The sequence below is a fragment of the Aplidium turbinatum genome, chromosome 1, assembly GCF_918807975.1.
Source record: "Aplidium turbinatum chromosome 1, kaAplTurb1.1, whole genome shotgun sequence".
In the NCBI taxonomy this organism is placed as follows: Eukaryota; Metazoa; Chordata; class Ascidiacea; order Aplousobranchia; family Polyclinidae; genus Aplidium; species Aplidium turbinatum.
Window position 1 is genome coordinate 15,572,121 of NC_137472.1, and position 111,806 is coordinate 15,683,926.

Here is a 111,806-nt window from a genome sequence, read left to right on the forward strand (position 1 = left end):
ACTTTATTGCCAGGCCCCAGTTGTTATCGCCCTGCTTTAGTATAAAAACGATTAACAACAGTCAACCATTCAAATTTACTCTGACAGCTAAAAAAACAATTAACTGATCTCACCACTTACGCACACAGTAGCCTGCACCAGTAAGTAAACCATGCTGTAATGATGTAATATTAATCTCGATTCCATGATAAATATCTCAGTTCTTAAGTTCACAAATAATCAGAAATAATGAGCTCTCCCGTAGGTGATAGTGTCCCATCTATAGCACATCTCCCCTATAAATTCTCGCACCCCCTTCTAGGATTGGCCGAAAAGTAGCCTAATAGACGCCTACAATTCGAAATTTTTGCTGAAACCTGGTAAAACAACTTTGCTTCTTACGTCGTATTATAAGAAACCTTGATAATTCAGCATCCCCGCACTGCCTAGGCACTCTCGCACCACTGCTTTAGATGAAAACTTTCGTCACTCAATAACGTGTCTGAAAAGAAAAAATAGCACGCCTCCTCTAGCTATGTAGGCCACGATCAATGAAAGGCGGTTACGGGGGGCATTTAAAATGTAGTTGAGTGAAATGGAGACTGCGACGTCAATCTGTGCATCATCCTATTTGCAATTCCAACAAAGTCGCACCAGTAGCTTATGGAATGTGGTAAAATTGACCGAGACAGGCGAGACTTATTTTTTGCAGAGGTAGCTTTTAAGAATAAACTGCTTCAAACACTGCAAAATTTTACCCTTTATTGAAGATAGTCGGCTACAGCGATTGTTTGTGAATTGCATATTATTGTGATGTAAGCTTACTGTGTAGTGTGTAGGCTACTATGTAGATTGTAGAATCTGATGGCAAATAAAGTTAGGCTACTTCTCTCTCTATACCTATGGCTTTTTCAGGTTACTGCAAATTATTCATAGTTGTAGTTTTGTGACTGCAACAACCATACGGGAAGCGTTTTTGTAAGTAACCAATGTTTACAAATTGTTATTAGCTGAGGTATAGGAAACTTGGCTTTTATGCAGACATTACGATTATCTGCCACAGACCCCAAAATACCAAGATACCTGTATCCAAAAGTTCTTCAGACTTGACCAGTTTTTCGATTCTATTCAAAACAAAATGCGCAACAGAAAAACGTAAAACCAAAAAGCAATGGTGAGCTGAAAAGGAAACGTTACTGGCCAGTAACCACAAATATTGGCAGTTAAGCAACTCACAACATATGACGCAGTAAAATAGCCAAGGTTGATACATTGACAATGTTGTCGTTAAAATAACGCCTGAAGTTAAAATGGAATACCTCCCACAATATGCTTAGGTCATAAAGGATGCTAAACCAACGAGTGATCGTGATTGAGAAAAGCAACTGCCACAACATACTAATCCTATAGAAGGACATAGAAGCAGTTCCTCGACATTGTCATGTCTGCAATTACAAGCTTTAAAACTGATGTTACGGTACAACATAATTCTTCCAATTTGTCATCGTTCAATTCGTCAGTTTTCCTTATTTGTCACATTTTATCGGTCCCGGCAGACGTCATTTTAGTTTTAATACGTTTGCATAATTCGTCAGACCGCCTAAATCGGCATTTTTTCCTAATTTCTTTGAGGTGACGAACTTAAGTATATTTTCTTCACTCACAAGTGCTCACTGAATGCCAAGTTATGTATTTTGAGGGCAAGTGATAAGACAGCGGTAAGCCTAACATAGCGCGACAGGGTCAATGAGAAGCGCATTCTAAAAATCCTCAAGCAGAAGAACCAGATAATTAAACAATAAACATAGCGTAAATCTTAGGCAAAATTATTCCTTTTGTTTTAAAGCAAAAGTTTTAACTAGTCCATGAGCACCAATAACATAGGTTTCCATGAAACAAAAACAAACAATTTTTTTTTTCAAATCGCCGACATCGAATTTATAAGATGAACAATTGCCCAAGTTGAAATGGTTCAGGAATAGGAGGAATAAAAAAACAAACAAAAAACTAAAGGATGTTAAAGAATGTTAAGTCCTCAGTATCTGTTTCATTGCTGAGCAGCAGCTGACAGTTACTTCAACTTCAAAGCATTTTGTGTCCAAGTTTGAAACATGCAGCAGCAGTTTGAAATGTAGATTTGATGGGTGAAATACGACTAACAGTAGCCTAGTAAACAGTTACGTCCATCTTTGTTCATCATCCTATTTGAAACTGAAACGAAGTCGCCGGGGTATTTGAACCGGCAAAATTGACTGATCCTTCGCTTTTAAGCACTACAAGACAATAAGATGAGCACGAAGAACAAAGCATCATTTGTCCGTCCAAAACAGTAACGTTGACATTAAATGGATAAAGCGATGGAAACTGTCACAGCCGACCCAGACATTAAATTTCCTAACATTCGTAAACTTGACATTTCACAAAAACAAAGAAGTGATATCAGGCATTAGTTGTGGCCGATGGCGGTGTGAATGTATCGAGATTATTTTCATCCATTAATGTGATGCAAACAACCTCCTCTTTGCATCCCATCATTTTCAGAAAAGCATTTCGAGGGCTCTTCCAAGCACGAAGTAAAAAAGTAAGCACGACTCAATGAGACAAATTAGAAGTCGCTCTTCCACAGTTTTATAGAACGATCATTTTCCAAAGCTCCGGAAGCGATGATGTTCTCTGTCGGATGGCAGGCATTACACAACACAACATCTGCAACAAGAGGTGGAAACTTATATCATAGATGATAAAAGACGTCGTAGTAAGACTAGCTGAGAAAAAAAAGCATTCTTGGTTTAAACTGAATGAAATAGGACAAAATTGTGGTTATTTCACACATACTGTACAATAAAATAAGAGTGTAATTTCTCTCAGGAATTGTCTTCTTTTCATGACTCTATCTATATAATCCATCGCACACCAGCCAGAATTAAAGAAACCCTTTTCGGGCACAAAGAAGCGCTTCTGCTTACTACTATAAAAAGTTAAAGTTAAGAACTGTCCTACTAACATATCCAAATTCTTTAGTCCTGGACCCTGGGCAGTGGGCAGCCCAGTGCATATTCTAAAAAATGTTCAAACATATGTGTTTTAAACGCAATTTCAATGCAAATCAACGTTAGCTTTCCTACCTGTGTGACCTTGAAGCTTCTGAACTATTTCTTTTGACTGAAGGTTCCATATATAAAGCATATGGTCCTCAGAACCGCTCACAATCCACTTCCCGCCGGTAACAGAGAAGTTGGCGAAGATACAATATTTCTCATTGCTATGTCCGGTGTAAATTTTCAAGCACTGCACATGTTTTAAGAAATTAAGGTTAGATACAACACAGTACAACGAAAGATAATCGGATAAATTTTATAAAAATACAAACGTGAAAGACGTTAATTGATTTTACAAATACGGTACCGTACTGAGAAATGTTGCAAAATAATGTATTTTTCTTCTGTCAGTTAAACATTAGTTATTGTATAATTGCCTACCTTGCCTTTAGTGTAGTCCCAGAGCTTTAAAGTGCTGTAAATAATTGCAATTCGTAAAGAAGTGAAAGAACGGATACTGTATACTTTAAAATCTAAATACTGTAGTAAACACACCAGGATAGTGCTTGGTTGGTTTATCAGACACAAAGTTTTCTCAAGTAAAGCCACTTAAAATTTCCCTTTTAAGCAATATTGCAGATAACCAGTGATATAATTAATCAACAACGTCGTTACAAAAGCGTATGAATTAGATCTTAGTTTTTTTAACCAGTTTCATGCAACTAAAATGAGGATTAAGGAAGGAAGGCAAGGAAGGACACCACTCTAGCGATCGCGTTTTGTGAACTTTTGAGCAAAAATTGCGATTTCATACCATTGCACCACCTTAACGGGACTCATGTAGCCAGCCTCTTCGTGGCGAGACCTGGTTATTCACGTTTGTGAAGCGAATGGCAACAACCAGAGACCGCAACTCACAGGGTACCCGGAGAGGAAAAGGCGAAACCCTCGGCCCCGGTGTCCAAAGAAAGAAATTCATCCTCCTGATCCTGAGCAGTTTTCAGAGCAGGCAGTTTCACCTGTCGTAAGGATCGGGACAATACTGTTGCGAACGCGGAAGGCTTTACCAAAGCCAAACGCAACATCTTGGAACATCGACCGCAAAAGCACGAAGTTACTCAAACGCAAGAAGACCTTGACATTCAGAAACCAAACGCATAGATATATCAGGGTTCACGTCTTTTAGGCGCCGTTCAAATAGGCGCGCACACTGTGGCGTCAGGATATTTAGATGCGAAACACTGTGGCGCCCGTTCATTTAGGTGCTATTCCTAGTAAAGTCTGTAGATTGTATCAGCTCAGCTTTGGTAAAACCTAGTCTGGGTATTAACGGAAAACTAAGTTACTCTTCACTCAAGCCTACCACCCGCTTGACTATTGGCTACGGTATCATCATCATCATAATCCATCGTCGGTTTGTTCCCCACTAGTGGGGGTGGCCGATTGTTTCCGCGCAGCAATTGTCTTTATCCCTTTTCTCCATTTCACCCTGTCCCTTGCATCTTCCTCCTTCAGTCCGACTTTTTTAAACTCATCCTTCACTTGTTGTTTCCACGTTCTTCTTGGACGACCGCGTTTCCTCTTCCCATCCACCTTTAGATCTAGTGCCTTTCTAAGAAAACTTCCTTCCTCCCTCCTTATCACATGTCCATACCATCTTACTCCATTTGCCCTTGCCAGTCGGTCTATGGTCTCTCTCATCTCTAGCATATCCAACAATTCTTCAGTCCTTTTTTCCCTTCTCGTTTTCACCCCACACATTGCTCTCACCATTGACCTTTCCGTTCTTCTCAGGATTGCCAGTTCACTCTCTCTCAATACCCATGTCTCGCTACCATATAGCATTGCAGGCCGCACACAGCTCCGATATACTTTTCCTTTCATCCTTAGTGAAAATTTTCTGCCATACAACATTTCCCCACATTCCCTGAACATATATATTTACGGTATATTATACGGTATGTACGATACGGTATAGATATTTTTTACTGTTGTTCAGTGTAGTTATTATTTGACTTAACTCAAAGTGAACTCAAGTCATGTTCGGAAACTTGAATAATTTATTGATAAAGCTTTCGCCGACGCAAACCTGGACCAACAACAAATAAATTCAAGCGCATTAAAAAAAAATATATATATTTTTTCTGTTCAACATAACATTTTGTGTGAAAAGCATTGCCCTACCTGCCAAGCTGATACAATCTGCAGACTTTACTAGGAATAGCACCTAAATGAACCAGCGCCACAGTGCTCCGCACCTAAATATCCTGACGCCACAGTGTGCGCGCCTATCTGACCGGTGCCTAACTGTCTGCGCCTAAAAGACTTCCTCCTATAAATCATCCATGTGACCAAGTACCGGTACTTACTTGTCTAAGGTAGCCGCAAGAATGTATTTGCCATTCGGTGAAAATTTTACAAAGGACACTGGCGGATTGTCGTCATCAATCATAGTCTTCAAGCATTGACCGGAAGCCGTGTCCCATATGCGACAGAGGCCGTCGTAACTGCACGACACAACCAAAGCCCCATCTCTATTGAAATGAACCTGTAACATGTAACCTACGATGTAAATATACGTGGTTAAAACGTACATAATATGCGAGAATACAACATCAGTTTTTTTTACAAAATCAATTTTGTTATACAGGGTGACCCAAAAAAAACGGGCCCCAACTCTAATTAGGCCCTGTTTCTTAGTGTTTTGTCCGAATGAAATGAAACTTTGGTTATAACTAGTTTATTATGTTCAAAACATCACATCAAAACACTAGGGTTTTTGGCCTTTTTTTCTCCGTTCTACAGCATGTGTTTTAGATGGCCTCCATTTACCTCCGTGCATTTCTTGAGGCGCAGCACGAAGTTGTTCATGACGTTCTTACAGACTGACTTGGGAATGGCTCTCATGTCCTCCCTGATGGCTTCCTTGAGTTTCGTGATGGTTCTGGGTTTCCCTGCGTACACTCTGTCCTTAAGATAGCCCGAAAGGAAAAAATCTGGGGGGCTTAGGTCTGGGCTAAGGGGTGCCCACTCAAAATCAGTCTTGGGACTGATCACTCGGCCTCCGAAGTTCTCTTTCAGCCAATCTCGGGACAGGTTTGAGGTGTGAGAACTTGCCCCGTCTTGCTGGAACCAGAACTTGCTCAGAGGCGACGGGTAGAGGGTCTGGAGCTCACTCTTGAAGGTTTTGAGGACCTCCACATACCGCTCCTTGGTGACTGTCACTGCTGCGCCAGATTCTTCGATGAAGATTGGTCCGATGATGCCTCTGGCCGAGATTGCAGCCCACACTGTGCACTTAGGAGAGTGCAGGGGCTTGGTGGCTACTTCAGTGGGTCTGGAGGACCCCCAGAAGATATTTGTCTTGGAGTTCGCCTTTTCGTCAAGATGGAAGTGGGCTTCATCTGAGGTCCAAAGGAGGTTAAGGAAACCTGGTGACTCTCGATCTTCTCGAGCATCTTGACTGCCATAGCGCTCCTCTGCTTCTTGTCTGAGGCTGTAAGGGTCTGCATCGTCTGTATTCTGTGTGGGTGGCATGCCCTGATATCGTTCACCAGCACTCTCCTGCAAGTCTCACGGGACATACCGAGAGACTGACTTCGTTTACGCACAGAGCGTTTCGGACTCTGCTGGAGAGACTCCCTCACACTTTCGACCAGCTCGGCTGTCCGCTTCTTGGGACGTCCTGAGTGGCCTGCTGTCCGCTTCTTGGGACGTCCAGAGTGGCCTGGACGGTTCTCACTGGCAGCGTTGAGGTTCTCCACGGTCCCATACTTCTCGAAGTGGTCCACCCAGTTCTGAATTCTGCGTTTGGATGGAGCCTTTTCACATTCGAACTGATGCATGAAACTGTGCTGGGTTTTCTTAAACGAACTTGTTTTGTAGTAAAATTTAACACAGTGTATTCTTTGTCCCAGCTCCCACTGGGGTCTTGGTGTACTTACGGTTGTTGATTCTGCCATGTCGTATAAAATAAGGACAGTCGGTGAAGAAATAAAGGAGATATGACATAAAGTGTACGCGGGGCCCGTTTTTTTTGGGTCACCCTGTAGTAATGCCGACTAATGACTCTTTGTCTGTAGCTATCACAACTGATACAGCCTTGGATGAACAACAATGTTCCAGGTAGATCGATCTCGTGCGCCTTGTTTAAGCTGAATAGGGTATTTCATACATGGTTGAAAATTATACAGAAGTGTGAATCTTTGAGCTTCATTTGGTGATTTCTTGTCGAAGAATTCTAGCTGCCTCATCTCTGCAGACAAGTTCTGTGCTACATACTGTTTTAATTAACCAGAAAACAATTATGGAGTTTTTACATTTTATGCTTTTAAGTGATGGCTTTCGATCAGTTGGTAGCAATTTTACTTTTGCCTGCTTGTTTTTCAGCTTTGCGACTGATTTCAGTTACAGTGCGGTAACCTGAAAGTGGCTGAAACTTTGGTGACGCAGAACTGGTTCATGCCAGTTTTTACAGTAAATGTTTTGGCTCTGCTAGCTGCATTAACTACTTTATTCACCACTGCTGCATTTCATTTTTGAAATAATATATATTGCATAATGTATATACAACAATAAATACTATTAATGCTACAAAAAAGGGTCAATGCCAAGCAAAAAGCCTAGCAGAGCGAATGAAATCAAATATAGTTACTATTCACTAAAAACCCTTGACAGTTACTGTTAGAAACTGTTATAAACAGTTACATCAGAAGGTCCTTATCTGATTATCTCCCTTTTAAGGTGAAACAGGCTGTCAAGGATTTAGAGATTAATAACTATATATACAACATATGCAAATCAACACCACTCTCTCCCAATACGAGCCTCTAGTTTGCAGAAATTCCTCTCAGTACAAGATTCTTACCGCAGAAACAGGATCAGAATGCGCTGGAAGGGTCTTTAAACATTTGCCTGACCGCACGTCCCATATACGAACACTCTCATCAAACTGAAATAAGAATTCCATGTTAAGTGTACTGTGTAAGCTAAGTTAAGTTTCTGGGCAGCCAATTGTAGCATCGAATAGACAGCGATAGACACGTGTTTCGCCCATGAGGCTGGGCTCATCAGTATCGCACCGTATTCTTGCCACTTGGGTAATCGACCGCCACTTTACCAGTCAGTTTACTGCGTTACTGCTGACGAAACGTTACTGCTGCTCGCTGTTCTAGCGAGTGATCAGCCTTGTGCTGATGGCCGGGAAGAACACCCCTTCTTCACGTATAAGCTAAGTATTAATAATTACTAGGTCAAGTTTTTGAAACTTTTTTTACAGCTTCTGACAGCTTCCTAAATACTCAGAATTTATGTAGTATGATGTTTTAAGCTGCTTGTAGGAATTTTATATTGCAACTTATTTATAATATATTTTACATGCAACTTTTTACTGCAACTTTTATCAAGTACAGTATTGCGCAAAATGTAAAGGTGTGACTTAGAAAACATGCTGTAAAACTGTTTCTAGTATGGTTCTTTTCTCTTTGATTTACATAACAAAGAAATATTTGGCATTATATGTATGTAAATAGATCGCTTGAGTAAATCACTGTCGTTTAAATTTGACAGCGAGCTGACAGTGAAATGCTGTGATGTAGGTTTCAAATCTCAAGAACATCAAAATGTATATTGTATAATATGCATGATCGATAGCCTACAGAAAAGAAAGTCTTAAGTTGTTGGGTTATACAACAGAACCTTTCGAGTATATATCTCATATAATACCCTACTAATTTTAAAATACTTGTGCATAAATGCAACTTTTTACTGCAACTTTTGTTAAAATTAAGTGCAAATTTCTCACGATTTTAACGCAATAAAAACTTGCCCTAATAATTATGCATCCGTGCAAGCTACCACTAAAATGCATAAAGCAAAGCTACTTCAACTAAAAGTCTACTCTGCAGTGTTGCAAATGCAGAGCTATTGTACCATGGACCCACTTGTGATCAGTATGACTTTGCCTATACTGTAGATGCCAACAGTTCAGCAACTTTACCTTTTTACTTAGAATAAATAATCCCAGAGAGCAAAGGACAACTTTTGCCAACTAGAATTAAACTACACTACTTCAAAAAGTAGAACCTACAATAAATAAACATGTTCATTTTTTGTCAAAAGTGGATATTGACACAAAAACTTGTGATTGAGATCAATTTTGAAACAAAAATTCCAAAAACTATGGTATATACTATCAAGTATCAATGTTACCGTATTGATTTGGTATTTGCAGAGTTCTCAATCAAGCCTATTTATTCATTCTATGTCATGCTTTCCATCCACGGGTGGCTGGTACAGAAAGTGTGACGATCAAAAAGAAAACAAGTTCAGAAAGTGAACAAACGTTTGAAATACAGTATTTACCGATCCTGAAACAACCAGGTTTGACTGAGGATTAAAATTGCAACAGAAAACATAATTGCTATGTCCCTTTAATGTTTTCAAGCATTTCCCTGTAGCGACATCCCAAATCTTTAAGGTTTTATCATCGGAAGCTGAGCATAGCAAGTGAGAATCTGAAGACCAGGCAATGTCTGATATTCCCTGAAAAAGAGGAATAAAATTAGAAAAATAAATGAAAATCTATCATCAAACATACGCTCGAGATGAATTATATATTTAAAAACACTTCTATTTTCAAAATATATCATAAGTATATAATACAAACTAAAAAAATTATGTGCTAGGTAGAACGTTTCATCAAGATAGCACTGAGAAAATAAATTAGTTTGATTGTTCAATTTTATACATGCACCAATAGCCTAGTGTAAAATTAGAAACGCTCAACCAAATTGATAAAAAAGCACAAGAAACAACAAAGGCAACAAAGCGGGATATTTTGAAAAAAAACAAACATGGTTACCATATCATTATTTTGCAATTCGAATTTGCTTTTTATCTATTTCGTAAGATTTGCTATGATTGGGGATTAAAAAATCCTTAAACACTAATGCAGCAGAATTTGTCTGTTGTAATAAAGTACCGTATATCATTTGACTAAAATTGGCAAAAACTTAGTGGTTCTATGAAAATCCAGTTTCATCACAGAAGCGCCATTGTATTTTCATAACTTTTACTTGGCATTATTTGTCTACCGGTACATCACATACCGTACAGGGACATTACATGGTATGAAGCTCTGCTCTTCCAGCTACTATTAGAAGGGTCAAGGGCCCTTAAAGGGGTCATGCTTGCTTTCAATAAGTATATAACTTAAAATAGTCTAAAACTAACTTCAATACCAGTAATCTTATTTATATACCGTCACCAATAAAAAGTTCAAAATACGGTATAGTAAATCAAAGCAACTCTTCTGGTGCTGTTTTTTTTTTCGGTCATATATTGGTCATTGGCCAATTTTTTAGAAAAATGTCTGAAAAAAATATAGTCAATTTGGTCAAAATGTCCGAAAAAATAAAAGATGTATGCAAGTTTTTTGCAAAAATAAAAGATGCAAGTCCGGATGTTGCAAGGTTGAAAACATTGAAGAAACGTTTGTCTGTTCTAACTGTTCTCAGATAAAACAAGACAACGTTTCTCAGCGAAACTTAATGTTGTAGCTCAGAATGGCCCGTTTCGGTGAGTCCGATTCGGTGAGTCCAATTCGGTGAGTCCAATTCGGTGAGTCCGATTCCCTATTCAGTGATTTTTTGAATTTTTTTTAAATTATTGGGTACCGCAGCCTAACTATCATTGTCGTTTTAGGATTAGGGGTTAAGGGTTAGGAACTCACCGAATTGGACTCACCGAATAGTAGCAGACCCGCTGTAGCTAGTCAAGAAGTGCAAAAAAATGACCAAAATAAATAAAAAATTACCGCATTTTTTCAAGTCATTTCAGACAAATGACCGAAAAGTCTCAGCGAAAAAAAAAACAGTTCTGGTGTAACAGATAAGCCAAAAGCAAATGTAATTTCACAATCCCATGATCAAAAATTCCTAGGCAATAGCGCAAGGAGACTAAGTACAATCACCCTGACAACCAAGAAGCATGGCAAAAAGAGTGTTAAGTGTAGAGTGTAGATTAAACTATCCTGTTAGCAGAGATAAAGAAATGATGATAATTACATGGGAAAGTGATTCAACCATTTTACTTACCAGTTTGTGACCGGAAATAGTTTTCTCATACTTCCCATCATACGCTCCCCAAATTTTTATTAATTTGTCAGCAGCTGAATAAAAACAAAATTTTCTGACAACAGTTCCTGACTTGTCTTTAAATTGCAAATTAATGACATAAGCTATGCAAATTAAGTCACAACCCAACGCATACCAAGCTGAAACCAATCACATGATATTTTTCATCAGAGAGCAGAAAGCTCCTTGTCATTTGAAAGAACAACAAAAATTTTTCAATCCTTCAAACACACTGTAACAAAATCTTGCTTTAAACGTTCAAAAATGAAGATATATTGAGTGATTCTACATTCAACAAGTTGCATTGAAACAAATCAATTTGATACTTACATGAGCTAGCAAGCCACTGACCATCAGGGCTGAATTTCACAGAAGATATAGCTTTAGTATGACCTGCCATTGTAAATTTCAAGGTATAGTTAGGTTTTGATAGCTGATTTTTTCCAGCAGTTGATACATTCTTTTCAGCAAGCTTTGTTGATGCACCAGTGACTGTATTATTTTGAGCTTTCAGATTTTCCTTTGTTCTGACATCGCCAGCTGCTTTGCCGTTCTCAGTCATATTATTTGGGTGGCAATCATAAACTTTATGTACTCTAATTTATATTATCAAGCTAAGCATTCACAAGATGGTAAACAGGTTATCTCTGAAAAAAAAAAACTGTAAAAGTTATCACTGAAGTGTCAAAAATACACAGTTTTGGTCAGGGTATAAAGAGTGCTGCCATTATGTTTTACAAAACCAGTAAAGTAGATGTTGTAAAGTAGCTATTAAATGCGGTAAGTTTCATAGCAAATACTTTACATAAAATGTATTTTGAAGTCATTCTATCTTGCAGTAGGCTATATTACACTCTAACTTTATTAGCCTACTCATATTTGAAAAAACATAAAAATTGGGCTGTGGGCTACTCAAATTACTAATTCCCCACAAAAATGCAGTAACCTAACGATTGAGGCACTTTGGGTTATTTAGTTTGATAAGATTCAGAAAGACACAGCAATGATTGCTGAGCAATCAAGTCAGCAGTAGCAGTTAAGCAGTAGCACTAGCACAGCCACTGCCACAGTCATTCACTCAGGCGCACTTACAGCACCAGCGTTGCCAAGTAGATTATTGTCAAATTTTCAAATGGGTCTGTCACAAAGAAATCTTATCAAGATTTTCCAGATGTCACAACTCATGAATTCAAATCATAAATATCGTACTTGTGAATTAGAAAAGCAAAACAACGTTTTGTCAATGAAATTCAATAAAAACGGTTAAAAAAAAACACTTTCTTACCAATGGAAATGTTTTGTTTTACCACTATTAATTTTCCATAGTTTAAAACAGCATTGAAATTTCTATCTTTGAGTTTAGTAGCCTCCTGTACGCATTTATATTAATTGCGCCTCAAGTACAGTATGGTTGCTCAATTAAAGCTCCGACATATTATTCAAAATTCAAGCTTACTGCATATTATTCAAAATATTATATTATTCAAAATTCGACATATTATTCAAAATTCGACAAATTACGACGTATTACTCAAACTTTAAGTTTACTACTGGTTTTGTCAGCCACAACATTGAATCCCCCTAGCTTTTATTCACAAAATGACAAAAATTTTTGATGCCATGATGAAACTTTTGTTTAGCCTCATCCACCGCTTTGGATGATTTTTAAATCATATTTTGTCATATATTTATAAGGTTGAAAAATTAATTGTATCTGGCAACTTTTTACACATGCAACCACACAGTAAAAGTTCGAACATATGTATAGATTTAAGAAAGAAAGCATCAACTCAAAGTAGAAGGAAAGAAGAGTGCAGCTTACAAAAAAAAGAAATGAAAAAAAGAGACCAACATTGAAGAAAATTATTTTTTTAATCTTTTTGGTTTGTAAACCATACTCTTTTTTCTTTTCCTCGTATTGCTTTTTCCTTTTTAAATCTATAGACATGTTCGATTTCTTACTATGAAAAGTACCAGATGCAATAGTTGAAAGATAAAAATGAAACGACTGAGCCAGAAGTGTACGCAGGGTTTCCTCAAGGGGGGCATTCAATTTTTTTTTTTAATCGAAATGAAAACGAATTGAAAACACGCCAATGTGCTAATCACAACCAGTAAGTCATATTATATAAGATTAGTTTGCCATACCGTACTCAGCTTGAACTGACGATAATTTTTCAGCTTGCAGCAACTATAGTTTACTCGTTTGCATAAATTTTGTATAGAAAACAAAAATGTGATATAAAACACTAGATGTCGCATATAATGTTTTACGTGGACGACGTAGTCAGCTTACTAAACCAATGAACCACGCTCGTATTGAGGGTAGTCCTACGTTCAGTGGCGTAGGCAAAATTTTTTTTACTGGGGGAGAGAGCGTTGCATATAACTTGACATTTTTTTTTATCAAGAGTAGTCTAATGCAACTTTACAGCCTGACCAAAGTTTAAGGTAGGCTAGTCGAGGCTGTTGGTGAAAAATCTGTTGGTAAATTATAAACTTTCACGATCTTTGCACTCTGAATATACATATATATAACGAAAAAAAAGGCCTACTCTACAGGGCCGTGTGAGCGCCATTTCCCCGTCGAAATTCCCTAGTGGGCCTCTACTGCTCAGTAAAGGTGCCTAAAATGTTTTTCAAAGCATAGCCTAGGTTGTGAATTTGGATCAAAAACATCAGACTGACTTCACCATCAGTTGGGACTCCACCTTTGACTACATAGCAACGTTAGGTGACCGGTAACAATGTTAGGAGATCAGTGGGACATACTTTAACAGCGGGACACTACCGTTTTCTTGAACCGTGGTGAGCGTAAGAGCTGAAATTTTGCGTGTGGAAGTGAGATAGACTAGCCTACTCATCAATCTCGTTTGAGGTAGTTTGATGGCTAAACTATTTGTAGTTCAAGAATGACATCACAAAAAGTTTTTTTTTTCACTTGTTGAAATAAACAGGAATGGTAAGATTTTAAATTACCATGTTTAGGAATAGTCAGATTTTAAATTATAACCGCAAAAACTAAAAACTAGGGAAAAGAATAACGCAGTGTTTGTGCTAAAAAGAAATAATGATAAGACGCCGGGTTGAAAGCAAAACCGCGCAATACAACAAAGTAGGCTACAGTTGTTACAAAAAGTTTGGCCGCGTAAAATTTCCATCCCTTGTTACGGACAATCTCTGTACAAATTAAACGTCACATAAAACCGTTGTCTACTGAACCTGACGTCTTACGTCATGGACTTGCTAGAAATAAGCAAAGATTGCATCAACTTTGTCACACCTGTTGAAACATTACATCATCGTTAAATCTTGAATTACGAGATATGGTGTAAGCCAAATTTAACAGGTGCTTGAATAGCTTCATAATGCTTATCATTATTACGTCACAGAAGATGGTTACGTGCGTTTGGAAGATTGCAATCTATTTTCGTCATTCTTAAAATTGTTGCTTGAAAAGTTAGTTGCATATTAAAACGGTTTTGCTTGTGCTTTACCAAATAGACGAAATTTCCGTCTTTATCACAGTAATTTGTATTGTAGTGACAAGTTTTAGTGGGTACGGTGTTTCTCCATTCTTTGACAGCCTTGAGGCTATTTTTACAGAAATACAATTCTTGAATAGACGTTTTCAGAAGAGTGTTTCTTTCGGTCATTGCATACAGACGAACGGATCCGGAAAATTTATGTTACAAATTTCCCACGAAGAGATTATGGTTTACCGCTGTGACCATAAATAATAAAGACGATGTTGTTGGTTGGTAGGCTGCAGAAGCACAAGAAATAATAAATACGAATTGTTTCTGGTTGGTTGTTTAAAAAAAAAAAATAATGATAAGACGCTGGGTTGAATGCAAAACCGCGCAGTTCAACAAAGTAAGGGAAGGTGAGGTAAGTTGAGCCAGTGGGTAAGTTGAGCCACCCCCCGTAACTCGAAAAATAAAAATCGCATCAACTTTCTACTGCCACCTACCTGACCGTTTATCTTATATGTAGCTGTTCTGTAAAGATTATAGGTCTTTGTCTTGTAAAAAGACAGAAAAACTGTTTTTTGTGATTTTGGAAAGTTTTTTGAACTTTTTGAAAAAAAAGATTTTTTGAGTTTTACAAAATGTCTGTGGCATTCACCAGTATTGATATGTCTAACAGTAATCACTAATGTTAGCTTATTCAGAAACTATTAAAGTGAAGTTGCTATAGCTCATATATGACTGGAGAAATTCCCGTTTAACTTTTAATGGCGGCCTTGAGGTAAGTTGAGCCAGTGATGTACAGGTAAGTTGAGCCGGTGGCTCAACTTACTTCACTTCAGCTGCCAGTGTTAAGTGATGATATATGTAGTCATTAAATAGATAACAAAGTGTATTTTACTTTTTAATAGTCTAAATCTCTGGAAAAATAATTTGTCCATTGTTCTATTGAAGTTTAAATTTATTTGTAGTGTGACCTGCAGCCCACTAGCAACATGCAAGAGAAAACCCAACCTGTGCATTACGTTGGTAAAATCGAATGCTTCAATGAAGATGGAGAAATTGAGGCCAACTTTTTAAGTAAAGTGCGTGGCAAATCCGAGGAAAAGTTGTCCTTTGTCTTTAAAGCAGACGATGAGTGTGCTTTTCTTAAAGAGGAGGTCGTTAAAGCTTCCTCACACGACCACTTGGAGAAACTTTCTGCAGTCAGAAGAAATTCCGGTTTCCATGCTCTCTTGATCAGTGGCATATGGAATAAGTTTAGATCTGATAGACAACGGAAATTGATTTAGAAAATTCACATTTGGAGGTTTATTTAATCAGGATTGTGCTGTATTAATTCATCGTTTTATTTTCTGTTCTGCAGCTCATTTAACACGATCTGCTAGTACTACATTGATTCAACGTCTGTTGACGTTTAATCAACGAAAAAGTGGCAGATTTGTCGGCTGGGAAGTGTGCAATTTCCAGTCGAACAGTCACAACAAAATAAATTTATCCTTTCACATGTTGTTCTCTCTTCCTGGTAGTAGCTATGTGTTAACTGCTACCAAACCTGTCTTCTTTCTTACTTTCAACTTAAGTTCCACATGACTTGTGTTGAGTGAAGATTACATATTGTCAACAAGAGACTGGATCAATATTCAATTGTGAAATGGAATAGTCACTGCACACTCTAATACGTCCGTCCGATAGATTTGTCACATCGTAAAAGGCCGAACCACGTTTTCGCCAAGCAGCGAAAACACAAGTTAGTGAATAGAAAAAAAATAATGAGAGATTGTCGCTCAAGCATAACAGTGCATCGCAATGATGACGTCACCATTGCGTCACAGTCCAAGTTACAATTCGGGACAAACAGCTGGGCAATAATTTCGTGAACACATGTATTGCATAGCATTTTATATGTAGGCTACCATCGCTACAGCTTTTGTTATTGAACTTAAATGAGTGGCTCAACTTTTCTCACACCCCGGCTCAACTTACCACGTGGGGTAGGTAAGTTGAGCCAAAATGACGTAATATTTAAAACATGTCTTTTTTCAATATTCTTATGAGTTATAAAAAAAATTTTTTTGTTAAATTAAGGCCAAAGCATCAACCATTATGCTGCCACTTTCACTTTTATTGTAAACCTAGCGGTTTTCTTAGTAGAAGCGTTTAAGTAAAAAGTGGCTCAACTTACCTCATCCTCCTCTAGGCTACAGTTGTAACAAAAAGTTTGGCCGCGTAAAATTTCCATCCCTATACTCTTCTTTGTTTCGCAAGCATTTAATTTTGGACAAGTTTTATGATATCAACCGTTGAAACACATTTTCCAAAAACTTCAGAGCATGGTATTATTTCTTTTGTAAACTCCAGCAAAATAGCAAAGATTTACTGGTTTCGCGGTGCTGAGGTGCGACAGGCGGTTAATACAGTCCTGTTATTCAACAACACTTTATAACAATAACATGTTTGCACTACACAATCACAAGAATGCAAAAAATCAACATTTTTTTGAAAGGTGGGAGCATGGCCCAATGACCCCCTTGACTAGGCTACGCCACTGAACAGAGCCTATATAAGCTAAAATTCAAAGTTTGTATTTCAACGTCTATAAGCTTATTGGTTTTGTTGAAACCCAAACCAATTTTACAGTGCCTTATTGTATGCATTTTACATAAGATTACATGAGAGTTTATGAGTAGCCTATAGGCCTAGTTGCTGTGGCTGATTAAACTTGAGTGTGGAAAAGCAACTGCCAAAGTCAGCCACAGAAGTTCGTTGGTTTGTTTGTTAGTTAGTTAAGTTGTTTTTATTTCTGACCATCTCAGCGAAAGCAATAAGCTACACGTCATCATAGCAAAGGTTGAACCTTTAATCTCGGACTGACAAAGCCTGTGAATAGGTTATTCATGACAGTTCGCAAAAGACACTTGTTTGTAGAGGCTTTGAACCACTGACGCAGGGCCACCGTTCAGCTACCGAGTTTGAAAAAGTGAAATTTCAAATTGTTGTTAAAGTATTGTTGTATTGGAATAATTCCCTTCACTAGGTGCCGCTAAATGGAGAACAATCCTGAAAAATATTGCTCAAAAGCACACCCCAAGAGCCGAACCAGCGTCGCTTGATCTTGAGGTTTAGTCGGGCGCTTAACCGCTGAGCTAACGAAGTTAAAGTTTGCGAACAGTTTGTAACGAAAATAAGAATGAATGATATGCTACAAGTAGCAGGTGATTACGTCGTTGTATACTTCGCACTTGTTACATGGCTATCGTGTTTATCGTTATCGAGTGCCTTGCGATGACTCGTTTAGAAACTCATGTAACAATCTGCCACGTAATGTGAGCGCTCGTGAGCACCAAATCAATTAAAAAAAAATATTATAACTTTTGACGTCTTCATGAGAAAGAACATGCTTTCCTTTCTACACCGGTCTATTTCCTCTGGCAACAGTCTGATGATGTTTTTGATGATTTTATGAATCTGACTAGAGGATCCAGGGGAGTCACTTACGTACCTGCACGCGGTTTGGCTTAATCCGTTCTCTGTTATAGCAAAAACCAACCCAACCTAAGCAAGTAAGTAATCCCCACACTGTAGACCTGGCTATGTTTTATAGCCTAAAATAAACTAGGTAGATGGGCTACAATGCATTTAAACATAATTTAAGCAACCTGACGGAAGCCAAAGATATAACCAAATAGATCGATCGTCATAATGTGGTTCCCAAGTTGACAGATCAATTAAGTTTAATACGAAACGTTGTGATCTGCAGTTGGTCTATTTACACTATTAAGCAGGAAATTATAAACAATTTAAGTACAGTTGACCTTTGAATTTTATATTGTTGTACTAAGCCAGCACATTTCCGATAATGTCACAAAATTGATGCTTCCCACAAATAATAATCATCACCATTTGACCAAGCTTAGAAAAAAGCAAAAAATAATTACCGTATTTTACATTACAGTACAATAGAATGCTATAGGAGGCTAGGAAGGAAAAGACCACGTCTGTAAATTTTATTGAAAAGAAATAAACTTTGTATAATTTTCTGTTGCACTTGCATGTAGGAAAAGTTTACAAAAAAGTTTTTTGTTTGCTAAGTATTTTTATTAGTCAGGCTATGAGATATTTTGTTGGGCTCTTAGATCGCATTGCTTTCAAATTTGGTATTTTGAATAGAGGGTTAAAAGTGGTCTTTTCTGTGTTTTTCAACTCAATATTATCGAGAAAGAAACGACACTGAGTCTGAATTGTTTGGTCAGACACGCTAATCTTTAATTGTTTGTTTATAAAGCTAACAATGCCAATCAATCAGTGGTCTTCATTCACTCACGTAGGCTACATTTTCAAAAAAACTAGTCCTGCGTATCTTTAAACTAAAAAAAAAAACATTGAATAAGGTGTTGCAAAATTCTCTTCAATACTTAGCTTAAGTGTTAGTGTCTAATATGTTGCATTTGGAGGCCCAAAGCAAAATAAAAAAAACAGTTACCTAATTCCGACGTGCTTGCTGTTCCACATGAATTGCGAATACAACGGAATACAACGGAATACAACCACTGCATCCAAATGTAAACACAGTAAGTTACAGTAATTGGCGTTTCTTCAACTATCAGACATCAGCCTAAATCGGCTAAGAAAGAATGGTGGTAGCCTACCACTTGTAGCACTGAAGATGAAGACAGTGTAGTTTGCGAAACGCTTGTTTGCTGAGCATTAGATTAGTATTCACATTTTGGTCTCTTTATTTTTTGATTACCGTAACTAGGCGTTCCAATCATTTTGCTCCTAAATACGAAACAAATTTGGATAAGTTTACCTTATAGCCAACAACTAACCAGAGAGATAGTTACAAGCCTTAAAATTTGTCTACGAAGAACCTGTGAATCTCAGGGCGTGGACGTCGCTATAATATCTATCTATAATAGCGACGTCCACGCTCAAGGCCACGATAATCAACTGAATCATAATAACGCTGTTTATCATTATTACTGATTAATCGGCGTGAAGTCAAACACTTCTCAAAGGGAAGTAGAGTTCATTAATCTTGTGGCCACGTAACCGCACTGTATCAATATGCAAATTTTACTATCATTAGTTGTAGGTTTGTTTTGTGATACTGTTCAAGATGAATTGGTTTCAGTTTCTTACTATAATTCTCTTTGTTAATGGCGGTGTGAGTGGATTCAACATCGAAAGTCTGGATGGAACGTTAATTGCAAATCCAACATCCACTCCATCGATTGATTACTTTGGTTATAAGCTGGCTCTTAAATTTCCTTCCGAATCATCCAGCAATCTAAAGTAAGTAAATAGCAACAATTCAAAGTTATATAGAGTGAGACCCATCTTGTAACTGTACAGTCTGAATAATCAGCGTGGCGACTTCTTCTTCTGGCTTTATTCCAAGTTCAAGTGAGGTCGCCTGTGCAAACGGCAACCTTCCACATCACTCTGTCTAATGTCTATTGCAGCCTTAGTTAGCAAAACATAAGCCTCATGCCTTTCAATGCAAGCTATTTTTAAACTTACATCGATGGCTACACATAATTTATTTTATTATTACTATCAAGTTTACTTTTCTATAAGTTACTTTTTATAGAAAAACACTTGCTTCAATTTTCAAGCACTGATCGTCGAACAGTAGGCTACATAAAATAAGTGGCAAACGTATATACGTATTGTACAGTAGCCTATATAAAGAGTAGGCCTATACATACTATAAATATGCATATGCTTCTCCTCAGGCTATCCACAGATTGGCGTATGCTTCCTGCTTTATGAAATTCTATTTTTGATGCATGAAGGCCAGTGTAACACTTGAATAAAGTAGCCTAACTTCACATAGTTGCGTAATATCGTGTCCATGGAAATGAGATCAGCTCATTTGGCTTAAAATGTCCACCCCGATAGCTCAGTTGGTTAGCGCGTGACTTCGTGAACGAAGCTTCAAGATCAAACGGTGCTGGTTCGACTCTCGGGGTGTGCTCTTGAGCAGCGCATTCTAAGGACTGCTCTCCATTGAGCGGCACCTAATGGATGGAATAATTCCCCATCAACAGCACTTTAACAGTCTGAAACTTCCACTCTGTCAATCTCGGTAACCGACCCTGTATCAAGAGCCTCTACAAGTATGCGAAACTACCAGGAATAACCAATCAAGGCTTTGTCAGTCCGAGGATAAAGATTCAAACTAACCAACCAAAATATAAATGGATTTATCCCTATGTTCTTTTAGAAAAAATATGTTTTTAACAGAAGTACAGTCGCTACCTCAGCAATATACAAGATATTCGATAAAATTAACTTTGTAACTATAGTACTGTATAACCAATGCGTTTCAGATTATTAGTGACTTCGCCAAAGTCAGCAGCAAGTCTTACAAAATCCGAATCAACTTCCTCTTTCTCCTCTAGTTCTTCCTCATCTTCTTCCTTATCTTCTTCTTCCTCTATTTCTTCTTCTTCTTCAGTTTCCTCTTATGAAAATGAGCATAAAACAAGTTTTCCAGGAGATATATTTTCTTGTGACGTTTCATTCACACGTCCACGCTCATCCACGAGGTGCATATCTGTTCGGCCCCCTATTGAGGTCGATGAAAGTGGACAGGGGTCAGCAAATAAAGACTCTTTAGGAATAGCACTTGCTTCGAGAATAAATGGAGGTGATGAAATTACGGTAGGTTAGAACTTGTTTGTTGTTTCGTTTTGAACATCAGGACTGCTGTGTGTAGGCTATTTGTTATCAATCTATACGCGACTGCTCGTTTAGTTTTCACAATAATGTTGATTTGACAGAATTCCTCTAACATGATGCTTCCGTATTAAAACTGTTTTGGTTTGATTTGCACTTTAAAAAATTTTGAGAAATTGTTTTTGTATAGTCAAGCAATATTTATGTACAGTTTAGATATGGTACCCATTTTGTTTCCGGTACTGCAACATGGCCAGTTAGACACACGCTTGATTTGTCAATTACCTGACTGATGCTCATTATATCAAATATATCATGCTATACCCTGTGGCGCTAACCCATCTGTAGTTAGACGCGTCTGTCCTAACTTAACTTTTTTGCTTGTATCTCTGTTTTTTAAATTGTTGTTTTTTTCTGTACTAAGTATTGGATAGCGACGTATTGTAGTTGTTTAGTCAGTTCGTTTAGCTAGTTTCGTTTAAGAAGTTGAAACTTACTGCATTTGTTACAAATATTTTCAGATTTCGGATGAGGGCTTGTTGTGTTATTGTGCCTTAGCCTACCTGTCTTCTGTATATCTGTAATTCACTTTCACTTCAGGTATGTGCTCCATTGCGTGTACAAAACTGCTCTAATACTTACTTTACGTATGGAACCTGCTATTCTTCGCCGGATTTTGGAACAACATGGTCTCCAGACCAAAAAGCTGCTCAAAAATGTAAGACTTGAATCTAGATCTAGGAAATGTTTCGATCTGTGTTTATATCGAATAGACTGATCCAATATAGAATCCAACAAAGAAATTAATTTTTTATATGAATGGGAATGACATACGAAATCCTAGCATTTGTATTACAAGCTATATACAATATAATTTGACTAATTCGTCATCGTTTAATTCGTCAGCTCGCCTAAATCGTCAATTTTTTAAAAATCTCTTATAAGGTAACGAATTAGGCAAATTGTACTGTATTTGGCTTACTGACTTACCTGACTGACTTATTACTGACTTACCTGACTTAAGGTAACGAATTGGAAGAATTGTACTGTATTTGGCTATAGCCTAACACGCTGCAACACGTGACTTCAAGACTTTCCCTTGTGGAATATCAACGTTAAGTTTGTTCCAAAGGGAAAGTTGTTTTCAACATTGTTTTAATGCATTTTTGCAAGATCCTAGCCTATGACTCCGACTTGGTACTTTCTACTTAGGCCTATTACCGGCAAGGCAGGCATAAATGGACCCCAACCGTCTCTGCAAAGAGTTTTCCGCAGACCAACCCGACAGGAGAGAGTGGAATTCTCCTATTTTTTTAATGAGATTCTGACAATATCATCAAGCATTGTTTTCGTCGTCAACCAAATTGCCGTTGGAACAGAGGGTCTTCGTATCTTGCCCGGTGAAACCCAAAGTTAACTTCCCTCCTAACCAAACCTTTTCAATGCATTCTTAAATCAAACAACAAATATTTAGAACAGTGATTTTAGTCCTTTGCCCTAAATACTAAAACTAAGTCATCATTGAATTAATTGAGCATTCCCTGTATCCTTTAGCCTAGCTTAAGATTATATAATACAAGCATAGGCTACATTGTAAACATTTCTTTTATGTACACGATATGGTATAGAAAATATAACAGCCCACGCGATCATAAATAAGCATTTTTATTTTCAGCATGCCCAATAAATCATCTCGATCTCATTTTCTTGCTTGATGGGTCCAGTTCTGTTAATGCAGAAGGCATTGACAATTTCGCTTTGGTTAAAGATTGGGTGAAAACGGTTGCAGCGGGGTTTGACATAAAGAACTCAGCGAGTATTGGCGTGATTCAATATTCACACTACTTCAAGGCTTTGTAAGTCACTCCAAGCATATCTAAGGATTATGAAATGGAGTTTTGCTGTTACGTGTATAAAAAGCTACTTTTTAAAACGGTTATGCGTCAATTCAAAGCCGATAATTTATTTACGATAAAGATAATAACCCTAACTCTAATACTAACCCTAACCTTAACCCTTCGGCTTTGAATCATCGGCTTTGAATTGTCGTGATACCTTCTAAAACTACAATACAGTAGAACTTAAACAGTTGGAAAAGAATTGGAATTGGACTGCGTTGTATATTTTTTTTTAATCAAAATGTTGGCGATTACTGCCTATCACGTTATGCAAAACTTGTGTTGATAGATTGCTTGTAATATTTTATTTTGACAAAAGTTGGCTCTTGTAGCCTTTTTTTTTTGAGATATCTTTGATGCCTTGTTTCAAAATACTATTTAGACGTACAGTACTGTAGGTGCTTCATACCTATTATTTTCACACCTCTGTTATACTGCATTGCATTTACATTTTGTGCTTCAAACAATTGTATTTTGTTTTTTTTCAGTGCGTCGAATAATCAAAGATATATCAAAACAGAAATTGCTTTGGGACAGTTTTCTGACTTGGCTAATTTTCAAGTGAGGTTTATGACAATTTTTTTTTTTTTAAACTCAAAAACAACCCAGACAGCCACTTTATCTAGTCCAGATCTTTCTCAGATCGGGTACGGATCTGAATAGATGTTTACCAGATCTGAGCCAGATAAAGTGGCTGTCTGGAAAGCTAGCGTATTTTTAAAAGTTAGTCGATACCATGCTCCTTTTCGGCTTGTAGAACAACATTTTCAAACTTTCAAACGCTACCTAAAATTTTTCTATTTTGCATTTGAACTTCTGCCGTAACACATTTTCACGTTTAGTCCAAGGAAGTTGCATCAAGTATTTTACCACGATTTGTCTCATTCACCTCAATCCGTGTTAGATTATATTTTCTTCTACTTCATTATCTAATGTTTTCATTTCAATAATAAGTCTCTCACAAAAATGGCCCTATTTGAAACACAGATTTATCAAAAAAAACGCCAAAAATTATTGCTGTCGAATTTTTAAGAAACGTCAAACTGTCTCTTTTACAGAAATGACAACCGCATCTTAGGCAATTTCAACATGATACCGCTAACAAAAATTGAGCTAAAATTTATCCAGTTCTTATTAGAGCCTTAGCCGATACAAATGTAACTCCGATAGCACAGTTGGTTGATTAACTTTGCGAATGATGAAACTGCAAGTTCAAGCAGCGCTGGTTCAACTTTCGGGTCTGTGAGCTTGGGCAAAGCATTTTAAGAACTGCTCTCCATTTAGCGGCACCTAATTGGTGGAATAATTTACAGACACCAACACTAACAACTATTGGAAACTTCACTCTATCAAAATCGGAGACAGTCTTTCGTCAGTGGTTCAAAGCCTCTACAAGTAGGCCATGCGAAACTGTCAAGATTAAGGTCTCAAAGAAGCTTTTTAAGTCCGAGGATAAAGATTCAATCAATCAAAGTACAGGCTTTGGTTAAAGGCTTATTGAAGCTGATGCAATACAAAACTACAAAGGGATAGATGTTAAACAAAACTTAAAACTCAATTAATTTCTTTTTCAGGCAGCAGTCGACAAAATTGTATATCAGGGTCAAACCACACATACTTCAGCAGCGATCAACAAAACAATATTGGACTTCAAGAATTCAACTTATTTTGACAATCCAGCCACACAAAAAATATTGATTCTCTTAACAGATGGGAGGTAAAAACACACAAATATTTTACTAAACTAGTGGCTATACACCAGCTCATTCAATTCGATTCAACCGAATAGTTTATTGGCTCAAGCAATTGGTTACTTGGTCGTGCAAAAATTGTAAGACAGGTGAATCTTTCTGTTATAAAATTGAATTTGACTGCTATAATAAGGATAGGAGTGAAAATCAGTGGCAGAATTATAAACAACTTGAGATATGCAGATGACACTACCCTTTTGGCCGAGAACGCACAAGATCTTGAAGACTTAATCATCAAAGTGAAAAAGGAAAGTGAAAGGGCTGGATTGAAACTCAACATCAAAAAAACAAAAATTATAACAACTGGTAAAGCAGATAACATAAACATCAAGATCGAAAATCAAGAAATTGAAACAGTGAATGAATTCATATTTTTAGGCTCAAAAATAAGCTGGGATTCTAATAACTCACCAGAGATAAGGAGAAAAATAGCGCTGGGAAGAAATGCATTTGTTGGAATGAATAGCATTTGGAAGAGCAAAGATATAAAATTAGAAACAAAAAAGAAGCTGATCAAAACTATAATATTCCCAATTGCAACTTACGGATGCGAAACATGGACAATGAACAAAACAGACAGAAGAAAGATTGACGCATTTGAATTGTGGTGTTGGAGAAGGTTACTGCGTGTTCCTTGGACAGCCAAAATAACAAATGAGAAAATTCTTGAACAAATTAAACCGGACATATCCCTAGAAGCTAGAATCGTCAGGCAGAAACTTTCATATTTTGGCCACATAATGAGAAGCAAATCAATGGAAAAAGACATCATGCTTGGTTTGGTGAGCGGAGGAAGAGGAAGGGGGCGCCCGAAAACAAGATGGCTTGACACGATTGTAAATGACAGTAGCATGGGAGTGCATGAATTGAAGGAGGCTGCGTGGGATCGAGAGATGTGGAGAAAGATAACGTATAGAGTGACCGAGAGTCGTAAACGACTGAACGGATGATGATGAATAAGGATAGAATGAAGATGTTAATTCGGATCAGCACATTACAAACAATGGTTTGTCAATAAAAGTACAAAACTCCAATAAGACAAAAGCATCTGAGGGTCTGTCAATTAGTACAACACCCCTATAAGACAAAATCATCTGAGATGGATGGGCCATCAACAACATCCTATTGAACCAATCTACGCCTAATCTTTACTTGATAGGCTAAGTTACTTTTAAATGGACATTCGACAGTGCAAAGAGAACAGACTCACTTGATCAAAGATGCTTGATACAATTACTGTAGAAACAAAACAAAAAAGGTGAGAAATCGAACTTGAAAAACGACCAGACGTAATGGAAAATTCTTTTCGGTGCTACCCTACAGCTTTCTACGTGATGAATGCAGATTGTTTAAATTTGTATCTTGTTCGTTCAAGATGTTTTGCACAAACCTTTAAGCTTGGATTTCTTTATTCCTAACAGGAAGTTCTAAAGCTGTGGGTCGCGACGCCCTGGTGCGTCGTTTCAATTTTCCAAAATCCTGGCGCATGGATTCTGTTTCGTGTCAAAACTCATTTACTAATCACATATCACAATAATTAATTCACTTCGCGAGACAAAGGGTGGGACACAAACAGCTAAATAATAATGCGTTTGTCCGCCCCGTTAGCGCAGTGGTTACGCGCCTGGCTCAAGATCACGCTGCGCTGGTTCGTCTCTCAGGGTGTGCGCTTGAGCAACGCATTTCAGGACTGTTCTCCATTCAGCGGCATCTAGTGAATGGAATAATTCCTTGACAACAACACCTCAACAATCGGAAAACTTCACTCTGCCAATCTTGGTAACCGGCCCTGCGTCAAGAGCCTCTACAAGTATGCGAAACTATATTAGGAATAACCTATCAAGGCTTTGTCAGTCCGAGCATAAAAATTCAAAACCAAACCAAACCAAAAAATAACTGAAATTGATATGGGTGGGTGCGTTACAAGTCTAGCCAACTTATAGGCCTGCAAAAGCGTCGCAACAAAAAAGGTGGAGATCCACTGAACTAAGGTATAGTTTCTTTACAGTTCTACTGACGTAGAATTCCTTGAACCAAGTTCAAATTATGCTCGATCGTTTGGAATAGAGATTTTCGCTGTTGGCGTTGCCGATTACAATGAAGAAGAATTATTGGTATTCAACTGTGCTGTGATCTTCAAATTAAATTTTATGGTAGAAAATAACAACCAACCAGAACAAAAGCCCTTGTAGGCTCACTTGTTTGTTGGATTTGTTTCATTTGTTTTATTTTTTTTGTTTTATTAAAAAAAAAATTTTTGATTTTTGTTTTATTTTATTTTGTTTTATTTTTTTTCATTTGTTTCATTTTGTTTTTTTTGATTCATTTGTTTTATTTATTTATCAATTTCATTTATTTTTCAAGCTTACTTATTTGTAGGCTTACTGGTAACTCTATTATGTAAAATAAAGTAAACAGGAGAAGATAGTATAGATGGGCCCGCTTTCACCAAAATGGTAACTTGTAAGCTATACTCAATTAGTTTTCAAAATAAAGCGAATATGATTTTACGAAGATAAATTTGCTACGTAGGTTAAATTTTTGATGGAACTTCAATCTTGCTGTGATCTAATTGATAGAAAGATATCTTCTTGAGACGTAAAAAAACAAGCTTTTGTTGCTTTGACAAAGGATCAGCTCTTGCACATGTTGCTATTGTACTTTTTAGATCATTACTGGAAGGGAAGACAGAGTGTTTGGAATAAAAACCTTCATTGAGTTGAATGAAAAAATTGCTGATTTAGAAAAATCTATCACCACTGCTCTAGAAGGTTTGTTTGGTTGAATATCGGTATTTCTGAATAAAAGGAATGTTTGTTTATTAGATCAATAATATTGTAGTCGGAGCCTCTGTTTCGACTGTCTGGGTCACATCTGTGCAGTGATACGTACTGACCAGGCACCGAACAAAGTCAGTAAAGAAGAATTGGAGAGTTTTTTGTTTTTATCGGTGAAAATAGAATCGAATCTGACCACACCGGAATCACATCGATTCTTCTTCACCGGTTCTTGGTGAACGCATCACTGCAGGAATGCTTGTGTTACAAACATTACTGCGTAGGCTACTTATTTTCTCTTATCAGCTAATGTTATTTTAAATATATGTGTATTTTGAAGTAGTTTATCTTACTTCGGCGATAGCTAGTTTTGCAATTTTTTTTCAATCATCTTAGTTTTGTCGCTATGATAGAGATCGTAAGATGTCGGCTGCGTAACCGAGTGGTGAGAACGTCTGCGCGACGTTCGAAAGGACGTGGTTTCGACACCGCTCCAGAGCACGCGGCTGTGTCTCGGCAAAGATACTTAATGGCAAGCCAAAATAAGGGAAGCAGCTGACTCGAAAACTATATGTCACTTCGATGCATCCTGTCCGTCTGTTGTATCGCATCTACTGTGATCGCAGCGTACCGTATGTTATCGCAATGGGCGCAAATAAAAACACGATTATTATTATTATTAGATGGCTAACTGTAATATAACAACAAAACTAATATCATTGACTGTAAAAACGAATAGAATATATTATGAAAGTAGAAACGTAATGAATGATTAGCCAATAATTTGGACGAAACGAATAACAATAAATAAATAATATTTTGTAATCATTGTAGAAATTTATAAGAACAGTAAAGTTCGACTAAATTAATATGTAAGAAATCAAGTACTACTTTCTCCAGCTACTATACTGTGCTACTACTAGGCTATTAGGCTACAATGCAATCAACAAGAAATTGGTGTGCTCTACTAACAAGACTCCACCAGTAGAAGACTATTATTGATTGATTTGATGATAGCAATTTTTCAAATTTTGCTTAGGTCACAGAAAACTTTAGATTTGTTGTTATTTTGTCGGTTGGTTTTATGACTGGATTAGGCTATCACAAGAACACATCAATTGCAAAATTTATTTTTAAACAGGAGAAAATAAAGATAACGACACCAATGGCTTGCAACAATCAGAAACTGGGCTTGATGGCGCAATAACTGGGGTATGTCATGCATGAACATTTTTGGCATGAAATTCTTATGTACATTTTTATAGGTATGGATTGCATTTAGACTTACAGAGTACAGCGCTCCTTTTTGAACAAACTGGTAGTTTGTTCGTTTTACGTTTTTGGTCGTGGCCAAGGTTATGCCCGTTGACAAAAAGTTTAGAAGAAGTGAACGAAAAAGCAAGCAAGGCAATTTTTTAGCTCTTACCCTTAAATACGTCAAAAACATCTGGCCCAAAGCCGCGAATTTTCGTTAACATTTGACCACCCAATCGAATGTCGGAATAGGTTAGTATCATGGTCAGTATTAAACAAAATACTAGTAGCCTATGTATCTTACAAGTTATAACCCAACACAGAAAATGCATCAAACTGAAAGACAAGAAAACAAATTTAGCCTAACACTTATGACTTAAGTTTAAATACGAAAGTTAGCTTGCTTGGCTATTTTGACCAAAACGCAAATTCAAAGCTAAACTCCGTAAATGGAAGCTAAGCTTTTGTCGTAGTTCCTTTTCAAGTATCTAACGCCATAAAATCAGTCATCAATGTTTTTTCTTCATTTATGTTATTTTTGTTATTCATATATTATGCTATTATACCGTACCTTTGTGTTAATCATTCATAAGGCGATGAATGAAGTGCTGTTAACTAATTTTTACATGTTTGTTTGTTTGTTTGTAAATTGTATTGTTTATTTCATGTCATGATTTTTTTGATGCCGTTTTGTGCTAAATATTAAAACGTGATGTTTTTTGACACAGATAGTGTTTAAGCACACCAAAGCAAACAGTGTTTAAACCAAACCATTGAGTTTTATTTATATCAGATAAAAATAGAAACAATATTTAGGTAAATATCGAGAAGCATTTTTTTTTTCTTAAATTGGTTACAAAGGGTTCTCTCCTAACAAAGTAGCTTAAGTTGGTTGAATAAAGCAGCTTGATCAGTTCTTCTTCTATTCAACGGTGGCTAGGAAAATCAAGTTTTATGCAAAGGTAAGTTTTAATTGCCAAGCGTAACAAATAAGTAGCGTACGATAGTTGTTGAATTAGTTGATTTAAAATTTTGATTAGCAGAAGAAATGGCCTCAACTACTTGACTATTTGAATTGGTTTTGTTAAATTGCGTTTTACAGGACCTACAACTAATGTATTTTTGATTACAAGTAATGATGATACCAAATCTACATGATAAACGCTGCAGCATTTAAACTAACAAAATAGTTTTATTCAACATGGAAAGACTGTGTGGCAGAAGAGCTTGCAGATGTAGAAGTGAAAGAAGAGGATGTTGCTGAAACATTGATATGGAGGACTACAATCTTCACTGGCGACCCCACTTGAAGTGGGAATAAAGCCCAAAAGAAGAAGATATACCTATTAAAACGTATTAATTTCAGCAACTAAAAACCTGTAAACATTAAGTACAGTAAACAAAAATAACTCACTTTATGTAGGTTACAAGTTATGAAATGATTCAGTTTCAGCATCTAACAATGTTAGTTAGAAAACATTTATGTTACCGGTTAGTTTACAATGTTTTTAAAACGCTTGCTTAAATTTGTTTTTAGAAAATCATCCGACCACTCAAGACACACACACCAACGTAGGCTACATATGGATCAATGTGATTATAGCTGCAGATAGAACAAACTAACATACCATAACTTAATTAGTTATCAAGACACCAAGAGAGCACGTCTTATATTAGGTGCATATTGCCTGCACAAAAATTGAACTGAAACACCTTAAAAAATAAAAAATACACAAATTTGAAGAAGTATTCAGGAAAAGGATTACGGAAGTCAATATTTCACTTGCCCTAACCAGAAGATTTCTCACTTTCTTCAAACTATAAATCCAAAGAAGAACTGGACCGTCAAATTGAGGGAAAAGAGTGGTTTGTTAGTTGTGTCTGTTGTTAGTTGTGATGTTCGTGAGACTTTGGTAACGTTGATAGTTTAGTTTGTCACCAAAGTGTTTTATGCCAAACATAAGTGCCAAAGCATGCAAATAACTATCCATAGTATCTAACAACTGGTCATTGTACTTTTTTTTCTTTTTTTTGACAGTTAAACGTCGGCTCATAGAAGATTCAATCTACAGTTTGCATTGGCCTTTTCAAATTCAATAGTACTCAAGGGACAAGGGTAAGAAATCCAAGCAGAAATTTTTTCGTCAAGTTTCTCCTTTTATTTTTGCTTGTTACAGAACTATACCAAAAGGCATTAGTTTCAAACTGCCAATCTTCTTCTTCATCGTGTGTCACACGGCCGTAGCCCAGAGCATCACGCAGGCTCTTGCTCTATCGTTGAACTCGGCCAAATCCTGTGCAGAGCACCTTGCTTTTAGGTCAGGGCATTCGAGTAGATGTTGCATCGTTTGCTCCTGTCCGCATTTGCAACTTGTGCTCCCCATGGAATACCCCCAGTGTCTCATCAAGGTTTTACACCTGCCAATACCAGTTCTTAAGCGGTTGAGGCATCGCCAATACTTCCACGGTTCACGTTTTCCGGGAGGAAGGCTCTCCATGGGTGTGAGCTCCATATTGGCCAATGTCGGTCCGGCTGCCAGTCTCTCCTGCCATAGTTGAACCCGCACATTGGCGGCGACATCGTCATGACCTAATGGGACAACTGAAGCAAGGAAACTTTTTCTTGACTTCAGACGCCTGTGTGCTGGAGTTTGGCCATACAGTGGGTGTCTCAAATCTATGTCCTGACAAGATCTTTCCTTTCTGCTGGTCACGCTTCTTCTGATGTTGGGGGGAGCAATTCCAGACAGAATGTGCAGCGACGTGATGTTGGTTGGTTTGAGACAACCTGTAATCAGACGGCAGCTTTGGTTCAATATGGGGTCAATTTTCTTGGCATGTGCTGAGCGTTCCCACACTGGGCAAGCATATTCTGCAACCGAATAGCATAAGGCTAAAGCAGTTGACCGTATTGTGTCAGGGAGGGCACCCCAATCAGAGTTTCCGAGTTTCTGCAAAATATTCTAGAAGCCACCTTAGTCCTTAGCTCTTACTTTTTCGATATGACATTTGTATGTGAGGGACCTATCTAATTTGACACCAATAAACTGTTACGAAAGTTAAGAAAACTGCCAATAAACTGTTAAGAAACTGCCAATAAACTGTTATTATGGTTTGCTTATTTCTCTGTCGATTGGATTGAAGTTAGGTTAATTTTTTGTTGTGCCTTTTCCTTCTATTTTGCAAAGTAAATCTTAATGTTTTTGTTCATTTACTCAAATTTTTCAGTTTGGTAAACCATTTGCGGTGTGGATTGCCGTCCAAAAGATAATATGATACCAAAAGAAAAGATATGACGTCTATTTAGCAACAACGATGGCGAAACATTTGTTTTGACCTTTAATTTGTCAAATCAGCAGATTTAATCTATAAATCAAAACAAGCACTCTGCCTCTGCGCAATGCGCATGTGATGGAAATCGTTTAATTAATTGGCTCATTTATTTGCGAACTTCAATGAGACATGTAGCGGTTGTATAGCCACTTCATGCAACATCTAAATTAAAACAAGCAGCTACTGTAGATAAGAGTGTGAATGAGTTTCGAAGTGTAGACATGTGATTGTGAAGTGTAGACATGAATGATTTTTGAAAATGACTTCATAACTTTTACATTTTCTACTTTTTGCAGTCTTTGAGGGGGAATGCAGGTTATATAATGTTTTTGACTGTTTTTCTAATCTTGCATTTGCAAAGTATATTTTTCAAATCAGCTTATTAGGATATAGCATTTCCGGAAAGGAACTTATCTAATCCCCTATCTTGTTTTTGGATAAATCCATTTTTGAACAAATTCAATTGCAATGTCAGAATCTTTATTGGAAGCAAGTGCATATTGCAAACTTGTTTGCTTCGCTTGCAACTGTGTTTAGTAATACATTATCGAATGTCGTGCTTTAGAATAATTCAGAATTTGAGCTTTAGAATAAGTTTACAATCAAAATTGTTAGGCATATTTCTGCTATATTTCTCTTGTATTGTGAATGACACATTTATTATTACCGCATTATGTCAATTGACTAATAGGTCTCATTGTCTTCCTGTTAATAGCCTATAGGAGCTTTACGCAACTCTTACAGAATTATACTATATAGGGCCTAGGTAGTAAACCAAAATGTATTCTGACAGTAGCGTAGCCAGGAATTCTGAATGGGGGGGTTATGACGACCCAACGGCGGGGGGTCTGGGGGGCCTCCCCCAGAAAATTTTGAAAAATTACTTTGAATTTGGTGCATTCTGAGAGCATTTTCAACAAAAATGTGGGTATGAATATTCCTGTAAAATGGTGCTGTCCGGTGGCATAGCGAAAGGATAAGATCATGTTTTCTTCAGTATTTTTCGCAAATAAAGCTAAGTCTCTATGTTTTCTTGTTGCTAATTCCTGGCTGAGACGTTTGGTATTGGCAAAACTCGCTCTTTTAATGCAGTTTTGTTAAAAATTTGGCAATTTTTTTTTAAACTGAAAGCATCATTCTCAAGCATAAAAAAACTGAAAGCATCATTCTCAATATCGTGACGTCACACGCGTGCCAAAGGGGGGGGTTGTAACCCCCAACCCCCCCCCCCCCTTAGCTACGCCACTGTATCCTGATAAATCAATAACATTAACTGTATTTGTTTTGCCGTATTCTTATGTCTAAAGATTTGCACTGAAGTGATTTCGTTGGCTTGAGAATTCCACATTCTCTTTTCCAGTGATTGGCTACATCATCTACAGAAAATTTGAAGAAGCTTCTCTTTGTTTGCGGATTTTATGAGGTTTTCTGCTTTCAAGACGGTATAGAAGCATTTGCAGAGGGGACATGTTTGGCTTGTAACTTAGTGGTAGCCTGATTGTGACAAATTATCAGCAAGCCTATTTGGCTAATACGTCCTTGTTTACATTGATTAGCGTCTTCATGCGTTGAATCAATATAATGATTATTACCCGATTTTATTATTATTCAATAGACCACAATTTATTTATGGCGTAGACAATTTTTCGATGGTCAAACAATTTCATTTTTCAGCAATAAAGCATTACAGTCAAGCTTTAACGCTGCTGAAGAAAGCATTTTACTTGGCGAAACAATTGTTACACATTTTTTCTGAGTTCTGTGCACGTGTGATTTGCAATGAATCCAATTACTTTCAAGGTCACAGAAGTAAATAGGTGGATAAAACGTGAGACAAAACGTCTCTTTTCATGCTTCCATTTTGCTTCTGCATTGATTGACTTCATACAATCGAAACTAAACCCAGCACTCGAACACATTTGATAGCATAAATTGGCGTTTACTAAATGACACTATATTTTTGTAACCAATCCACGCCCACAGCCACAGTAGGCTATGCTATTACAGTATGCTTAGTTCAATATTTGATCAGTTGAATTTCTTTGAAACCGTGATAGAAGATATCCTAAGTAAGAGAACGAATTTTCTTCTGCTCAGTTAAAAACTCTCGCAGTTCCAAACAGAAAGTGGACTTTTAGCTTAAAGCGACCATTTTGTGGAATTTTACGTTGTCAACAAGTCTAACATAGTTGAACAGTAGACAGGAAGGCTTCGTATTGGCAGCTTGAAAACATTCTGCCAGGGGAAGATCCAACAAGTTGCTTAGGTGGAGAGGGGGCGATTTTAACAAAGCACAATAATGTGAGTAGGTGTCTACATTAATCCGACCTTGCAAATACAGATGACGTTTGCCCGATCGTCCCCCCCTGGATCCATCACTGCTTAGGCCTACTGCAGCGGTTCTTAACCTTTTACCTTGTCGGCACCACCTTGAAATTACCAACCAGTTCTTGCACCCGTTCCTAGGATTGGCTGAAAAGTAATAGTCGCTTACAGTTCGAAATTTTTGTTGAAACCTGGTAAAACAACTTTGCTTCTTACGTCCTATTATAACAAATCTTAATAATTGAGCATCCCCGCACCGCCTAGGCGCAGGTCTCGCACCCCTTAGTGGTGCGTGCATCCCTGGTTAAGAACCCCTGGCTTACTGCATCCTGACAGTGGCGAATAGGAGATTGGATAGTTTCAGTCCTGATGACGTGACTGTTATACAAGTTCAACCATTAGATGCTTTACTGTAGTTAGGAATCTTTGATCGTGCAGCATTGAGTTACAGGAATGCTTAAATTACTTTGTCTTCCATCTGCGGACAGAATAGCCTATTAGCCTGCGCAGCAAATGGGGTTTATTTAACATATTGGTTCTCCCTACCACACTGTTTTGCACACTAGTCACTACTGTTATTGAACGTTCAATAAACGATAAAACCAGTTACAATGTTGAAGTGTAACTTGGCGTGTACGCTATGGGAAGTAATGAATGCAACGTCAACAAAGCCATGCGGAGTAAAGTTCACAATGGCTTTGCCTACTTGCTTTTTTCGTCGCTTTTAGTTTATATGAGGATTTTTATCCAAGATTTTCCAAACAATAAAAGCTGTCGTTTTTTGTTCATCACTTCAACGTCTAGAAATAGTAAAAAATGTTAACGACAACAACTACTGCTTGTTAGGTTGCTGGGAAGAGCGCGGGTTTCCGATTGCTTGGTCAAACAGCTAATGGAAGTCAGCAGATCAAAGCAGAAAGTCAAACACTCAGGTAGTGACTGCATCGAGTTCAAAACGACAGGGTTATTTTCAAATTTTGATGTAACGTGGAAGCGGTTTGACCGATTTCTTTGGACGAAACGTAAATCTTCCCGAAACAAAATCAAAGCAAATGAATTTTGCATGAAAAAAAGAGAAGAGTTTAAAAAGTATTTGTTTCAAACATCTTGTTACCTGGACCAAAGGTATGATTGCAAGGATACAGGTGTATAGGAATATGTTTTCATTGTGATGGTGGTGAAGTAAGATTTTGAGAACATGACCAGCAAGGACGAAAACAAACCATCTAAAAATCCCGATGGGCGAAGGCTGTGATTTTAGTGAGTAGTCAGGTAGTAGGCTTACTGACGCCAGGAAGATCGCGTTTTCTCAACTGGCTGTGATTTTTATTTGCACGTGTGGTTAATGTGTTATGTGCAGCGGCATAGTTTATAGTTTAAGCTGGACTAGAGCGTGAAAGATACCTAAAAAGCAGACCGGCTGCATTTTTGATGGCCATAAATCCGATGCAAAATAGATAGCCCACTTGTTACGGTCCTGGAGTAAGACAAACGTTTGCTGTATATTTTAGTTGCTGCTGTATATTTCACTTTCACATTTTCCCAGTTGGTGTCTCCTGTCAGATATGGCATTGCTTGTGGAGCGGTTGTCATTGTGCAAGTTACTTCTATTGGAATATTGATTTAATGTAGCATACAAGTTGTCCTTTTCCCAGTGTAACATTAATGTTTGACGACGATAAAGCAATGCAAAAAACGCTTATATGAGTTTGGATGTTATCCCGTAAAACGGTTGAGCAGACACATGGTTTTATTGTGATTTACTTATGCTTGAGAATCTGGCCCACTTGAAATAGCACGTTTCACTTTTTCAGTTTCTGCCCAAGAGGCTTTCACTGAAAGGTTTCTACTGATTGCCTTTGAAATAATATGAGGTGACTGCTTTGAAAAAGAATGTTGACAAAGCAACACTAACAGCAGTTCAAAAGTTTCGGCCAAAGTTAAGCCGGAAGCATAGAATCACAACAAAGCTAAAAGTTATTTATGTTAAGAGCGCAGAGGTCGACTAAATGATTAATCATCAATCATGTACGTAGAGATTTGCTGATTCATGCAGAATTGTTACAGATAACTGTCGTTTAGTTACGCTTGGTAAGCATGTCAAACAACAGATAGTGAGATTACAGGTGTAAAGACAGCAGGTGACAATTTTGTGATAAAGTTGCATTACTTCGTAGTTCAGCAGTGATAGGTGAAAGGTAGCACAAAGCCTCGAGAGACTTTTGGTGCGTTCGCAATGGGCCATGCCGAACTGCAATCTGGCAGGTTTCCTGCTACTATTCCGAAAGAATTCGTTTCGATCAAAAAAGTTCGTTTCGTTCGTTCCTACTTGCCACCTGGTTAGTCAAAACATGCATAATCATTTGTAACATAACGTCAGTTCATATTATTGAATTTTGCATAAACTATCTTTTGCGCGTGGGTGGTGAACACAAACATATTAGCCAAGGTTCTGGTTCTGTTGTTTAGTTTTATGCTTGTTCAATGTTCAATTCATCACTGTAACTTGTTAACTTTTCGAACTACTTCTATAACAAACTTAAACTGTTCAGTTGTACATTATTTTGGTGTAATTGATGACCCACTTAGTGACAAAACACGAAAACACACTTTCTTGGGTGTACACTAACGACGCAGCTGACGAAAACATGTAGAATAGCGGCAGCTTCATTTTGAGTAAACACAAAGTTCTGTACTGGTGTAGTATGGAAACAAGCTGAGAAGTTTAGGGAGTGTGATGCCGTTAGTTCAACATTACGAAGAAATGAAAAAACTTTCAAGAAATGTATCGTTGATAAATACTGTTTGAACCAGGCGCGAATCTAAGAGTTTTTTTCGGGGGGGGCCAGAAAATTTGAAAATCAATTAAAAAGAAAAAAAAAGCTAAACAGATATGAACAATGATACTACGACATATACGATATGCTAGAAAATAGACATTAAAACAACCATTTTCATCAATTGTAATGCCGAGGGACTAATATCAGCTGTTTAGAAGCATATCAAACCATTTGATGCGGAAACATACAATTTTTCACAAAATTTCGGGGGGGGCCCGGGCCCCCTGGGCCCTTCATAAATCCGCGCCTGGTTTGAACAGTAAATTTCTCACAAAGTATGTCACAGGTTGACTTTGTTTACAAAGGCTTTTGCCATAGAATCCACTTTAACTTCACTAGGTGACTGCAGGAGTGCAGGTGCCGTTTCAATATCATTATTATTCACGTGGAATGACGTTTTCCCCGCAACATTTTCTATCTAGCACGTCACTGGTAGTACAGAGTCTCTGTCGTCATATTGTTTCTGTTATCAAGAAGGTGACCGAATTATTGCGAAATAAGTTATATTTAAATTTTAAACGATAAGACATGTCTCAGACAGAAACCAATTTGCAACGAAAGTCTTGCTTGGAAATTCAAACAGCCCCAGAAGCTGCCCATTCTTTCATTAATTCTTTACACACTATGGAATGTACTATCAAATTGAACTTTCACTTACACCTTTCATGTGATCAGAATCCCATCCTTTAGCGAGTAATAAATACAAGAAGTAGATTTTAAGGTACCGTACGGTACCGTAATGGATTTTGTTGTTACATGTAAAAGGATAGCCTAAGCCCTGTCTCACTTAGACTCATTCATTACTTTTTTAATCTACAGTATAAACAAAACTATTTCTATTTTGGTTGCAAACCTTTCCGACATGTCTCTGGGTCAATGTCCTCCAAACAGGAAAAACAGCTATTTTCATTACGTCATAATGATTGACATGTAACCACACAAATCCATTCTCTTTACTCAACCGTGTGTGCTGTCGAAGTTAATTTCTTACGCCCAAAAATGATGTTTGGTGATATCTGATTTGCGTAGGATCATTACAATTCGATGCGGTTACAGAAAAAAGTTTTCTACAAGGATAAAAAGCCGATGTAAATAACAGAAGCTTAATAATTAAAAATAATCAACAGGATGATGTTTAGGAAAACGCTGAAGCTGGATTTCATGATAGCTTAAATTTTGCATTTTATTTCAAGTTGAAACATGTAGCATTCAATAACCTGTTTTTTTTTTCAGCATTTTTTTTCCTTATTATATGTTGTTGGTAGAAGTACTCCACTACACAATGGGAAGTCAAGCAGTCAATTCATATTTGGTAAGTACTCTAGCACTAGATATGGAGTGAATTGCACATTTGTTTAGAAATAGCCTTTTTCTAACTCAAAGGGTTTCAGAAGAACAACCTTTTTTTCTTATTAACCTTAACCGTTGGTATCATATCTGTTGCTTTGTTGGTTTGTTTTGAATCTTTATCCTCGGACTAACAAAGCCTTGATTGGTTATTCCTGGTAGTTTTGCATGCTTTTAGAATGTAGAAGCTCTTGACGCAGGGCCGGTTACCAAGATTGGCAGAGTGAAGCTTCCGATTGTTGAAGTGTTGTTGCCGGGTAATTAATCCATTCACTAGGTGCCGCTGATGGGAGAGCAGTCCTAAAATGCGTTGCTCAAGCGCACACCCCGAGAGTTGAACCAGCGCCGCGTGATCGCGTGTAACCACTGAGCTATTGGGGCGGACAATTATTGTAATTGCATTTCTAGACAAATTTTTAAAGGAATCATTCCACGAACCATACAATCATATGACACAATATGTGTGTAGATCAGAGGTCACAAAACTTTTTTGATAAAGGGCTAGGTGACGGTGAGAAGAGATGCTTGCGAATAACTATTTTGTTCAATACACTCTGTAACTTGTGGTGGTGATATAAAAGCTGTAGCGTTGACAGAAGGATCCAGGAAGTATGTTTGAATCCGGTCCAAGGTTATATTATAGGCCCTTAACATTTCCAAGGGGCCTAAGAACGTGAAGAAACCACCGCGTATTCTTTGAACATAGTGCATTTTTCTTAGTCTTTAGTTTGGGCTCGAAGATCCCATTGGTACCGGGCAAAAATTATCCTTTCAACATCCCTGTTAAACAGAGTGGATGTGAGTCATGCAGTTGTAAGCAACAGTTGACTCGTACAGTCATTGCAAGCTAACATATTGCGGAGAAAAAATTCTTATTTTATCACAAACCATAACTCCCAAGTCACATAGACGTATTCTTTTAGAAAAGCTATTTTTAAAAAGGTTTAATTGAAAGCAAGAACGAGAAACGGAAAATTGATTTTTTTTACATCATTTTCAGAACTCCACAAATATCTTAAATGAAGCGATTGAAAACAAATGTAAAAACGATCCATTGCCTTCAGCTTCTGAAATCCTACAAAGTAAGTTCCATTTGTTTCTGTATCACAAATTTTGAAGAGATACCTGAGCTTTTGATTTTGTTTGTTTCTTATGACGAGCTACGAAACGCTTACGCAACCCATACAGCTTGAAAGCTGGAAAATTGGAAAATTCTTATGCAACGTCTGGAGACTTTGAGTCAATGTAAAATACGATTGATTTTCTGTCTGGGAACGTCTTCATAATCGTGCGTGGAGAGATAGCTCTTACTAACTTTCCTTACGTAACTTTTCACAACCTTACGCATCACCACGTAGCCTGGTAAACCACGCACCACCACGTAGGACAACCGATCAAGTTCGATGGGACACTCGAATGTCACCACGTAAAGTGATTGCGTTCTGTGGAGTTCAAGAGTAACCCCCCAACATAAAATTGGCACATTATCTTTCACAGCAAATTACTTCTGAGTGGACAATATTTTCAAAAAGGTCATCTTTGAGAGTTGAAGAGGCTGATGTGTTTAACAATCCAGAATACCTGATGGTTTGATCATGAGTGATACTTGATACGGAGATAAAGTGATGCAGCAAAAACATAAAAAAAAAGCTGCTGAACAAACTTTAAGTGACCTTCGAACGAACGCCAGATACTAGATGCTTTGTACCAGAAGCGACACTTCAAATCGTATTCTAAGCATAAACTTAAGCGGAAACTATTCGATTCCAGATCGGCCAGTGCTTCAGAAAGAGTAAAGTGGTTTGACCATCTGCGCTTTTTTCAGCGATAAAGTTCAGTGGGCCATGATAGCGTTCGGCTGAAATGCTACCCAGATAACAATATGACAAATTTTGCTGTCTGGGTAATTTGCGTAGGCTTATTTTGAGATTAAGAAAGCTAGAAAAAAAAAATTCTGTTTCAGGTATGGATGTTGCAACAGCAGTGCTTCATGGGATCCTTGTTTTCTTGACCATTGTCGTACTGGCGTTATTCACTGAAGAAATATTCTACTTTAAGAAACACCTAAAACCTGCAGGGCGACGACATCTTTCAATGTTACAGGTTGGCACCTTGCTTATTGCTGTTTGATTCATCAAAGCTGAAAAAAAAACTTAAGTGTTTTTTACTTGCCAAAGCTGTTGTGACGAATACGCATAAAACAGTCAATGTAATTGTGTCTTTTTTATTTCTCAATAAACGACTGTCTGGGTCATTTCAACCACAATTTAATTCTTTTTTTGGTTTTTCAGTGTAAAAATGAGTTTTGAAATGAGAATAGAATTATGCAAATAGCCATTTTGTTCGCTGTCATTGTTACCAGTTGACACTTTACAAGTAACAAAATTAAAATAATTAATATCTTCTAAAGTTTCAATCTGAATGCAAAACAGCTTAAAAAGTAATTAACTTAACAGCTTAACAAAAACGCATTCTGTGGCAATCATGGGACGTAATAAAAGGCTTACTGTAAGAGTTCGATGTTCGGTTAACGAGTGTAGCCTAAATACGTACATTACAAGACTTTTATCCCTCTATTACCATTGAAGACATTTTGTTGGTAGGTATGTTTTATTTTGGCAGGTTTCAAACCAAAGTTGAGAAAACGTTTTAACAGTAAGCCAAACAGTTAGTGACATGCTGTACCGTAATAAACTACTTTTTAAAACTTATGTTATGCGATCTGTGACTGCAGCATGAGAGGAAAAAACTTACACTCCATCACAACTGCAAAATTTATTTTGCGAGCTTATTTTTATCTGGATCTTTTCCATTCTGGCCCAAGGCCAAAGAAACATATCTAGCTTTCCATCGGCTAACCAAAACGAAAAATAACGTTAAAGCATGCCCAGGAGCTTTGAAACTTTTTCATGCTCTCATGGACATTAACTTGAAATGCTGTAGTTTGTTTTATCTATTTCAGGCTGGAGTTTCTCCTGTGTTTGCTGTAGCCTCTGTGGTAGGAACATTTTTTCCATCTGGCTCTATAATGATTGATTTTGTTTACTCTGTGTGAGTTCGACTTCATTTTGTTTGAATTTTAATCATCTTATGTCACTCAATTTTCGTTTTTTTATGTAATAACTGCCAACAGTGTTGTGGTTGGAAGATTAAAGGGCGGGGGAAACCCAAATTAACTTTGCAAGTTTTTTATTTCAGCGTGATGTCATTGTGTACAACATGCGTTTTAGCAAAAAAAAATCCAAATTTTGTTGCCCTCATCTCGCTAAGGCCGCTTTTGTTTGACACCAGTTTGCGAGGTCTCGCGCGCATCAAGCTGTGATGCTGTTCGCTGTGACGTCACAAGGTACATATAGTTGTGTCCAAAAGTTTAAGACCACACTTGTTTTATAACGATTTTTGCATTACCTCAAAATACTGCATCAGATATAAGATGAGGAATAAAGATGATGCAACTGAAACAATATATGATGCAGTATTTTGAAGTAATGCAAAAATGGTCATAAATCAAGTCTGGTCTTAAACTTTTGGCCACAACTGTATGTAACTTGTGACGTCACAGCGAACAGCATCACAGCTTGATGCGCGCGAGACTTCGCAAACTGGTGTCAAACAAAAGCGGCCTTAGCGAGACGAGGACAACAAAATTTGGATTTTTTTTTGCTAAAACGCATGTTGTACACAATGACATCACGCTGAAATAAAAAACTTGCAAAGTTAATTTGGGTTTCCCCGCCCTTTAATATTTTAGTTAGGTTGGCTCCTGGGTTGGCTTAACACGTAAATCGAAGTTTTATGCCGTATAAAGACTGCCCATATCATAAATCTATGTTTGTTATTTTTAAAACACACCTTTGACATTTTGTTTAGTATATATGTTGACAAGTTGACAAATATGTAGGAGTGGGACTAACTTAGTGAGAAGAAGTTTCGTAGTTTTGAAATAATGCTTTGAACACGGATGGAAAAATGTTGTATTATCGTAGATATCTACTGCAGCTATATGTTTTAATTCGTATATTTAATGAACTGCCACGTTTTTTTGTTTTTTTTATGCATTTTTCAGAATTTGGTGAGCAAGGCTTTGATTGTGAACAGCTGTATTTTGAGAACAGTGACTTGAAAGTTGTTGCATTTTCAACAGTCTTTAGAAATATGTTTACAAATTTTGTGTATTTTTCTTTTTGAAAATACCCTTAAATGACTAAAATTTTTGACAAAATACAAAAATGTTGCGTTTTTTTATTTTTATTTTTTCGTTTTCGTTTAAACATCTAAAAAAATCTTCAAACTGCGATTAAACTTCACCAATAGATGTCAGGCAAGTGTTACGCTTTCCACACAAATGTTGTCACGGCGATGTTTATGCGTTATGCGAAGAAAGAACCGCATAAACTTCACTTTGCACAAAAAATAAAAATTCTCTGTAAATGATTGAAAATTGCAGAAAAAACTAAAATACAAACCTAGCCATTTTTTTTAACTTTTAGAAAATATAAGTCTTCCTTTCTAAAAAAGTAACACCCATGCAGTTTGGCAAAACAAAGACCAGAATTATGGCAATTGCAGTGTGTATTATTTTAGGGCTCGGACTCTTTAAAGATCCCTTGGCAGTCAAAGGGTTTCAATTCTAAGCCAAAAAAAAAGAAAATTTCAAGCCGCATTTACATTGCTGAATGAACAGTAACCTTTGAGCATTTCGACTAACTAAGTAATGTTACTTTCAGTTATTTTGGATTTGCCCTTCACGCTTTTCTTGTACTAATGGTTGATTACTATGGAGGGCAGCGACAACTATTCCTTCGGTTCACTAGTAAAACATGTGTGATGCATACTGGTCCCTTTTGCTGTTGCTGTCGCTGTTTACCAACATTTAAAATGACCAAGTAAGTGAATGGAATGGTTATTGTTGGCTGTGTGGTGATAATAACGTTTTCTTGATGTTCTAAAACACCTCAGTTCGATTCTTACCGTGGGCGAGCAGTTGGTTATGGACAAAAACATATTGAAATGCTTGCAAGCTGAAATAAAAGTTGGGCTTTGTCACAATTCTTTTTATTTCTTACACTTAAAGAGACCTTGGAATGATTAATGACGTAGTCTATTGGGATATCAAACGTTAAACAGACATAAATGGTCGAATAGTTCTACTTGCGAGATGATAGATGAAAAGGCTTAAACTGAAGAATGGTTTACCACTTCCACCACATAAAGAAATCAAATTCTTGAACAGCAAACGTCTTCGTCAATTTCAAAATATACAGTATATACAGACTACCGCTTGCAACACCTAGCTTACTTCACAATTGGCAATAACTTCCACTTTTACAATCTATTCAATATCGGCTGAAACTACACTATCGCCTTCAATATACTTTTCATTACATTTCTAATCCCCATAATACACAACTCTAAACACAACTGTAATCAAATCAAGCGGCTATTCATAACAGGTTTGCTTGGACCAGAAGCTTCCAGAGACTAGGGTAAATATTGCATAACAAGAACTCATTCTTCTGGTCAACAAGTATTGTGGTCAACAACAATAAATTTCCAGAATGTCACGTAGGCCTACATAGAAACTTTCTAGAAGCAGATTTCATAAACAGATTGCGTACGGTAACTAAAGGTTACTATCGGTCAGTATCATCGAAATACCACCACAGCATTACGCAATAACATAGTTCAACCATTTTAGAACAAAAATATAGCTTGTCGCCCGAGCTACAACACAACTGTAATCAAATCAAGCGGCTATTTATAACAGGTTTGCTTGGACCAGAAGCTTCCAGAGACTAGGGTAAAATTACATCACACGATGGTAAACATTCTTCTGGTGAACAAGTCAAAGAAGTTTCCAGAATCACGCTTCCACATAATGTTGTAGAAGCAGATTTCACAATAACAGAGTGCGTAACTATCGGTCAGTAATCGTCGAAACACCACAATAGAATTACACAATAAAATGCAGTAGCCTAGTTCATCTGTTCTAGAACATGAATGCAGCCTGCCACCCGAGCTGCACATATTGATTGTGATATGCTTCTTTGCCTTCTTCAACACTCCAACCTTTAACCACCAAGCAAAAGTGCGGCATACGACCAATTTGATAATCAACATGACTTAACAGCTCAGCACATATTACTCAGTCATTTTTTATTTATTTTTGTCTAAGATACTGTATATGAGATACAGTACTTGTTACTATGCGATACATAGTTTCTATAGATAGGTTACTGCGTTAGCTAAAAATGGCTGCGTTACATAATTGTTTTTATTATTTGCTTGTGATATTGTGCTTATTTGAAAACTTGATAAAACAGTAGGCAAAAAGTATTCATTTAATTCACATAATAGTCTACGTTGACTATTCAGTATCCACGCATTATGACAAATTGTGTAAAATTTCATTATTTTTCAAGTACCGTACCTTTACAAAGACTATTAGCCGTCATCACAATACCCAATAACATGTAAAGCTCAATAGCTGTTGCTAATCATCATCATCATCATAATCCATCGTCGGTTTGTTCCCCACTAGTGGGGGTGGCCGATTGTTTCCGCGCAGCAATTGTTTTAATCCCTTTTCTCCATTTCACCATTTCTCCATTTCTCCATTCTCCTTATCCCTTTTCTCCATATTCTAATGATTTTTTTTTTTGTGCAGAAAGAACTTCACAATTTTATGGTACGCAACCTTTCAAGCTGCATTTACACGGCCAATTATTTTATTTTTTGAAGGAGTTTTTAAAGGCGATAACTCCGTTCCTATACCTTCTGTAAGTATCTTAATTTATGCAAATGTAAGAGACTAAACTCTAATGCACTGTAGTGTACTCGCTGCTTTAAGAAAGGAAAGCTACAATCAATGCCATTTGGATTTTATTATATAACCTGGTCTGATAGCCTACAAACCCAAACCTAAGTTTTCAATTGATGAAATTCAATTGTTGTTTGGTTGGTTTAAAATCTTTATCCTCGAACTGACAAAGCCTTGATTGGTTATTCCTGGTAGTTTCGCATACTTGTAGAGGCTCTTGACGCAGAGCCGGTTACCGAGATTGGCAAAGAGAAGTTTCTAATTGTTGAAGTGTTGTTGCCGGGAAATTATTCCATTCACTAGGTGCCGCTGATGGAAGAGCAGTCCTGAAATGCGTTGCTCAAGCGCACACCTCGAGAGTCGAACAAGCGCCGCGTGATCTTGAGGCGGGCGCGTAACCACTGAGCTAACGAATTGTTTTTAATGAGTTAGATTATTTAATAATTTGCATAAAACTTTTCATGAAGAAAACTTCTAAACAAATTATTGGAAATGCAGCCAAAGCTGGTTTAACGTCTTACAATAGCTGACAATGATCTGTTGCTTCTCAGCTTGTGTACTCAATATGCTTGATTGTCTCGATGCTAATTGGCATGTGGGCACTTATTATATTTCGGAATGCATCAGCAGAATTTCTTCGGCGGTATCACATAACGGGAAAGTTCATTAATTTTCAGGTAAGTCAATTACATTGCAAACGTCAAAGTTCTACAGGGGCTTTTTTCTAATGCGTTCTGACGATATAATCACCACTCTCATTTCGTTCACTTTCTCTGTCCACAGTGCCTTTCATTTTGTATTAGCGTCATATTGCTACGTTTTTGCAACTCCTCCATTGACTTTTGTATGAAAGTAGACGAAGTAATTTCACAGTAGTTTTTTAAGCGTGGAAAATTAAAGCGGATTTTGGCCATGGTTCTTAGTAGCATGGTTCAATTTTCTATCAAAAAGTTTTCCTTTATCTTCAACTATTTTTAGGCAGTTTTAATCATCTCGAACATACAGCCCTTTATTATCAAGTTGACCTACAGAAAGTGCAATCTTCCTTTTACGTACGCTACTAACAAACTCCTCTTGAACTATCAGCTAATGGTAAGTAGATGTGTAAATAATGTTTTTTTAAAAACAGAGAGAGACTGTTCACCAGGCATTTGGTAATAAAATTAGTTTGCGTTCTTCTGGTGACTATATGCTAGGTTACCTCGTGATGTTAAAGATGATAACTAGCTTCAAGAAGGTTCACTGCATTTAGTTTAACCTCTAGGTATCGTTGCGTGTTTTAATTCTGATTCTTGCTGCTTTACTTTACTCATTTTATCAGTATGTTTTTGTGTTGTGCCATCGTTGCTGAACAGGTTGTATTAACCTGTTTTAGCCACCTTGATAAAGTCAGTCGGGCTGACTGACGAAACGTCGGAAATACAAAAGCTAGTTATCATCTTTAACATCACGAGGTAACCTAGCATATAGTCACCAGAAGAACGCAAACTAATTTTATTAATGTTTTTTTATTAATCGTTAGGGTTGATAGCTGCTGGTGTTTATGAAAACAGTTGTGAAAGGAACTTCAGTTAGGAAAGCCTTTTTATAAACTTTTTGTGAACATTGTAAAATGAAGAAGAACCTGGTGTAGGCCTACACAATTAGGCGTAAATTTTATTACATGACATTTTGCTGAAATCGATAAACCGGTTACGGTGATTGTTGATTGGAACTACCGACGATACTTAGTTGGTAAAATGTGGATGGTTAATGTCGGTGGACAAACAGATGTATAATTGTATAACGTAATGCCAGCTAGCTCTTGGAAGGTTCATTTATGGAGTAATTTGTTTGAGTGCCTTCATTTTCTTAAACCATCCCACAATATTATATGTTATTGAATATAAACCTCTTTACTAAAAAAAATCAGGCGTAGCCTAAAAGCGTTTTCTGAACTAACTTAATTACGTATTTGTTAGATCTACTTATAGCTATAAAGTAAAGGTAGATTGCAGCTTTCAAAGTGTTCGTCAAAGTTTCTCGTTTTTAGGTTGTAGAATTTTTTCTTCTGGCTGTTACCACAAGGCTTCTCTATAGAAGAAACAGTGACAATGATCAACTGGAGAAGATTGTGGATGATGCTGAAATGTAAGTTTTCTGCAGAAGATACCAGAATGCTTGTTTAGTAAGCTTCTTTCAGACAACTTTTCGAAATGTACTATTTATTGTTGTCAAACAATTTTGAAAAACAAAAAACAAATAGTGGAGGAACGGTTCGCGTGGAAGTAAATTTTCGGCTCGGAGACGGCATCTGATGATGATGATGATGATAATGAATCAAACTTTGTTATCAACCCTTGAAGAAGCACAATGCTATATTTAAACATTCAAACAAGGGACTTTAGCTTGAATAGAATCTGTCTGAAATATATTATGGTATGCTAATCATGATACATTCTACTGCTTCTTGTAAGGTAAGGAGGACTTGTACCATCAAGCAGAAACCACAAAAATCTACTTTTTCAAGCCGTTGCATTACCTAATGCATGGCTCCTTTGTAAACCAGTCTTGAAAATTCAACATATCCAACACTATTCAGGTTGCAGTAATGGAGCCGTCGGGTCTTCATAGTAGGCATACCCTGTTCTCGACACAGTGCCTTGTGGGCTCCCTCTCATGGAACTTGGCTTTAGAATCTGAAAAATAATGTTGATTTTTCTTATCGATTTTAACATGTTGAACCTAACATTTTTCAGAGCTGAAGACACTAATCACAACAAAACAGCTTGTGCAAAGCAGCCGATGTTGCCGACTGTTCAAAGTGGTTTGAAATGGAATCACGTGACAGTAATGGCGGGAAACGACGATCCCTCCGATCCTTCCTTTGTTTAGTATTTGTGCAATCATCGCGATTTCTCTACCTTCAAAAAGCTTTACAAAGTCTCAATTCACCTTTACCAAACAAGGAATGCAATAGATGGAGTTTCGCTTTCAGCAGCATGATCGTTATTATTTCACTTGTAATATAACACACGGAATAGTTGACGACAAAAAAATATGTTGCATATAGAATTTCGCCAAGCGCATATCCCTAGAAGAATTTGCAATTGAATCCAAGCAACACTTCCCGTTTGTGTCGCGTTTCGGCGCCAAATGCAACATGAAAATATTGGTGCAGTTGAGAACTTTTGTCGCTTGTCTTCACAATTCGTTTCTGTGAAAACCAAGCAAGCAATTAACAATGTTCTTACTTTTCTGACTCACCAAAGCAACTATGGAAAATACAGTTTGGTTTCTTGCTTATCATTTCTGGTAATAAAGTTGTTATTTTCTGATCTTTTGTTTGTGTGACTGAATGGCAGCTTGCGTTGTGTAGTCTGCGTTATGTTCACCTACTCTGTGATTTTGTTTTATACGTGTCATGTTCGTACTCTCACCAACTTTATAATGAAATACCTGTAGATGGCTAGAAGCTTGAAACCAAAACCATCTACATGCAACAAAGAAAAGAGATTGTAAAAGTATTAACTCAAAGTCTCATAGGTCTTTGCTGAGCCATCTCCACTGAGCGAATAAAGCTTTACAATGAGACTGATCAAACGCTGATGGCATCTTAGTAGGCTACTTGTAACTAGAATAAATTATTTGCGGTTATTTTTGTATAAAAGGTTTTACAGTTATTTTCGAGTTGTTTTTTTGTACTGATATTTTGTATTGAATAATCAGGTTTTATGCGTTTGAAACTGATCTCATCATTTTCAAACACACTCAATTCAATGTCCAACAGGCTATTACTATTCAGTCAGAAGTTGGATTACAACACAACTTCATTTGCCTGTATCAGTAATCCAGCTGTGTGAAAGTCACAGTTTTAGTTATACAAAATAAACCAATTAATCAAAGCTTCTCAAATCAAACGTAGACTGCAAATTTAAATTTAAAAAGCTTTAATCTATTGGTAGTATTTGAACTTACATGCTTTCCGTCTACAATAAAACATCTCTCCATAGCCTAACGCTAAGAGCCTGGTTTGATGTTTGAAAAGCCGTTGATTTGACACCACTCAAGAGCGTGTTGCCGCGTCTAAACTCTCCAGTACACTTACAGGCGTGCCTGAAGGTGGACACTAAAATTGGCTTTCTTGCCTTCCCCTCCACTTAATCTAAATCTTTCACCACCGAGAAAAAGACAACAAAAAGTTAAAATTCTATTATAGGCTACTTGCCTTGATAAAGCATTTAAAAACAGTTCAATTTACGTTTTTTACTGTCAGTTTGCATTACCAATGATTTTTAAATAATTAAAAGCTATAATCAAACACGGACTTGAATTTTCTATTCTCACTTACTGTTACTTTGTGCAACCGTGATCACTATGTTTGATACATTGTAATCACGGTTGCACGAAGTAACGAGGCTATAAAATATTAAAGTGTTACGCTTCATCAAAAAGTGTCAACTATTAATGCACTCGCTTGTTACAAACCCATGTGTTTGCCACTGCCGCTAAGTAGACAACTAGCTTTGAATCTTTTCCATTGTAAGTTTTAAATTTCAATTGGTGGTTGTTTTTGTTTGGTATTCTTCAAGTATTTTTGCTTACTTGTTTACGTATAAAATTGCATGCAAAGGCCCCAAGATCATGGATTTTGGTTTTCTTAGTTTTATTAACCTTTGATTGAAGGTGCTTCGGCTACTATTAGAAATGATATACAGGCTGGTGCTATTTAGTTTGCTATTGCTTGCTTTTGCAATCATAATCGATAAACAAAGCCATCGAAATAGCATTGAGATTACACGACAGGGCTCCTGAAGAGCAGCCAGTCTTCGGCTTCATCCTCCAAGACAATAAAGAACTTCATCTTGGTGGACGTTTGGTGGTAAAGTAGTCTCGATCTGCTCTTCAACGACACACTGGGAGAAAGAAGAAAATGCCACTCCTCGTTTGTGTGTTGTTGCAGAGAAAGCGTTACATCAATCTGAAGACAAGTAAGACCCCCCCGTGCCTATTTAGATAGGACGGGTATCGGCGTAAAATGAATTCTTGGCCACTTTAAACGTGTTTTAGGCTATTTATCACTTCTTGCAACAACATGTGGACAACAATAGAGAGCTAAAAGTAACAAAGGTAGTTGCAGCCATCCGGTCAACTGAAAAAAGGAATCCGCTTGCATTAGATTTCCTTTCTGTTTCTGATCAGCCAAGTTAGCAGCCCAGATATTCTGTTTATTAGCCCTGAGGACGTGAGAAGAAGTTAAGGATGTTGATTTCAGTCAACGGAGTTTCTGGTTTGAAAGGAGCTCAGAGTAAAAGAGATGATTCGTCCACCTAGAGACAAAATGTTTTTCTCTCGTCGAAACACGGCGGGTTGGATGATTGGCAGTAATAAAGTTTTTCATTGATGTGGGACGTAGGAATGTGGTCAGGACGGCATTGACGGCAGTATCGATTCTGCGACGCAATAGACTGGCGCGACGAACAAGTCCGTATGACTCTGTAAAAAAAATCTGCATGGTCCAGAGGCCTTGTAGCCTACGCAATGTGCCAACAATTGCTGTCGTGCTAGATGGTGAGAACGACATTTTTGATGGTGATATTAAGGAGTGGCTTTGAATAATTACTATGAGGCGAAAAACACTAACAACCGGGATTTTTGTACAAGCAGCTTTGGGGACCGGTTTTGTGCCAATGGTAAAATCTTCTAGAATCTAGATTGTAAATGTACGCCAAGCACAATTGTCTGAATTCAATTTGAGAAAAGTTTGTCTCATTGCGAGTGGAAATAAATCAGTTCAAATCTTATGCAGAGCAATCAACAAGTAGCTCAAGAGAAACAATAAGTTAGTCGGTGTCTTGAAATGACCAAAAAGACGAGAGTTTGAAAGAGAACTGGATGAATAGAAGAAAAGATTAGCTTGTTTTGTTTGTTTTCTTCTTTACGAAATCCAAATCTTCAAAGCCTCGCAAAAGCATTCTAAGCTTACAAACCTACTATGCCACTTAGCGGACACGAAGTCACGAATGAGGCAAACAGTTGCTCTGAAGAACATTGTAGTATTGACGTCACTCTGCGACGATGAGTTTGAATGTGGTAGCGTAATTGGTCTTGCTTCACATCACATCAACGTTGCATAGGCCTACCATATTTTCATCGCCTAAAAAGAGGACGCAATTCGAGCAAGTAGAATTTTACGCTTGAAGAATCTTTTACATGCTTTAGATCATTACAATATAGCCTAGGCCTACGCAGCAAAAGTTACAAAAAAAAACAAGAAAGTAGATTGACTGAACGTTTGACTTATTTTTTCCTCATTTCTAGTGCTTCCTTAAGACAACAAATGATTTTATATTTTTAAAAGTCAGTAAAAAGTGAAAAAAGACCTAATTTTTAGACAGTTTCAGTCAGACAGCAATGTGACAAGTTCAGTTCACAAATCAGGCATTACCTTCAGGTCAAGCCTTAACTTTTTTCAACTAAGGAATGGTCAGTATTAATGAAATTGTTAAATTATTTGCAAGAAATATGACTGAAACATTAGGCTGCACATAACCCGTTAAGATGCTAAAAACGGCGTGAACTAAAAAGCTGTTCCTTTCCTTGCAAAGCTGTAGGCCTATCCATGCCACGATTTCTTTTGCTGTAGCTTAGGTGTTATACACATTACACATTGCATTTTTAGACATTCGTTTCGATTTGTTTCAAATAACAAACGAACCAAACTGAGTTGGTAATCAACAACGTCTACAAGCGTTGTATCAATATAAAACGTATGTAGCCTAGGTAAAAGAATAATTTTTGTGAAAGTGTGAGCATGGCCTTTAAGGTTGTTTAATATCTTACAGTAAACCAGGCAATGAACGTTCAACGACAGTTTCATAAAATGCGCCAATTTCTTATTGAATTTATAAATCAGCATGTTAAATTGGTATACAAAATGTTTAGAAAACAAATAGCCTACAAGCCGTAGCTGAAACGTCATCAAGCAATGTAATCCCGTTGAAAATATCAGCATTAAAACCCAAACTGTGAAAAAAGAGGACATTTGATCATTTTTTAGTGTCCTAGGAGGACAATTCATTTTTCTTGAAAAAAAAAGACAAATCCTCTTAAAAGAGGACGTATGGCAGCCCTAACGTTGCATAATCATTTCGTTGCAACGTTGGGGCTTGAACAATCCAACCAATATAATCAAACTTTCTGCGAGATTAGTATTAACACACTGACCAGTGTAGGCCACATTTACAAGATATTTTACGAACGTTCTTTCTATAATGAAGAAGATGGCTTTTTGCCCTATATGTTGATGGGCTCAAGATGCAAACAGTATTTGCACTCGAGCAACGGCCTTCAAAAGGAACAGATCGTCGTATCTAGGCTTTCACCGGTGGTTAAAGATTTATATTAAATAAAGGAGAAGATAAGAAAGGCAACCTATGTGTCCACTTTCACTTTCATGCATGCTTTTAAGTGTCTTGCCAAAGAAGCAGCAACACGCTCTTGTGTGGTGTCAAACCGCTCCCTTTCGAATGTTGTGCCAGGGCTCCCACCACTCGTCTATGCAGCCAACAAAGCAACTAGTGTGTGCATCATTTGGTGGTAAAAGGAAAAGCACAAACAGTTTCTGCAAGTAAAGTAGGCTACTGTTAGCAAGCTAATAAAATATTTAGAAAAAAATAAATGTCACTTTCAAACTATGGGTCTGTGTTGACTACGCGACAACAGATTTGTTTCTGTTTTACATAGTACGCCTAATATATATTTCACAAAACAATGGAAATTTGATACGTCAACGTAAGAAACTTTCCAACGTCTTCCATTGTAGGTTGTTTCATATCCAATCAACAGGACAGAGCCACTTTTGCTTTTGACAAGAATTGTTTTCACACTCTTTCAATAAAGTGTGAAAACATTAGGAGGCAACTCACTTCAAGCTACGGCTTGTCAGAAATATTATTGACTATGTTTGCTTTGCGAAGTATTTTTCTTCTACTGATATTACTCGCTCTTGGAGGACTTTGTTACGGAAACGAAAGTAAGTGAAATTTAATTTACCAATTAATAATTTGATAAACGAATTAACAATATTAAATAGCCAAAAATTATTTTCAAAAAATTGCCACAGCATATTCTAAAGTAAATATTTCAGCTTAAATTGTTTTACTCCAAGTCGCCTATATCTGCCATTTCGCAAACTAGATAGGTTTCTCCTGAGCTAAGAAGGAAAAGTAGCCAAAGTTGGGCATACTTTTAATTAAAGTAGTTTTGCAAAAAATTGACGTTATTTGAAGTAGATTGAAGGGATACAGTATGCGTATTTGTCATCTGTAGATCGTTTCAGCAGATGAGGTGTTTTGACCCGTAGACACTTAACATACTACAGTTTTCCCTATGAACCAGCTGACTGCGGTAATTGTGACCCTACTAGCACTCAGCCAGATAGTTAATTCTTGCTTTCAACTTTGTTTGGTAATTACAGAACAAAACAGAGTTATAGCAGGGTGGGAATCGAACCCACGTTATCGACATGACTACTTTCCAAACGCTCAAACCGCTAGGCCACGCTGCAGAAAGCAATGTAGTTTACTTTCTATCAAAAATTTTCCGGGAAAAAACTTTCACAATAAGTTATCACGTGCATCAGTCCCGTGGCAGCAATCAGCTGATTGAAATCTTGCCTTTAGATTGGTTAATAAACCTCATCTACTGCAGCGACCTGCAGATTACAAATACACGTACGGTAACAGCGGTGCCGCATTTACCATTAGACTAGAAAGGTTGAAGCCTAGGGCCTCAAGATTAAGGGGTCTCAAAAGTTAAGATGTACCACGTATATTTAAAAACTTTTGAACATGGCCTATATATTTAGAGAAACTTTCACCAGCTAATAACGTAAATTTTTCTGGCAACCAGTTCCAATAAAAGAGATATTCATAATCAGGTCGTAACGCAAATGAAATTTCTGGTGTATTTGTTATTTATGGAAGATAGTAATAAAGACTCTAGTTAAAGGTGAAATTTGTAAATGTTAGGTGTTAGCCTACTTTGATAATGGCTTGACTGTTAATAGTCATTGAAAAAATTAAAGGCTAATTTGTAACAAACGATGTTTGTTAATTATTTTCTTTGACTAACATTTCCTATTTCGCAATAGCCTAATCACAAAATGTTTACAAGCGAATTACAAACTTTAGCTAGCTTCAAATAGTTAATTTTAACACTTGCGTGCAGGGGCGTAGTCAGGAGGCAATTGCCTCTGTCCCGAAATATTTTTATATAACCACCGACTAACAGACTTTTAAGCTAGGCTATTGGCCAATAAATGTTTATATAGCCTACTGTCTGTGTCAGTTACATTTTTTTTGGTTGAAATGACAAAAATGTCATTTCTGTAGGGTGGCAATTGACAAGTGGATCGATAGCCGTTTCATTGTATCTTTGTCAGTATGGAAACTTGTGCCACTTTTACAGTGTATATACAACTTGCATATTTTGACCATGTATTGTTCCTGGCCAATAAACTATTGATTGATTGAGTGTCAGTCAGGTCTCGCAATGATGCAAATAAACAAAACAGTTGTTTTGTTTTTATGCAACTTAAATAAACCTTTTAACCTCTGTTGCAGCATCATTTGACAGAGTTTTACTATTGATTTGGGCTGAAAGTACTCTCAGAATGCGCAATTTTAAGACATTTTCTTCAAACTTTTCCGGAGAGTTACCCCAGACTCCCCACCGACATGTCCAGTAATTCTTATTTTCCCCACACCCTCTCCCCCCAAAAAAAACTGTGCTGACGACGTCAAAGCTAGCGTGCATATTTCTCCATCAGTAATAATTCACTATGGCATCAGTGGTTGTTTGAAATACTCGTCTCTATGGCTGTAAGGGTGGTAGCATGTTGTTTATTATCGTCATTTTGTTATGTTTTGCTTAAAACTATGGACACCGTCAAGTAATAATTTCAATGCAGCCAATCATATGACATGTACGCATCTGATCCCCGAGTTCTAGAATAACAATTTGAAATTTAAAACAAAGTTTGTATTCTCCACACTTATGTAGCCTACCTCAGGTTAACTACTGAGCTAAATACTGGCCAAAACAATAAGCTTTATCCAAAGGAAAGTCCCTTTTTTGTGTAGACCAAGTAGGTCTACAGTTCAGTTGTTTTTATTTCTGACCATCACAGCTAAAACAGTAACATGTCAACATAGCAAAGGTCGAAAAAAAGGTAGAAGCGACAGCAGTTAGTGATAGAAATCTGTAAGTGGGGTCACCATACTTTTCTATTGTATTTTCAAAGTAGCCTACATTTCAGATATGACAAAAAAAAATTGATACCGCTTTTTAAGCTCGGCTTTTTGATACCATGCTTTTGTTCGATTGCGCTTGATCATGAATCTGCTTTTGATTTAGTTTTTAGCTCGCCAGTTGCATAATTGTTGTTCTCAAGTCGACAGTTAGGCTAAAGGCTAGCCTACATATTTTTATTTGTGTCGCGTTTCCCACGATTATTATAACATGCTAGAAATGCAGACCGTTCATGGTCAATGATTGAGTGCACTTGCTGCATAACTTTATTAGATTACAGCACACATACCGTAGCAAATGTAGACGAAAATTGGGGGTTTACCAGAGTTTCAACAAAGAAAGCATTTTAAGATAAAATCTGAAAATGAGCATTGCAAAAGTTGAGGTCTAAGAAGCACCTAATTTGGAAAGAAGACCTCTTGACACCTAAACAATTTTGACGATTTTTGCTTTGTTTTGGTGGCTATTTGTGTATTTTATGGCCCTCTACTGGTTTACTGGCAAAAACGCACACTTTGTATTTGACAAAATATAGCAAATTAAAACTACCTTTCTGTAAACGTTGAAGTTCGTCTCGCCTAGTCCTATAATATAAGAATCGTTTCAAAATTGCAAAGCATCCACAACCGGTTCGATTCACTCATGCAAGAAAAATAACTTTCGTCTCAACGTTGTGACGTCATGGTTTGTGAAACCATGTGGAATCAGGCTGAATCAAGCCAACCGCCCTTGATTTTGTGCAACACGCAAAAGAGCTTCATAACGATTGTTTAAAATTGTATCAATTAGGCGTGAAAAGATTAGGAAGCAACTCATTTTAAGTTTAAGTTTGTCAGAAATATCATTTATTATGTTTGCTTTGCGAAGTATTTCTGTTCTACTGATAATACTCGCTCTTGAAAGATTATGTTACGGAAACAAAAGTAAGGGAAATTCAATTATCAGTTAATGTTTTGAAATACAAATTAACGATATTGAATAGCATAGCAATAGTTGATTATTTTCAAAAGTTTGCTGTAGCATCTCCAACAGAAGATATTTCAATTAAATTATTTCATACAAAGTCGCTTATGTCTGCCATTTTGGAACCTAGTTATTTAGGAATTTTACTTCAAGGAGATGCGAAACTACATCCGCTTTTGGCTTATCCGACACACTAGAACAGTGGTTCCCAACCTGGGGTTCGCGCAGTGCAGGATTAAGGTGGATGCTATTGATGCTGCAGCATTAGGCCCATTCCTGAAATAGGCCCAGACGAAAACAGACGTGAATTTTCCGGACGCTGAACAGTTTTCCTTTGCTTAATTAACCCACAAATAATTCTTATTATGAAATTTGTAGTCCGACTTTCGCACGCCTAGGCACAGTGTTACGCCTAGGCACGTAAGATAAAGCAAGATTTTGGCATAGACTACTTATTTAAGATGAAAAATTATAACACTTTTCGAGCTGTTTCAGGGCCCTTCATTACTTCAGCCGCAGATAAGATGCACGGCTTTATTAACTCTTCCCCAATCGTGTATGCTTTTTTTGGTTTTAACTATTCGTAGAGAAACTAGATAGGATTCATGAAGAAAGGATTTTTCGGTAGTCGTCATCTTTTCATTTGCTTTTTTTAATCGTTCATATCAGAGAATATTCGTCCAAAATATTCAAGTGGCTTGCCTTCAAGATTGTTGTGCTTTGAATGAAAGTGACGAACAACTTTAGAAGGTTTCATAACGTCATTTGGCAGAATTTGGGAGCACACCAAACATTAGGGCCGTGACGATTGTTCACTATTGCGATTGCGAATTCGAGCGCTCCTGAAGACCAGGCCAAGCAAGATGAACCTGATGAGGAAAGAGAGGATAAAGAGCGGGAAAGTTCAGCGGAGAGAGCAGAGGTGAAAGGAGACGCTATCACTGGCGAAGCACTGGCGCAAACGCTGGAGGATATCACCAATGATTTAGGACAGTGGGGTAAAATCAACGCTGACACTCGAGAATATTGGGCCAAGAAAGATTCAAAACACTGCCAACACACTGAATCGATGTTTGAAGAGAGCGCCAGACAATACCTAGGTGAATCATTCCAACGTCGATGCACTAAGACCTTCTTCGTGCGTACGCATCCGCTCAATGGTGAAAAATCCTATAAACAATGGTTGTGCTACTCGCCTTCGACCGGGAAGGTGTTCTGCTTTGCATGCAAGTTGTTCGGTGGTAATGCTGTTCAAGCAACCAAGTTCGTATCCGGCGGTTTCGACAATTGGAGGTCAGGCGAATCCAGAATAAAAATGCATGAAAGCAGCGATGGTCATCGCAAGGCTATGTTGTCTTTTGGGAGCCGACAGAGGGAGGCCGGTCGTGTTGACTACCTAGCCGCTAAACAGGTCGAGGAAGAGCGGTGTTACTGGCGCCAGATTGTAAAGCGGCTCATCGACGTTCTGATATTCCTAGCTAAGCGTGGCCTTGCTATAAGGGGCGCGGATGAGATCATAGGTTCCCCTCATAATGGTAACTACCTTGGCATCATTGAGTTGTTGGCGGAGTACGATACTCTGCTGGCTAGCCATATTAGAAAATATGCGAACCGCGGGAAAGGTCACATTTCTTATTTGTCATCCACAATTTGCGAGGAGCTGGTGCAGCTCATGGGACAAAAGGTGCAGGACACCATCCTGAAAGAAGCCAAGAAGGCGAAGTATTTCTCTGTCTCGATTGACTCTACACCTGACGTATCACACCTCGACCAGCTAACGATTGTTATTCGATATGTTCTGCCGTTGGGTCCAGTTGAACGGTTCCTGACATTCTTGCCTATGATGAGACACACCGCTACGCACATGGCTAGCATACTTCTGAACTTTCTGAAGGAAAATGGCTTGGATGTTACTAACTGCAGAGGCCAGTCGTATGACAATGCGTCAAACATGTCAGGACGGTACAACGGTGTCCATGCAATTGTGAAGCGAGAATGTAAATATGCTGCTTTTATTCCATGCTGCAACCACAGTTTAAACCTGGTAGGAGACCAGGTTGTTAATAGCTGCGCTGGCTGTACCAGGTTTTTTCATTTTGTCAATGGACTATACGTTTTCCTGTCTGAATCGACATATCGCTGGCAGAAACTGAAGAATCGCTGCACATTAACGCTCAAAGGTTTGTCTGGAACCCGATGGTGTGAACGTGCAGATGCTGTCAAAGCGCTAGTAGAAGGGTGGAAGAGCATTCAAGAAGTCCTGGATGAGCTTGCGGCAGATAAGGAGCAGAAGGCCGATACGAGAAACCAGGCCGACGGATTTTCGCGCAGGATGGACGAACTTGAGACAGCAGTTATGGCGACTGCCTGGAACGATATCCTATGCCGTCTCAACAGTACGAGCATTAGCCTCCAAGACCCTACAGTCAGTCTGAATACGGCAACTAGTTTATTGGCATCACTGGTCGACACGATTCAATTTGCACGGGACAGATTTGACGTGTATGAGCAGATGGCGATCGAAAAGGTTCCTCACGGCGAATACAAGGCTGAAGAACGTCGAGGCCGTAAGCGAAAGCGAATGCCTGATGAAGGAGCTGCAAACGAAGAAAACCTCACCCCTAGGGAAACATTCAAAACCCATATATATCTGGTCATGATCGACAGACTGTTAGCTGAACTGGAAAAACGAATGAAGGCGTATGAGGATATATCTACAACATTCGGATTTCTTTCGGAGCTAACGTCATTGAGCATAAAGCAGATCGAGAATAAAGCTCAAAATCTCGTTTCCTCGTATCCAGATGACTTGGAAGACACGCTGGTGGCTGAGCTCATACAGTTTGCTGCATTTATGCGCACCCAGAAATCGGTGAGTGTGAACGAGTCAGCAGAGCTTACCATGTACAAGCTTTTGTCGTCGTTGAACCTTTCTCAAACATTTCCAAACGTCGAGATTGCTTTGCGCATCTATCTGTGCTTGATGGTGTCTAATGCCTCCGGCGAGCGGAGCTTCTCAAAACTGGGAATAGTCAAAGGAGAGCTGCGGTCCTCGATGAGGGAGGAAAGGCTAAACATGCTGGCGCTTATGAGCATTGAACATGAGGTGCTGAGCAGCCTTGACATGATCGAAGATTTCGCGCTTGCTAAGGCTCGAAAAACAGTAGTATAAGTAAGCAGCACTAGCGCAGCATTGACAATATGCCAACGTTAAGTTGATCTGGATTAGCCTTTTCTTCATTAACTCCGCTTTTCAGGCAATATTGGTATTGAATTGTGTTGGTGTTACATAGCCTGATGTTACTCTCGAGTTTTTACGATAACACGTCGTTATTATTGTTCATGTTCATTAAAATTTGGCTGACTGCGTCGAAAGCAATAAAGGCTCTTTGGTCGGTCTGATTACGCGTGTACGGTGGAGTCAGAGTGTCGAATGCATATGTACCAATGCCTAGAAAAAATAGGCCTGTTTTTGCGCTGCAGCATCAGGCCCAGTTTCGTCTTAATCCGGCCCTGGGTTCGCGGACCCTTTGGGGGTCCGTGAGAAAGCATTTGGGGGTCCGTGATTACCGTGATGAATTTTGGGAAAAAAAGAAAGAAAAGCGATCTTTTTACTTTCATTTATCTGTTTAAATGCAAATGTGTCAAGTACACCGTACTTTTAAAGCGCTCTGTCAAGAAGTAGGGTCAGATTACGAAGTACTTTTGTATCATTTTGAGGTAGGCTACGTTGGTTACCGTATCTAGAGAAGTTTTAAAACGACTGCAGCAGCTAAAAAATGAGGTATCAACTCTTTTGAAAGCAACAAGAAGTCCCCTCTCAAAATTGTTTGAGAGTAAAATTGTTCTATACGGCATGGCCTACTTAGCCGATATTTTCGGTCATATTAACAATGTTAATCGTGGCATTCAAGGACCAGGTGTGACAATAATTGATGCAGCTGAAAAACTGAAGGCGTTTTTAGCCAAGTTGAAAACGCAGATTGGAAGCAGGTAATTACGCTAACTTTCCAATGTTAGAAGATCTTATCTTGATAGATGAAACTCAAAGAGAATGTACTCTTTTGATCTCAATGAGAGAAAAATTTTGCGCACACTTGAAACCCTGCAAATCTCATTTCAACGTTATTTTAATTTAGAACACCTGCCGAACGAAGTGGAAACATGGATTCGAAATCCTTTCTTTTTGACTTAAACAACATTAGCGATGACGATCTCAGTAAAGATGACCTAATTGATTTGAGATTAAAAGAGTTGTTACGCATTGAATTTCATTCAAAAACTGTGGAAGAATTTTGGTGCTCACAACTGCAAACCTACCCATTCTTGGCAAAGCAAGCAATTATTGTTTTGTTACAAGGAAGCTACACCGTTATGGTTAGCGAATCGCAACTGCTCGCTGTACTAGTGAGTGCTCAGCCTTGTGCTGATAGCCGGGAAGAACGCCCCTTTCTTCACAATTCTCAGCTCTTGTTACAATAAAAACTAAAGATCGAAATCGCCTGGACGTTGAAGATGACATGCGTGTTGCATTGTCAAAAACTCAACCACAGTTCAGCCGTTTAGTTCAGGTAAGGCAACAACAACCCTCTCATTAAATTTGCTTACGTTGAAAAAGTTTCGGCATGGCACTTTGGGTCACCTTAATATTCAAATACTGCTGGCATTTCTTGAACAATTCAATCATTTTCTTATTTGAGCAACTGTTTAACCTGATATTTGCCGCAGGAGTTATAGCGGCAATACAATATGACACAGTACAGTAGTTGAGGCAAAATTTAGGTAGGGGTCCGCAGAATTAATAGTTTGTTTAAAGGGGTCCGTGACAACCAAAAGGTTGGGAACCACTGCACTAGAAGGATTACATTGTTTTCTGCTTTGCAAAATATGGTACTTTCACTAAGAACAAGGACCAAGTATTTAAAACTACATTTCAACATCTGTGCAAGCTGATTATCATGAGATTGCGATAACTCATCAACTAAAAGTGAATACAATTAATTACTTTTATGGAAAATCAGAAGATGGATTTGGGTCAAAAGTCCCGAACATGACTATTTTGTGACAACTTAAAGTACCCTTTTTTTAAATACCTGTTTAAGTGAAAAGAGAGGGATGTGCAGTTTTGTGTCATTTTGTGCATAAAATACTGTAATGATTGGCTTTGATTTATGTTATGCTTAGCCTAGCAAAAATAGCTTAAGGTTGCACTTTCTCAGCCACGCTAATGGCACAATTTATTTATTTTTTTTAATAATTTAATGCCGAACCCAATTTTGTGTTCTTGGAACGTTATTTGCTTTCACTATCAAATTTCGTTAATGGATAGAAATCATAATGGGTAACGTTAATGACACATTTTGATTCCAACTTTGAAACACAATGAATAAACAAAGAAATTTTTCAACAATTTTGCAGCTTTTTTTAATCGAAAAATAAGCTAAACATGCACATTAATGTCTATAATAAACGTAGATTATAAAATTGTTTTGTGGTAGAAATTACTTTATGTTCTATTTGCATTCTAAAAGCAAATCTTGGTAATAGACTTGCGCCTAAAAACCATTATAAAGGCCCTGTGGCCCAGTTTTAGTGTCACCTGATGACAATGTTTATTACATAATCTTAATTCTGTATCTATTAATTAACATTTTTCGTTGATAGTATATGGTTTTAATCAGGTATTTAATGAGCAGCTTCCCTATGAAACTCATTTCAAATTGAAATCAACATAATATGAAAATATACTTCAAAACAAAGCATTTTGAAACAGTTTCTTTTGAGACACTGGCCACAATTTTAATATCAATGTCACAAATACCAACAAAAAGGGAACCACGTTTATTGATTACTATGAACAGTGCCGGATTAACCATTAGGCAAAGTAGGCACGTGCCTACAAGGCCAGTCAAAAATCCAGGCCACTTTAAAAAAATTTAGTCATGTTTTCAAAATAATTATTTTTTAAATTAATAAGTAGGCCTATTCATCTTAATAGCTCTGTTATTCCAGATGAATGAAAGGTTGCAAAAACCGTAATTTCGCAAAAATTTTCCATAGACTAGTTTTATTGTGCAATTGAAGCTGTGACAAGTGAACTGTTTCTTATCGAACGTTTTATGCTTCTAAGAAGGAAAAAATTAAGTTGTTAGTTGATTATTGATATGAACTTTCTAGCCTAATGTTGTGATTTAGCGCAGGGTGGTCTAACCCAAACGCAATGCAAAAATCGTAATTTCGCAAAAATGGCAAAAATTTTCCATAGACTAGTTTTATGGTGCAATTGAAGCTGTGACTTGTGAACCGTTTCTTATCGGACGTTTTATGCTTCTAAGAAGACAAAATGTAAGTTGTTAGTTGATTATTGATATGAACTTTCTAGTCTAATGTGATTTAGAGCAGGGTGGTCTAACCCAAACGCGGTCACATGCGGCCCGCGGACATATTTTGTGCTGCCCACAGAGCACTATTGATGCACAAGAAACCATTGGGTACCACAAGTTTCAAAGTGCTCTCCAAGAAACCTCTGGGGATGCTACTCAGAATGGCAGCACACGAAATGAAGCAGGTGCATTGGCCAAACACATGAACACCCTTGAAGTTGCCCTATTGTGCATACTTTGGAACAATATTTATATTTTGTAGCGCTTCAATACTAGTAGCAAGTTGCTTCAAAGTTCCACTATAGAACTGACACTAGCCATTGGTCTGCTGAAGCTTGGATAAATTCTTGGATGAGTGCAGAGAGAATTTTGACTGTTATGAGCAGCAGGCACGTGATCGCTGTGGCAGCAGCATATATAAATCTGAAAGTCGGCAAGCACCAAAGCGGCAGAAGCATGTCAGTGATGGAGCTGCTACAGGTGATGTGGAAGAAATGTCGGGCCAGCAAAAATTTACAATCAACACGTTTTATGTGATCATGGACCAACTGAAGAGTGCACCACAGAAACGTATCGATGCATATTCCATGGTGCTGCAGAGGTTTGGAGTTTTGACTGAGTACGACTCCATGTCTGTTGAAGACATCGATGTTGCTGTTGCAGGTCTGGTTGGTGTGTATTCAAAGGACCTGTCTTCCGACTTCCCATCAGAATTTCCTCAGTTTACAGTATGTGCTGGTATATAGAGCAAAGACGCGATGAAACAACAGCAACAGGAAGTGCCCAGAAGATGTTTAAAATGCTGCACACTACTGGTGGTTATAATGCATTTCCGAACACTGAAATAGCACTTAGAATGTACTTGTCTCTAATGGCTACGAATTGCTCGGGGGAACGATCGTTTTCACAACTGAAACGAATTAAAAACGTTAAACGATCAACAACGTCTTAGTACACTGACACTTTTGTGTATTGAAAGCGATCTACCTACTCCGTAAGATTGACCTCCAAAAACTAGTTAACGAGTTTTCAATCGCAAAAACGCGCAAAGGTGCTATTTAATTAGGCATATGACCAAGTTTTTGCACGGTACCCTGTGTTATAGTTGCAACAACGATCTTTGTGACAATGATTTGGCAACACTGATAATTCTAATTTTTTAGTTGGCAACCCTGATTTTCGGGCCACTTATAAAATGTGCCTACAGGCCAGCAGACTCTTAATCCGGCACTGACTATGAACATACTATAGTGTAGTTTAAAGCAATTTTAGAGGGGTCATTTCTTTGTAAAGACAACAATTTGAAAAAAAAAGCTACATTGTAAGTTGCTGCTTTTCAGAACAATAATTTGCCTTAGAAAATCGTTTCAAACTTTGCCTACAATGTGTAGGTAGCTGGGATTCTTTGTAATGAGAATGTTTACATAACATATCGTTTATTATCGTCATTTCCTTATGTTTTGTTAAAACTATGGTAACCACCTAGTAATATCTTCATGCATCCTATCAAATGTCATGTAGGCATCTGGTCCCCGGGTACCAGAATAACAATTTAAAACATTCCACATTGATGTACCTAAAAATTTGCAACTGAGTTTCATGAGTCAAACAATCCATCTAATGGAAAGTCCCTTTTTTGTGTGAGCTAAATACAGTCTGTGTTGTAACCATATATGTTCCCCATATCTTTCTATTGTATTGCATTTTCAAAGTAGGTCTACATTCCAGATAAAACAAAGCTTTTCTGTAAAGTAAAGTTGATATTGTCCTTTAAACTCGGCTGCTTGACACCATGCTTTTATTTAATTTGCCCTTGATCAAGTGTTTGTTTTTGATTTTAGGCTTGAATTAGCTCATTAGGCTACATAGTTGTTGCTCATAGACAAATCACATATTGTTATTCATTACATCATTTTGTGCCACATTTTGACGCTTTTGGTAACATACTATAAATTTACCTTAGATCTAGATGGTCAAGGATGGAGTGTAGCCTATTTGCTGCATAATTTTATTGACAGCAGCGGATATAGACAAAAGGGGGAGACACCAGGAATCTCAACTAAGCAAAAGTTTTAAGAGAAAATGAACCGTGAAAAGTTGAAGTCTGAAAAAGCAACTAATAACATTATAATAATAATATATACTAATTATAGGACATAATAATATATAATAGTAATAATAATAATACAATCATACTGTTAATAATCACAATTATAAAATTAATAATGATAATAATAATAATAGAAATAATAATGATAGTTTCAATTATAATAATATAACAAGAATTATAATAATAACAATAGTTATGCTATAACTAATCATAAATATAATGTAGCCCACATAATTTGAGCATTCGTTTTAATATGCGTAGGTAACTGTGGAGTTCGAATATCTGTTAACTCAAGAATAGTTGGAGGCGAGGAGTCTTCTGCCGGCAAATGGCCGTGGCAGGTTTTGTTTCAAATTATTCTGGAAACTGGATATAGAGCAAGTGTGTGCGGGGGAACATTAATTGCCAACCGATGGATAGTCACGGCTGCGCATTGCACGCATGAGTAAGTAAAAAGGATAATTAAACATAATTTTATTTGACCTTAAGAAAACTAATTTTTTTCCTGACAAAGTAAAGAGATCGAAGCCAGGCAACAAAAGTTTTCGTTTTTAGGAAAGGTAACTTTGCTTTTGAATATCATTGTTTTAAAAACTCACAAGCCACAGTAATGCAGTAATTTTTATTATTTATTAGTTTTAAATTTATGAAAACACCTGTGAAAAGGGTAAGAGATCATGTACATGAATATGACGTTTGATTTCTCCCTGTGTTATTTCTAGTCCGATTGTGTACTTCAAGCGCATGGCGCAACAAAACTGCTTCGATTGTGAAACCAAATGACAAAAAAATGTTGCTTTAAAATAAAACAACGCTTCTTTTCAATTGCTATTGGATCAAATTACCATGTTTTGATTTAGTGGAAAGTTTTAAATCAATGTGTCGAACGGAAAGAAACAAGGGGGTAGCCAGCACTAAATTTCGGGAGGGGAGAGGGAAATAAGTATTTTTTGCAAATGACCACCGGCTGCAAGTCACCGAAGGCGGGGCATCTATGCAAGGAAGTCTGAAGAGCCTCTGCAAGCAATTTATTAAAATTGTGCATTCTGAAAGTACTTTCAACCTAAAATGATAATAAAACTTTGTTAACTGATTTTGTAATAGAGTGTGAATTTTTATTTAAAATATTTCAGTGGGTGGGCGAGGGCAATTGTCTTCCTTGACTACACCCCTGAAAGAAAACATGTCATCTGCTAGAAACAAAACTTGATTAGAAAACTTGCTGATCATTAGCCTAACACCGATAAAATATTCATCACTAAATCAAGCAAGAATTCATTTATCATAACAACATATTGTTGGCAATTTTGCATGCTTCTGAAACTTTGAATTGTTGCAGCAGATCTTGTTCCCTTGGCTGGCCATTTCAAGATAATCTAGTAATCTACCTATTGTATTCATCAGAAAATTACTTCATCCACCAAGTTTTAGTGTTTAAAATTTGTACATGACATTTTTTGTTTGCGGGTTGATCCTAGGTTAAACCACTCTATCTTGATTTTAGCAATTTCTTCATTTAGGCTTTTGACCTAATTGTTTGTCAATTGATCAGATGAGAAAAAATAAATTTTTCCTTTGCCTGGTTAAGAATAGTAGGCTATGGTTAGCTTTTTTTTTGCGAGCTCTATAAAGTATAAACATGTGGCAGCAGTGGCCGAGTGGTTAGCGCGTTGGATCGCAGTCGAGAGCCTGCATGTTCGACTTCAGCCACCCGCATTTGCTGTTGTTACTCTGGGCAAGAAACTTTACAATAATTGCCTCTACTCAGTGATCGATTTCGAGTAATGGGTAGTACCAAATTTAAGTCATAAGTACAGTAAACCAGAAACAGAGTAAACAATAAAACAAAACAAAATAGCCCACAGCTGTTTGCGCAGTTTCAGCCACAAAAAGAAATTACTGTTGGCCTGTAATCCCTGTATTACAGCTCCACAGGCCACACTGGTCAGTAGGCCTAAGTATAGGCTATGTGAGTTTACGAGAAATTAATAATTATTCATAAATAATTAAGTTATTCAAAGTTCTAGACTCTGCCTTGACTCGAATAGACGTCTTCCGTTACAGAGTTTGGAATGCAAATAAATAATTGTTTTTAATTATTTAGGAGAACTGCACCTAAGCTCCATATGTTTTTGGGGACTTTTAAGTACCTTGTTTCTGAAGATGCTACCAGAAAGGAATTCCCAGTGGCCAAAATTATACAGCATCCAGGTGAGTGATTTTAAACTAAGCATCCGGAATTTAATACAATTCTAAATTATAATCATTGGAGCCTAATTGATGAAATTTCTTTAATACCTATACTGACAAAATTTATTGATGACTAGCCTACTTGACGACTTTAGTGGTTCAGTCCATTTATTTAAGAAATATCGTAATTGTGAAGGAATAACCTGTAGGGTACCCTGTGTTTACATTCAACAGTATATATAGCACGATTCCTTTAAAATTTGAAGAAATACTTGAAAAAAGCAAACAGTTTGCTAGATTTGTTTTAAATATTAAATAGTAAACTACAATTACAGCTATTACAACTACACAATTACAATTACAACTACAATTACAACGACAATTACGTAAAAACTCTATTGAAGATAAAAATTACAAATGTTTGTCACAATTGCGTTGTTGTTTGTATTAGGCTACAACCTCGATTTTTGGGTTGGCTGCATAGCCGAGTGGTGAGAGCCCTGGGACAGCAATCGAAAGAGCGCCGGTTCGACACCGCTCAAGAGCATGCGGCTGTGTCTTTGGCAGGACACTTAAAGACATGCCTGAAGGTGGACACGAAGATTGGCTTCCTTGCCTTCCCGTCCACTTAATTTAAATCTTCAACCACCTGGTGTAAGCCTGGATACAAAAAACAAAACCTCGATTTTGTGAAGCATTTTGCGTTTCCTTGAAATGAAAAGCTTGATCAGTTTGTCTAAAGCACACAACTCTTTTGTTGGACCACCATGACTGTTAGCTTCTATCTTTAGGCAACACGTGCTGTTATTGGGTTTCTTAAATTTTCAGATTATGATGACGACACCATTGCAAACGACATCAGTCTCCTGCTGCTTGGAGGTACAGTGACTTTCACGGATTATATTCTTCCAGCGTGTCTGCCGTCACAAGGAGTAAAGGTTGAAGTAGATTTAGATTGCTGGATTTCTGGATGGGGAAACACTGAAGGTAACTGGGTGTGATGGTAGCCACTTTAACAAGTCGAAATTCTGCCACTAAACTTGACTAGAATGAAATCGCCAACCAATCACAAGCTACGGTTTAAGTGACGTAAAAAATGGCGAAAAGAAGATGATCCAAAGTAAATTATATGATGGATTCTCTGTCAGCTGATTGGCTTAGGGGCTAGAAAGTAGTAATTTCCATGACATAGATTCGATTACCACTTCTACCATTATGCTCCTTCTATTTCATCTGTCATCATCATCATCATCATTAAGTTCCTTCCTCTCTTCGAGGGTTGGAGGCAATGATGCGCCAAGTTTCTCTGTTGTGAGATTCTTTTACTGCAGTATTGTAATTAAGTCCTGACCAGTCTTCAATATCATTAGTACAAATTCTTGGAGGTCTGCCTCTATTTCGTTTGCCGTTCACTTTTCCTTCTAGTAGTTGTTGTAACGTACGAACACGCACACAGAGTGACGGTAATGTATTCAACTGTCGACGACAACGACAGCGACGACAACGAACAAGCAGAAGGTCAAACGAAGAAGAAGGTTGCTGTGACAACACAGCAAAACAACGATTAGCAAACAAAACTTACGAATTAGGCCTAATGCGGAATTACAGATGACGAATTATAGGCCTAATGAATTCTTACCGACTATTTTGTGGCGCACGGAACAGCACAGGGAGAAACCCAACAATTGAAAATTCTACCGTTGTAGATCGAAACTGAACATATAAACAGTAAACAGTAAAAAATATTATGCTATAAATTTCACATCATAGGTGAGTCCCGTACTTGATTTAAACATCGGGAAATAAGACGGGGTACTTATTACACTTAACCATTGACACTAAAATTCACATTGGCCTAGCCTATCACAAAGGTTGCAGTAGGATGTTAAGCTTACCGTGAACTGTGATAATCACTGATTTGGCCACATAGGCCAACGGCAACGACAGATGAAATTGCTGCACAGAGTTCAACTATGCTTCAACCACACAGTACATTAACGCAGTAGGCTAACTCTTATTCAACTAAAAAACAGCAGCACCGTTAAATAGCTAGAATTAACTACCAGTCGCTAACTATAGTTGCTGTAAACGTTAAGCTGACCTTTACATGTAGCCTACTGCCACTTAACAAAACTCAAAGCACAAAGAAACGTAGTAACGAACGCAAAGGCGCAAATGTAATTATGACGTAACGATCACACCTCGAGGTGAGACAGCAGGGGTTGCCAGGTGCTACTTAGGGAATCCGAATTTAGTTTTTAAACATAGAAAAGGAGGCGGACAAATACGACGTAACACCCCCACACAAAAATAGGAACTGAGTGAACATTTTTTACGATCAAACTAAGTCGTGTTTGGAACGATATGTTTCACAATCCAATCAGCCTTCAAGAGGACCCTCATGAACAAAGGGTTGCAAAATGCAGTCACTTATTACAATTAAAGGCAAATTTCGAAGCAGGTAGTGTGTTTTTCACTATTCTCAACAAGAAATGTTTGTTTTTGGCTTTATTAGCCAACAGAAATTTGTTCAATAGTTCATAATACACATTGATCAATGCCTTTAACCCGGCGACAGGTAAACAGTCCATTTTGTTCTGCATTAAGCAGTTTCCAAAATCAAGCACAGTTTCGAAATTGGTCTCTTGACCACATTGTATCGAGTTTTCACCGAAACTGTGCGTACAGTCCCTTTATTGTCTGGGTATGTGTCAACCACTCGCCCCAACAGCCACTTCGAACGAGGTTGGGAATCGTCGACGAGGAGGACAACATCATCTTTTTCAAAGTTCTTCTCTCTTTGAAACCACTTCTGTCTCTGAATGATGAATGGGAGGAACTCACGGGTCCAGCGCAACCAAAATTGATTGGCTAGGTATTGCACCTGGGCCCAGCGGCGTCGAACATAACAGTCTTTTCTATCAAACAGTCCAGGGGGCAGGTTTGGTGCTTCTCTCAACAGCAATAGGTGATTGGGAGACAACGGCACATCATCTTGTGGGTCAAAGGTGATAGGAACGATGGGTCGCGAATTTATGATTGACTCCACTTCGACCATCAAAGTAACGAGAGCTTCATCTGAAACGGTTTGCTCCTTCATCAGAGCAGTTAGGATCCTTCGAATGGAACGGATCATGCGCTCCCATGCTCCACCGAAGTGAGAGCCGGTTGGCGGATTCCAATGCCAGGTCACATTTTGTTGGCACAGATACTCATTAATCTTCTGTTGGTTCCACAGTTGTAAGGACTCACGCAATATTCTTTCAGCACCGACAAAATTCGATCCGTTGTCGCTATAAATGTCGGTTGGGAGACCTCGACGACCGATGAATCGTCGAAGGGCATCAATAAACGAGTCGGTAGACATGGTGTGGGTAATTTCAATGTGGATAGCTCTTATTGACATACACGTGAATACGCAGCCATAACGTTTGAGTGAACTGCGGCCTTGCTTCACCATAAAGGGTCCAAAATAGTCGACACCGACATGAGAAAACGGAGGCTTATCGGGTTGGAGTCTTCCAGATGGCAAATCAGCCATAAATTGTTTGCCAACTTGTGCATTCCTTTTTTTACAGAGCAAGCACTTCCCAAGGACACGTCTAACGGCGACGCCTCCCTTCAGAATCCAGTACGTTTGTCGAAGAGATGCCCATGTATGGGTCATGCCAGAATGGCCCACTTGAGCGTGGTGACTTGTAATCACAAGATCTGTAAGGTGAGAGTCAAAAGGTAACACGATCGGGTGCTTGGCATCTTCTTCGATTGGTGCTCGCTCCAAACGGCCGCCAACCCGAAGGACCCCATCAACCAATATAGGGTTCAATTTAACCATGGATCGTGAGAATGTCCTTTTAGTTAGCATGGCACCTCCAGATAATACGTTTAGCACCTGTCCAAAGCGACTTCTTTGCACATATTTAATCAGTTCCATTTCAGCGAACTTCAACTCACGGACTGTGATAGGAGACCGGGCAAGTGGGGCTTGGCAAAACGAAGGTCGAGTCTTCATCATGAGGAACCTTTTGTAACGCATCAACCATGCTGTTGCTTTCTTCAAGCGTATCAGCTTGGAATATCGATGAATCAATCGGTCAGTAGAACAAGAAGCTTCTGAAGCGGCACTCACGTAAACTTGTTGTTTCTTGACGGGCGCAAACTCTGCTGGAAGATCAGGTAGTTTTATTGGAGACTCTGGCCATCTTTCTTCGGCTTCCCACAAAAACGTTGGGCCAGACAACCAGAAGCTGGAGCTAATCAGCGTATTCGCATTCATACCACGGGACGCACAATCGGCAGGGTTTAACTTTGAAGGCACATGTCTCCATTTCGAAAGGTCTGTATTTTGTTCAATCGTGGACAATCGATTGGCAACAAATGTAGGGAATCTTTTCCTTGCATTACAAATACTTTGTAAGACAGCGCTCGAGTCTGTCCAAAATCTTGATGTGCAATTGGGTAGGTTCAATTCCTTTCTCACTATTTTATCTAACCTCACGGCCATAACAGCAGCAGTGAGTTCCAGCCTTGGAATGGAAACTGTTTTAAGTGGGGATAAACGGGACTTTCCCATCAGAAATGCACAGTGAATCCTTCCTTCATCATCAACAAGACGGAGGTAGGACACAGCTCCATATGCCACAGACGAGGCGTCGGCAAAATAGTGAAGTTCATGCTCCGTTACCACGCCAAAGTGGGGAGGTTTGAAACAGCGAGGCAAACGTACATCGTGAAGCTGGTGTAGCTGATTTATCCATTCATTCCAAATGTCCACTTCAGATGCCGAAATTGGGTCATCCCAACCGAGACCTTGCTTGCACAAATCTTGCAACAACAACTTTGGTTTCAAGGTTACTGGAGCAACAAACCCCAGGGGGTCATATAGCGAGCTCGTCGCAGACAAAATACCTCTGCGGGTCAGGGGTCTCTCAGGAAGTGACACGTTAAACCCAAACTCATCGGTGAACACGGTCCAATAGACGCCCAATATGTGTTCGTTAATGCTATCCTCATTAAAGGTGTGGTTCCTTAAACACTTAGAGCGTTCATTTTCCGGTATCAATTCCAAAACACCTTTGTCGTTCGACAGCCACTTGGTTAAGTGAAAGCCACCTTTGCTCAACAGCTGAGTGAGTTGTGACATCACTCGTATTCCTTCTTCCCGAGAGCTCACAGACACTAAGCAGTCATCAACATAAAAGTTATTTTTGACGATGTCTGGAATGCCTGGACAAAGAAGGCTACCAAAGTCCTGCGCCGCCTGTCTCCAGCAGAATCCAGCACAGCTGGGGGAGGATGTTGCTCCGAACAGGTGAACTAACATTTGGTGTGGGACCGGTTGTTTGTCCATATCTCCTCCAGGCCACCAGAGGAATCGTAGTGCATCGCTGTCTCGAGGCTCCACCTTAATTTGATGGAACATGGCCTCGATATCAGCAACCAAGGCGATTCTTTCCTTCCGAAAACGCATTAACACACCCACAAGATTGTTTACCAGGTCAGGACCTTGCATTAAGGCGTCATTGAGTGAAATGCCATGATGTTTTGCAGCGCAGTCGAACACCACTCGTAACTTGTCAGGCTTCCGAGGGTGTAAAACCGGGTGGTGCGGCAGATACCATGTGGTATTTACTGTTTGGATTTCCTCTGTTGGAATCTCTCGCGCATACCCCTTCGAAAGATAAGTTTCTATTACGTCAACATATTTTTTACACAGCTGCTCGTCTCTTGTCAAACGTCTTCGCAGGCTAAGTAAACGACGATGAGCCATCTGGCGGTTATCTGGTAGAGTCAAGGAACAGGGTCTCCAAGGTAACGGGAGTTGATATTTTCCATCAATCTGCTTGACTGATTTTGTCATCATGTCATATGCCATTCTATCTTCACGTGAGTTGGGCATGTCAAGTATTGATTTTTCATCACCAAAGTCCGTTTTCCACAAACACTCGATTTGTTGCTCGATGGCAATGTCTCTTGATTGAGCAAAGTTAACTTGATAAGAAGAAGAGGAAGTTGGTGACAGAGATGGGCCCAGCAAGGACCAACCCAACGGGGTTTTTATAGCGATTGGCTGATCGCGTGATCCCTTCCGTGAACGCTGAATGCAAAACACTTCTGGATTGTCGACACCGATCAACAGAGTCACACTTCCACCCTTCACACAGGGAAATTCCAGATCACCTAGATGGGGTAGTCCAGACAGTTCCTCTTGACTTGGAATGGCATTTGGAGTTGTAGGAATTTCATCAATTGACAGGACTCCAGACAGCTCAAACTTTCGTCTGTCATCTAGGGAGGACACAGACAAGCTTACAGATATTCCATCATATATTTTAGACGTGTTAGAAAGAGTCTGTAGTGAGATCTCTCTTTTATCCCCAGTGATATTCAAAACGTCTATTAATCTGTTAGCGCAAAAGGTTGCTGTAGAACCTTGATCGAGGAACGCGTAAGTCAAAACTTCATTGCCATTGTATCTAACCTTTACTGGCACAATGCACAGGTAGGCCTTGCAGACACCCACGTCTTTATCTTGCGGCCGCGGTTCCGTCACTGAACAAGAAAGAACTCCCCTTTGTTCTTCATCACTGCGTGGCTGAGATGAATTAGGTGGATTAGGGTTGTGGAGCAAAGTATGATGGAAACGTCTCTTGCACCCTTCAATGGTACATGTGCCGTCAACTTTACAGTCGCGAGTTTGATGCTTTGTGCTAGTCAGACACTTATAACATAAGTGTGCATCGTAAACCAGTTGTCTACGCTGTTTGTACATCATGTTTTTAAACTCGTCACAATCAACAAGCTTGTGCGACTTGCGTTTACAACATAGACAAGCATTACTGAAAGATGGTTTTGATACACCCTTGATCGGAGGAACGTCCGTGTTAAATGCTGATACTCGATCCTTCCGACTGGGTTTCTTTGCCAGGGTCTGGTGAGTTTCCTTCGCCTTATGAATCCTACTTCCATAGAGGGAGTTCTGGATCTCTGCTCGCATGCCAACAAATTCTGCAAGATCTCTGAATCCTGCTTCACGACTTGTGTTGTGCAGAACCATAACCGATCTCTCTGCCCATGCCTCTTGCATACGGAATGGCAACTTCTCAATCATTACCATCATTGTGTCCAGAGAGTTCAGTCCAGCAAACTCATTAATGTCATCCAGGGTTGAGAGACACACGTCCATGGCATTGGCTAGATCCTTTAAACCTTGAGGATCGTTATGCCCAACCTTTGGCATCCTCTTCAGTTTTTGCTCTGCTGCATTTGCGATGATATGAGGTTGGCCATACTCCAAGTACAACTTCTTCCTTGCCAGCTCATAGCCATCGGGTTTCTTCACAAGATGTTCTATTGAACGCTTTACGTCACTATGACAATGTTGTAACAAATAGACCAACTTCCTTTGATCGTTATGTACCAGCGGGACGATCTGTGTGTCAAACGTCCGAACAAAATTTTGGTAAGTTAAGGGGTCACCCTTAAATGAAAGTATTTCTGGTCGTGGTAAGAAACGTTCGTCACTATAAGAGAAATGTCTACTTGGTTGTTGGGGCTGCTGATAGGAGCACCCTGGTTGTTCACCGACATGGGACATAGGTTGGTAATCTGGTCCATACGAGTCACGTTTAATTGTTTTCGGTTGCCAAGCCAAACTTGGCGAACTAATATTTGCTTCAGGAGTCCAGTGTGCTGCAGGGACCGTAGAATTAGGCTTGTTAGCTTTAGCATCATGAATGCCATAAGGAGATGAAAGGACAGGAGAAGATGTCTCTTGAAATTGCACAGAGGGTCTCTTTGTCAAACGAGGGGAAACATTCGCCTTGCTGTTTGGTAGACCAGGTGACGTGAATCCAGTTTCATCGACAGTAACGTAAGATGGATCAGCGTCACTCATCGCCTCTGCCCGAGATTGCAATTCCAGTTGTAACATTTCAATTTTGTGGTCAGCTTGTCTGCTCTTCCTCTCAGCTTCTATCCGAGCTTCTTCTTTCTTCCTCTCAGCTTCTATCCGAGCTTCTTCTTTCTTCCTCTCAGCTTCTACCCGAGCTTCTTCTTTCTTCCTCTCTGCTTCTATCCGAGCTTCCTCTTGAATATGAAGCTTTTCCTGCTGAGCCAGCTTCAGTTGGATCAGTACTTCACGTTGCCTTGAGCTAGCCGTTGAGCGGGTGCTTCCAGAGCGTAGGCTCACGGAACGATGCGAGGAGCTAGACTTCTTGCAGGACGTAGATGGCCCCGGCAAGTTGGCAGTTCTTTCCAACCACTCCTTGCAACGAGTGTCAAACTCGACCTTATTTTTTTCCATTAGGGAGCGTTCGGTTTCCCTATCATCTCCAATCAGATTGACAACTTCCTGATATTTTCGGTTCACATCGGAACAGTAGGAGCGGAATACCTCCAACTTAGTACTAGGATGAAGCATTAGCTGCTCTCCATGCAGATAGGACTGCTGCAAATTTTTTGTGGCCCCATCGAACTCAGCTTGCTTGGCTGCAGACGCATCCTCGAGTGGACTACTGCCTTGGACGCTCATCATAAATAAACAAATGTAGAAACAATTAAGCTTACGGCAAACCTTCGGAACTTGAGTGCTGCAACTCCGAGGACTGTCCACAATAGTCGAAACGCTTCTATGTAACGTACGAACACGCACACAGAGTGACGGTAATGTATTCAACTGTCGACGACAACGACAGCGACGACAACGAACAAGCAGAAGGTCAAACGAAGAAGAAGGTTTCTGTGACAACACAGCAAAACAACGATTAGCAAACAAAACTTACGAATTAGGCCTAATGCGGAATTACAGATGACGAATTATAGGCCTAATGAATTCTTACCGACTATTTTGTGGCGCACGGAACAGCACAGGGAGAAACCCAACAATTGAAAATTCTACCGTTGTAGATCGAAACTGAACATATAAACAGTAAACAGTAAAAAATATTATGCTATAAATTTCACATCATAGGTGAGTCCCGTACTTGATTTAAACATCGGGAAATAAGACGGGGTACTTATTACACTTAACCATTGACACTAAAATTCACATTGGCCTAGCCTATCACAAAGGTTGCAGTAGGATGTTAAGCTTACCGTGAACTGTGATAATCACTGATTTGGCCACATAGGCCAACGGCAACGACAGATGAAATTGCTGCACAGAGTTCAACTATGCTTCAACCACACAGTACATTAACGCAGTAGGCTAACTCTTATTCAACTAAAAAACAGCAGCACCGTTAAATAGCTAGAATTAACTACCAGTCGCTAACTATAGTTGCTGTAAACGTTAAGCTGACCTTTACATGTAGCCTACTGCCACTTAACAAAACTCAAAGCACAAAGAAACGTAGTAACGAACGCAAAGGCGCAAATGTAATTATGACGTAACGATCACACCTCGAGGTGAGACAGCAGGGGTTGCCAGGTGCTACTTAGGGAATCCGAATTTAGTTTTTAAACATAGAAAAGGAGGCGGACAAATACGACGTAACAGTTGTCTTTGAATAGAATTATTGCGAATCATGTGGCCAAAATATTTCAATTTTCTTGATTTAATTGTTTGTAGAATTTCCATGTTGGTTTGTATTCTGGATAGTACATCTTTGTTTGTGATTTTATCCTTCCATGAAATTTTAAACATTCTTCTATAAATCCACATTTCAAATGCCTCAAGTCGTTTAACCATTTGTGATGGTTTCTGCATTGTAAAGTAACGTAGTCCATATATAGCATTTCATAATTCGTTATCGAGTGTTGATGTTAATTTTGCGTGTTGTTAATGCTTTTTCATTTTTACGAAGTTGTTTCTTGCTATTTCTATTCGTCTCAATATTTCCGTATCGCATCTGCCATTTTCAGTTATTGTGTGTCCCAGATAGGTAAATTTTTGACTTGATCGACCAGCATTCCATCAATACTTGGTACATTTTTTTTTCTTGTAATAATCATCGTTTTCGTCTTGTTTGTGTTGATTTTCATGTTATATTCCTTTCCAATATTGTTCACTTTTTCTATTATTGTTTGGAGAGCTTCTGCTGATTCCGCCAATAAAACAGTATCGTCTGCATGCCGTAGGTTGGATATATTTATACCTCCTATGTTAATACCCTCCATTCCATCAATCTGTCTGAAAATCGTTTCAGTATACAGGTTGAATAGACATGGAGATAGTATGGTGTACACTGTACATCCCTGGTGAACTCCACGTTTTATGTCCATTGCACCAGATAAACCATCTTCCATCTGCACAAACGCCTTTTGCGTCCAATATACAGTATATTAGCTATCAGTCGCAGATCTTTTCCATTTAAACCCATGTCAGTCAAACATTGCATCAACTTTTCGTGTTTAAACTCGGTCAAAGGCCTTTCATCTGTAACTACCAAATAAAGCTCAAAGCAAGAATTAACTCCCTGGCTGAGTGGTAGAAGGATCACAATTGGACAGTAACCTCTTATAACATGTTTTGATTAATTCGAGGTTTCAGTGGCAATAGCTGAATTTCTTCATATTAACGTGGCTTCCGGTTGTGGTCGATAAATGCTGGAATTTGACAAATGACTGACCTGACAACGTATTGTAGCTTATAACTTCAGAAGACATGTAAAAACGTGGACCTAGAGCTTTTAAATTTATTCTGTTTGCTTGTTTTTTTAGTAGGCTATATTATAAATTTTGCTGTTTAATTCTATTAATTTGTTGTTTATTATCTGTTACTGTTGCTATAAATCATTATGTAAACAAAATTATTTATGATATTATTCAAGTGTCAAACGAACTATTATGCTTGTCGTCATTGTTAGGGAATGTAGTTTTTTCAAAACTATAATTCAAAAAGTTTTGTTTTTACATCATTCGTAATTACGTCCTGGGTGCCTCAGTCGTCTCAAGATGTGTAAGTAAACCTCAGCGTTCAAGCTAATCCTGATTTTAGGTTAATTATATTTTTGATAAATTGGTTTAAAATTACAATTTGGGTGGAGACTCTGGAGAGGTAACATTTTTAAATCATAAACAGACATAACTCAACAACAACACTACATTTAACATTATAAAAAACTCAAAAAAAAAAAACAATAAGCCAACATTTACGGCTAGTCATACAGCCCTTTTCAAGCCTATAAGAATATTTTAAAAATAGCTAAAATATCAAGTTTTGGCTACGATTTTTATCATATTCCCCTTTTTGCAGTTGCTACTGAATCTCGGTTTACCCTTCGCGAGGCTTCAGTTCCTATTATCTCAAATGCGGATTGTGAAACTTGGTACAACAGAGGTTCTTCCTTCAACATTTCCTCAGCGCAAGTCTGTGCAGGGTAAGTGTCATATGATATGACGATATGAGCTTACTACGTGGGCAGCTTTTTTCAAAAGAACAGCATAGGCTAATGGACATGGTGCAAATTATGAACCACTGAAGCTTATGAGTGTGATAATTTTTTTCGACATAATATTAAAACTTTTGTTTGATAGTGAAAATTAGGGAATATGTAGGCCGTATAGTTTTTAAGGCAATTGAAGTCGGTTGCGGCAAAAATTGAAGTCATATTTTGGCGAAATTTAGTTAAGTGTACATTTGTAGTCAGAAAAGCATAAAGAATGATCTGTCAGAGTTTCAAGTTGTATTTTATTCGATTTTGACCAAAATAAGGCAGCCCATTTTTGCCAAAGTTGAAACGTTTTTGGGAAAAAGTTGATGTGGGCAGGGTAACCACCAGAAAAACTGTAATGTTTCGCGCAATCCTTGACGTCTAACTATTTCGGACGAACTTTCATAGACAAGCAGATAACTTTATTTGAATCTCAAACATATACTCAGACTTCAACATAAACTGGCAACGTAAACGCCCACATAGCTGCGGCACTAAAACGATTGACTTTGACAACTAGTTGAACTCGAGTTGGAGAATAATAATAATAATGTTATGGTTTTATTTATTGTCGCTCTACAACAGCTAAGGTCTTTTAGCGACAGGGCTTATTTTTAATTTGTATCAGGTTTACGATGTTATCACATTATTATCCGACTCATTCTCACTGCGCTATGCAGGATAGAACACAGTCGGTACCGTTTTTAAAGGCATACTAAAGGAAAATTTCAAACCGGAATTAAGCATTAAAATGAGTAAACTGAACATTCAAGAATACATTTCAAAAACAATTACCAAAAACAAACATTTTCAAAAACAAAACAATTACCCAAAAAAATTTGTTTTCAATGGCGCTGGCAAGGCCCAAAGTCCAGTGTTTCATTTATTTTCATTTTTTTCAAAATGACCAAAACGTGCAAACACAGCTCAAGAATACGTCATAAAGTCCAGCAATAACAAAAACCACGTTACCAATCTGATGTTTTGAGCAAACTGTCTGCTGTTTTGATGTTAAAATGTGCTGTTTTGATGTAAATACATACATAGCCTACAGTCAAATCGCCCGCAGTAACAATTATTGCGTGATCGGTTGATTGGTAGACTTTATGACGTAGACTTTATGACGTTCTTTACAGTCGCACGCTTCGTTGCTCAGGCCAATCTCGTTTTGAAAGCTCTGACAAAAGCACGCGCACAATGGTGGTCAGACCGCAATGGGGCAAAATTTTATTGAAAATTGTTTTATGGTAGCATGTTAAACACAAAGAACGTGGAAAATCGCCAAGTCAGGTTTTTCCTTTAATACCCCTTTAAAGTCTTCGGTTTGACCCGATCTGAAATCGATCTCAGATCTACCAGCACCAGAGCCGAAGGCGAAACCACTCGGCCACTGAGCTGGTTCGAGTTGGAGAATGCCGCATCGCTGTCAGGAAAGCGTATTTAACAGCGGCCAATCAAGAGGTCGTGGAAAACAAGTAAGGCAAAATGCGAAACACAAGGTACAAACTTAAAAGGCAAGTTCTCAAATAAATTAAAATTTTAAAGGCACGTTTCCAATATTACAGCCGGGTCCACCAAAACCTCTGACAAACCAACATATAGGCTACCCTCCGTAAAATCTTTTAATGTGTAAATATTTTAGAATAAATTTGAAAACTTTAAAATCGGTTTCTCAAAATGCCATAATGCGACTTTTTCCCAAACGGTCTCAAATATTTTTAACCATAAACGTTTTCTATCCAAATTGTACTAGGCTACAGTAAGTTACAATTGTTTTTTAAGTTTCTTCTCTCCTCTTATGACATGCGATTTCTTAATCTGGGTAATGAAAAAACAAAAATAGTCTGCATAAAAGAAGAGACAATAAGTAACACAAATTATAAAAAAAACTTTTATATCAACTAAAATTCTGGGCAACACCTGCTCCTTCTGACTACGCCGGAAGGCACTTTAACATGCATATATCCAATCCATGGACTTCTGTCCAATCCAACCACGAACCAATGAGATGCTACGTTATCTGTCCAATTGTGACCATTCCAGCATTCAGCCAGAGAATTACATGTAATTATTGCTTTGAACTTTGTTTGGTAATTACAGAAGAAAAAGAGCTATAGCAGAGGTGGGAATCAAACCCACGTTAATGTTATGACTACCACCGCCCTAACCCAATGCGCCAAGTCAATCGATGGCAAAGCATTGATTTAATTTAGCTAGGATTTGCGTTTTTCTTTTATTCTTTCTAGACCAGTGATTCCCAACCGCGGCTCTTAGAGCCGCATGCGGCTCCAAGCTAGCCTTCTTGCGGCTCTCATTGACCCCTGAAAATCCCACAAAAAATTAAAAAAAATCTTTATAATAATTAAGGCGATTATTTTTTGACTTGTCAAAATTATTTTCGAAGTCAAAATTGTTTATAAACTGCATAGTCGTTGTGTCGTAGAGGTTGCACTGTCAGTGAACTTTTCATTTTACATCTTACACCAGGGATACGTGTACCCGTTGGGGGTACGAAACACCAAAGCAGGGGGTACGACATGCAATGTGAAATTATAAATCAAATCCTATTGCAGTTAATGTGGCCACTGCTCCTGATAATTTACAATTGGAGTTGCTAGACATGCAGTCAGATATCGAGCTCAAACAATTATTTCAAAGTGAAGACCTACTTGAATTTTGGAGTCGAGTTACAGAGGGAAAGTATCCCAACTTGAAAACCAATGCCCAGAAAAACGCCTCTGTATTTAGATCAACTTACGTATGTGAAGCACTTCAGCAAATGATCAGAATCAAAAATAAATATCGCAATCGGTTGACTGATGACCACCTTAAGCAGCTACTGCACTGCATTCTTTGCAATTGCGCCTCGCTTTGACAAACTTGTTAAAGCTCAAAGCCAATGCCAAGTTGGACATTAAATTGATTTGTTTGTGTTATTTTTCTTGTTAGTGTTGCTACTCGTTGGTACATGCTTTCATGCTTTAAAATTTTCGTTATAATTACTTGAGTGTTTTCATGCGGCTCCATACGCACTCTGAAGTTTGAAATTCGGCCCCGACACCAAAAAAGGTTGGGAACCACTGTTCTAGACGCAACCTGGAAGACGTCATGAACAGCGTAGCTTCTGATTGGTTCGTGGTTTATTAGAAATCTGCTTGTTAAAGTGCCTACCGACTACGCCGGACAAGCGCTCACACCTAACTCTCTTTCTGGGACCACAGCTGTAGGTCACTGAAAAAAAACTTGTTCTGCTTATTTTGCTTCCTGACTATCATACTTAAACAACACATACCAAACATAGCAGAGGTCTAGAAAAAGGCAGAAGTGACAAAATGCAAACGTTATAACGTGCTTGAGACCAAAATAGAATAAGCAGTTTAAAATTTGACACGGTTGCGACAACTTACTAGACTATAACACTATAGCACATTCTCTTGCAAATTAAAGCATCCAATCGATCGATTCGATTGATATAAACTTTTGCTATTGTGCTACTGAAAGTTTTCGTACTCAGATTTGAAAGCGGAGGGGTAGACACTTGCCAGGGTGATAGCGGAGGACCCCTTGTATGCCAATTGAATTCAACTTTACCTTTCCAATTGGAGGGGATCACCAGTTTTGGAATTGGTTGTGCTGAACCAAATTACCCCGGGGTTTACACTAGAGTAAGCGAATACGTTTCTTGGATTGAGAATGAAATGCAGCGGAATTCAGGTACAAATGATCACGAAAAGGCAAATAGGCCTACTTAGGCTATAGTACTTCATCTATTGCTGTTTCAACATGCCAAAATACCAAAAGCGTAGGCTATATTTATGAAACCTTTACAAAAGAAATTATGTGATAAGGAGCTTAACTTATAACTCGGCGTTTCAACAAACTGTTGTAATTTAGAAAAAGTTGGAGCTATGTTTAAATGTCAAAAGTTGTTTCCTTTTCTGAAACTTTGTGTTTAATGATCTTGATTTCACAGATGCTGACCCATTTTTTTCGCTTCCACAAACTGCTTGTGGAACTACGATTACATCTAATCAGACGTTACGATTACCTGTTGACAGTGAGACGCAATTGTACGCACCTGCAATGGTGAGCTATCTTTCTACCTTGATGGGTTAATTTGTTTCAATCATAAAACGTATTTCGCTGAGCTTGGACTCGTCGACAAAAATTTCATGTATAGCAGTAGGCCTATAGGTTATTAATTTTCTGTAAACAGTTGCAATATCCTGATTACTGTTCTTAAAAATTGTAAAAATTCAATGCAATTTTTGTAAAGCTTGCTGCTGTCTTTGACACTAACTGCAGACAGTGGCCAGTTTCGGCCTTCCGGCCTTGTCAGTGCAGTAAAGTGTGGGTATGGCCACGAAGATATATACCTTCGTGTGACGTTTTCCCATTTGTGGAACCTAAGCCCTAAAAATGGTAGGCTACTACCGCCAACCTTACCAAAGTGCTCAAACTGCAAGCAGTTAGCTTTACCCAATGCACAACAAGGTGCCTCCAGTAATGTGCTCAAGCGGCATGAGCCAAAAGCGTCCATAACTGCAAACACTGCAGCATATTGCATCTGACTGCTTTGGTAACACGAAAACAATGTTTTTAGATTTTTGCCAAACTGAATGTGCCGACTTGTGACATGCCAAGTTATGACTTGCTCAGTTGTTACTTACTCAGTTTCATCATTTACCAACTTCAGCCACTTTCTGAAAGGTTGCTACCCCAGTAGTCACTTGCTCAGTTGTTGCTTGCTCAGTTCACCACTGCTGACTTGTAGGAGACTCGTGTATTGGCATAGTTTCTATGTTTCATATGGGCTAGGCTACTTATTGCTTTCTAAAGATGACCGTTTGTTCGAGAAAAAAGTGTTGGTTGTTTATAAAACACAAATTTCCAATTGTACGGTATTCTACCTGAAATCTTCATCTTGATATTCTACTTACCTTGTCCAAATCCATGCAATACAGCAAACAAACGATGCAAAACCGTGCAGTAGAGTAGGCTAATGTGAATTGAAAAACAGTGAGTTAAACAAACGAAAGGAAAATCAGTTAAATGGTGAGTTAAGAATTGTGTCGGCTAAGGCCTACATATCAAACACAAAGCTATCTTTATCAGATTATACAAGACTGTTTATTGGGCTAAAAACAAATGACTTATGGTTAAAGCTGTTTATGACAAAAAGAAAAGTTTAAAAGACAAAAGCATGTAATAAGCCCACATTAAAAACTTTCAGACCTGCACTTGGATTCTGCAACCCTCTTCTACCACAACAAACGTCACTATAACCTTTTTGGAACGCATTGGCATTGAGTCTGGGTGTTATGACATATTAAAGATTGTTGGAAATACAGGTAGAAGTTTTATTACTGCAATATTAGTTACCAATTAATAAAAAAAAAATGCAGCGACCGACTGTCACTGAACAATGTGACAGCAGTAAAAAATCTGAATATTTTGCGTTGTAAGGCCAGCTTTAAAGTTGTTTTTGAGTGAATAGTTTTTTTTTTGCAACAGTGGTTTTAGTGTGCTCACACGTTTGTTTTTATTAAGCGCTATAGATTAGCCTACCTATCTTTCATGCACGTACAGTAGGCTAAATTATTTTGATCTCACCACTTTTTATTGTCATAAATTTGTTTTTGCTAGTGTCAATCAAAAGCAACATCCAGTGACCAGTTACTTTCAAACCCAGACCCGGGATCACTTGTTTTATTATTCACTTTTGTTCAGCATCGAATCGAGATTATTTGTTTTTAAAAATAAAATTTCACGCTATGGATTTCAACATTGATATATCATCAAAACTTGAATTTTTATGGGGACATAGCCTACTTGCTTCGCTTTTACATTACAGGCGTTCAAATCGGTTCTAATATTTGTGGTTTCGACCTACCAATGGAGACTTATATACCTGCTGGAAGCTACGAATCAGTAAACTTAACTTTCGAATCAGACAGCAGTGTTCAATTTGTGGGATTTGCAGTAAACATAAGCTTCACTTCAACATCTGTTGATGAACCACATACGACCACTACATCAACCTCTACAGGTAATTTCTTTTTACAAGTATCAAAAAGAACTTTGATTTTATTTCAGTGAAGTCAAGAGTAGCTTTAATTATTCAGAAACTATTTAATCTCAATCCCATTTTATTTGAAACATTAAATATTGCTTACGTAGGGAAAAGAATTCTCTGACATGAGGCTTAGCCTAGGAATCACGTTTTACTAGATTTAGAAGACGACTCAGCTCAAAAAACGTCTTGGATAATCTTTGTGCTGGCATAAGACGGTTTTTTGTGATCGACTAGACACAATGGCCTATTTTATGACCTTTAAAGTACAAAACTAAAAGGACAACGAAATTGAGCTCGGATTTTGACATACAGCATATACCGTACCGTAACTTTATGTCATAAGCTACCTGATGATGCAAACGTAAATCGTCATAGACAAAAAAATTCATTGATAATCATTCCAACTAGAGCTTCCATTTCATTTTGTTATGTTGAAAAGTTTACGCGTTTGCATTCTCTCATCAATGTTTAACTTCTACTGCAGGCAAGAGATTGGCTTGGTTTCTTTTTTTTTCTTTTTTAACTGCTGCTTAATGATTGTGGTTTTGGAGGCTAGTGACATTCTAGAGCTGTGGAGTCGGAGGATTGTTGGCACTTGGCATGTACGAAGTCGGAGTCGTAAAGGAAAGGTCAACTCCGGCGTGATACAAAACAAAAAACGATAAAATTTTTGTTTGCAATCTTTTTTCAAAATATTGTGTTAATTTCATAATCGCCTTGAATATAATGTCAAGTATCAGCCGACCAAGCAATGCTTGTTGTTCTAAGAAAGCCTCTAAAACGCCAACCGTGTCTTCGTGTTGATAGATCGTTTCATTACGTTACTTTTACAGACATAAAGCTTGCGTTTATTTGAATTCATATCCCTCTTTGGTGGTCTATCGCAATGTACAAAAAAACAATTACATTTTAGCAATCCTTTCGTGATTTGGTAACGATGGGGTGACAATCTGGGGTTAGATGTTTAAATGGTTCTGGAGGATTAATCTTCGAAACGGTAAAACTGCACACAGGCACAGAAACACTTTGCATTCTCTCGTCAATGCTTATGTTGACACAGATGTTAGAAATACCAACACAATTGGAGCTAATCTTACATTTTCAGCCACATCTTTTCCTCCGAGCACATATCTTTCTGACAGCAGTACTTCAACAGCAACCCTCTCAACGGAAATAATCACGTCTGCCACCACTTCTACTGCAGGCAAGAGATTGGCTTGGTTTTTTATTTTTTTATTTTTTTTTTAAACTGCTTAATGATTGTGGTTTTGGAAGCTGAAGACATATAAGGCGTCAAGAACACCGAGCTTCATACCTGGGTATACGTGGTTTTGGTAGGAGACGTCTACTGTCACTTCACTTAACCCAAACGTTCAGCGGAACATTTCGAAGAGGCCAAAGCTATAGTGTTCCTTTGTGGGACCAAATTGAGATTAAGGGACTTTACGATGCGAGGGTGAATGAAACTCTCAGAACTTACGCTGTCAAACAACGCAGAAACATTTTTATCACCCAGTATAACAGGGGCCGCCGCATTTGAAAGAAAACTAGGAACAAAACCTTTTACAGATCCAAGTGTAGCCTACGTATTAGTGGAGGATACTGTTTGGAACTTGCTCCGATTGTAGACGTACCAATCAGAAGAGAGAATTAAGAGTTTTACAACACCAAGCAAGGCCTGGTTGTGGCTCAACCGTCTGCGAACTGGCGTCGGACTACTCCGCTCCAACAGGCACAAATGGAGGATGGCTCCATCCGCGACCTGTGAGTGTGGTAAAGAGCAACAAACCGCAGACCACACCATCTCCAACTGCGCCATCTACCCTGCGTCAAATGATGTGAGTGGTCTGCGTGAACTGGAAGACGAATGAATTCAGTGGCTGCTCGACATCTGCCCAAACATCTCGACCGATTTGCCGGCATTGCCCAAGGGTGGTGAAAAGCAAAGCCCCTCGATCCCAGGAGTGGCGAAGAGGGTTCACACAAAGAAAAAGAAAAGAAGAAGAGGAAGAAGAAGAAGGTAAAAATGGAGGAGTCGGAGTCGTATATTTTTCCCGACTCTACAGCCCTGATTTTACCCACCCCACTTCAGGCAATGAAGGAATATCATATCAGGAATATACACATGGAACATGGAGTGGCAAAACAACACCTCCCGACTCCGTGATTTCCTACCCGACGTCGATCCCCACCCTCCGGGAATGTCCCTCGCAAGACTTGCGTGGGTCCGGCTTAACCGCCTACGAACCGGCGTCGGTCGCTTTCGTTCAGACATGTGCAAATGGGGCCTGGCTTCCTCACCGGGATGCGAGTGTGGCGCCACAGACCAGACAGTAGATCATGTCGTCCATGACTGCCCAATCCATCAACCACCACATGGAGCGCCTGGACTGAAGGCCCTGGATGACGAGACTGTCGAGTGGCTGATGACATCATGCCCATTGCCCAAACATATAGTCCAGAAGAACAGCTCATACGACGAAGAAAGTGATTATGATTGCTTTATTGCTTTTGTCAGGGATATCTATCCCTGGCTTTTGTCTATAAATAGATGTCAAACTTCGTTTTTCTTATTGCCGCTCCAAAAAGCTGTTCACCTTCTAAAACCGATCCGTGATAGAAAATAAGTTGAGGACCGCTGCTATAGATTGATGACTGTATCACTAAGTGAAGAACTTGCTAACTGCTAATCTCATATCCCCGTTCGTAGCTACCTCACTGATCCTAGGGTTATTCCAAAATATCTTTGATTACCTTTTTATCATATTTGTAAATGATTGTTAATGTTTTGCTCCATTACATACAAACGGTTTGGTGTTATAAAAGTTTAGACGCTTTGATAAAATTTTGAGCGGCAATTCAAAAAAGGTATTTGATTATATTATGTATCTTGTAGGACCAACTTCGTCATCTCCTTTATATCCCGGATGTGGTCTGTCTTCAAGCCATGAAGGTAAAATTGTTGGTGGAGTAAAAGCAACACTTGGAAAATTGCCCTGGCAAGCTGCCCTTCAAGAGACGTCCCCAACAGACGGGTCTCAGTCGATTATATGTGGGGGAACGTTAATCAATGAAAAATGGGTGATCTCTGCAACACACTGCACAAAAGGGTATGTTCTAACGCATAAAGCGTTTTGTTAAAATGTGGCTCAAACTCTTTGTTATCTCATATCACTTGCTCTTTTATAGCAACGTTTAATAGCTGCCAAGGAAAAATACTTCTCTTGGCTGCTTGAACTCAAAATAGAGATGTTTTTTTTTTGAGAAAACAAAAGCAGTCTCACTTCCGACTTCGTCCTAATGCGTGTGAACCTGGTTGATGTACTCCGCTGTACAAACAAAGTGAATCTATTTTTGCAAGGCCGTGAAGTGACATTCAGCAAGGTTCGACAAAGTTACTGAACTGTGTGGCGAAAGCACGAATCTCAGAATTAGAATCAACTGGCAAGCGCCAATTAAAACATGGGTCACAACTTTGTAGATGACCTTTTTAGATGACCTGCACTTGTAGATGCTGTAATTGAGATGAAGAATGTCAGTTGGCTTCAAAAATCATTCGACATTATAAAATGGCCTCTACAGAGTTTTAGTCTGACTTTAACGACACACAGAAATGAGTTCCTTGATTTAACAACCTGTTAAATGTTCAAATTGATCTTAGGCTACTGCAGAGGAAGCATGAGAGGTGGCACTTGTCAAAGTTTTAAATGCGATATAAGGCTGGCATAAAACATGAGAAATGATGTTTTTGAGTTTTGATTATCTTTTCACGATTAATAATCATTTTCCAGCAAGAAGACCTCGTGATCCATTAATTTGCAATAACATAACCTTGAGAACTTAGGTTTTTGTTGTTGCAACAATCAGAGCGAAAGGGTCTTCTTTTCATGTGGTGTATGCCTTGCTGTGGCTAAGACGCAGCAGAATGTAAAGGATCTTGCCAGACAAGCTTGAGATCAGATGTCTCACTTGAATCAATGGATCAATTGAACTTGTTCATTAAATTATTTTTGCTTAGCAACAAACGTAGTAGATATTATAAAAGATTTAAATAAGTCAAAGACAAACCTAGAATTATATTTAAGTTAGGGAACCAGAGATCCTTCTACTTTTCATTAAAAAAAAAAACTCAAATGAATTTGTGGTTTTCAGAACTGAGGCTCAGTATTTTCATGTCATCCTTGGTACAGTGGATTACAATGATTTAGGAGCATTGGGAAAAAAGTATCCGGTATCAAAGATCGTCAACCACCCAGGTCAGTAAAAACAATCTTTGTTTTAAATATACTGTACATTAAGAATAAGAGAAAGCAGTAAACTTGAACTAGGATAAGCTGGAAGCACTTGGAATAAACAAGATAAATTATAGCCTATGTGAAAATTACAGTAGATGTGTTGTTATTTTATCAGCCACTCAAATTATTTTTGGAATGGTTAAAATCTCATGTATATTACGTGTTGCTTTATTTTTTTGTGCTGCTTTTAACCTTTATTCTTCTTTGTCAATAAAAGTTTTTAGAACGAAATGTAATTGCGATGCTTTGCTTTTTCGATACAGGGAGCTGTATTATAACCGATTATAGTAAAAATGAAAAACGTTCACCAAACAAATCTTTCATCGTCATCATTAACTTCCTTTCTCGTTGTTGTGTAATTTGTGTTGTGGCCCACAGTAGAAACTCCTGCCGCGTTCCACGCATAATGCCTTTGGCCAACGCAACTGTTGAGTTGGCGCTCCCACTACTGTATGTTTACTCATGGACTTCTAAATAGTAGCATCTGGACTGGAAACTCAGTAGGCAACATGAGGCCAAACAGTTGGTACAACAGTTAGTTAGCCAACAGTGGGCCAACAGCCAAGTAACTAACCCTGTTGGCCCACTGTTGGCCAACTGTTGTACCAACTGTTTGGCCTCAAGTTGCCCACTGAGTTTCCAGTCCAGATGCTACTATTTAGAAGTCCATTGTTTACTTGCTTGTTATGTTGAGGTGCGGTTAAGGTTGATAATCATATTTGTCTGAAGTACTAATTCATTTGTTTATATTTATTTAGATGTCCCATTTAGTTTGTTAAAGCTAACATAAGCTTGCGTAATAAAGTATGTATTAGTTCACGACACTCGTATCGAGGGTTGGATACAATGCGCCGTTGTTCTCGATTATGAGCTGTTCTTGTGCACTTTCATAACTTAATTTTGTCCATTTAATGATTTTTGTTTTCCAAATCATTCTTGGTCTACCTTTAGTTCTTCTACCGTTTATCTTCCCTTCTATTAATGATCTTTGTAACAAACTTTTACAGATTACATAACTGCTTCTAAAGGAGATGACATTTCTTTGCTCAAAATTGGAGCGTCTATTGCTATGTCGGAATACATCCTTCCAGCCTGCTTGCCTAGCCAAGGCGTTGATGTTACTGTCGGTTTGAACTGCACAATATCAGGATGGGGAAACACCGAAGGTAGACTACTCACTAATTGTCAAAATGTGGAAGAAAAATGGGATTCACACAACTTTTAATCTTTCGCGTTTTTACCAAAAGTTAACTCAATTTTAAGTTTTGAAACAAAATTACATATTTATCTATAAAAGGTGAACAACATATTTCTTCAGAGTAGGGTGAAAATGTTTATGTGTGAAAATGGGGAAAATAATCTTTAGTTGGATTGGTTTTTGAATTTTTCTTCTCGGACTGACAAAGCCTTGATAGATTATCACTTGTAGTTTCACATGCTTGTAGCCTAGAGGCTCTTGACGCAGGGCCAGATACCGAGATTGCCAGAGTGAAGTTTTCCGATTGTTGAGGTGTTGTTGCGAGGAAATCTTCCACCCACTAGGTGAACCAATAGTGGATGGAATAATTTGCGTCAAACAACAGCTTTACAACAAGCACAGTCATGTCAAGGATATGTTTTAGAGTTCTTTGTGATAGTAACAGGATTAACCCTCAGCCCAAAAGAAAAGCAGTAGCCTACCTTTGAGAAAGCTTTTTGTAAACTTTGAAGATCTCGTTTCGTGTATTAAAAGTTTCTACTAAGTTCAAAGTTACTTCAACTGGGTTAAGTGATACTCGTAGGGGTTTGTGGATGAGTTTCTATGGGTCGGTGAAGATCCAATAGAACTTATTCATAATAATTTAAAAAATGGAATGAATTTTCTAAAATTTGTTTGCCATAGTGTTAACTTTTAACAAAACCAAAAGGATTACGTTTCATTTAGTTTTTAGCGACAATCCCAACCTTTTAAGAGAAGCAGTGGTGCCAATTATCTCAAACGCGGTTTGTTCCTCCTGGTACTTTGGCCAGTTGGTGCATGGTATCATTGATGTCCATCTTTGCGCCGGGTAAGTGTTTAACTCATTTTAAATTTTATTTTGCTGTAAAGATTTTCTTGTACTTGGCTTAACCAAAAATCATTTCAAAACTATCTTGCAGTTTATTTCTTTATCAATGACAAAATAAGCTTTTCTATATAAATTGTTTCTCAATGCAAATAAAAGTATTACCTTTGTGACGTTGTAGGCCAAGCAATACAAATCCATTAAAAGATCAGCTATTTTCTGATATAGGCTACTGTATAGCCTATACTTTTTATTTAAAAGAAAAACGATAGCTACTTTTAGATATAGTTACTTTGGCTATCCATTGTTGGCTATGATTGTTATCATAATAATTTTTAAGAGGTGCAAAATATTATAGAATCGGTATGAATTTTTGACAAAGAATTTTAACAACGCATTGTCGGCTGCCTAGCTGAGTGGTAAAATCCCTGGTTCATTGCTCGAAAGGGCGCTGGTTCGACTCCGCCCAAGAGTATACGATTGTAACACTTAAACACGTTCTTGAAGTTGAACACAAAAATTGGCTTCCTTGCCTTCCCGTCCACTTAATTTAAATCACAATCATCGAGCGTAAGCCAAAAAACGAAACTTCAGCAATGCAAATATAACAATTAATAAATTAAAATTCTAGATATGAAAACGGGGGTGTCGATACATGTCAGGGTGACAGTGGGGGACCCCTTGTGTGCCAAGCAAGTTCGACCGCCCCTTATCAACTAGAAGGAATCACCAGCTTTGGAATAGGTTGTGCTGATGCAAGAAACCCAGGGGTGTACACAAGAGTAAGCGAATACGTTTCCTGGATTGAAGAAACAATCCAAACTGATCCAGGTAAAAAAAATTATAAGGGTTTTTGAAGTGCAAAATATTTATATGAATGAGTTAAAAACATTAAACGAGTAAATTACACTAAGATGCAAATAATTGAAAAAAAAACACTAATAAAATAAAGATTATAAGATTTTAATTTGCCAAAGTAATCAGTGAATACTTATTGCAATCTCCCCTCCTGATCAGCAATTCGAAAAAATTATTGCCAAAAACTAGGTAGCCCTTCGTTTCAATGAGATTTTAAAAACGCAGTTTTAAAGATAAAACGAAATATCTTGTATCGTTTTACATCTTGATCGTAAGCTATATACAATAGCAATACAAATCGAACTTTGAAATCTTTTTAACTGGAGCTTTCTTGTCATATTTATTCACAAAGTAAATAGAGAACTAAAATGTTGACGCTTGAAGTTTAGAATTGCCGTGTTGAACGATTTCATCTAATACTCAATCAGTTGTCACGCGCCACAAAGAATTTCTCCACTGCTGCTTCGATAATTCTCTTATCGCATTTTCATTTCATCAACCTTTTTTCTTTGCAATAAATTCCTAAAAAATTGTAGGATATCTTAAACCAAGTTTTTCCTTTGCCCGTCTACTGTGACTAAAACGCCAAAATGTCCACAATTGGGTCTACATCTTGTCTCCAATGACCTTGAAATTTCCCGAATGGAAACAAAGTTTCTCATCTGGCAACTCTAGTTGCCTTTTATAACAATTTCTTGATGAAGTCAAAGAAACCAGAAGTGCGATTGCATTTTCTGTTCTGAGAAATGATAACGTCTATCATTACTCGTTATGACAAAATATTGTTTCTTTATTTCAAGCTCATTGAAGCTCAACGTTAAAGTAAAATGGTCAAGTCTGAAGAAAAGTTCAGAGTAAAAATTTCTGTCCACGGTCATGAAATTAAAAGAAACTTGCTTTTCAGGAACAGAACCCTTTTTTGCTCTCCCACAAACCCCCTGTGGTTCCGTTATCTCAACCAATCAAACGCTTCGATTGCCTGTGGATAAAGAGACTCAATTATATGGAACAGCCAATGTGAGACTACTACAAGTGTTTTAATGCAATGTATTTGGGTCATGTTTATTAAAGCACAAACATTATTGTCCAAATGGCCTTGAATTGAGTTGTAAAAAAATATTTAAGTGTCTTATTGTTGTCGCATACACTGTAACAACAAAGCACATCAAGTACATGAAAAATGGATTTGATAATGGATTTGATATATAATCATCAACCATTACAAAATATTTCCTTGCTCTACAGTTTTTACTATAAATGTGAAGCTTTAATGAAGTTTAACTGTATGAAATTATTTTTGTCGTTTTAATGCAGGTATAGTTTTCCAATATAAACATAATACATGTAATTACAATGTTAAAAAGATAACAAAATATGAATTACATGCATGTGCAATTGTGTATGTAGCTTACCCGATTTGCATAAGCTAAAGCAGTTTGATAAACCAATCTTGGTGGGATACGATCAGAAAACTGATAAACTATTGTTTATGGCTATTATATTGCTATCTAAAACTTATTTTCAATGTGGTATGACGAAATTCAAACTTAGAACAAAATAGTTCAAAATTATTGATTGGAAACATTTTCGTCAAATTTTCATTGAAAAATTATTTTCTTGACAGAACTGTCCATGGACATTGAAAACTAATGGCTATGGAATTCTGCTTAAGTTCGTTGAGCGCTTCACTTTAGAAGGAGATTTCTTATGTTATGATTACATTACAATTACATCAGACACGGGTATGAAGTGTATAATGTAATTTATAAATAGGCTACATTGACTACTAGACTAAGGGTGTATTAAAATTGCTTTTAATGCATAGTGTACCACAGCTAAAGGACAAGAGACTGTGCATAACTATTCATTAACAGTGAGCCAACTATTTTACAAGTAGGGTATACTGCTTGATTATAGTTGGGCCAAACTGCGTGGTTTGAGAATCATCATCTGATAGGCTAATATACAATGCCAGTGCTGTAGGTCTACCTCGTACCTTTATTACCACGGAATAGGTAATTAAATTGTTCATGTAATCTATTAGGGTAACCAATCTTCACTTTAGGACTTGCCTTTTATTTAATTTTTTTATGCATTTTTTTCCTATACTGCTGGTTAGGTTATGCAATGTGGTTGAACCTTCGGTAAACTTTTGTATAGGCACAGAAAATTTACATGTTTGTTTTCGGTTTTGGGGAACACGTAACCAAGTGCCCCCTGGATTCGATATTGATTTTGAGTACCATTGATACTATACAGTGCATGTCTTCAAAAATGCAATTGTAAGTCTAGTTTTTGCATTTGAAAGCAAGCTTTGAAAGATGTTATACTTTCTGGGGCATACTTATAAATATAGCACTAACCTGCCGTTTCATACTAAAACTTGTTCATATTGGTTTTAAGGCCGCATCATTCAGCCTAGCCTGTGCGGGTACACCCTTCCGAATGATGTCATCATCTCGCCTGGACTCTACGACTCGGTTATCATCACTTTTAAGAGTGATTTTAGCATTCAACATGAAGGTTTTGCAGTGAAGGTCTCATTTCAAAAGTCGTTTCCTGCAACTACAACGACTGCAACCACTCAAAGCACAAGTGGTGGAAGCAACAGATACCTTTCTGGCAGACTCCCATTCGTATTTTCCATAGTAGCAGCTATTTTAAGCGTTGAGCAAATGCTTTGGATTCCAATCGGTTTGGAAACCTAACCTTGTTATTATTCGCATGCCTTTTTTACACTACTTATGAACTGCCGAAGTAGCAAATAAATACATGATGAAAAATTCTTCTCATTTCAAGTTGATAGTTAATGGTAGTGACCTAAATATGCAGTTTGCACAGTGAATAAAATCCATGACGATTGTTATTAGGTATCCCATTATAACAATACTATGTGTAAGCTGTCTTGTTTCTGAAAGATGCACTTGTTTTACCTTTGCGTAACTTTAATTGTGCCATTTAGCCACATATTGTGTGTTTGCCATTCAGTAGCGGATTTAGAAAAAAAATTGAAGGAGTCACCAATGTTAATTGACTTAAAAATTCTTAGATAAAATGGGGTCAGTTATTAAAATGGTATTGATCGAGCAAAGCGAGCAGCAAATATGCAAAAATGGAGAAAAAATAGGTCTGAATGTTTTTTCTTGTTTTTTGTTTTGTTTGGGGGGGGGGTTGAGGGTGGCTCGTGACCAAGTTTACCCCTAATCCGCTGCTGTTGGCAGCATGTAGGCCTAACTGTATAAAATCCAACTTTAATTGTGCAAAAAGACTACAGTATTGTATGTCGGCCAGTGATTTTCAACCAGTGTTTCGCGGAACACTGGTGTTCAGTGAAAGATAGTCAAATGTTCCGCAAGAAATTTATTAGTTTGACTAGTGTTCCATAAAACACCGATTGAAGATCAAAATCACAAGAAATCTGCCTTTGTCTTTCTGCAATTTTTTCCTGAATAAAACTTTGTATACTTGTCCAAACAGGCCTAAATATCGCATTGAGAAAAAACTGAAACTGAGTAAGTTGTTGTTGTTTGGTTGTTTATTTTATTGCGTCATTATAAAATTTTGTTTGATGTTCTCCGAGATTATTTTAATGCGTAAAGTGTTCCGTGGCTCAGAAAAAGTTAAAAACTCTGATAGGCTATTACAAACTCAATGTGTCTCAACGGTATTGAATGAACTAGCGCGTCCAGAATAAAGATTATCAATGTTTTTAAGGGTATTGTTCCGGCGGGTCAATTGCCCTCTTGATTAGAATTGAAATTGTGATGAAATTTGTTGACATTGAATTTGCGTTGTGTCTGTGTCCCGCGCGACGTGACGTGGCTTGCCTGGCTGCCAAGAGATTTCACAACTGATTGTCGCTTTTTGCTGCGTGCCGGGAGCCGTTGTTTCTGGTCACAGTTTTGCCTTTGTGTTGGGTTCAGTATTTAGTAAAGCAAGCGATAAAGCAATAGACATTCTAGAGTTTTCAAGCTAGAGGAAGGTTGTGAGATTTCTTCTAGTAAGCATAGCCGATTTTTTGCTTGCGAATTGCCCAGAGAAGCAAGTGTTTTGCGCGGTGCAGAACAAGAAGGAAGGTGCAGTTTGAAATACAAATTTGAGCTTTCAATTTTAAATCAACTCAACCAAACTGGAGACAGACGACCCAGAAAACAAGAAGGAGACGCCGTCTCTAAAAAGAAAACGAATACATTCCGAAGAGGAGTACCAAACGGAAAACAACCCAGACGAAAATGGCAACAATACTACTACAGTCATATTGAAATCGAACCAGCCGGGAGAGCAAAAAAAACATTAAAAATGTATTCGCCGATACTGATCGACCGATGTCTGCAATATCTAATAGGCGAATACAAATCCTGCTCAGCAAAACAAGATGGAGGACTTCAGATAAATGCAAACCCAAGCCAGATAGAGGTTATCCTCAAAACAAAGACACTGACGGATGGAAACACCATCAACATTCCGATCACCGCCTACGCCAAAAGACCACCTGGAGCAAGTGGAGTAATATACAATGTTCCTCTCGGCATGGAGGATGGAGATATTCTTGCGGCGCTGAAGGATGCGAACATAAGGTCGGTTAAAAGGTTTAATAAAAGAAATTCTGAATCGTCTGAACTAATTGCATCTACTACTGTATTATTAATCTTCAATAGCAAATCACTACCAGACTCAATAAAAATAGGTTATCAACGATTTAGAGTCTCGCAATACATTTCAAAACCCTTAAGATGTTACAACTGCAATCGATTTGGACACATAGCAAAATTCTGCAGATCTAAAACCAAATGTCTCCGATGCAGTGAACAACACAAGCATGATGATTGCCCAAGTATTGCAGTAAAATGCTCAAATTGTGGTGGAAATCACGTCGCTATTTCTAAAAACTGCCCCAAGTACTTGAAAGAAAAAGCCATTCAGAAAATGAAAACCACTAAGAACTTAACATATGCTGAAGCCTGCAAGCAGCAAAGAGCTGTAAATACAGAAATGCTAAGTTATGATCTGGACTTCCCTCCTCTTGTAGCAAGCACAACTCAAACAAGCCAATTGAATAAAAATCTATCCTCTAACCAAACTAATGACAGTATAAATATAACTCCAGTCACAATGGAAAAACCCGGACCCTCGAAACCAACCAACGTAGGAGACGAGAGCGGCCACTTTATAAATAACCCAATCCTATTTCTTGCCTTTTTAGCAGAAGTGATTACAAAGACAACGTTCGCTCAAAGCCAAAATAAAGAAATTGACATTTTTCAAATTATTGCCGATGCAGCAGGTTCTAGAATGGGATTTCTAACAAACTCGGACATGTTAAAATCACTAATAATTTAATGTTCCTCACAGTGTGGCAGTGGAACTGTCGGTCAATTTATAGAAAAATCCCGGAATTGAATCAACTAATAGCAAGCTCACAAACCCCACCGGATATCATTTGCTTACAAGAAACACACCTAACTCCTAAATACACCCCTAATATTAATGGATATCATCTCTACAGAAAAGACAGACCTGCTCACTTGGGAAAAGAAGGTGGTGTCGGAATCTGCATTAAAAGAAATATCTCCTTTACAGAGCTACCCATCCCGGATGCAGACCCACGGCTGGAAATTATCGCAATTAAAATCGAACACCTAACTGTATGCAGTATATATAACCCACCCACAAACTCATTTGCAGGTGACCAAATAAACTGTATTTTCACTAACCATAATAAACTATTAATTTGCGGTGTTTTCAATGCCCACCATGTCATGTGGGGGTGCAACAACAATAATAATAGAGGGTATGCTCTACTTGAAGTAGTTGAAAATCATGACGCAGTAATCCTCAACACCACTGTTCCCACCCACATGTCTTTATAAGCCGAAAATCCGATGGAACACTCTAGACCTCACTATTGCTTCTACTTCCCTTGGTCACAAATGCATCACCGATGTCACCAATGAATTTTTGGGTAGTGACCACCATAGCATCTTTTTACATATAAACTAAAAATATAAACATATAAAAAAAAAAAAGTCTCTTTGCTTGCCCCCCTAGCCCTTTCTTTGCCCCCCTAGTTTGAAACTAGGTGGGCAATTTTTAAGACTTAATTTTTGTTTAAATTAGATCCAAGTTAAAAAATGAACAGCTAAATCAGTGGTTCTCAACCTTTTTTTGGCTGTTACCATAATCTCCAACCTGAAGTGAGCCAATTACCCCCAAGATGAATTTTCAAAAACAAAAGTGTTTATTGCTATGTATTTCAAAGGGCTAACTATGACAATCAAAATGCAATACAATGCTGAATACAAGATGACAATGTGTGGTAAACATTCAATGCGAAGGTTGGACCTGGACTTCAGCCGCTAGCTTTGTGATCCTGGGCTTTGTTTTACTGAGGGCGATTCTTGCGTCGCTTTCGACATCCAGGCGATTGCGCTTCTTTGTCTTCATTCCCAAGACAATTGAAAATCTTTGTTCACAGCGATACGTTGTTGAAAAAGAGGTCAGGATATTTGATGCAGTGTAGCTAATGTTGGTGCATCCTGGAGTCTGCCCAACCAAAAGGGTCCCAACAGGGGTTCCAATCCAAGCCTTTCCCCTTGAAATCAAGTTGTTTCAACGCTTCGTTCATTCGGAGAGTAATAAATTCTTCTTTGGCCGGAAAGTCGTCACCATCCACCTGGCTGTCATCACATGTGAAGGGCTCAGTGCAACATTGGAGACTAGCCGTGTCCAAATTCAGAAAGTAGTTGGCCAATGTCCATCTTCTTGGCTTGCTGGCCTAAGTGGTCAGCCATGCCCTCCTTCAACACCGCTGTCAACTCAAGTCCATTGCCTTCGAAGTACATGTCAAGCGTCTGAAACTGCACTACTGTGCCTCTTCCAACTCGCTTGTTCCACTATTTAACCTTCACGATAAATGCAGCTACGGTTACTTTGGTGTCGATCACAGTTGCATTCTTGCCTTGAATTAAAAGTCTTTGTCTTTGTTCAATTCACCAAAGATATCAGCCAGGTAGCACAGCTGCAGGAAATCCACTGTTGGTTAGGGAAATATTCAGCCAAGTCGGACTTCTTTTCTATCAAAAAAACATGGACAGCCTGAGGAAGTTCGACCAGGCGGGGTTATCACTTTGCAACGAGACAGCCATTGTACTTCTGTGTGGTACAGTAATGCTTCGTATCTTTCTCCCATCTTCTTGCACAGTTCCTTGAAAAGACGGCTGTTCAATTCATTCGCTTTTATAAAGTTCACAACCTTGACTTGCTTCATTGTTTCCAAACGGGTCTCGTTACCCCCCAAAGGTAGGCAACTTACCCCCGGGGGTAATTTACCGCCAGGTTGGGAAACACTAAGCTGAATTCAAAGCTTTAGCATACATTAGCATACATACTTTAGAACTTATGAGTCTACCTTTGACCTTACTTATAATATCCTTAATGTTCCATTCAAGCAGATTGTCAATTTGTGTTGTGAGTAGCCTACCTCAAATTTTGTGTGAGATTCTAAATGGGTCTCAAAATTATCGAAGTTTGTTTCCTGATTTTCATCAAAATAAAATACCAACTCTTTAGAATCATCTATAACACTGGTCTACACGATTTTTGCTGTATCAACTTTTAGAACTGATTTAGAGTAATTTTGGGGTACTGAATCCGAATCTGACCTCAGATTTATCCTATCACGTCAGGTTTGTGAGATATGATAACAACAAATTGTCACTTTTGTCAAAAGTGGAAAATTTGACATTGCGTTTATCACACATACACATAGTGCTATATCCCGAAATCCAGGTCATGTTTTGCATAAATAGTTGAAATACACCCACAAACTATAATTTTGATACCAATTTGTTTTCTAAGCAACATTATTAACAAGGCAGTAGCCTAATAACAAGCTAAAAAGGAGGCTAAAAGTAGGCTATAACTGACCGCCCGCCCCCCTCCTCCGTCAATGTTTTGCATGAAACCTCAAAGATTTAAGCACGCCTATGGCAATGCTTGTCCAGTAACCTTATTTAGGCTGTTTTGACCTGTCTAACACTAACCTTTCGCTGTAGCACTGCATATGCTGGTGGTAAACACAATTCCAAATCTTCCACTTGTGGCAAAATAAAGCATTTTGTTACATCATATCTCAAAAATCTGATGTGATAGCAAAAATCTGAGTTCAGATTCGGATTCAGCACCCCAAAATTACCTTAAAGCAGTTTTCAAAGTCTAAACAGCAGAAAAAAAATCTTTTTTTGTAGACCAGTGTAATTCTGCAAAGATTCAACTCATTATAATATCTTAGCAGTTGTGCTTCATATAGGCTATTATCATAGTTGTTTCTTTTTATTTTAGTACAAGAGACCTCTGCAACTAAATGTTGCTAGATAAAATTTTATTACATTATTATTTACAAAATATTGTATGCGGGGATGAATATAGGAATCAATGATGGGTCTCAAAAGTAGGCTATAGTCTAGTTATAATATGCCTTTTCACCCACAATTTGCCTGAGAAATCTACATTTTCAAGCTTAGGCTACATGTTTTACGCTCGTGAAAAAATGCCCTTTTTCCCATCATTTACGCGCGAAAAGTGCTCTTTTTAACATAACTCTCTCGCTAAAAGTGCCCTTTTTTGATAATTTGCCCATCTAGTCCCAATTTGTGAAAAGATGCTATGGTGACCACTGCATAGTCGCTACTACAGTCAATGTTTCTTCCCCAGGTAATGCAGAGTTTGTACCATCATGGGCATTCCAAAGAGCTGATTGGGCAAAGTATTCCAAATTATGCCAAGAAAATCTAAATTCTTCTGTTGTCTCAAATGATAGAAATACATTTAACCAAAACCTCTCCGAAACTATCCAACTCTGCACGTCTATAGCAATTCCTAAAACCAAACCATTCAAATTAAGTGGCGTTCCATGGTGGAATGACAATAATTGTAAACGAGCAGTAAGAACAAAAAATAGCACTACAACGTCTTCATCGTACCAGACACCCAACAGACATCCAAGCCTTTAAACGCCTCCGGGCAATTGCCAGAAAAACCATCATCCAAGCAAAAAAAAAAAGCTGGAACAATTTCTGGTGTTCCCTCGATAGTAAAACAAAGCTTGACAAAGTGTGGAAAATTATTAAAAAATTTTCAGGCATAAAGGAAACCAAAAGAATTCCCACTCTTGCCACTAAAGCAGAAAGTGATACCAACAAATCCAACATCCTTGCAGATCAATTTCTCTCAGTTAGCAGCTCAACCAACTATTCAAAAAAATTCCGTGAAAATTCCAGTCTTTCAATTTCGAACAATCTACAATCAAAACTGGCAACCCATTTCTACAATAAATCTTACAATTCACCCCTGCAAATGAACGAGTTGAAGACAGTCCTTAAAAGTAATAAAAACACTGCTGCAGGTGCGGACGGCATTTATTATCAAATGTTATGTCATCTACCCCCTTGCAGTTTGAATATCCTCCTCAACTTCTTTAACTACGGCTGGTCAACAGGTACACTGCCACTCAAATGGAAACATTCAATCATCATTCCAATTCATAAGCCAAACAAACCAACGGGTATACCCTCCTCCTACAGACCAATTTCTTTAACCAGCACCCTTTGCAAAACTATGGAGAAAATAGTAACTAATCGCCTCAGATGGTATCTAGAACAGAACAATCTACTTCATCTTCAACAGTCTGGATTCAGAAAAAGACGTCGAACGACAGATCATATTATCAAACTCCACGACACCATCCAAAAATCCTTGTCTTGCGGTGAATCAGTACAAACTGTATTTCTTGACCTTGAGAAAGCTTATGATATGGTCTATCACGACGCAGTCCTCCTAAAACTATATGACCTAGGGATCAAAGGAGCCATGCTATCTTGGATCAAATCTTTCCTGTCAAATCGTACTTTTCAAGTCAAGGTTGTCAAAGCTTTATCTACCACAAGAAAACTAGAAAACGGAATTCCTCAAGGCAGCGTTATTAGTCCATTACTATTCAACGTAGCGATCAACGATTTACCAAACTTAATTACCTCTTCTACAGCACTTTTTGCAGATGACTTCTGTTTTTGGAAAACAGGAGAAGACATCTCAACTCTGTCTAATATAATCAAATCTGACTTTTCAAAAACCAAAGACTGGTGTGATAAATGGGGCTTCAAGATCTCCGCAAACAAATCAGCGGTTGTGCTGTTTACAAACAAACCTAAATATGATCCGTGTACACTCGAAATAAAAAATTCGTTAATCCCCATCAAAAAAGACTACAAATACCTTGGAATCACATTTCAGTCAAATGGAAAGTATAGCAACCATGCTAAACATGTTGCAGAAAAATCCAAATCAAGACTAAATGTTCTTCGTGTACTGAAGGGCACAAACTGGGGAGCAGGAAAATCAGCACTGCTTTGCATCTACAGAGCCATAATACGATCGGTTATTGAATATGGTATGGAAGCATATTTTGCCACAAACAAAACCACACTCCAACCAATTCTGACATTACAAAATGAAGCTCTAAGAATATGCTCCAGAGCAATGAAAAGTACCCCAATTTCAAACCTACAACACTACTGCAATGAAGTACCCTTGTCACTTAGATACGAGCAACTTTGTCTAAACTACAAAGCCCACATTCTGACATTTTTACGCCACCCAGCACATGACATCCTCGAGGAAAGTTTGCCAAGAAATTTGATCAACACAAGTAACTACCAACCATTCCATTCCCTCACCGAGACAATAGACACGAATATTACCGTAAACCTCATCCAAGAACCATCTATCCCACCCTGGGAAGTCTATATACCCATAACTGACTACACCCTTGTAACTGAAACCTCCCAGCTTGACCATCCAAATGCCATCTCTGGAATAGTCGCTGAGCACCTCACAAAAAATTACTCAGAATTTCTCAACATATATACAGACGGATCCAAGACCAACACGAAAACCGGATCTTCCTTTTTTGTAAACCGCTATGGAATAAAACGCTGTTTCACAATTAATAGATCCGCATCTGTGTTCAGTGCCGAACTGTTTGCAATAAAGGCTGCACTTATATGGATAAAAGAGACCAAACAAAGTAAGTCGGTCATCATTAGCGACTGCTTAAGTGCACTACGGACGATTTCAAATCCAACCTGGACAAAACACAGCTTAATCAATGACATACTTCTGCTTCATTCCAGCATTATATCAAATACAACAAAAGTAAAGTTTTTATGGGTTCCTAGTCATGTAGGCATTCCTGGAAACGAAACTGCTGATTTCTTAGCAAAACTTGCTTCAGGAGCCATACCAGCAATACCAACATCAGCCATTACCCCCATCTCCGCAAACACAAAACTCAGCCTAAGTGAAGTCAAAAACCTCACCAAAGATCTAGCTCTGCAAAAATGGAATAATCACTATATAAACAGTACCACAGGCCAACTCTACAAATCTATATATCCTGACACCAAAAGTGCAGGAACAAACAAAGTACCTGACCATCCAACCGTCTTTAGACTCATCACCGGTCACTGCCGTTTAAACCAACACCTCTTCAAGATCGGATGCCACACTTCTGAACTATGCGACACATGTATGAGCCCTGAGACTGTGAATCATTTTCTATTTCATTGCAGTAAATATGCAACTCAAAGGAAGTGTCTTGAACAAAATCTGAGCACGTATGGAATAAATATATCGGTGAAAAATTTTGCTGAAAATCGTCCAACTACTGCACATCTGCTGGCTTTTATAAACTCCTGCAATAAGCTTATTTAAACTATTATTTTAATCACTGTAATCGTCCATGTTATACTGTAGTGCACCCGTGTCGTGTCTGCTCCCAGCCAGAGATCGATCGTTTTTTACATTGATTCAGCGTCTTTGGACATTGAATCGGTGTGGAAGGCGATTGATTTGCTGGCTGGGCTTTCCTTATTTTGTTTCAGTTTGTAACACCAAGCGTGCAATTCCAAAGAAGTACCTGCCTTTCGTGGGCCTAACCTCCTACAAGAATTTCTTTTCCACTAATGATGTATTTAAACTACTGTATCGTATTATGTTGTGTTGTGTCGTATTGCACCCTTCACTATGCCCTGTTGTGCTCTAACTGTGCTAACTAGCTATTATAATAATGACTGTCGCTAAAAGACCTTAGATGTTGTAAAGCGACATAAAACAAACCATAACAATCAATCATAGTTACGCTTGGTAGCAGGTCAAACAACAGATGGCGAGATTAACAAGTGTAAAGACAGCAGGTGACAATTTTGTGATTAAGTTGCATTACTTGTAGTTCAGCAGTGAAAGATGAAAGGTAGCACAAAGCCACGAAAGACTTTTGGTGCGTTCGCAATGGGCCATGCTGAACTGCAATCTGGCAGGTCTCCTTCTATTATTCCGAAAGAATTCGTTTCGACCAAAAAAGTTCGTTTCGAACAGCCCTACTTAGCATCTGGTCAAGTCACCTCATCAAGTTTTGATTCTCAAAAGTGAGCCTGATTAGCAAATTGAATAAGTGCAAGTCAAAACAAGCATAATCATTTGTAACATAACATCAGTTTCAGTGGCGTATTTAGAAAGTTTGTTAGGGGGGGGGGGGGGGGGGGCAAGACATTGTGTCAGTCAGCCGCATAGCGGCTGACCCAGCGGCTGGAGACCAATGGGTGTCTGGGGGTAGTACACACGGGGTAGTCTCAACTGTAGTACACAGATAACTCAAATTTGGTGAAAATGGCTGATTATAATTAACTTAAATTTTTTCTACCTGGGTTAAAATTAGACTTGTTTTATCCTTTACATAGGGGAGGGGGGGGGCATACCAAAATGTCATATGATGCGTCAGAACGGGAGGAGGGGGTTAGCTAAAACATAGGGGGGGAGGGGGTCCAAAATCAACAGAAGTAGATTACTGTTCCAATCAATGAACCAACAAAAGATATAAAACACTTCAGAACATAAACAATAAGTTAGTCCTTCCGACCTCGAATACCTTTTGAACATTCTCGGTCACAAGAATTCATTCTTTTTGGTGAACAAGTCAAAGAAGTTTCCAGAATCACACTTACACAAAATTTTCTAGAAGCAAATTTCACAATAATAGAGTGCGTAACTAAAGGTTACTATCGGTCAGTAATCGTCGAAACACCAACAGAATTACACAACAGAATTACACAAAAAAATAGTTCACCTGTTCTAGAACGCAGCCTGCCGCCCGATCTACACATATTGATTGTAGCAAAAAGCAAAAATGCGGATACGACCAATTTGATAATCAACATGACTTCAGCTCGGCACATATTGCTCAGCCATTTATTTTTTATTTTTGTCTAAGTTTTTGTTATTTTATTGTGATATTGTGCTTATTTAAAAACTAGATAAAAAAGTCGGCAAACAGTATTCATTTAAGAATTCACATAATAGTGCACGTTAACTATTCACGCATAATGACAAATTGTGTAAAATTTTATTATTTATCAAGTACCGTACCTTTACAAAGCCTGTTAGCCGTCATCACAATACCCAATAACATAAAGCTCAACAGATGTTGCTAATGATTTTTCTTTGGTGCAGAAAGATCTTCACAATTTTATGGTACGCAACCTTCCAAGCTGCATTTACACGGCCAATTATTTTATTTTTTGAAGGAGTTTTTAAAGGCGATAACTCCGTTCCTATACCTTCTGTGAGTATCTTAAATTATGCAAATGTAAGACACTAAAATCTAATGTACTGTAGTGTACTCGCTGCTTTAAGAAAGGAAAACAACGATAGGCCTAAATGCCGTTTGAATTTTTTATACAACCTGGCCTGATAGCCTGCAAACTCAAACCTAAGTTTTCAATTGATGAAAATTCAATTGTTTTTAATTGATTATTTAATTGCATCAAATTTTTCATGAATAAAACTTCTTATCAAATTAATGCAATGGCAGCCAAAGCTTGTTTAACGTCTTACAATAGCTGACAATGATCTGTTGCTTCTCAGCTTGTGTACTCAATTTGCTTGATCGTCTCGATGCCAATTGGCATGTGGGCACTTATTATATTTCGGAATGCATCAGCAGAGTTTCTTTGACGGTATCACATAACGGGAAAGTTCATTAATTTCCAGGTAAGTCAATTACATTGCACAATGCACACGTTAAGTTGATTGCAAACGTCAAAGTTCTACAGGGGCTTTTTTTTCTAATGCGTTCTGACGATATAATCACCACTCTCATTTCGTTCACTTTCTCTGACCATAGTGCCTTCCATTTTGTCTTAGCGTCATATTGCTACGTTTTTGCAACTCCTCCATTGACTTTTGTATGAAAGTAGCCGAAGTAATTTCACAGTAGTTATTTAAGCGTGGAAAATTAAAGCGGAATTTGGCCATGGTTCTTAGTAGCATGGTTCTATTCTCTATCAAAAAGTTTTTCTTTATCTTCAATTATTTTTAGGCAGTTTTAATCATCTCGAACATACAACCCTTTATTATCAAGTTGACCTACAGAAAGTGCAACCTTCCTTTTACGTACGCTACTAACAGACTCCTCTTGAACTACCAGCTAATGGTAAGTCGTTGTGTAAATAATGTTTTTTTGTTAATCGTTAGGGTTGATAGCTACTGGTGTTTATGAAAACAGTTGTGAAAGGAACTTCAGTTAGGAAAGCCTTTTTATAAACTTTTTGTGAACATTGTAAAATGAAGAAGAACCTAGTGTATGCCTACACAATTAGGCGTAAATTTTATTACATGACATTTTGCTGAAATCGATAAACCGGATACGGTGATTGTTGATTGGAACTACCGACGATACTTAGTTGGTAAAATGTGGATGTTTAATGTCGGTGGACAAACAGATGTATAATTGTATAATGTAATGCCAGCTAGCTCTTGGAAGGTTCATTTATAAAGTAATTTGTTTGAGTGCCTTAATTTTTCTCAACCATCCCACAATATTGTATGTTATTGAATATAAACCTCTTTACTAAAAAAAAAACCAGGTCTTGTAAAAGCGTTTTCCGAACTCATATAATTACGTATTTGTTAGATCTACCTATAGCTATAAAGCAAAAGTAGATCGCAGCTTTTCAAAGTGTTCGTCAAGGCATCTCGTTTTTAGGTTGTAGAATTTTTTCTTCTGGCTATTACCACAAGGCTTCTCTATAGAAGAAAGAGTGACAATGATCAACTGGAGAAGATTGTGGATGATGCTAAATTGTAAGTTTTCTGCAGAAGATACCAGAATGCTTGTTTAGTAAGCCTCTTTCAGACAACTTTATTCCAATGTACTATTTATTGTTGTCAAACGATTTCGAAAAAAAAAACGAATAGTGGAGGAACGGTTCGCGTGGAAGTAAATTTTCGGCTCGGAGACGGCATCTGATGATGATGAATAAAACTTTGTTATCAAACCTTGAAGAAGCACAATGCTATATTTAAACATTCAGTCAAGGGACTTTATCTTGAATAGAATCTGCGTGAAATTTACTATGATATGCTAATCATGATACCTTCTGCTGCTGCTTGCAAAATAAGGAGGGCTAGTACCATCAAGCAGAAACTACAAAGATCTACTTTTTCAAGCCGTTGCGTTACCTAATGCATGGCTCCTTTGTAAACCAGTCTTGAACATTCAACACGTCCAACACTATTCATGTTGCAGTAATGGAGCCGTCGGGTCTTCATAGTAGGCATACCCTGGTCTTGACACAGTGCCTTCTGGGCTCCCTCTCATGGAACTTGGCTTTAGCATCTGAAAAATAATGTTGAATTTTCTTATCGATTTTAACATGTTGAACCTAATATTTTTCAGAGCTGAAGACACCAATCACAACAAAACAGCTTGTGCAAAGCAGCCGATGTTGCCGATTGTTCAAAGTGGTTTGAAATGGAATCACGTGACAGTAATGGCGGGAAACGACGATCCCTCCGATCCTTTCTTTGCTTAGTATTTGTGCAATCATCGCGATTTCTATACCTTCAAAAAGCTTCACAAAGTCTCAATTCACCTTTACCAAACAAGGAATGCAATGGATTGAGTTTCGCTTTCAGCAGCACGATCGTTATTATTTCACTTGTAATGTAACACACGGAATAGTTGACGACAAAAAAATATGTTGCATTTAGGATTTCGCCAAGCTCATATCCCTAGAAGAATTTGCAATCGAATCCAAGCAACTCTTACCGTTTGTGTCGCGTTTCGGCGCCAAATGCAACAAGGAAGTATTGGTGCAGTTGAGAATTTTTGTCGTTTGTCTTTACAATTCATTTCTCAATGTGAAGACCAAGCAAGCAATTAACAGTGTTCTTACTTTTCTGATTCACCAAAGTAACTATGGAAAATACAGTTTGCTTTCTTGCTTATCATTTCTTGTAGTAAAGTTGTTATTTTCTGATGTTTCATTTGTGTGACTGAATGGCGGCTTGTGTTGTGTAGTCTGCGTTATGTTCACCTACTCTGTGATTTTGTTTTATACGTGTCATGTTCGTACTCTCACCAACTTTATAATGAAATGCCTGTGGATGGCTAGAAGCTTGAAACCAAAACCATCTACATACAACAAAGAAGCGAGATGGTAAAAGTATTAACTCTAAGTCTCATAGGTCTTTGCTGAGCCATCTCCACTGAGCTAATAAAGCTTTACGCTGAGACTCATCAAACGCTCATGTACTTGTAGCCTAACTACTGTAGAATAAATTATTTGCGGTTATTTTTGTATAAAAGGTTTTACAGTTATTTTCGAGTTGTTGAATTTTTGTACTGATATTTTGTATTGAATTATCAGGTTTTATGTGTTTGAAACGGATCTCATCATTTTGAAACACATTCAATATGCTTGTCCAACAGGCTATTTCTATTCAGTCTGAAGTTGGATTACAACACAATTTCATTCGCCTACATCAGTAATCCAGCTGTGTGAAAGTCACAGTTTTAGTTGTACAAAATAAACCAATTGATCAAAGCTTTTTAAATCAAACGTACAAATTTAAATTAAAAAAGCTTTAATCAATTGGTAGTATTTAAACATACATGCTTTCCATCTACAATAAAACATCTCTCCATTGCCTAGTGCTGAGAGCCTGGTTTGATGTTTGAAAAGCCGTTGATTTGACATCACTCAAGGGCGTGTTGCCGTGTCTAAACTCTCCACTACACTTATCGGCATGCCTGAAGGACTGAAGGTGGACACTAAAATTAGCTTTCTTGCCTTCCTCTCCACTTAATCTAAATCTTCCACCAAAGGGAAAAAGCCGACAAAAAGTTAAAATTCTACTGTACTTGTCTTGATATGGAATTTAAAAACAGTTCAATTTACATTTTTTACTGTCACTTTGCATTACCGATGATTTTAAAATAATTAAAAGCTGTAACCAAACAAGGACTTAAATTTTCTACTCTCACTTCCATTAGATTTTACGTTGGTTTGGTGGCAGAACTCTATTGTTACTTTGTGCAACCGTGATCACTGATCACTATGTTTGGTACATTGTGATCACGGTTGCCAGGGCCTCTGAGAGAAATTTTCACTAGGGGTACGAAGAGTCATTCCGCGCCCCCCTCTCACTCCGGGCCCCCTTTGTCTTTGGCAAAACGCGTGAAGTTTGCTTAGTTGTATTGCACACCATACAACTTTTTACTGAAGAATTGTACATCTGTGCACAATAATAAGTATCAGGCTTCATTAAAACTAGAAAATTTTGAAACATTACTTTGAATTTGGGGCATTCTGAGAGCATGTTCAACAAAAATTTGTGCACGAATATTACTGTAAAATTGTGCTGTCCGGTGGCATAGCAAAAGAATAAGATCATGTTTTCTTTGGCATTTTTCGGAAATAAAGCTATGTCTCTATGTTGAGTCTGGATGCACAAAATTAGGCTACTGCATTTTCTGAGTAAATTGCTGGCCCCCTAATTTGCGGGCCCTGTGCGATCGCACGGTTTGCACACCCCATAGACCGGCACTGCCCTATGCCTCCCCCCTCCCAAACAGGAAAATAATCAACTTTTATGATTTAATTTAGGATGCATTTAACAGAACATTATTGCACGAAAAGCATTAAATCACCACTTTGGGCCCCTAATTTGCGCGCAATGCATTCAATTACTTTTCCGGGCCCCCCAGGACTACAGAAAAACAACTTTTATGCTTGAAATTAGTCGTTTAGGATGGTTTTAACCAACATTTTTGCGCGTAAAGTATAAAATCACAATTTCGGGGCCCCCAACAATCACAGGCCTGGGCCCTCAAGGGTACGCCGTACCCTCCGTACCCCCCTCTTATAGGCCCTGACGGTTGCACGAAGTAAAGAGGCTGTAAGATATTAAAGTGTTACGCTTTATCAAAAAGTGTCAACTATCAATGAACTACCTTGTTACAAAACCCTGTGTTTGCTACTGCTGCTAAGTAGACAACTAGCTTTGAATCTTTTTCATTGTAAGCTTTAAAATTAAATCTCGATTGGTGGTTGTTTTTGTTTGGTATTCTTCAATTAAAATATTTTTGCTTACTTGTTGTTTACCTATAAAATCGCATGCAAAGGCCCCAAGATCATTGTTTTTGGTTTGCTTAGTTTTATAAGCCTTTGATTGAAGGGGTATCGGCTACTATTAGAAATGGTATACAGGCTGGTGCTATTTAGTTTGCTATTGCTTGCGTTTACAATCACAATCGATAAACAAAACCATCGAAATAGCATTGAGGTTACAGGAAGAGGCTCCTGAAGAGCAGCCAATCTGCGGCCTCATCCTCCAAGACAATCAGAACTTCATCTTGGTGGACGTTTGGTGGTAAAGTAGTCTCTATCTGCTCTTCAACGTCACACTGGGAGAAAGAAGAAAATGCCACTTCCCGTTTGTGCGTTTTTGCAGAGAAAGCCTGAAGTCAATCTGAAGACAACTGAGACCCCCGTGCCTATTTAGATAAGGCGGGTATCGGCGTAAAATGAATTCTTGGCTAAATTTAAACGTGTTTTATTTAGCGCTTCTTGCAACAACATATGGACAGCAATAGGGAGTTGAAAGTAGCAAAAAGAGTTGCAGCCATCCGGTCAACTGAAGAAAGGAATCGCTTGCATTAGATTTCCGTTCTGCTTTCTGTTTCTGATCAGGCAAGTTAGCAGCGCAGATATTCTGTTTATTAGCCCTGAGAACGTGAGAAGAAGTTAAGGAAGGTTGATTTCAGTCAACGGAGTTTCTGCTTTGAAAGGAGCTCCGAGACAAGATGCTTTTTTCTTATCGAAACACGAAGAGTTGGATGACTGCAATAATAAAGTTTTTTATGTATTAAGTTATTGATGTGGGACGTAGGAATGCGGTCAGGACGGCATTGACAACAGTATTTATTTTGCGACACAATGAACTGACGAGACGAACAATTCCGTACGACTCTGTAAAAAAAAATCTGCATGATCCAGAGGCCTTGTAGCTTGTACGCAATGTGTCAGCAATTGTTTTCATGCTAGAACCTGCCCAAGATGGTGAGAATGACATTTTTTATGGTAATACTAAGTGGTGGCTCTAAAGTCTAAATAATTAGTTTGAGGCCGAAAAAAAAAACACCAACAACTGGGATTTTGTACAATACATT

At 38.1% G+C, this 111,806-nt stretch overlaps 4 protein-coding genes and 1 long non-coding RNA gene across 7 annotated transcripts; 3 read left to right on the top strand and 2 right to left on the bottom strand.

Annotated features, from left to right (window-relative positions):
• Positions 1-1,089: 1,089 nt before the first annotated feature.
• LOC145768777 (WD repeat-containing protein 5-like) lies at positions 1,090-11,795 on the bottom strand. Its single transcript, XM_082580371.1, has 8 exons — positions 11,483-11,795; positions 11,114-11,187; positions 9,381-9,560; positions 7,885-7,968; positions 5,387-5,565; positions 3,459-3,492; positions 3,105-3,267; positions 1,090-2,685 (listed from the first exon to the last, which is right to left on the bottom strand). The coding sequence occupies exons 1-8, from the start codon at positions 11,712-11,714 to the stop codon at positions 2,585-2,587; spliced, it is 1,047 nt and encodes a 348-aa protein (XP_082436497.1). The 5' UTR covers positions 11,715-11,795; the 3' UTR covers positions 1,090-2,584.
• A 3,188-nt stretch (positions 11,796-14,983) lies between these two features.
• LOC145782332 (integrin alpha-M-like) lies at positions 14,984-27,740 on the top strand. The gene is made up of 10 exons (XM_082594148.1): positions 14,984-15,043; positions 15,594-15,827; positions 19,757-19,917; positions 20,958-21,291; positions 21,907-22,024; positions 22,982-23,162; positions 23,693-23,765; positions 24,779-24,921; positions 26,964-27,069; positions 27,624-27,740. The coding sequence occupies exons 1-10, from the start codon at positions 14,984-14,986 to the stop codon at positions 27,738-27,740; spliced, it is 1,527 nt and encodes a 508-aa protein (XP_082450274.1).
• Positions 27,741-38,721: 10,981 nt separating this feature from the next.
• On the top strand, positions 38,722-50,449 carry LOC145768441 (organic solute transporter subunit alpha-like). Its single transcript, XM_082579936.1, has 10 exons — positions 38,722-38,796; positions 39,832-39,913; positions 40,795-40,934; positions 41,794-41,882; positions 43,559-43,717; positions 45,499-45,610; positions 46,203-46,332; positions 46,634-46,743; positions 47,684-47,781; positions 48,390-50,449. The coding sequence occupies exons 1-10, from the start codon at positions 38,737-38,739 to the stop codon at positions 48,523-48,525; spliced, it is 1,116 nt and encodes a 371-aa protein (XP_082436062.1). The 5' UTR covers positions 38,722-38,736; the 3' UTR covers positions 48,526-50,449.
• Positions 50,450-53,553: 3,104 nt separating this feature from the next.
• On the top strand, positions 53,554-95,813 carry LOC145768425 (ovochymase-like). 2 transcript variants are annotated; one of them, XM_082579918.1, is made up of 18 exons: positions 53,554-53,665; positions 65,662-65,845; positions 67,505-67,611; positions 68,419-68,577; positions 78,788-78,911; positions 82,480-82,679; positions 82,939-83,051; positions 84,199-84,316; positions 84,820-85,014; positions 86,147-86,245; positions 87,938-88,151; positions 89,194-89,297; positions 90,344-90,502; positions 91,261-91,384; positions 92,013-92,212; positions 93,144-93,256; positions 93,864-93,981; positions 94,643-95,813. In XM_082579918.1, the coding sequence occupies exons 1-18, from the start codon at positions 53,593-53,595 to the stop codon at positions 94,945-94,947; spliced, it is 2,709 nt and encodes a 902-aa protein (XP_082436044.1). In that variant the 5' UTR covers positions 53,554-53,592; the 3' UTR covers positions 94,948-95,813. The 2 variants fall into 2 exon arrangements, with proteins under 2 accessions (XP_082436044.1, XP_082436052.1); XM_082579926.1 differs by lacking the exon at positions 53,554-53,665 and adding an exon at positions 64,507-64,611.
• Positions 76,245-76,843, bottom strand: LOC145768451 (uncharacterized). Of its 2 annotated transcripts, XR_014288940.1 has the most exons (3): positions 76,687-76,843; positions 76,431-76,504; positions 76,245-76,330 (listed from the first exon to the last, which is right to left on the bottom strand). It is a non-coding gene; the product is annotated as an uncharacterized LOC145768451 (long non-coding RNA). The 2 variants fall into 2 exon arrangements; XR_014288939.1 differs by having other exon boundaries at positions 76,245-76,504.
• Positions 95,814-111,806: the final 15,993 nt, after the last annotated feature.

Coding starts and splice junctions, on each gene's coding strand:
- LOC145768441 (XM_082579936.1), top strand. CDS start 38,737: ATGTTGTTGGTAGAAGTACTCCACTACACAATGGGAAGTCAAGCAGTC. Junction 40,935..41,793: donor GACATCTTTCAATGTTACAG/GTTGGCACCTTG, acceptor TATCTATTTCAG/GCTGGAGTTTCTCCTGTGTT. Junction 43,718..45,498: donor CCAACATTTAAAATGACCAA/GTAAGTGAATGG, acceptor TTTTTTGTGCAG/AAAGAACTTCACAATTTTAT.
- LOC145768425 (XM_082579918.1), top strand. CDS start 53,593: ATGTTTGCTTTGCGAAGTATTTTTCTTCTACTGATATTACTCGCTCTT. Junction 53,666..65,661: donor ACTTTGTTACGGAAACGAAA/GTAAGTGAAATT, acceptor TAATATGCGTAG/GTAACTGTGGAGTTCGAATA. Junction 93,257..93,863: donor AATTATATGGAACAGCCAAT/GTGAGACTACTA, acceptor TTTTCTTGACAG/AACTGTCCATGGACATTGAA.
- LOC145768777 (XM_082580371.1), bottom strand. CDS start 11,714: ATGACTGAGAACGGCAAAGCAGCTGGCGATGTCAGAACAAAGGAAAAT. Junction 7,969..9,380: donor ACCTGGTTGTTTCAGGATCG/GTAAATACTGTA, acceptor TTCTTATTTCAG/TTTGATGAGAGTGTTCGTAT. Junction 3,268..3,458: donor GGGACTACACTAAAGGCAAG/GTAGGCAATTAT, acceptor AAACATGTGCAG/TGCTTGAAAATTTACACCGG.
- LOC145782332 (XM_082594148.1), top strand. CDS start 14,984: ATGATAAGACGCTGGGTTGAATGCAAAACCGCGCAGTTCAACAAAGTA. Junction 15,044..15,593: donor ACAAAGTAAGGGAAGGTGAG/GTAAGTTGAGCC, acceptor ATTTATTTGTAG/TGTGACCTGCAGCCCACTAG. Junction 21,292..21,906: donor ATGGAGGTGATGAAATTACG/GTAGGTTAGAAC, acceptor CTTTCACTTCAG/GTATGTGCTCCATTGCGTGT.